Source organism: Phyllopteryx taeniolatus, chromosome 21 (assembly GCF_024500385.1).
Source record: "Phyllopteryx taeniolatus isolate TA_2022b chromosome 21, UOR_Ptae_1.2, whole genome shotgun sequence".
In the NCBI taxonomy this organism is placed as follows: Eukaryota; Metazoa; Chordata; class Actinopteri; order Syngnathiformes; family Syngnathidae; genus Phyllopteryx; species Phyllopteryx taeniolatus.
Genome location: NC_084522.1, coordinates 11,211,014 through 11,355,192, shown reverse-complemented (window position 1 = coordinate 11,355,192; position 144,179 = coordinate 11,211,014). Strand labels below are relative to the sequence as shown.

Below are 144,179 nucleotides of genomic sequence, written 5' to 3'. Positions count from 1 at the left end.
TACGATGACAGTAGAGCAGAGACCTCCGCCAACACATAAAACAAAGGCCAGTTAAACATTGTATATTTAAACAGCAAAATGTTCGACCAAATCATTTCATCTAACAAAAGTCTGCTAGCTTAAGGTTTACTACTTTATTAATGTGAATGGTCATAGATGTCACAGTAATTACAAACCAAAAGTTAACTGGTTCATTCTTGGCCCACTCCTCCATAAACTTTGACGCACACTCAAACATATTATCCCCCAAGATACAATATTATCAGAAAAAAAAATCTGTTTTTAGTGACGTGAGTGGCAGAAAATATATACAATATTGATTTAATGGTCACCCATTAGGTCAGTATTGTATATATTGCTTATTTTTTAGTGTGAGAAGGCTACAACGTTAATGACAGTAGAACTGTGATAATGCTATGGACTGATCACTGATTTTAGACCCTGAGAAATACCCCCTCAGCCTCAACCCTGCAGCAGATACCGTATCACTCGTCTCATGGTTTACAGAGAAGTACAGTATAATGCTTGTTATCAGATCAAGGTTACATGAGCTTGGCGTACCTGTGGCACCTCTTCAACCCATTCATGCTATTTTGCAAACACAGAGACTTTGTTTCGGTGTAAACTGCATGTGGTCTGTTTTTTTCCTTTTTTCTTTTTTAAATAACTTGGTACATTTGAACAATATCCACATGCTTAGCTGGCCTTTACCTTTGAATTGAGTACATCATTAGACAACTGCATCTCAGAAATAAATTGGTTATTTGTGTGGCTGCTTTCTTACATTTTTACGTGTGGCTAAGTTTAAACACAAAACAACATTTGCGGAAAACATTGCGCAATGTTTTATAGTAGTAGATTTGTCTGAGGTTGTTTTTAAACTGTTGAGTTGAGTGCAACAAAACCCGACAGGACTTGACAGGACAGCCTCCCACTGCCAACTGCAAAATAACAAATATCTAAGTATTTTTTGGCCCTGTGTAATGAATTATGATACCTTTCAATATGGTTGCAGATTCAAAGTGCATTATTATTATTATTATTATTATTTTATTTATGTATTTATTTTTTCTTAAATGTTGCAGTGTGAGTCTTGTGTTTTCTTGTTGCCTTTTTATTCTACATTATAGTTTTCTATGAAAAAAGTGGCTATTTATATCCAAACCAAGATACAACACATAAAAAGAATATTATATGATTTAATACTAATATTGTTATAGTACATCGTCCCCACAATCACCAGTGGTCTGATGAGGATTCACATGAAAACAGAACAATCGTCTGTTAAAATTGTCATCACATCACAATGCAATGGTTTTCGATAATTGGTCTAAAGAATGCCTTAAGATCGGGTCACCAAGTCAAAGCAATTTTGCCTTTGAACAATCAAAAACAATATAGGTGGAGTAGTCACTCCATGTTTCTGGTCTCTTTCAACAGGATTACGTTTTACACAAAAACGTATTTCAGATGACCCAAAGACGTTGGATTAAACAATCAGCAGCTGAAGGTGGCGTCTTGCATCACTCACTCTTGAAGACGTCTGATTCTTGCGCGGCTGTCTCAGGTAAGCCCTGCGTGAGACGTGGGAGCTGAAAGATGACCGCCCTCCATGTTACCATCTCTTCAGGCTGGATTGAAGAGAGCGGGGTGTCTGGTTTCCAGGCAGTGTTTCATGAATGACAGAATATCCTACAACGTATTGAGCCCCTGTGGGAAAGCAGGGAACAAAATGTAGGAACCTCACCCACAGTCGAATGTAACCCGAGAGGCGTCCACTTAAAGCACAACAGATATCAGGTATTCCCCCACCGTGTTAAAAACGTCCTCAGGGACAAGTGTGGGGATACAATACGTGAAGTGACATGTACACAACATGGACTTTTAGCTGGAGGACAGAGAAGCTGGCGAGCAACACGGCCCCGTGTGTTTCTAATGAATCGCACAATTGCTTTGTGGTTGAATCGGGACCAGTTCTGGTCAAATCCTTCTGCCCCAGCCGTGAACAGTGGCAGCGAAAAGCAATGAATCTATTCATCCAATCATTTTCAATACAGCTTATCCTCATTAGGGGGAACTGGAGCCTATCCCAGGTGACTGTGGGGGAAGGGTAGGCCACACCATCAACCAGCCACTCACAGGAAGCATATAGTAACTCACAAACCTGAGTACACGCCTCACAATTTTGTAAATATTTTACAAAATTGTAGAAAGACAAACAATGTGTGTGTGAGAGCGATAACACCACATTTAACACACCTGCTCCCCATTCACATGTAAGACCTTGTAACACTAATGAGTCACAAAATTCGGCCCAATTTGGACATTTTCACTTTGGGGTGTACTCACTTTTGTTGCCAGTGGTTTAGACATCCAAGTTGTAGACGGACAACTTTACACTGTAGCCAGCTGTCAGTCTTTCAGTGTTGTTCCATGAAAAGATATAATACAATATTTGCACAAATGTGAGTGGTGAACAGAATTGACTTTTGTGAGATTCTGCAAAGACAAAGAATCATTCCCACACACATTCACACCTGTGGGAGTAAGTTGAAATATCTGCAGAAAACCCATGCAAGCACGACGAGTACATACAAACGCCCACATCATCCTTCAGTGAGGATGAATCTAGTGAACAATACTCCCAATTGTGTGGGATACTGACTTTAAAGCGTTCGTGCACCATAATACATACAACTTAAAAACATGTGGCATTAAAAATGATCACAAAATTTGCACATTCATCCCAGCACAGAAGCAGTAGTTTAATAAGTGATTTTGTTTAAATTATTGTGCAAAAATACTTAACTAATGTGCATAAAACTTTGCAGAAGCAATTTGCATGATAGAGTACAACGGGGAAATAGTTCACAATTGAATCACAGTGTGGATGGAACATTCCATCCTGGAATCAAATGGTGCCATTGTTAAGTTTTACTTCATCCTCTATGATTCTGGAAGTATCTTGTTAACTAACGAACAGATGGACAAACAAACAAACACAAATCCCGTGTTGGGAGCATCACTTGATGGTAGTTAAACATTTGGGCTTGGTGGAGATTTTGTGCGCTGAGCATTTGGTTGTTGGCTGGTTCGTCGGTTCTCAAACTAGGGTTTGGGGAACCCTGGGGGTCCACAAGACGTAGCTTGGGGGGGCCGGGGAGGGGGTCGCAAAATTGCAATTGCAAATGGTATCGCATCACTTAAAAAAGTGCATCCCTACACATGGGGACCAGAGCGGCAATAAAACAAACTTTAATAATAACAATAATAATAAGGAAATAATTCACCCTACCATTCCTTTGGGTCAATTAAAAGCTCTTATATTGTGGTAGTGACATATCGTAGCGCACAAATCTGACATCACTGCATGATGAAAGTTTTTTTTTTAGACTAAAGAGCAGATTACTTTATTGCAGGAATGAAGTCCTATATTTTTTAGAACAAAATTTGTATTTTTTCGAGAATACAGTCTGGAACTACTTTTTTAGAGAATTAAGGTGTCTTTTCCAGAACAAAAACAATACTAAGAGAATAAAGTTACATTTTGAATAATTATTTGTTAAAATATGACTTTCCTCCCTTGTAAAACTTTGACTTTACTATGATGATATTACGACTTTATCTTGGAAAAAAAAACTTGATTCCTGTAACATTATGGCTCTTCGTCCCAACAAAATAAGTCTTACTTCTTGTAAAGATTAGATTTTTTTTTGAAAAAAATCCAACTTTATTCTTTTTTTTGTACTTTTTTCTTTTTTTCCCCTCTAAAAATAAGCATATGTCATTGTAATATTTAAGGGTATATAAGGTAGGTAATATATGTTTAATTGGTGTTAGGATTTAAACAAGAAAAAAAAAAAGATGTAATCCCTGAGTTAGAGTAAAGAAAAAATATACCTAATTTACCTACCTAATTTCCATGAGTCTTTGTAGAGGAGAGATACACCATTAGAACTGAATGCAGATCCAGATAAAGGAATATATTTTCCGTTTTCAACAAAATGTCTGTACTCACTGCCGTCGTGTGGGGCATTGATCCACCACCTCCAGCAGGTCCACGTCGAGGTGATTCAAAAGGCTTACTGTGTGTGGCATTTGTAGACATTTTTCAAAAAATCTCAGTGAATATTGAATGAATCTTCAATTACCGAATTCAGGGGTTTGCAGGAGTTGTTTATCTTTCCAAAATAGGGTTGTTTAGCCAAGTTTTATTGAGTTCCAATCTAGTCTTTAGTGTGTTCGCATTTAACAACATGGCACTCATAAAAAATCTGAAGAGTTTAATTGGACTAACCGCGCTGTGAAAATCCCACCTCGCTGAAGAATGTTTATCATCAAACCCCGCATGCCCTGCCACCTTTGACCTATGCACTCAACACGTATCTCACAGCAGTCCTCCCAACAGACCTCTGGGATTCATCCGTCGAATGTGTGACGGTACAACATGTTGTTGGAGGTCCAACAAACATCTGATTAGTCTCGCCTGTCTCCAGTGTTGAAGAATAATATCAGCAACGTATGATCAATCAGCGCTAGTGAACATGTATAAGGGTGTGCTTTGAATCGTCATCACCTCACGTTTGTGCCACCCCCACGTCAAATCTGGCACGTCGTGTTGATGATGAGAAGGGTGCAGAGTGTGTTTACCCACGGCCTTCTTAATTTTACACATCATGCGCACAAATGAAGGTTTAATTTCTGCTTGGTTATTGTTCATTTCTGAAAATCTCAATCATTGATAGAGATGCGTTTATAAAGCTGTGCTAGTGTAAGTCAAAAAGTTGAGTGACAATCATTGGGTTGAAACACGTGCTTCCCCATTATATTGCGGTGCATTGTTCACGCCACTGCTATATTTGTGTGTGATTTTTAAACAATGTTCTTTTTGTTATGTATTTATTTATTTATTTATTTATGAGCAGAGTTTACAGTAAAAAAAAAAAAAAAAAAAAAACAAGTCTGAATTTAGAGTTTATCACTTTCAGTGTCGGGCAGGTCTACTGGAAGAGATGCAACAAAGGCCTGTAAGCATTGTTGTAGCCGATTCTGTCTTTGTATGTGTTGCTGCTCCGTGTGTCTTACAGTGGCAGTGTTTTAATGGTTTACAATTACAGTAACATCTGTGCTAAATTACATTAGCCCATCTATGGTGGTTCACATTGTATGTTAGCATTAAGCTAGTGGACTATCATTAGGTGAAATCATATGGTTTGATTGAACATTTTAGTGTTAAAATATACCTTGTTTAATTCTCTTTTGTTTGAAGTGTCAGTTTTAGAGGAAACTTCAACTGAGAGTGAACAATAAACATCTTGAAACAAGCACACTGTGCCTCTTTGTGTGAGTGAAAGAGAAAAGGCACTAAGAAATACTTTAAAAAAGTGCGTTATAATATGTTTAACTGTTTTAATGAAACATATGCTGCACGATAAACCTGGTTCCAGCGTACACTAAACTAAAATCCTCTTACTTTAGGTTTACGTTAGCACATAAACTCCATAGAGGCAGTTTTCTGAGCCTTATTGTTTTATCAAGGTCATTGTTTTAAGGTTCCAAACACACAATGTATGTTTACTTCTTGTAATGTAATGCAATGGCATAGTAGCACATGTAATTTGATACATTCCAAACACAAGTAGCTGGTACTGACGAGAGAGACAGCAGTCACCGTCATCTTGCAGCCTTCGGTTGTGTGGCCGCCACTGACTGCTGCAGACATGGCACATGTGCAGTTAATCACATGAAAAATACTCGGCAGAATTTCACAGAGGATTTAATGTGTCTAGGCCCGTTCATTCATCAGGGATTGGCGAAGAGCAGCATGTGCTTGGAATCAGGCTGAGGGTAAACAACAAGAGGGTGTCAGCGAGAGAGGAATATTCACGGTCAGAGCACAGAGTGAAAGATGACTACTCATCGTCTCAAACTCATGTTGGTGTTTTATTTTATCCCGACTGTGCTTAATCCTGCATAAACTAACACTGCCTGTCGAGTCTCATCACCTTCTGTGCTGCGGTGCGGCTCAATTGACGGAGCAGTTGTTGACCATTGAGACCACCCACAGGGATGTGTCATCACCAGGCCGGGTTAGGGTTATCCCAGTTCACACACGTACGCACACACACAGACACACACACACACACAAACAAACAAACACACCCGCATGGACCCCCCACACACACACGGAAAAAAGAGAGGCAAATAAATACACAGACAACGATGTGTGACTGTAAGGTTCTGTTTAAATTTATTGATTTATTAACCTGGATCCAGTTTGTTGGCATGTGACATTTCCTACTGTTAATATAATCAAATAATAGTAATACAAATTTAGTATGGCTTTTGTCATGATTCTTTTATGAACTAGGTAGATAATATTGTAACTCCATTTCATATTTTGAAATTGTGTTTCAATCTGTACTATCAGCCCCCCCCCCCAAAATGTTCAATTCTCAGGAAACTTGTATGTTTAAATTCATTCATGTGCTGTTCCAATTTAAGCTCTTTAGAACAGTAGAACAGTCAACACGTGAAGCAATGTGTTGTGAATGTGATCATTTTATGTTCAAATAATACTACTTAAAAGCTATATTTTGGTGCGTTCCTACAAAATCCTTTACAGGTCAAGGGACCTTATTGGGTATAATTGAGTCAAAATGAACACCTTATGCCTCATTGTAAGGCACTAGAACTATGTGGCGGACATGTATTAATTCAATTCAATGAAAGGAATGTATTTTCAATTATATATTCATTATATAAAAAAACAAAAAACAGTCTTGTAACATACTACAGATATCCTCTGGGGTTCATTTTGATTGGTGAGCACCCTTATGTAACCACAACATGTAGCGTAACCATACTATGTAGTATGGTTATACGATAGTCGTGGTATCAAAGTTATATTTTTTCACCCGTGGAACAAGTTGCCTTTATTCACAAAAGGTGATAGAAACATGTTAAGAAGGGATTTGGTGAAAATAAATGTTAAATAGCAAGAATTTATGCCCAGATGAAAAGAACAAATGAACATGAAGTAAGTGCACTTTATTTGCTTTAGTGGGCCACATTAATTGATGTGGGGGGCCAGGTCTGGCCGCCGGGCCTTGAGTTTGACACATACTGTATGCTGTAGATAAACACACCATCATAAAACCCCCCAGATATGTGATAATCTGCACATCTTTGGACTTAAATGAGAGATCCAGCTTCTCCAACTTCCTCTGGTGTGATAAGAAGTCACACTGTCGGGTCTGGGGGCCTAATTTAAATCAGATTATGAGGAGATGTCTTGATAGTGGTCAACTCCACCGGGACTGGAGAACCATGCGGGACAGGAAGCAACGAGTCCAGCAGACCAAGCGTCTCTGTCTGACCTCAGCGATTGTCTTTGGCTTCACCTGAAAAAGCAAAAGCTCACCTGAGCCTGTTTAAACACCAGCAAACGTACATCTCTGTCGTCAGCTCGCAAACATTGACACACGCTGGCACCTTAATTAGAAAGTCAAAATCTATCGGGATCAAAATGTCATTGTATAACAATGATAAAGAACACAACTTTCTGACCCAAACCCCATGTTAAAATAATGTGAAACACAATTTCTTGCTGTATCTACTTGAATAGATGGTCATTGATTGTGTACCGTCATATGTTAGTCAGCGTACCCTGACTAACATATGAATACAATATTTTATTTATTAATCCTTCATAGCATAATCCTTGAAATGATAATGAGCTCTTGGTAGTTAGAAATAAATGTACAACTGAAGATGTTTTCGCTAAATGGAATCTTGCAGCGATGTTTCTTCATGTTTTTTTTAATAAGTACTTTCATTTTGTATCAAAATGAAATTAGAAAAAACACATTGCATTTAGATTTTGATTCAAAGAACAAGTGAATCATTTAATGGACACATGGTTGTAATAACGGTCAAAGTGCTAGATGGATCACTCTATGGAACTCAAATATAAGTTTGCATCTTTAGCTTAACTAAAACACTACTGTATACCAAACACAATCAACAGTAACGATGAGGAAGTTTTTCAGAATCATAATTGAATTATTCCACTCTTTTAACGCAGTTCTCCAAATACATATGAAATTTATTCGCATTGACTTCTGCTCTGTGTTTTAAAGAAGTTTGTGTGTGTGTGTGAGTGTACTTCACTTTCACGCCAATCTGTAGGAAAACTTCATCTCAGCCTCAGAGTAGCTGGAGGTTTACTTTAACAAAGACTTGCTAATGACTTGAACTTTCCTCTGCGAGTAAACAGTACTGTAATTCCTACTGGGAGAAGCTCAACACACAAATGATTTATTATTTTAGTATTATTATTCATTTCCCTCCTTCCCCTGGCCGAATACAGACCATATTATTATTCTCCTTTCATTTTGTTGGTCACATTGCAAATAACTCCATATTTGGTTTCACAGATGGCAGGATTATAACATGCAAATGAGCTCACGAGAGGAAGATATGAAGCAAAATATTGAGTATTTTCTTCCCCACCGCTGGTAATTATTTTGGTGAGACAGATGGAGCGACTGGGGAAGCAGTCCAATGTAAACTAATGAATATATTAATTACATTAGAATGGGCGAATTTCCTCAGGATTCTTTGAGGATTTTCAACAAATGTTCATACAACAACAACAACAACTACTACTACTACTACGATCAGCAAATAATAATAATAATAATAATAATAATAATGAAGAGCACATTTTCAATATTAAAAAAATGAAATCCAACAAAAAATTTCCATCCGTCCATCCATTTTCTGAGCCGCTTCTCCTCACTAGGGTCGCGGGCGTGCTGGAGCCCATCCCAGCTATCATCGGGCAGGAGGCGGGGTACACCCTGAACTGGTTGCCAGCCAATCGCAGGGCACATACAAACAAACAACCATTTGCATTCACATTCACACCTCCGGGCAATTTAGAGTCCAACAAAAATTTCATTTTTAAATTGCATTATAGTTGAATGTTTAAAAGCAGTATAACATATTTAGCACTCATGTACATATTCTTATTACATACAGTGGATATAAAAAGTCGACACACCCCTGTTCAAATGCCAGGTTCAGGTCCAGACCAGTATTTGTTTTCCACGATGAATATGACCCATAACTTGTACAACTCAATTGATGGAAAAATAATAATAATTAGCATCAGCTGTTTTTTCCTCAGCTGGAAGTGGGCCTTACACAAGGCGGAGGGAATTATGAGCAGTTCCATAAACCCGTTAGTGTTAGCACAAAACCTTTAGGCTTTTGTTAGCAAGCAAAAAATGCCAGGAAAATCCTGCTAGAACATCTGAACTTCATTTGGGGTTAATCAAAGCACTTTAAATGGTGCCAGGTGTGTGCTGACTCACATTTAACATGAGTTCAAATGTGATTGGTTAATTGTAAACACAGCCACATCCCAAGCTGTAAGAAGGTTTGCACACTTGTGTAACCACATTACCTCAGCTGTTTGTTTTTAATTTCCTTCTTGAAAAGATTTGTGTTTTTTTCGGGATAGGTTGCATTAATAGTGGAAAAACTTATGAAAGGATGCATCTTGGTCTCATTTTTTATATCACAAAAAAAACTGGCATTTAAACAGGGGCGTGTAAACCTATATCCACTGTACATGTTTACATTACTTTTCTGCTGCACGCCCAATTTGAACATTTCCATTGCAATATAGAAATAACATTACATGATTATTTCTAAATGCATAATAGCATAGAATGTCATTGTCATTGTACATCAATTACAACAAGATCAGGGTTGCTTCCTCGGTCGAATGTGATATAACTAGACAAAAGTCTACAATTAAATTGGCATCATACGGATATAATAATATATTTTTATATATGTATAAAAAAGACGAATTATGATACTATATATTATATATATATCTTTAGCTGTAATCAACATTGGGGCTGCCGTGATGTCCGAGGCGAATGGATGTGTGCCTAGTGACACACACAAACAATTGGTGATTGAAACAGGAAGTCACACGCTAATGACTGCAAAATGAAATCTAGCTGGAGCGCGCCTCAAGTTAGCGTGGGGATGATGGACGTGCGTGCAGCCCGGCTGGCGATGACACACGTCACCTGCTCATTGCAGACGTAAATAGACGGACAGCTAACGAGGCCTGTTTCTAATCAACAAGACTGAGAGACGGCGGGGACGTGAGCGCTGCCTCGTCTGCTCCACGTGAATGAATGTCCTCTTTGCCAGCCCAGCTCCAGCTGGCAGGAACAGTACGCGTAGCCCCCCTGAATCCAACATCCCCTTCCAAAAGACGCAGCCCGCATCACGTCCCTGTAAGACCTGGTTTGAGGCTTTGCTGCATGTTTATCCGATCACTTTTCCCCCTGCCAGGACCACAAGGGACTGGAATTGCTTGCTGTGTCCACTTGAATTTTTCCACAGGGCCTCACTGCTGGAAGTGCTGCGGCTTTGGGAAGCAGGAGTGTCATGGAGCTAATGCACTGCCTGGCCACTCAACCATGAGGGCGGATCCTCGTGTGGATGGGAGGGAGGACGACATTTATGATGGGAAGCCTGTAATTATGTGGGCATCTGCTCGATAGCTACAGGACTGCGGCGCTCAGGTTTCATTTTCATTTACGTCGACAGGTCGGAGGTGTTTATTATTCATTATTATCCATTTTTAGTATTTTTCCAGACTCCCTTTCAAGCTAGTATTGAATGTCTGACATGGTTGCAAATAATGACACATGCAGAAAAACTGTAACCGAGAGCACTCAGATAGCCTGCGTCAAGGCTCAAACACGACATAGACAAAAGCATCAAGCTACACTTCACCCTGTTTTTTAACTCTTCATCTTACCGAGACACTTTTATGCAGGGGCAGGCCTAGCTGGAATGTTGGTTTGGGCCCCATCATACGCTTACTTTTCTATGTAATGTCAATTCATTTGAACTGAGAAAAATGAAAGCAAGTATCTGAAGCAATCAATCATACATCTTGGCGAGAGGCTAATAAAAGAGACATTACAAGACACAATGCTAATACACGTTACATGATGTTTAATTAACAATTTTGAACTTGGAACCCCCTCAAAAAAAAAAAATTAACAACATACTCTCGTCATTAGGAATAAAACTATGTTCATACAGAGTCACTGATGGTGTAGTGGTACACTCGCCTGACTTTGGTGCGGGCAGCGTGGGTTCAGTTCCCACTCAGTGACGGTGTGAATGTGAGTGCGAATGGTTGTCCGTGTCAATATGTGCCCTGCGACTGACTGGCGACCAGTTCAGGGTGTAGTCCGCCTTTCGCCCGAAGTCAGCTGGGATAGGCTCCAGCGTCCCGTGACCCTAACCAGGATAAGCGGTGTTGAAATGGATGGATGAACTATGTTCATACATACCTACATCCATGCTTGTTTCTCCTTCTCTTCTTTCATTTTCTTTCAATATTTCGCACGTAATGGTTTTGAAAATATAAATAGCTACAATTTACGTCATTTCCAGAGAATGCCCCGCCCCCCCCACCCTGCCCCACCCCCACACACACGCACACAACATCTCTTCTCGCTTCTCTTCTGTCGAGGGCGACTCCACAAGGGCCCGCAAATTCCCCATGTAAACACCAATGACATGCCACGATGCCAATACAAAACCATTTCCCGAAATGCCGCCCTGTGCAGCCACACATATTGCATGTACCAGAAACCGCCACTGATTGTATGCTTCTGATTTTGTTGCAGTTTGGGCAAAGCCCATTTGTGTGTCAGCATGAGTGCGCCCTAGTCTACAAATCAAGATCCATAAAGGCACGCTTGATTTCGTGTGGAGGAACTTGACAATATAATGTATCTGTAACCTGCAACATCAAAACCGTTTCATTTGGAGAAAAAAATGTAATAAGATTATGGATAACAAATCAGAGCATGATGTGATTAGATTTGATTAGCTATAACCACCTGAAAATATTACATGGAATTTTCCATGTTGAAAAAATTGCTGTTTCTGTTTCTGTAAAATAACTGTTTTGCTAATTAATTCAAAATTGATTCTTGTATGTAGTCCTTATATACTGTCGTTTTTTGGGGGGGGGAAACAGACAAGTGACACTTTAGTAGCAGAAAATGCCCCTTTTCTTCTAAATTGTCCCATTGTAATGTTTGCCTCCCAAATAGATTCAGAATCCTATTAGTGTGTTTAAGTTGTGGCTGAGGCATCTGTGCGTACTTTTGTGCTTGTGGCTAGTAAAAGACACAGAGGGTCTTTTAGAGAGCAGCAGGTAATACAGCTGCAAGAGGCAGCCAACCTTGCCAGGGCTCCCTTCCACCTCATTTGAAGCTCCACCGCTGAACTGTGACCCATCGTGTCGCTGGGCCTTAAACCCGAGCGACTCGACCCACCGCATGCATCCAAATAAAGGGCAAAGACAGCATCTGTTGTGCGTATGATCGCTCATAAAATATGCAGGCAAAATGTTCAAAAAGGAGCAAAAACCACAATATCCACTGACTGACAGGATTTTTGATTGAAAAGTTTGGGCCACAGTAAATGTTTTGAAGCAGATTGCAAAATATTTAGTAAACAAGGGATTCAACGGGATCATCTGATTTAAAGCAAACGCGCAGACTTTAATCTTCAACTTTTACTTTAAATCATCTTAATATACTTTCTTGGTGTGCAGTTTTTCACCACGTATTTAAAAACTAGATTTGCATGTTTCCGTTTATGTACAGAGATGCTTTAAAAGAAAATTGATGTCTTTTGATGGTGTTTAAATGACATTTTTATATTGAACTTTCTTTAACATTTAGTACAATTAATCATTTCAGTCGCACATTTACAATGAAGCACCACCTGCGCGGTCACCCTCCCCTGCTCTCCCAAACTGCTCTCAATAATTAATAGCTCTTCCTGCTTTGTTATTGCTTGAGCAAGTTTTCATCTCACCTGAAATAAACGTGTGCGACGGCCCCACACTCCCGTTTTGATGAAACTGTTCCGGCATGAAAGTGAAGCTGATCAGGGGTCTGTAAAAGGCTCACCTTGGCTCATTGACAGGAATATTTCACTGCCAGTGTTTCTGTTTAAATGCTCAACGTAAATCTAGATAGCATTATGTTGAATAGATGCCAATTTATATTGTTTTTTTTTTGACTGTTTGATTCCATTCACCACTAAGCACCATGCTATACACGTCTACTTGCAGCCATTAAATACATTTTGAGCACTTTCCATTGCACGAACAGAATTGTATTACATCTTAGCATACACTCACCGGCCACAATGTTAACCACCCCCTAATCTAGTGAGAACTAATTGTAGAGTTCAGTTTTGATTGACTCTTAAAATACTTTTCATAGAAATCGAGACAAATCATTTTGGACCACCTCCAGAATGACATCACTGCTCTACACTTGTTTCGTCTTGACTGGCTGTATGATTCATGTGACAATGAGTTGCTATTGAGTTAAAACTTCCCGTTGTATTCAAGAATAAATATATGTCCCACCCCCTAAGTAAAATATTACACCAACTGCACACATTTCTAATCTCATCCACTGTACAGTATGTGTCATGTACATCAAACGTTTCCCTCCTCTTATCAGAAAGCGGACAGAAAGTTGTGTGAAGAAGTCGTTCACAGCCAGCCTCCCTCGTCGGTCCGTCACTGCCTGGCATCTATCACATAATCAAGATAAACGCCGACTTGGCTCGGTGCCAGGAGGGGGATTTTTTTTTTTTCCACCTCAAAACATCTCTAGTGAATTTAATCAGGTAATTCAAAATAAGCCTAAGAAATGAATATGTGTCCTTTTTTACAATTTTATTTCAATGAACAATGGCGCGGGTATGTCACGCTGCATGTCATATGAAGTACAATCCAATAAGATGCAATGCAAGAACTGTATAACACATTTACAAATATACTAAGCAATTTGATTACCTCCGGAATAAAATAATAAACACAGCTCTCGGTATGATGTTGTGCAGTCTCCACTACTGCAAATCACTGCATTACAACCAACAAAATTGCCCTTTTGTCCAGTGCCTTTAATATTTTTGTAAGCACCCAGGAACTGCATTTTAACATGAGGGTATTATTATTTTTTTTTTTTATCACAACAGGAACTCCCCTCCAGTTCACTCCTTTGGTGGAACAATGCTCGTAGTATACAGTATGTGTGTGCATTACAGTATGTGGGCTGGTGATGCAAAAACAGATGAGCACTTCCCAATCCTGTTGTAGATTATTGAGATATTTGCTTTCTAAACATCACACTTTGGGAATAAAATGCCGTTCTAAACCACTGCAAAATAGAACCACAACACTTGTGCAATCTAATGAGCGCTAATGCAAGAGCTATATCAAATGTTCTGCCTTAACAATGATAATTAAGGTAGTCAGTCAAAGAAATATGATTTGATCCTTATGGTTCTTATTGGGGTTATAGTTTGCACGTTGTAGAACTGGACTGAATCATACTGAGAATGGTGTCTAATAATTTGACCCTCCCCTGGAGCTAAGGAAGAAATCGAAACATTAAAAAAGAGCAGTTTTACACCTTGTGTCGTCCATCGTGGTAACTTGCTTGTCAGTAACTTACCCAGTTGAAATGATCAATATGGAATGTGCAAACAACAGCGATGAAAGCGTGATAATATCGCACTCGGTGCGAGCAGATGCCAGACACGGATAGGCCTGCTGGGACTGGATGGTTTGGGCTGCTTACCAGAATCCTCCAAACATGCCGGGAACATTTACCCTTCTGGAAAGTTTGGTTGTTGGTTTTAAGCTTTATCAGCATCACCCTCATACCGCCGGAATCTGTTTTTTTCCTTTTGCTCTGCTGCTCCAGACGAGTTACAGCAGCTCTGGGAGGGATGCAAGCCTCAAAGGGGGGTTCAAGTTCTAATAATTGAAGTTTCAGATTGTTGGACTGTTTTAAGGTATGAATTTGGTGGCAACATGTAGAATCAAACGTAGTGTCAGTTTCATTTTTCCATATTCCTCGTATCCTGTTGTTGTTCTTGTTGGGTTGTACCCGCACTCTCAATTTTATGACCATTATTTTAACACATTTGTTTCCCACACATTTCTGTGTGGGCTATGTCCAGTATTTGCCCTAATAGTTCATGGTAGGTGTTAAAATATTGCACAAAAGTTTGCCTTTGAATACAATAAAGAAAGATATAACTTAAAACAACTTCAACATCCTTTAAACTAGTTGATCCATGATGGTGGCTCATGATGGATCATGTTGATCCATTCATTTTCTCATCAAGCACAATTTTCAGGTCAAGTATGACCTGTGACCTTCTCCTAATAAATAATTAAACAATGACAAAAAAACGGTCAAAATTTGTGAATAATATGTCATATCGTCAACAACAAAAACAAGTTTTCCATACATACATAACATTATTATAGTATGTTACAATTCTCCAAGGTGAGCTCATGACAACTGATAGAAAATAATACAAAATGTTAAGCACTGCATTGCAACATAAACTAGAAGTGGACACATTTCCCATAGTAGTCATCCATCCATCCATCCATCCATCCACCCATCCATTTTGTGAGCCGCTTCTCCTCACTAGGGTCGCGGGCGTGCTGGAGCCTATCCCAGCTGTCATCGGGCGGGAGGCGGGGTACACCCTGAACTGGTTGCCAGCCAATTGCAGGGCACATACAAACAAACAACCATTCACACTCACATTCACACCTACGGGCAATTTAGAGTTGTCAATCAACCTACCATGCATGTTTTTGGGATGTGGGAGGAAACCGCAGTGTCCGGAGAAAACCCACGCAGGCACGGGGAGAACATGCAAACTCCACATAGGCGAGGCCGGGGATTGAACCCCGGTCCTCAGAACTGTGAGGCAGACGCTCTAACCAGTCACCCACCGTTCCGCCCCATAGTAATAATAATAATAATAATAATAATAATAAATAATATTTTTGTTTAACTTCTGTGATCCTCACGTTGCTGTACTGGAATCATAATGTATTTTAGGCGCACACTAACATATCAAAGTGTTATTCTAATTAATGCGACGTAAAAAGGTCATCAAACAGAAAGTTGATGACAAAGAAAAGTGAAATACTGTACAGTGCTCCAGCAATGACTTACTCCTTGTCGTGAACAAATCGGAGCCCTGAGGTGACGTTTCCTTAATAAGAGACCAACTACGCCCACAGGCAACATCATGAAGAAACTCGTCCTCTTTGTAGTGATTCACCACTGAATATTTCTTACCAGAAGTAAAGGGGACTTGTCTTTCACTGGAATTACATAGCCTCTAGTAATATGGATCTCAGTTTGGCTTTCCCACAGTTCAAAAACGACATAAGCAATCACTCAAGATGTTTCTTGATGTAAACCCTTCAAAGAGACAAGACCCCCATAATCAGATACAGCTTGAGTCAATGGCAACGCAGTATATTACATATCCTTTTTTTTTTTAATGTCTGACAAACACAAAGTTTTTGTTTGATCACTGTTAGCAACATTACACAAAACATGACTGATTTCCATGGAATTTACCACGCACAGTATGCTGATGGCGCAACTCTGGACAAACATTTGGATACTTAGAACTTTTTAGATGGAGTCATAATGAAACCATTAGCCCTGCCCCAGAATGCAAATGGAATTATAATATACAATACAATATAATGGAAAAGAAGCAGGAAAAAGAGAGGAAAAAAAAGTGATTTACAAAAAGTCTTGACAGCATCCATTGAAAACAGCAACGTTGGGTTACATAAGCAGTTAACCGCGGCTATTCGCGAGGGATAGGGAGTCAGGGACTGTTTTCCATAAGTCATTATTGAACAGTTCCTTCTGCCTTAAATTGTCATCGCTTGTTCTCCGTGTTCCAGAAAGTAGCCTAAGCCTGCTGGCTAACAAAGGGACACAAACAAACAGCTAACCCTACAAATGTTGTGTTACTCTTTCCCTTATTTTTTTGCCCTTTGAATCACAATGAGACTATTCTTTACATCCTCGGAATCCAAAATGGTATGGTCCCCTCATCTTACATATGTCACGCCCCATGAACCAGGAACTAGCATTTTACTTATTTCTGACATCTTGTCATTCTCCATGCACCTCACCCTTACCTTCTGTCTAACAAATGGACAAACAAAAACAAGGAGGAATGTATCCTCTTATTTTTGCCATTTTAATGATGATGAGGCTATTCCCCCCTCCCCAAAATCCAAATTGGTAGTTAAGTCCCCTTGTATTATGTCATTCTCCATGAACCACCATGCCAACATAAAGGCAAACAAAAAGCAAACATAATTTTCACACACATTTTGTTCACTTTTTGAACCTGCCACATTGTAGCCATTTGTGTCAGGTAGTTTACTTAATTCATGTGTCATATTGTTTTTGTGAAAGAAATACGTACTGTCAATACCGAAATGAGAGATGTTTTTAAAGTGGAATGAATGCTTGGTAAAAGCGGTGTTGTGTCATATACAGGTGAGGTTTTTAATGCCAAGCCTGTCACGTCTGTTTTCATGTGGCGGCAGTAGGAGATCAAGCCCTCTCTTGTTCTCCTGATGTAACGTGTGCCACGTCAAACGCATTTGTGGTTCACGCTACGATTGTCGACACCGGCTTTTAAAGAGCCAGCACAGGTGAGGCACAATTACACTCATTGCACCTTGTTACCCTTGCAAAGGGTATTCCCAGAGAAGTGAAGTTTTTTTTTTGGACAGAAGTATAAATAGCGATTTGTTGACTACTGGATGGATCAATGGCATACCACCTATAGTAGGTAGGTGTCATACGAGAAAAATCACCATACTATACTCTCTATACCTTCTGTCTGATGTACTTCTTTACATCAATATATTCTTCAGTGCACTAAACCACAGACAGTTGTCTTTTGGGATTCATTTTAAAACTTGACAACTTAAGTCAGGTACACACATAGGCCTACTGATTTTGAACATCTTAACTCATTTTTTAAATGTTACCCAGCCCATACATGATAAGAAAAAAACACAAAAAAAACGTGTTTACTGCTCTTATAGTCAGAATCAGAATCATCTTTATTTGCCAAGTATGTCAAAAACACACAAGGAATTTGTCTCCGGTAGTTGGAGCCGCTCTAGTACGACAACAGACAGAGAATACTTTTGAGACATAAAGACATAAAAAAAGAAGTGACTGAGCAATAAAAGGTTACCAGTAATGTGTTAATGCAGGTACATTTTTTTTTCTTTTGACAATTGTCCAAAAAGATGCAGAGTCCTCTAGCAATTAGAGCAGTTTGAAATGACTAATAGAACAATAGTCCAGTGCAATGACGCTTGTGCAAAGGGCGCCGAGACTTCAAGAAATGTATGCAGTTTAAAGGGACTATTAGTGCGATAATCTGGGACAATGTCGATTGTGCAAATGTTGCAGATGCTACTCAGGCACATGAGTGGCCAGTATTGGTCAACAACAGATGGCGAGACTACTGCAGTGAGTGCACGAGTAGTATATAGTTGCCCCGACAAAAATGCGACAATAAACTCAAGACAAAAGTTGGCAGCATGTTGCAATGGAATTGTAGGTTAACTGTTTAAGAAGTTAATGGCAAGAGGGAAGAAGCTGTTGGAATGTCTGCTTGTTTAAGTTTCCATTGTTCGTTAGCGCCTACGTGAGGGAAGGAGCTGGAAGAGGTGTTGACCAGGATGTGGAGGGTCCAAGAGGATTTTGCACGCTCTTGTCTTAGTTCTGGCAGCGTGCAAGTCCTCAAGGGTGGGTAGAGGTTTACCGACAATCTTTTCAGCAGTTTTGATTGTCCGTTGCAGTCGGAGTTTGTCCTTTTTATGTAGCAGCACCAAACCAGACTGTGATGGAAGAACACAGGACTGCTTCGATGACCGCTGTGTAGAACTGCCTCAACAGCTCCTGTGGCAGGCCGTCCTTCCTCAGAAGCTGCAGGAAGTACATCCTCAGCTGGGTCTTTTTCAGGATGGAGTTGATGTTGATCTCCCACTTCAGGTCCTGAGAGACTGTAATTCACAGGAACTTGAAGGTCTCGACGGTTGACACAAGGCAGCTGGACAGCGTGAGTGGCAGATGTAGAGAAGAATGCTTCCTGAAGTCCACAATCATCTCGACAGTCTTGAGCGTGTTCAGCTCCAGGTTGTGTCGGCCGCACCACGGCTCCAGCCGGTCCACTTCCTGTCGATATGCAGACTCGTCACCATCTTTGATGAGGCCAATGACAGTGGTGTCATCTGCAAACTTCAGGAGTTCGACAGCCGGGTGCATTGAGGTGCAGTCGTTCGTGTAGATAGAGAAGAGCAGCGGAGAAAGAACACAACCTTGGGGCGCCCCGTTGCTGGTGGTGCATGTAGATGAGGTGCCTCACCTGCTGTGTCCTGCCCGTCAGGAAGCTGTAAATCCACTGGCAGATGGCAGGCGAGACACTAAGTTGGAGAAGCTTGGAGGAAAGGAGTTCAGGAATGATGGTGTTGAATGCAGATCTGAAGTCCACGAACAGGATCCTCGCGTAGGTCCCCACGCCGTCGAGGTGTTCTAGGATGAAGTGCAGTCCCATGTTGACTGCATCATCCGCAGACCTGTTTGCTCGGTAGACAAACTGCAGGGGGTCCAGCAAGGGACCTGTGACGCTCTTGAGGTGGTCAAGCGCGAGGCGTTCGAAGGACTTCATGACCACAGATGTCAGGGTGACAGGCCTGTAGTCATTCAGACCAGAGATTTCAGGTTTCTTGGGGACTGGGATGATGGTGGAGCGTTTGAAACATGATGGTATTTCGCACAGTTCCAGAGATCTATTGAAGATCTGTGTGAAGACTGGAGCGAGCTGGTCCGCGCAGACTTTGAGGCAGGATGGGGACACATGGTCCGGGCCTGCCGCTTTGTTAATCTTTTGTTGTTTGAAGATGCGTCTCACATCCTGTTCGTGGATGGTCGACGCAGAAGTCAGAGGTGTGATTGTGCTCGGTGGTGCGGCTGGGTGGGTGCGGGGTGTGGAAGTGTCCTTTTCAAATCTGCAGTACAAGGTGTTCAAGTCGTCGGCTAGTCTTTTATTGTTCTCAGCTTGGGGGTTGGTCGCTTGTAATTGATTAGCGATTGGAATGTATGCCAGACTGATTTAGAGTCGTCTTCCTAACTTTACTGCAGTTTCTCTTTGCAATGTTAATTTCTTTAGTCAGCTTGTTTGTAGCGCAATTATACAGGGCCCTATCCGCACTTCGATATACGTCCTCTTTAGCCTGGCGAAGTTGCTCAAGTTTGGGAGTGAACCACAGCTTGTTGTTATTGAACGTGTGAAATGACTTTGTTGGTACACACACCTCTTCACAGAAACTAATATAGGATGTGACAGTGTCTATATATTCATCCAGGCTGCCAGCTGAAATTCAAAGACAAAAAAGATCGTAAAAGCTTTTTTCTTATTTAATTTTTTAATACACAATCTGCTGGACTTGGAGAAGCAATGCCTCACTTCTTGCTATGATTACAAAATTGGACAATGGAATGGATTGTCACCAAAGAGGTACAAGTAACTTAACTTCACTATGACAATCACAAGTAGTTGAACAGTACCACTATTGGTTTTGTAGCCGTATTTTTCATGTCACCTTGTTGTCTATCACTGGCCAATTTAAACATGGTGGTCACAATGTTTGTGTAGCTCATTATACAGCCACCCTAAGCTTCTAATAAAATGTATTCAGTCTGGCACGGTAGAATATTGGCACTCAAGCACCAGTTTTCCTACTTTCAAATCAATGTGTGGTTCAAAGAAGAAAACTGAAGTACTGGTGCTGATGGGCTGTCGTACCGATCATGCAACTATATGATGGGAAATGTTTTAAAAGTGTAGAAATTTCTACGTCAATCAGACAAAGACAAACAAGCAATATTTGTTTTTATATGTAAAAGATTATAGCCTTTATTTAGCATTTCTAGACTAGGATTGTTTGATGATATACATTATTCTTCTGAACCACAACTATTACACCTTATTGACATTGTAAGAATGCTAGCAAGTTTATTCTGTTGTATGCTGTATTCTGTAGTCTTGGGCATTTGTAGTCTGTAGTCCACATCCGGCATGTTAGACCAAATATAGATTAAAAAAAAAACCTAAATGATCAGAGCTGATGATGATGATTGCACGTCTCAGTCTGAGGGTAAACTGAGTCACCACTCAGCCGGTTGGTTCCTGTTAAAGTGCTCTTGACTGTGACAAGGATGTCAGGCAGATGAGGGGGCTTCTTCACCGGTGACTCACCTCCGTCAAGGCCATCTGCCTAGGGGTGGGGGGGGGGGCGACAAAAGAGAAACAAAACACATGCCGGGAGACTGATTGGCAGGGGAAAAAAACAACAGGAGATGAATAGGTTTCAAAGGGGAAGCGTCTCTCCTTACCGGTTCCGTTACAGCGACGTAAAGGCTCAATATAAAGACAAGCACATGAAAGGTTGAAAAGGTTGCATGTCAACACATAACCTTGAGCGCCACAATGGAGGCATGGTTCTCTCCAATATACAGTCACTACTCATGTTGCCCCTAAAAACCCCATCTGAAGGGGGGCGGGGGGGTGGGGGGGGGGGACAGTGCAAGCCTAGAAATGAGCAATCATAAATGACCTCACCTTTAAAGGCAGACTGTCGAGATATGTGACAAAGCCGCAGATGATAACAATAGGGAACAAAACCTGCGTGATACTGCAGGTACATACCTGCTTTTGTGAGAAAAGATTACAGACATTGTGCAAACTGTGATTTTGTCTTGTTTGTCACACAATCTGCAGTAGGTAACCAGGCCAATTTCGACAAAGACAGGCAATGAAACGTGTGGGGAGCACGTCACCTGCTGGCCAATATTAGACGAGCTCCGATTGTCACAATAAGCAGTACTGTACTGTATTCCTACTGGAATTTACTTTTAAAAAGCGAGACATTTTACATGACATTCACTTCGACATATTCAGCAAAAATCATCAATTACATGTCTGAACTATTTCTAGTTTGAGTTTTATTTTATCATGCAGTCAGGAGCTACTTAGGTCTGCACAGCATTTGATGTATTAATAACTTGTTTTCCTTCACCAGCTCAAAGAAATTCCCTTAAGGATATTGAAAGAGCTCAGTTACACACTGAATAAACATGCATTTTCACTGAATACGAAAATGTTTTTACTCCCATTTTCTCAAATTAAGATTCTAAGACTTTTTTCGAAGTACACAAAAGGCCTATTTCTCTTAAATATTGTTCATAAGTGTGTGTTAGTGAGTACTTCTACTTTGCTGAGACAGGTGTGGCATATCGAGATGCTGATTAGAGTGCATTATTATTGGCCTTGTTGGATGTGGAAGTGCTGGGCTGGTGTGGCTGCACATGGTTTGCGATCTTGAGGTTGGTTGGATGTGCTGCCAAATTCTCTGAAATGCCTTCGGCTTAGTGTAACGAAATGAACGTTGAATTCATGGGCAACAACTGGTGGACATTCCTGGAGCAAGCATGCCAACTGCACACTCCCTCAAACATTATGAACGTCTTTGGAATTGTGCTGTGTGATTGAACTGCTAATGTCAAAGTGGCATATAGTTGTGTGCACCCTGAGGCACACCTGTGCAACAATCACGCTGTCTAATGAGCATCTGCCACACCTGTGAGATGTGTCTTGGTAAGGGATAGGTGCTCACTACATAGATTTAGACAGATTTGTTAAAAAAATATTTGAGAGAAATATGCCTTTTGTGTAGGGACTCGAAATCAAAACCACTGCTCTGGATCTTCAGCATCATGGATTTGCTCGGCAGCGGTTTGTTGAGCAGTGTGACATCTTCAGCTGGATCTGAACATCAGCAAGACCAGGGAGATGACGGTGACCTTCTTCAGAAGACGGAGAGAACTAGCTGCAGTTGTGTCCGCCACTATCCACAGGTCACCCGTTGAGACTGTGACAGCGTACAGAAACCTGGGGACCATCTTCGATGACCACCTGAAGTTCCTCTCCAACGCAGAGGTGATTTTGAGGAAGTGCCACAAGAGAATATACCTGCTCACAAAGCTGACCTCCTTCTCTGTCAGCAACAGGGCTTGACATTAACACTCGCCAACTCGCCAAATGGGGGTGAATTTCATCAGGGGCAGGTAGCATGGCCACTCGCATTCGCTACTTTGGCGGGTTGTATTTCGATCAGGAAAAAAAGTTCCCTTGCAGCCATATCTGCCATTATAAGAGGGTGTGCACGCGTTTGCAACCACATTATCTCAGGTGTTCATTTTTCACTTCCCGCCGATAAAATAATGTTCTTTAACTGTGAATGGTGAACATGTTTAGAAATGATGTATCTAGGTCTATTGTTTTTAAATCACAATTTAAAAAGTGGTGTAGACTTTTTAAAGCCATTCCGTATAACAATGCCTCAGATGATAAGTAGAATTTGATAAAACTTGATAGTTACATAACGCCTTGTGAAAAAAGGAAATGGTGACTACAGACACATTTGCTGCAGGAGGCAACCTGGCCAAGTACTGCAACGTGGGGAAAGATCGCCATCTGCTGGCCGATGCTTCATTAGATCGAACAAAAACGGCTTCTTTTGATATACCTCTTGAAATACCTTTTTAAAAAGGGAGACTTTTTCGAACTGAAAGTGGGGACTTTGAATGTTGGGCCTCTGACAGGAAAAGCTAGGGAGTTGGTTGACATGATGAGTAGGAGAAAGGTAGGCCATTTGTGTGTCCAGGAGAGCATGTTTAAAGGCAGGAAGGCTAGAAGTTTAGAGGCAAGGTTCTAATCATTTTGCCATGGTGTAGAATATACACATTCAGTATATGGATCTTGAAAGGTCACTCAGAGTGTTCTAAAACGGCTGGCAATATGGGGAACTTTGATTTGAAAATGGCTGAAAGTGCAAGGTCAAATCTGAGTACTTAGGTACAAGGTACCTCAGATTACCTTTAATTGTGTGTTATACTGGCTCAAATTTCATATATGGGGATTATACATTTGACAATCTAACCATTTATGTACTGTGCTTTCATCTATACACGTGAAATGCTGTGAATTAGAACTAGGTCCTGTACTGCATGTAAGTGTTACAGTGTTGTTATTGGTGTGAGGTGTTTGCAATTGTTGTTTTTGTTGAATGTGTTTTTTTGTAATAGTGCATTGCAGTGGAAAGACGACAGTGGTGGATGTCGACTCTCGGAAGTATAGCGATGGAGTTAGCCAAAGCTATTGAAGATCCAAATAAATGAAATGAACAATAGGAGTTATTTTAAAGGAAGTGTTAGTTAAGAATGACTTGGAGGTGAAAAGAGGTTCAGTTCAAGCGATGAGGCTGAAATTGGAAATTGAGGGTGTTTTGTACGATGTGAACTAGAGGTGAAAGAGAAATTCTGGAAGGAGCTATACGAAGTAGTTCCAGAATAATAATTAAAATAATAATAATAATAATAATAATAAAATAAGCAGAGGGAGTATTTCAAACTCTAAACTGTTGCAGCACAAAGGCATACAGATTCAACATTCTGCAAGGCCATGCAGCTGAACAGGACAGTTTAAAAGAGAAAGAAGATAAAAACTAAACAACAAAAAAACAAAAAAACGCGTTTCACTTTAGAACCATGGAGAGCTCCACCCTCCTCCCAACTCGCCAGTCGTCATGGACAACGCCCCGGAAGTCGCCTGCTGCTCAGCGACTTTTTTTTTTCCATTTTATTTTTACATTCTTCACTGAAAACATAAAACATGAAATAACCAATATGACTCAAATATTGTGTGATGTTGTATACATGATGATTTATTATTATTATTATTATTATTTTTAATGAAATCACAGACTCGAGGTCCTCTTTTGTGATTGGCTGATTCCCCTGTCAGGAGAGCTCACGCCGGCCGGTTGTTACGCACCGTTAGCACATTGTTTTGAGCAGTCACTTGAGCGTGACGAGGGCTCAGTGGTAATTTCAAGGACATCGACCTATCTCGACGTCACGGTCCTTCTGTTTCCCATTCATAACGCGGCTCGAACACGGAATATGTCGAAGTAACATGCAAAGGGGGCGCCTGTCCCTTTAAGCGTTATGTAGCCGGGCTGGTCAATGGAGGGCGAGCGACCGTACGCGTTCCTGCCTGAGCTCCGGCTGCCATCCCCATCATGGCCTCCGCACCGACACCGCCGACTCCGCCGCAACCGAGGATGAAGCGACCAGCCAGCGGCCCTTGCCTTCCCGACGCGGAGACGGACGCGAAGCCGAAGCAGAGGCACCGGTAGAGGCGAGCCGCGCCGGGGAGAGCCGCCTCACACAGCCGATGCCACCCCGGTCTCCCCCGTGCCTTGTACGGCTACAAGATAAAGGAGGGTGCGAACCCGGGCGGTGGCATAAACATGTCAACAAACAGGGATTATTCTGTTAATCTATCGGTGCAGCAAGTGCTGAGTCTTTGGGTGCAAGGGACGACGTTGCAGCACTTCACAGGTATGCATCGGTGCCGTCCGTTATTCGCCCGCGAGTGTCATTCAAATCGGAATAAAAGCGCCGTAACGGGATATTTGACTGACACACGTGCTGACTGACACACTACCACGCATCACGACCATCGGGGAATGAATGACGCCTCAAGCCAGGCAGCGCACGCACGACGTGACAAATGATGAATTGATCTATTCGCGACGTGGGTGCACCGTTCTCCGAGGTGAATGATGTGGAGCTCCCCTTTGTGTCGCCTTCCGTGAGCGAGGACGATTTTAAAATCGCTGCCTTTCTCAATGTCATTTTCGGTGGGCAATGCGTTTGTTGCGCTTGAGCATACATTCTGGCGTGCTACTATCAAATCAACACAGTCGTTTTCTTCCCCTTGAACTGCCAGGTAAAGTTTCAAACATTAAAAGTCACGATCGTCTGGGTTAAAACATGGCCCAGTAATATTTGTACAGTCAGTATCAAGTAAACTGGGAAATGGTGGACGTACTGTATTTGAATAGAAAGTGTGAGAATTAGTAATTCCCGTGAACAAAACAGGTTTCACCAAAATGAATAAATTAGAAGTAATTGATGGGTCTAGATAGAATGTTTCCTCATTAAATTATCGGCAATTTCAACTTGTTTCAGCATTTATGGAGACTTAACAGTCTAGGTTTTGACAGGTAAAATAAAATCTTAAATGTGTGTAATTATTAAGAATGTACTTTACATAATGATCCATCCATCAATTTTCTATAGCGCTAGTCGTTGGCTGAGCTGCAGCCTAGCCCAGCTGACGTCGGGTGTACAACAAGGGCTGTCGGACAATTTTTTTTTTCGCGGGCCACATCATAGTTTTGGTTTCCCTCTGAGGGACTTTGAAACAAATTGATGGATAACTCGTCAACACGTGATTTGCACATAAAATGCTCCCCCGGGCCTCGAGTTTGACACCTGTGGTGGACACCCTCATCACCAGCCAATCACAGTTCGGATATAGACAAACAACTATTCACGCTCACATTCGCACCTATGGACATTTTGGAGTCTTCAAGAAACAAACATAAATGTTTGTGGAATGTGGGAGGAAGCATAGCACATATAATGTCATATTTGTGCTCACATGCTAACCCACTGCCATTAATTACTACTACCTTAGATAGGTGAATGAATGTTCAAGTCGGGCAGTGGGCTACATGAGAAATGCCATTGCCGGCCAATTTATCTTTTTGTGAGGTGGGTGCGCCCTTCTGTGAGCTAAATGACGTGTATTCCCCTTTGTTTAACATATCATTAGCAAGAATTATTTAAAAATGGATGCCTTTTCATGCCCAATCCAAATTTGTCACAGTACAGCACCAAACAAAAATGGCACCAAAAGTGGATACACATGATAATTGCCATCGACTGGAAGAACATTTAATTGCCTGTCACTATATATTGCTGGCATAGATAGACAAACAAAAAGCCATTATTTGTAGTAAATAAATACATTTTGGCCCAATTAACACATTCACCGCCATTGACGGCTTTAGATGTCAAATATCCATGTTAACTTGGAAGGCTGGCGGTGAATGAGTTAAGTGAAATTTGATAATTTGTCGCGCTCAGCTGATTATCTCTCACAACACACTAAGTCTATACAGTCTAAGTCTACAGTATGAAATAAACTTGGAAATGGTATATGTAAAATATTATTGAATAAATAGTGTGTGCATTTCAGTTGCCGTGTACAAACATGTTGCAGCAAATTATTGTATGCTGTACAAACAATTATCTAGTCAAATGGTTTGAATGTGCTAGATGACTATGTATGTAGGAAATGAGGATTTCTCTGTCATAAATTCCTTGAACCGCTCTGTGCAGAAAATTAAAAGAACGGACATGTAGTCATTTCCGATTGCAACACTTTTGCGGTGCTTGCTTTGCATCCTGTGTGTTGAGCAATGTCGGGGATGAGCCAAAAAGAGGTTGTTGATGATGCTGAGTCAGCAGGAAGCTTGGGCGCATGTAGAGCTGCGTGAAAGTGGAGGCAGAGGTGCGACACTGCGTATAGATCGGTGATGAGAAGGCTGTAGGATACTGCCACCTGATCCCACCCATACCCGCCCAACCAGGTGAAAAATGACCTATTGAGACATGAAATGGGGTCATAGTGAGAATGTGTGTGCAAGAGAAAGGCAGCAATATACACTCACTGGTACACCTGCACAATGTAATGAGATCCAATACAAGAGATCTATTAAGATCAAAACGCTGCTTTGGATGTCTTCTACTGGATGTCAATAGATGGATTTGTGTTTTATATATATATATATATATATAGTATTTTTACTTTTTGTACATGTTTAGGTACACACCTGGTGTGTCTCACCCAATACAGTTAAACTGGATTTTGCTTGGACAATAAATTTAAAGCAGTTAGTGATTCATAATGCTGTCCCTGACATTAGTCAACAGCGTATATTAGATGAAACACAATTGCCCTATCAGAGCCATAACAGCGGATCTGACATTGACTTTATCTTTACCTTTTTTTAAATCTTACAGAACCCAGTGAACTGTGTGCGCTTTTGTAGAGCAACACGGCATACTGCAATCAGATCATTAGATGTGTGACAATGTCTGGCGTAACGGATCACATACTTGTCAGATGCTTTCTTTAAACACCAACTTTCACGTTTAAAGACTTTTGTGAACAACTTGACCTCTTTTACAAGACAAAAAATATCATCCCAGCCTTTTCTGTTTCTCATGACAGATGACGGAGGCTCTTTCAAACTGTACTGCAGCCTGTGGTGGCAGATTAGTATAAAATAAATTCATGCTTTGAATGCATCTCGTTTTTGTTGTATCACGCCACCATTTTTCTGAGGATGAATCTTGATCATCATCGCTACAAACCTCCCAACAAAAACAGATTTTGCAGCCATTTGGTTCTCAATGGGTGTTGCGTTCAAACCTCACACATCCATGGCTGGTCTTGGGGAGAGGCCAATGCCAGTTGAGATGATTGTAGTACTGGCATCCTTGTGGTTGTACTCGCTCTCAAAAAGAGCTGCGTGTAAATCCAGCCACTTTTAATTGGACGACAGATGCTCTGCCTGTGCAACCAGATCTAGTTGAAGGATCCCAATGGACCATGACTGAATGTCTCTGTCTATACTTCCCGTAACCACCTTTATGATTTGTATTTGTACTCTCCGTCCCGTCTCGGACTTTGCCCTCTTCCCTGGCTGAGTGGATGGCTTTGACGAGACAGCTGCAACGACAGCTCAAACAGCGTGTGCTTTCACCCGGGACAAAGAGCCACTGTGCATCTGTGCAGACACATCTCTCTCTGCTTTGCCTGCCCACTTATTGCCAGATCAATAAATAAATGCAGCCATTCAGACGACTAGAACAGTTAGGTTAAAAGGATATGCAAAAATTACCCTTTTGGGTTTGAACTCTGGAACCCTAATTTGTACTGTTCATAATGCCTCTAAATATAAATACACTACACTCAATATGATCCCTCAAGGGGAAACGCAGCTCGTAATCTGCTGTATGTTTGTGTTGCAAACCACATAGTGAACCAGCTCGCACACATGCAGGCATGCTAGGAGAGATGCAAGAGTGAAGGGGGTTGCTTCACCTCTTTAGCTTGGGGGTGGAGGGGACAGTGCCTGTGCTGACGGAGGTGAGGCAAAATTTAACTCACTATAATGCATGTTCACGAGCCGGCACGCTGCACGACTGGTTAGCACTTCTGCCTCACAGTTCTGGGGACCGGGGTTCAAATCCCAGCCCCGCCTGTGTGGAGTTTGCATGTTCTCCCCGTGCCTGCGTGGGTTTTCTCCGGGCACTCCGGTTTCCTCCAACATCCCCAAAACATGCATGGTAGGTTGATTGAAGAGTCTAAATTGCCTGTAGGTGTGAAAGTGAGTGCGAATGGTTGTTTGTTTCTGTGTGCCCTGCGATTGGCTGGTGACCGGTTCAGGGTGTACCCCGCCCCCTGCCCGAAGATAGCTGGGATATGCTCCAGCAGCCAGCGACCCTAGCGAGGATAAGCGGTAAAGAAAATGGATGGATGGATGAACATGTTCACGAGCTTTCACTCATTTCATTCTTTTCATTACTTGGTCACTCAATTTGTCAACGGGGGGTTCCATGCCGCCCACCCAGAATGGCGCCCTGTGCGGTCGCACACTTCGCACATGCCAATTTCCACCACTGATTAAAACACTTCTCGGCTATTTATGGTCTAGATGTGTTTTTTAATAAAATAACAGAGAAAAGAGAGAGAAGCCAACAATTCCTAACCTGTACTCCTGTGGTTGGTTTGTACACTAGAAGTGAAAGGCGTACAATCTAGTTCATTGCATGTCACTTGTAACCACAAAACATATAAGGCCAAAATCGTGGCCCCCTATATCTTTTAATCACTGTAGTGTTTAGATGCCTGTGAGACAAATTTACATTGGAAGAAATTTGGTGGGTTTTGAACTAAAACAATAACAAAGTTCATTGCAAATATTGTAATACCATTTACCATGTATGACGCAGACTGAATGAATCCCGGGTTTAGCATGATCAACTTGCATTATTGTGGACAAACTCTAATTTCTTAACAAGAATTAGGAGGCCGGAGTTGCTGGTTTCTGCTAGTAGTGTTTTGTGTTTTGTCTGCCTCCCTGTCAGAGATGTGGTACTGGGTGTTCCTGTGGTGTCTCTTCTCCTCACTCTTCGTCCACGGGGCGGTGGGGCTGCTCATGTTTGTCATGCTGCAACGCCACAAGCGGGGTCGTCTCATCACCGTCGTGCTGGTCAGCGTGGGTTTCCTAGCTTCCCTCTCTGGAGGCGTCATCACCAGTAAGTTTTGTTGTTCCCTGCATTTTCTTTCTGTGCTTGTTCATCTCTTTTTTTAATATGAGCTCAGCAGTGTGCAGCATCAATTCACCCTTGGGATGACAGTTTAGGGTATTTACCTGCTTACGTCAGGCACAAGTGGAGCTGACAGGAGCAGAGGCAGCTGCTGGTGATAGAAGTCCAGTTTTAAGGACAGCTAAAGCGGTTTTGGTGATTTTTACTCCTTCTTTATACCCAAGAAACCATGAAGTCATAAAATAAGCCTCAATTCTTAAATTCATGTGAGCGTGGTGATGTGGAGTTTGATCGATAATGTCACCACCAACGTACTCATGAATCAACAGTTTAGAATGAATAAACACACTGCAGTGTGTCTGACAGAGGTAAATTTAATAGAGCGTAGTTGTTACCAATCGAATCACTCTCCCTCACCGATTCGAGCTTGGCCCCTAAAATAGACAAGACAATATATTATTAATGTATAGCAATAAGGAAGCGCTGACTATTGACTGTCTGCACCCACACTTATGTGCGCATACAGTCGACAGAACGTCAGTCAAATAGAAAAGGCGACCAAAGTAGAGATAAAGCCTACTAAAACTGCTGACCTGTATTTGGGTGCTTTAAAAGGTGGCAAGTGTGTACTGACTTCCATCTAAAATGAGTTTGAAGATGACCGGTTAATTCTGAGTACAGCCACATCCTCACTTATAAGAGTATGTGCACACTTGTCCCTCGATTGCTTGGAAGACACAATTATCTGTAGATTTCACACAATTGTAAGAATTCGCAGCAATTAATTGACTATTTCATTATTACTGACATTCTTCATGGAGACAAATATCGTAAAGTTGAACTGGAAGCTAATTCTGATCACCATTGTGCCCCATTCTGTTTAATTGGTGTGTGTGTGTGTGTGTGTTCATGCTTGTGGGGCCTTTTCTTTCCGTCAGGCGCAGCAATAGCGGGCGTGTACCGCGTGGCAGGGAAGGACATGGCACCGCTGGAGGCTCTGCTTCTTGGTGTGGGCCAAACCAGCCTCTCCGTCGTCATATCCTTCTCACGCATCCTGGCCACACTATGAAATGAAGGTAATCCTTGAAGGACACAGACTGGATGAATGGCATTCAATCAGAGATTTTGAACGGCACTCAAATTGGCCTCTGGACCTTTGGGACTGGGTCCAAAAGTCTTAGTTCTGTTACTGCCACAGTTGCGAGAGCAGCACCTTCTTTGCAGATTCAGAGGGAACTCAATTCCGCGCAAGCTGCGCCGGGCAAACTCACCGCCATCCTCAGCTTCTGGACTGAAAGCCATGTTGGGGGTGTTTCCAGAGGTAACTCTGTGCCAACAGTATTCTCTGGGATGTCCAGCATGCCTTTTGTGGACACTGACCCTCGAAGGGTATTCCTAATTAGGGAATCATGGGACATTTTTAAAGCATAAAACTACTGTGGGATCCTTTTTTTAGACTCCACTTGAGAACAAACGCTGAGCACTGATTACCCTACAGTTTTTATCAACTATACAATATTAATAATCACACCGGGGTTTTATGCCACAGCGCACAGATTCTCATTCTTTTCCATACACAGCTTCAATGCTGGATTATCCAATTTCAGCTCACAGGAGTGTAAGCGAAGTGAATTCAGCAAACATGAAACAAGTATCAGTGCCAAAAACTGCTTGGGAGTAAAAATTGGCTGAAAGTAATCCTAATTTACTTTCATGAAAATGGGAGCATTGCTACAACTGTTTGCTCTTCACTTTAAAGCCCACATTACTGTGGATTTATTGCTTTTGATTGATTGATTGATTTATTACTACAATGTCAACCTTTGAATAAAACAATGAACTGGCTGCCTGAGCTCTTGGTAGGGATGTCCCGATCCGATCCGATCACGTGATCGAAAATCGAGGTCGATCACGTGATTTCAGCTGATTGAGATCAGGTAAAAAAATAAAAAATAAAAAAAAAAGAACAATTCACTTTCTGCCATTTTAAATGTCACAAAGTGACAAAATAATCAAGGTGCAAAGATCTTGCCAAATGGAACAGTAATAGCTTCATTTTATATTACACCAACCAAGTGTGAATTATTTTGTGACAAGCAAGCTTGTGCAGCTTTGTAGCTGCGTGGACCGTCGTTATAACCTTAAGACACACGCTGAACTAAAAAAATAATGTAAATTGTTAACCATGCGCTCAGAGCAATCTCCCATACTATGTTAAAGCTTCTATGATGCCATTCCACTGATTTGGTGCTATTTGCATCCCAGGAAACAAAATGTAGAAATGCCCCATGAAAATATTATTAAGCATCCTGCACACTCATCTGTAATTTGCTTAGTGTTAACATTCTATTAGCATAAATGTCATCTGGCTATATTTCATGTATTTGCTAATATTATGTTAAAAACCCTCTCCTGTTTATAAAAAAAAATAAAAATTCATATTTCAGTTGCCTGAGTTGGACCAATACAAATTTTGAGTAGTTCAATATTTGTACAGTGTGCATGTTTGTGAATGGCCCATATAATATATTTATGTTCTTGGTGTGTGTGTGTGTGTGTGTGTATATATACACACACACACACACACACACACATATATATTTATATATATATATATATTTGTGTGTATATGTATACATAACTATATACATACACATATGTACGTATATTGAGAAAATCTGGATACATGCTCTTTAGTGCATTGTCAAGGTATCGGATCGGGAGTTGGTATTGGCAGATGCTTAAAATCAAAAAAACTGACTCGGGTGCAAAAAAAATGTGCTTGGGACATCCCTAGCTCTTGGTCATACAAATGGGCTCAATTAACTATTCATGTCCTACAAAAATGGAAACATCTTGAGTTGGAACGTTGGAAACTCTCCATGGGAATAAACCAGCAATTTACAAATTTGAAGGTTGGAGTTTAACAGTAAATTTAAATATAGTTGGGGTAAATACTGCATATTTTAGCATCATCCTGACTAAAACGATCAGATTTCATGCAAATACAGTGGTACCTTGACTTACAAGTGCTCCAACTTAAAATGTTTTCAAGTTATGGGTCCTGGTTTGATCGATTTTTGGAAAAGAAAGGTATCAAATTTGCATGGATATATGCTCATGACAAAACAAGATGTTTATATTTATGCTCGAATGTGGTACCTTCCCATTAAATTACCAGTTAATTCCCATGGAACTTTTAAAAAATTCCCAAGCTTAGATTGCCATGGAAGTTTAATAGACATTTTCTCCCCCTTTTCAACCCTAAATACATCATTATTTTTTTGTATTTAAAAAACCCATGTCCCTTAAGTTCGAAAGGTTTCATTTTGTCAAGTCTGAATAAGCTAGCGCTTCATAATTAACTCCAGACCAGTAGGTGGCAACGTGGTCCCACAACACTGTCAAAGAAGCATGCTAATTCCTTAGCATTAGTGGAAGTGGGAAAAAAATTACAAACTAATTTCAAAGCAGGTTCATGGCCACTTGCTGCTGCTTCTTGACAGCAAAAGTTTTTTCAAGGTAAGATGAATTAACGCGAGCTTGTTCAGGTGCTTACAAGTGGAGTCTTTAGCTTTGCATTTTGCACTGAGTTTACGCTTACTTTGTTTTAGCGTGGAATGGTGCAACTCTGGCGTGACTCATTACACCAAAATGAGTGATTACATTCTTTTTAATATATTTTTTTTTTGTCTGACACGCTTGTAGTAATGATAATTGTTTCCGTGAAGTTGGCGATACACCAGTTTGCATCAGTGGTTTAAAAAAAAAAAAATGGAAAAAACATGGTAACTGGTTTCTTAATTTAATGCTGGCCGAAAATTAAAACAACACATGGCACCAAACCCAAAAGTAAGAAGTAGATGGGTAATTATGCCAAAGTATCACTAATATACTAGCTTTATTTGTCTTATCTCAGTGTAGTGAATTTTTTTGAATGCATTGCTGCTTCCAGATTGGTGGTTAAAGGTCATGGCTGCTATGAACGAGTGTTTTTGAGGTTTTCTTTTTTGTGCCTTTCTCAAGGTAAACACCACCTTTTAGAGGAGTTATGTAACTGACATGGCTCACCTTCACTAGCAGTTTAGTCCACAAGAGGGCATCGTTGTACTGAATTAAAAGCTGTGAAGTATGGTGACGACAAATGAGACATTTACTCCTTAATTGTGTTAGCCACGATGTTCATCTCTATAACTAGAATTGGAAAGCCGACCTAAACCCACCATTTTAATCCACATAACAATGCCCTTTCTGTCTTAATGTTTTCCCTCTTTTTCAGTTACCAATGTTGAGTTGCTAGTGACTCACCTGCTGTGTTGGAATTGAATTTTGAATTTATTTATTTTTGGTGCAAATTTCCTCATGTATGTGTGATTTTAAAGTTGCTGCTGCAGTGTGTGTGATTTCTACCAACAGCAGTAAATTCATGTGCTGTGCTTTTATCTTATTAACATTTTTAAAGCAGTATTTCCCAACTTTTATTGAGTCAAGGTACATATTGTAGAAAAATGTCACTGCACACAATCAAACATATATGTCACAATAACTATAAGTATACTGAAATAATGATGATCTCGTCTAAATGTATTTATTTTTACAAATATACTGACTGGGCCTGTTTAGTAGTGCACAAACTTCTTATTTTGTTGTATCAATGGCAACAGATGGACACACAGTAATTATACCTTCTGCCAACTCGTGGAAGAGCATTTACTTGTTCTGCCTGTCACTATATGTCGCTGGCATAGACTAAGGAACAAAGATACATGATCAGAGCACAGTTGTTGGGAATCACTGCACAAAAGCAAATGTGAATCTACTTTTTACTTTTCTGCTAAATCTTCTGCTCTTTTGAGATGCAGTAGGAGTTGCGTGTCTGTGTTTACTGCAATATCTAAGGAAACACCCAGCAACAATAAATCCTCTCCAGACATTGAGCATGCCGTTGCAGTGTTGCAAGATGCCCAGCTGTTATTATTCCCCATCTCGGTGAAAAAAATGCCCCCTCACTCTGTCACCCAAATGCCACATTCGCCTGTTACACTGAGATGAGAACCCCTTTTTACCCGCTGTGATTGCATGTGCGGTGTGCTAACGGGTGAATGGACTACGGACAATCTTAACGAGAGACGATGTTGTCCAAAACCCAATGTGGCACTTGTAGATAATGTATAATATGTTTTTTTTTTTTTAAATTTTATACCAGCCAAACAGCTGATATTTATAACAATGGCTTATTGCTGAAAAAAATTGTTCCTTGTAAATATCAGCTGTCAGTTGAAATAAAAATCTTTTTAGAATACAAAATTAGATGTAGTGGTGTTTCCTTTCCATATGCAACTATTCACACTCTCAGGTAATTTGTTATTACTACAGTGATGTCTTGAAATACAATCTCTACACAGGTCTGAGCTTAGATTGGAACCCAAACTCTCAGAACAGTGAAGATGACCTGCTAAACCACAATTCCACCGTGCATTCCTCCCATCCTACTATAGTTGTGAAGTTTAATTTCACTGTGTCTTTAACGTACAGTCAGAAGCAATCACGAGCTAACACTACCCAAAAAGAACTCTCACATCTCTGACCTTGGAAAAGCTGTTAGCTAGAGGTGTCATGGCTGGTCCACTAATATTATAGAATGCTAAAGTACATGGTGCCTGGTCACCATTGTAATGACAAATTGATTTTAAAATGTATTTTTATGTAAAATAAATAACACATTTCCACTTTAAATACAGTTACATGGATAGATAATGTTTAAGCAACTTACAATTAGGGTAGGGCATCGTTTGAATTTGATCAATTCCGGTTCCAAACGATTCTCGATTCCGATTCTTTTAGGGGTCTGGGTCAAAAAGGTTTGCATGATTTAAATAAAGGGTGTCCAAATTAGGAACATCCATTTTCTTAGCAGCTCGCAGCATAGACTAAAATGAACATTTGACTCGGGGTTCTTTATAACCAGTATCAATATCAAACCTACGAACTAAAAGGCAATGTGTGTGGAACTAACCCAATTGACTTAATATTAATTAATTAATGTTTCAGCTAAAAGTTAAATATAGCATTGTTAAAATCATTATTTGGGACTATCACGTCAAATGGTTTACATGTGCAAGTTTTAACTTGACCTCCTGTTTTGAGTTTGTAGCCTTTTATTTTGAAGGGTACCCACCAGAACTCAGCATTTTGGCACGAAAAGTATCTTCACACAGCACCAGTAATTTAGTTTCTTTTTTCTTTTTAATGGATGATCCAAATCCTATAAAACGTTGATTCCTTTCCTTACCCACCAATGAGGCACAAGGTTAGTGTTTGTGATACTGTGAGACAATGTTTATGTCAATTTTCATTGTGATTGTAAAGTGGCTACGGGGAAGTTTTAGCTCAACAGTTAAACTTTTTATTTTGTCATCGGCTCTTTTGTTGGTTTGAAGACTAAAATAAAAGCTAAAAACCATCTGTACAATCAGTTCTCAATTCTCGATGCCCAACCCTACTTACCATGTATTTTGTGACTTGATTCATTAGATTGCAGACTGTAGCTCTGCTCACAGTCTTGATCTTAGGCCAATCCACTCTGTCAACTTTAATTATGTTTTAACCCCAAAAAGTGTCTAGTATGTTATCTGGGTGTTTAACTGGTCTCAAATGGACTATAATTGGCAAATATAAAGCTAAATTATAAAAGTATTTGTGCTTCTCGAGATAAGCTCTTGGTTGGCGTCTCGGTGGCAGACGTGCAGAAAACCATGAACCCAAAAATCTTCACCAGGCCCGACCCCTTGGCACCTAATTTAGTGCTACGTGCCCACCCATCCCAAAGCAGACCATTTTTAGACGAAGTGAAAAGTTGTGCTTTGTTTTTGTCAGGCTAGAGGAAATTAGCTGTTTTCAATTGGTGGCATGATCTAAAAAAAGCCTCCAATACGTGATCAACATTGTAGTGACAGGCGGACAGGGCCTCGCCATCCCTCCCTAAACATTTTGATTGCACCCCAGCCACCTTGGCTGAACTAAACACAATTCACAACCACACACAATTGTTTTGCCTTGTAACATTTGACATTTTGTTGCTATTCCAGCAGTGGGGTGAACTTTCTCAGACAGGATGTGACTTTTTTTATTTTTTTATTTTTTTCTAAAACATTCAAACCTTCCGCAATGCGACGTGATGACATTATAGCACTGAGAAGTTGGCGAGGATTTGAATAAATGCAATGGAATGTAATCAGCATGACTGAGGAGTTGATAGAACAAAGGTCTTTTATCAGCTTGTTTTTTGGGGGGTTATTTTGGTCTTTATGACCTGTGTGACTGGATGTCTGGCTTCCATTCAATTTATGCTGGCGGTAGTTTAATAATCAGCAAGTGAGAAAAGCTGAACACAACTGATAACGGGTCAATTGCTGCTATGAGAGGACAGGAAGTGTGTCATAAGAGGCCTCTCTGTGTGTCTTTGGTATTTATTAATGTTTGGTAACCTGCGGGGGTGTGCTATGCAAGTAAGTCATTCAAGGGACAAGAAATCACAATTGAATGCCTTCAATTTATAAATCTTAAGTGTGTGTGCTTGTGTGTGTGTTGACGCAGGCTATATGCACCACTATGCTTAGAGACGAATGCTTTTCAATGTTGCATTTGAGATGATTATGTGAATCGTCATGCTTAATGTGCAGCCGCAGCTCAGTCTACAACCCCAATTTCAATGAAGTTGGGATGTTTTGTTAAACATAAATAAAAACAGAATACAATGATTAGCAAATCATGCATCGACCTATATTTAATTGAATACACTACAAAGACAAGATATTTAATGTTCAAACTGATAAACTTGATTGGTTTTAGCAAATAATCATTAACTTTGAATTTTATGGCTGCAACACGTTCGACAAAAGCTGGGACAGGGTCATGTGTACCACTGTGTTACATCACCTTTTCTTTTAACAACATTCAATAAACGTTTGGGAACTGAAGACACTAATTGTTGAAGCTTTGTAGGTGGAATTCTTTCCCATTCTTGCTTGATGTACAGCTTCAGCTGTTCAACAGTCCGGGGTCTCCGTTGACGAATTTTGCGTTTCATAATGCGCCACATATTTTCAATGGGAGACAGGTCTTGACTGCAGGCAGGCCAGTCTAGTACCTGCACTCTTTTATTACGAAGCCATGTTGTTGTAACACGTGCAGAATGTGGTTTGGCATTGTCTTGCTGAAATAAGCAGCGGCGTCCATGAAAAAGACGTTGCTTGGATGGCAGCATATGTTTCTCCAAAACCTGTATGCACCTTTCAGCTTTAATGGTTCCTTCACACATGTGTAAGTTACCTATGCCATTGGCACTAACACAGCCCCATACCATCACAGATGCTGGCTTTTGAACTTTGCGTGCATAACGGTCCGGATGGTTCTTTTCCTGTTTGGCCCGGATGACACGACGTCCACAATTTCCAAAAACTATTTGAAATGTGGACTCGTCGGACCACAGAACACTTTTCCACATGGCTTCAGTCCATCTTAGATGAGTTCGGGGCCAGAGAAACCGGCGGCGTTTCCGGGTGTTGATAAATGGCTTTTACTTTGCATAGTAGAGTTTCAAGTTGCACTTAAGGATGCAGCGCCGAACTGTATTTACTGACATTGGTTTTATTATTATATTTAATATGCTTATTGTTGTTGCGGTGGTTTAGATTTGGACAGCATAAAGTGAGAGGTGTTTCCAATATTTTGCGCCTGTAATGTAAAGTCCCAGTCTGCGCGTGTTGTAATAGGAGCTCTTCTCTTCTTTTTCAGGCAACGCTTACAAGTTAGCACACGTAAGCTCCTCCATGTATGACATGATCATAAACTCGTTAAAGCAGTCAGTTGAAACCATCACTTTTAGTTACTTAATGTTAGTTTTTTTCCCAATTTGTCTCAAAAGATAATGCCTACATTTTGAGGGCATAATTGGCGTTCAAGTTTCAAAATGTCATCATGCGGCCCTTTCCTTTGTACTAATAGTACTAAAGCTAAACTAAGCATGCTTACCATTTACCTTTAGCCAATTGAGTCTGTCAGTGGAACTTCTCAAGTCAAACCCCATGAGGTTGTACAATTTAGATTTCAAGCTTAATTTTAATGTGTGTGTCTGCGTGTGTTTTGCTTTTTCTTTGCTCTTTGGTGTTTCTTTTCTCCATTTTTCTAAAAGATGTCGGACAGGCCAAAAATAACATTTACATCTCTCTCTCTCACACACGCACACACACACATACACACACACAAAATTCTTACACTCACTAAAAAGACTCAAACATACCAAAAACCTTTCACAACAAAACCCCTCTCACACACAAGAACAAATCTCACACAAACACAATTCAATATTTGAGATGGCTTCTGTTTTCAGCTATGAGCTTCCTTTAAAACACTTTTTTTACTCTCTCTTTGACCAAAAAAACCCCATCTTATTTACACACAAAAAAAAAGCAGAAAAGGTCTCACTTGGACAAAAAGGTCTGCACAGGGAAAAAGTATTATTTTTTTCTCTGTGTGAGGGTTTTTGTTTTAGTTAGAGCGTTTTTGGTTAATAAGAGAACATTTTTGATGTGTGAGAGGTTTTTCACTGTGTGTGTCGTTTTGGGTGTGAGTGAGAGTTTTTTTTTGTTGTAAGGTGTTTTTTGGTACGTCTTGAGTTTTTTTAATAAATTTTTTTTGTGTGAGAGGTAATTTTTTTGGTCCTATATGGCACCTTAAGAACATGACAAAAGAAGAGCACCATACACCTGAATGTATATGATGCAAGTGGACTTCGATTCAAAGCTGTAAGACTCGAGTATCACCGTCACTTGCTATCGAAGTTATGCTTGAAAGCACATCGGTTAACTTCTTTTTATGCTTATGTGACAAGTAACAATGCCAACATAATGAGATTGTAATTCAGGTTAATGTTTTATTATAACAATAGTTACCTTTTATTTACACTTGTATGACAGTTAGTAATGTTGGAATGTTACGTAAAACATGTTCTAAAGGTTTCATAATGGCCACAGTTTTCCCCCGAAACAGACGATTTTGATTTCCATTAAACCTGCGGGGAAAAATATTTTGTAATCTGATCAAATTGGAGTTGGACCAGCATCCTGTAATGGATTATGTTCCACCTTAGAGGCTCCACTCTATACCACCGCTACATAAAGTAAACTTGGGATCATGTCACTTCTTGGCAAGGGTTGTGACTGTTGTGAAGTATTGTTTTATAGCCTCAACACTTGGCTCATACTTCTTAGGAACATATACTTGAACTGTACATTTTTGGGGTCTGGAAAAGAAACGCACATTACCCTGAAGTGCAAGAATTAGCCCCATGGGGTACATTCGTGTCAAACTTGTTTTCATCACAGGCCACATTGTAGTTATGGTTGCCCTGAGGGGTTATTATGGTGAACCCTCAAACAGTATAAGTATAATCGCTCGGGGTGTGTGCATTTTGGTTTCAAGGTCATGGTTCCGTGCACTGAATGTACAGTAAGGAATATTAACTGGCTTATGTTTTACACAAATAGGAACATATTTGATGCCATTTAAAATAAATGTAATCCATCCATCCATTTTCTGAGCCGCTTCTCCTCACAAGGGTCGCGGGCGTGCTGGAGCCTATCCCAGCTATCATCGGGCAGGAGGCGGGGTACACCCTGAACTGGTTGCCAGCCAATCGCAGGGCACTAGCAAACAAACAACCATTCGCACTCACAGTCACACCTACGGGCAATTTAGTGTCTCCAATTAATGCATGTTTTTGGGATGTGGGAGGAAACCCACGCAGGCACGGGGAGAACATGCAAACTCCACACAGGGGGGACCGGGGATTGAACCCGGGTCCTCAGAACTGTGAGGCTGATGCTCTAACCAGTCGTCCACCATGCCGCCTAAATGTAATTACAATTAAAACATTAACAGCTTACTTTTTGGACAGTGCGACATCAACCAGATGTTAAGCTCTACTGTTGTTCCCAGACGAGGCGTGTGGCTAGTGCATGAAGCATTGACATTTCTTGTCTCTTACCTAATATTGCGTGTGGGAACCATCATACCTTGAACCCCTGCTCACTGAATTGTCTACAGCCTCTCAGCCGCTTTGCATATTCAAATTAGAAATGAAAGAAGCTAGACTTGATCGTATCGCTCACTCTTACTGACAGCTGGGCCGTTCGCTGCTATTGTCTTATTGTTTCCGCTGCAGGAAATACTCAAGAATTTAGCGTGAGTGCAGACAAGGGGACTGCATGACTACTTTGTAAAAAAAAAAAAAAAAAAAAAAATTAAAACAAAAAAAAACACCCCTGCAACAATGACTGGAAGCAGGCCAAGTCTGTGGACCCAGCAGATCACTTCACATTATTGACCTTGCCTTTGTGCTCTGTGGTCTGACTCCAGTCGCTCAACATGTACAGTATATAATGAGCAGACAACAGACAAACAGTCCATGAGGTCGGTCTCCATCAGAGACCCGGCCCGCTGTCAGAGCAGCGCCGGCTGTCTGGACCTCACTCTGATCTCTGTGTCTGGGTTTACTTTAGGAGAAAACCTCCATCCCGACCTCCTGGGCTAGAATATCCTACACGTTTTCCCGCAGTGACAACAACACTATGAAATCTGAGTAAAGCCGGGCAGGGCGGATCAAATGAATGCCAAACACGACTTTGTTTTCCATTGCCCCAAATTTAGATCAGACAAATTCGGTCTATTGAGGAGATTTTACAGTCGATGATTGATATGTTTACAGTGGTGTTTTAAATACAATATGCGGTGGATAGGGACTGAGCCCGCCCGCAATTAGCCAAAATCTGAAAGTAATTGACGTGCAAAAAGGTTTATAATTTTCTCTAGATGACAGCAAAGCACTACTTAAACCGCTCAACTTACTTTAACATAGTTCATTGGCACCAAGATGCCACATGATGGCGGAAATGCAATACTTTTGGCTAAAGAAGCACCTCAATTTACTTCAACATACTTCCTTGGTGCCAAGATGCCATAGTATAGCACCAAAGTTATACATTTGTTACTTTGGTCTGAGCACGATAATAGCGAACAACGGAGTTTTTCCCCATGATTTGTTCTTATGGGCCACATACAATGATGTGGCAGGCTGGATCTGGCCCCAAGGCCTTGAGTTTCCCATACAGGGTGGGATTGTGTTATTGCAATATTAAAATTCATTTTGTCTCATCCTTGAAGTTAAACCTTTTTGGGTAAGATCCAGCAAGTAGCAAGTTCAATTCGCTGCTGCGGCTGCTAACAAGCTATTTGCTTATTCACTTATTTATAGAGCACAATCAGATTAGCTACCCATGCATATCAATATCTGGATCCTGCTCGGAAAAAAACCTTTTGTGTTGTCCTCCATTGTTTAAACCACAACATTCCCCTGCCTGCCTGTCCTACTCTGCACTAACAATGAAAGCTCCTGGCAGCCAACTGGGTTTCTCCTTCTTCAATGACTAGTGAGTGACCAGGGACTATTGTCTTGAGCTGCAATCGCGTGCAAAGAGACAGCGAGACCAACATCAGCAAGTGATAATACAAAAAAATGTCTCCAGGGTGAGACCGGAAGGGAGACATAGATATCTAGACCACCTGTCAACTGCAGAGTTGAAATTGAGACAGTCACATTCATACCTACAGACAAGGGAGCCGCCAGGGATTTGGAGCAGCCGTGAAAAAATATCACTTTGTGCCCTGCCAGTCTTACTCAGCCAGTGAGCCTTTAGAATCGTCGTCGCTTTTCTTCCCTTTACGGCACCGCTGCATACAGGTAATTTAGATCCTGATTAATCCAGCGGTGCATATCATCAGAAGCGCTGACCTACATTTACAACCGTTTTGTTCGATGGAATTGTGTTGCTCTTGTTGCACTGCTTCCAGTACGTCTGATGGAGACGTTACATTTTTTCTGGGGTCCCATCAGATTTCAGCCTTTATGTGTTGCCATGTCGGGTTAACCTGCCGCGGGCGGGCCTTCAGTATCAGCACTGCTGATAAGCAAAACTTGTTACGGCCAACTTCGACCAGCAAAACACGTCTGGAGCAATCTGCAAACACACCACATTAAATAATCATCAACTCTGGTGATCATCATGCATTTTACTTACATTTGTATGTTTTTGTCATTTTATTAAAAAAATAAAAATAAAAAATAAAAAAATTAACACTTAACTACACAGTTGGGTACTTTACATTGGCTTTTGTATAGTATTGTTGGTTTCCATAATGGGTACCAAATGCATGGGTGGCCCGACACGACATGAACCAAACGTGACTGTGGAAAGAAGTGAGTGAAACCGGAGTGCTAAATGATAGCATATCGTTAGCATACAAAGATGACGACAAAGTTCTGTCAAGAATTGCATCGTGGAGGATGACTGAGGCTGAAGCGTTTTCATTTGATGATGTTCTCCATGAAGGCCACAAGAGGGCAGCATCTCCTCTCTCACTCAGGCTGCTGGCTGTCCAGTGTGCAGACCTCAGGCGAGGCTCCCCACAGCGGTTCGGCCTCCAGTGAGTATTGAAACGGAGACGCCATCACTCACTTTGACAGTCAATATCCGTTCCAAGCAAGTGATGATCTCCTCCAAATCGAAACATTAGTCACATATTCACCTGAGGCACAGAGGGTGTCGTGGCCTGCTCTCATCTGGAGCTGTGCAGCGCTGTGACACACACTGGATAATTTGGAGATTGAAATGGCGGCTTGCTGTTTATTAAAGTAGATTTTATAGCCAACTACAAGCTTTGACAAGCAGCTGATTTAGCCAGTGGCAGTATTAATGGCCTGCATAGTTCATCCATTGAGTTTCTGTTATGCCGTACTGTATTGTGTTCAGGAACATGGTGGGATTATATTACAGTACACCCTGGGTGGTTGCCAGTCAATCACAGGACACTTATCTGATCAGTGCTGTGGGAACTAATCTTATGTCAGCAGCATGACAGTCAGCTAATTGAATCACTACACTCACAATGCCCTCTTTCACAGTTCTTATTGAGAGAGATTGCAGATGACACTGGGCATGTTGCCACATACAGTACATAATATACGGTTTAATTTTCTCTTAATTATGATATATATATTATTTTCTCTTTTTTTTTTTTGCATGTTGGTGCATGGTTAATGCCAAGACAGGTAATAGCCATCTATTAAAGAGAAATACAACATGCCTTTTCTGTCTGGCAGCAAACAAGTTGTGTTTCTGTGCTTGTGAGTTGGCTGACCGCTCCCTGTCCGCTCTGAACCTAAAATAAAACAAAACATATTATATATTACTTAGAGACGTTATGCGTTTTCCTATCTGTGACATGCTATCGTCAAAATATCAAAATGATCAAGCATTACAGTACACATCAAACATCATATTTCTTGCCGTTTTTGGGCCGTTTTAGTGGGCGGCACTGGTTCATGCGATTAAACCAGCTCTCGTCCCACCTCTTACACGCTGGGCAAATGGTGAGTCCAGCTTTTTTACCATATTGACCAGTACCCCGGCTACATCGCAGTTTATGAGTGATCACTTTTAATGGGTTGTTACAGTATAGAAGTCTGAATTTCGACCAGTACGCTGGATTGTGTTCCAGCCAGGGTTTGTCCATCTTTTCTTCTGCATCACTCTGCGGTGATTACACGCTGTGGATGGCTGTTTGCTTTTACTTATGGAAACAGAGCCCAGAGTGTGGGAAGAAGAAAAAAACGAGAAGACAATGATAGTGGTTTAACTCCAGAAGTTCACTGTGTGTGTGTGTGTGTGTGTGTGTGTAATGCAGGACCCATTGCCAAACGCAAATACCCCCCTGCACTGCCACCATGTTGACAACTTAACTGAGCAATCAAGTTAAGTGCTGCTTATCTGATCAGAAGCTAACACTATTAACTAATGCTCATCTGTGCATCCAGCAAAACACATTCACAACTGTGGAGAATTTAGTCTTCAATTGTCCTAACATGCATGTCTTTGGAATGTGGGAGGAAGTTGAAGTACCCGGAGAAAAGTAAAAGTATGCACAGGGAGAACATACACACTCAACACCGGAAAGCCAGAGCCGAAATTCAAAACCCGACCTCAAAACTGTGAAGCACACATGCTAACCAGTAGGCCACTGTGCTCCCATAAACATTCAATCTTTGATAACAAGAAACTACCTGCATACTAGCAACTTTTTACAGAAGAAAACAAGCTTCAGCACACCGTGCATTAAAATGCAATTAATATAGTAAACGTAAGAGCAATGATACATAACTACTGTAGATAAAGTCAATCCTGAATGCTTGTTTGTTACCTTTGAGTTTACTTGTCAAAATGCTGGATGTTCTTTGTCTCTAGAATAAATTGCTTTTCTCATCCTTCTTCGATCTAATTCACAGAGGGCGGCACAGACACATTTTAACATGGAGCGATAAGACTGGCCTTGTGTCAGAGCCCAGATAGCATCGCACTGCATGCGGTGAGTTGTCGACTACTTTAAAGTCACAGGACCAAAGGATTTCCTCCTTTGTGCACTGTGCCGCGCTCTTATGTAATGTGTTTGTGTCCTTTATAACTGTGAGGCGTCTGGGGCTTTCTTGATCCAGATGAGTTGTGATATAAAAAAGCTTGTTCATCAATAATGGATTCACAGTGAACACGTCAAAACCCGACATACGACACCAGAACAGTTATATAACGGGCTAAATTCAAAACGGGGGAGACAATGACGGCTCTCTATCAGGCGCCCTGCAGACCTGCTGGCCCTCGATGTTGGCGTTCCTGCCCAACCCAGGCCCTGACATTTTGATGGAGTACACCGAGGTCCGTGGCGGTAACAAGCCACCGCTGAGACGTCGCCGCTCATTTGAACACCGCCCGCCGTCCCGCGGCTTTCGGTGAACCAGGTGATGGATACGGGCACTTTCATCTCAGCCATTACTCTCAATCTGCTGACCTTTCCGTGAATGTTGCTTTGGAAGTAAGCACCGCTTAGCTAAGTTGTAGTGAGCAAGAATGTGACGGTGATAGCTGGCAGAGTCCCCAGGCTGCTGAGCACCGGATGAGAATATGTAATAAAAATTTATACGGCGTTGCCTGTCAAATAGTTGGTCATTGTTTGCGCCCCGGCTACATCGCAGTTTATAAGTGATCACTTTTAATGGGTTTTGACAGTATAGAGGCAGGTCTGAATTTAGAGTTGCACGCCTCCCGTTTAGTACTACGCAACTTGCTGGGCTAGTTCAGATCTCTGTACTTTCGTGGACCGGCGTATCCCCACGGTATTTAAAATGGGACCTCTGCGCCGGTGTGGACGTCACCACAGCTGACTTCAATCCTGTCCAATCGCGAAATGGATGGGGCCCCCTGCTGGAAAAACTAGGTATCGATCACTCTCGAGGATTTGCTATCGTGATTATCGAGAAGGTTTAACATTTACTATTGTCGGCCCGTATCGTTTTCTGGGCTGGTCGGTGCAGAAAAAGTCATTCTCAACACACACCACAGGATAATCTTTCCAAGACATCCAAAAAGCAATTACTTATTTCTTAATGAATGTTACAGCAAGATGAAAACAAAGCTGCTGCCTCTCCCCAGCCCTTTTTCTTCTGCGGAGACCTTTGCCCCAATGTCCAATAAAACAACACCAATTCCGCCTTGCGACAACAACACCAAAACCCTGAGCAATTCTATTGATTTATGGAGTTGCACCTTCTGGCAAACTAAGAATGTGTTGCAGTAGTGAAGATTTGTGTCTTCTGTAATATAAAAAAATCAGCTGAAATAAGTGATTGGTTGCCCACTTGGATTCAGTGATCGGTGCATACATGGATGGTCAGATATAAAGAGTATATCGATTAGGCATATTATCTCAAGTTGCCAAGCAACTTTACACACTGGGGAAAGTCTTATGTATTTTTTTTCTTCCCAGAGGTAGGATGTGTATGTGTGAGCGGCAAGATAGTGGGGTAAAAATAAAGAGCAAAGAGAATGAGTCACCCTTCCCTCCATCCCAGTCTGGTTATAAATAAATCCACGTAGACACGCGCAAATGCATAACGCTACCACACGCGTGGCTGACGTTACATAAGCCTGCGTGGGAGGCGTGACGCAAGGCATGTATAATTCATGGACGTGGGATTGAACTCGGGGGTACGTCTTGTACCAGAGCGAGCCCCCGAACGCATCACTTTTTATTTTTGGTGGGATTTCCATTTCAATTCTGCAGAGTGTGTCTTGAGCGTTGAATCAGTGAGGTGGAGTGGGCAAGTGTGAGGTGACAGGTCGCTGAAAAACATCACAGCACTGAGCTGTGAGCAGATGACGTATGATGTAAGATATATGCCAACTTTGAATTGATTTCGAACATGCACTCAGTGAATTAATGGATCAAAGGAGGCAGCAGAAACATAGTGTGTGAAGTTAACGCTGACAAAATATTGCATTCAGTTTGTCAGCACAGTGCATCTGTATTGAATTTCCTAAAAGCACATTTTATATGCTCAGCTATAAATAACAGTTCATTCATTGAGAATCATTGTGAAACCAACAACCCCTTTGAGCAACAAAATAATTATCATGACAAAAGTCCAAAAGTTGAAATTACATCAAAAGACATAAATTACCATTAATGAAGACAATTCTATGGAAGCGAGAGATACTGCAGCAGGTGCATGGTCAAGTGCAGTATGTTTCCAATTTGTCCAGAGGGGGCGCAATAGTCTTTACAATAACTCATTTAAGTGTTCTTATATGGGATAGCTTTACATACATGTACATGAAATGTGAAGACAATGTAGAATGCCAGTAACATGTATTAATATGGAAATATAGTGTTAGTAGTTCGTTTCCTCATTGTTGTTGCAGGGCAAAAAAAAATTAAGGAATTTATTTTATCAAGGGCAGAATGATGAAATAGTGGTTGTCACGTGTGCCTCAAAGTTCTGAGGTTAGGTGTTCGAATCTTGGCTCGGACCACGCGCTCCCCGTATTTGCGTAGATTTTCTCCGATTACTCCGGTGTTCTCCCGCATTCTCCCAAAACAAAACAAAAAAAATGCATATTAGATGAACTGAAAACTTTAAATTGCCCATAGGTGTGAATATGAGTTTGAGTGATTGTTTATATGTGCCCTGCGATTAGTGGGTGACCAGTCCAGGGTGTATCATGCCTCTCAACCAAAAGTCAGCTGGGATGGGCTCCAACTCCTTGGTGACCCGAAGAGGACGAGCAAACAGATGGGTGGATAATTACAAAGACATCTGTGCCAAACTGGGAAGAAAAACGGCTAAATAAACCAGCGGAAAAAAAGAACATCATCGCTTTGCCTTCATACTGCAACTTCTTAAGTGCACGTTGTGTGGGTAATCAACGCAGATGTGATTGGCATAGCCACAAATACCTTGAATAACGTCAAAGGTCTAATCCTCAATCATTTTTCAGCACTCAAGAACAGTGAGCCATGTACACTGAGACATGCAATGGTATGCATTGGGTCCTGCAGGCTTCTTCTGCAGGCTGGCCTCAGGTCTGTCGTCTCTCAGCCTCAGGCTCTGCACTGCCATGATATTCCCCAGAGCCTGCGCACACAGGGACAAGAGAAGGTTATTAAGTGCTGCATGTAACTCATAAATCAGCTGACGGATGAAGCACCAGGGGACCTGCTTCCGACTCCTCCTCTCCTCTACTCCCCGACTAATACGGTATTTTTCCAGCAAACCCAGTGTTCTTTTTTTCTCTCACTTCCCTCCCCCTTTTTTCTTTTTCCAGCTGAAAGTCTTAAAGTAGAAACAATGCAGCTGATGGGATTTTTTCTTGTTTTTCCCTTCCTGCACGTGTTGTCCAGGCATTAAAAGTGTAAACAAGCAGAAAGAGTTGATACTTTTATGAAGACTTTACATTAAAGGACTTAATGGTCTGTGTTTAAACTCTCTAGACGCTTCATTAGGTACACCCTCAGAATCTAATAGCATCCAACACAAGAGTTACAGTATATTAACAAATCTCGCTGACAAAAATGTGTATAAAGAAACACACGTGTGATGCAGTGCAGTTGTACAATGTGTTAATTCAATCAAACCATTCTTATCTTTGTAAAGGCGGAATATTTTGATCAGACACGTGCGCAGACATTTTTGAGGGGCAGGAGCTCAAGCAAAAAAAACCCAAAAACAAAAGAAAAAAGGACACCTCTCGCAAAAATTATTCGTACAATTAAGAAAAAAATAGTAGTATAGATTTAACTTATGTATTTATCCCTGTTACAACTAACGGGCACAAAGGAGGTGACTAGTTAAACAAATGGCAGGTGTTTGTGATATACAGAAATGAGACCAAGATAAAGTAAAAAAAAAAAAAAAGAATCCACTATTAGTTATCTTGTAACCTGTACAACTCAATTGAAAACAAATTTAAAGAGGGGAAATAAAAATAAACAACTGAGATGTGGTTACACAAATGCACACACCCTGTTATAAATGGGGACGTGGCTGTGTTCAGAATCAAGCAATCAAACTCACGTTAAATGGGGGTCAGCACACACCTACCGCCATTTAAAGTGTGTCTGATTAACCACAAAAAAATTAAGGTGGGAGCATACAGTATGTACAATTCCCCGAAGGACTCAAATAAATGCCCCCTCAAATATCAAAAAACTGGGTGGGAAAAAAAATATATTTTTTTTTTCATCCAGGTCAAAGTGACCGGTGCTTAGGCACCACTTGGGGTCTATGTTTGCACGTGCCTGATTTTGATACAGCACTCGTATTGGATCTCATTGGATTTGTGTAGGTGTACTTAATTACTTGAAGGTGTACGTTATGCTTTATTTTTCTCATGGGTGCCAAATGAATGACTTCACGACAAATGCTTGTATTGATTTTCCCGTGCCTGAGTGCTTCCAACCAAGCCATCTTATCCAAACTGTTTGTCCAAGTCTTTTCATTATGCATCATTAGCTGTTATTTTTTAATTACTACAAAATGATGACTCTTATTCCACAGTCTACATTTGCACAGCAATTGTCACTTGCAGGAAACTGTTTTACTGAAAAATAAAGGAACCCTAATTAATGTTATTGCTAATGCATGTAGAATTCATCCTATGCACTGGTTGTACTATGAAAAAGATGACAACAAGGACATTAAAACAAGGTTCTAGTGACGATCACATGCACACAACCAACCTGATATTTAAAGGGATGCAGGTAGCCAGTGCAGACATCCATCCATGTCCAGTCCACTTTTTATATGGATTCAAATTCCACCTTCAAACTAGGAATGTGCATCATCATACTGTCTAAAATGAGTCATGATATAATTTCAGATCACGATGCGTAGCTTACAGTTTAAAAAGAAAACAATACTTTGGAATCAGAGATGCCTGGATTGGGATCAGGCCTCTTCCAAATGTGGATAAAAATCAGCTATTAATTGCATATCTCCAAATGCAACTGCAACCTAAATAGACAGATCAGATATTCCGATGCAATTTCAATGCAATCAATCACAATAAACTGATCAATGATGTTCACATAACCATTATAAATCTTAACTGCAGCATACTCCATTAAATATTGTCTATATATAGGAAATTAGAGGAGCATTATAAAAGAAATGACAACTGTGTAATGTCAAAGTTACATGCATTTAACCCAACGGGGAAAGAGTTGCACTATATACCTCCAGCTATGAAATCTCTATAAAATGGCATTGCATCACATTGTATTATGTTGAATCAGATTCATCTTAATTTGAGTTAATTGTGAATGCTTTACACATAATTTATTGTATCGCTGGCAGTCTATTGCGATCAGTCTCAATATGGACATTATTGACTTTGTATTTTATTATCAGCAGAGGAAAAAAATGCATTTCCCAGCTGGGTAAAACACCAAAACATCAAGATCATTGCTGTACATTTGTCTTCTAGACAGTGAATCTATCTTTTTTCCTCATAAAGGACTAAAATAATTTCCTTTCTGCTCCTTGCACTCATCTCAAAATGGCGTGCAAACAGCCTCTTGTCATATAAGCATTTTCCTTTATTAGCAAAGCCAGGCCTTCCCAACAGAAGGAATTTTCCTCCCTGTGGTCACGTCACTGGAAATGTTGACTGCTCCAAAAAAAAAAAAAAAAAAAAAGAAGCTGCTTCAGGAGACAGAATTCCAGCCTCTTCTCCCTCATCCTTCATCCTGTTCTGTGATGATGATTATGACGACGTTGAGATATCATCAGTTTCGCCTCTTCAACGCATCTGCAGGTCCATTTAGGCCTATAAAGAAACAAACTGTTGTTGGTCATGTTTTTAATGGCATCCTAAAATGTTTTATTTCATTCACAAGTGAGATGTAGGTCAACTGTAGGCCGTCTTCCTGACAGTCGAGAGGTTCTGGGTTCGAAACTCGGTCGGCTCTGACATTCCTACATGTGTTGAGTTTGCATGAGTGTTTTCTACAGGTACTCTGGCTTCCTTCCGCAATAAAAAAAACCCATACACGTTAGGTTCATTAAAGACAGTAAAATTTTGAATATATGTGCGCGGCTGGCGGCCAGTCCAGGGTTTAAGGTTTAACCGTCTTGTCGCCCAAAGTCAGCTGGGATAGGCTCCAGCTCACCTAACACTAATGAGGCCAAGCGCCATAGAAAATGAATAAATGCATGTGGGTCAACTGGGCACACCAAAATGAAGGGGATATATCCCCCCCCCCCCTAAAAGCATACTTTAAATGTCTGGATTGAACCACTCGGGTAAAATGGAATTACCTCAACTCAATTTTCCGAGAAATGCTGCATTCAAAGTTGGCATTGGAAAAAATGTGATTTTCTTTGTATTGGGCACTAGATTTTTCCACTTGGTGTCATCAATAAAGTGCTTCCACTTCTGCCCCAATCATGCAACCCCAAATACCACATAAATCACAGTACTGTACAATGGCTGTAGATGCTCTTAAGTGGATTTAGATCGAGATTTGCACAAATGTTATTTCCTTAAGATTCATTGAGATCAGATGTGTTATATGTCTATTTTCTTTGAGGCAGTTTTTTCTTTTCAAAAAGCTAATTGCTTGCTTAAATTTACGATCATATATTGTGGATACATTTTCAGTCATATAGAGATGGACTGCCCCAGGCTTCAGCCTTCCCTTTTTACTGTTAATTGACAATATGCTAAAACACAACAGTATCGTTCCATCATTCTACCCATTCTGCCACCATCCATCCATCCATCCACCCATTCCAAACTGTGCCATCATCCATCCATTCTTCTAGTCATCCATACATACCTACCTGTAGCTATCCACCATTATTGCATCCATACCACGATGCAACCATTCAACCTCTTCCATTTATTTATGATCCTTACAGCCATCCCTTCATCCATCTAACATCCATCCTTTCAGCCATCATCCACCCACCCACTACTCGCGCACCATTCATCCATCTGTCCTTCTAGTCGTCTTCTCATACTTACCCATCCAACATTGATGATGATGACGACGATGACAATGATAATGAGAGATACTTTATTAATCCCACTGGGGAAATTCCGGTATCTCACAGTCAATGGACAAAAATACATACGTACACATATTCATAAATATACAAATGCATACACAGCAATAAACTATAAAAATACAGGCACACGGTAACCAACCACTGAGTCGTAATTATAGCATCCTACCACAAGGTAACATTCGAACTAGGGCTACTCCATCCACCCATTAATCATCCACATTCTACCTGGAATATTCTTGCCATCTTTTCATCAAGTGTTAAAGATGTGTCTGCGTCCACTCTACTTTGGACATCTAGCACTCCAAGGATACCAATTTTTGTTTTGACCCATGGCCAATGCACCTCAAAATCAGACACATTCATTCTCTGAGTGGCCAAGTTCCTTTGCAGTGGGAAATTAGTTAAGTGTTTTTTGTTTTTTTTAATGTGAACACTTTGCAGGATTAGTTTCTTTTCTATAAACCTCACCAGCCATGTAGTTGAGGAATGTACTGATGCCTGAACATCAATGCATGCGTGTGTGTGTGTGTGCGTGCGCGCGTGTGTGTGTGTGTGTGTGTGTGTGTGCGTGTGGTTGACTCAGGGGAGGAGTCTGAGCATTACCAAGGCAACAGCCTCAGTTATGTAACATCATATGGTGTTGTGAAAACAAGGCATCCAGCAACGTGTTCCCCACAGAATGGATGGAAACTGAAAATTGGCTCTAAGGCTTCAGTTACATTTAAATCTGCAATCAATTTTCGTCTTGTTCTTTTCATTGATTAACACAAGTAAACAAGCTTTCTTTACGAATACAAATGACAATAAGAACAGTAGACCTAGCCTTACAATTCCCCTTTAATAATCAGAAATAGGACAACTGATTGGATTTTGTTTTATTATTATTGCAGGGACTTGTGGCTGTTCTAGCTTTGCTTTATATAAGGTGTTTATCACCAGTCCTTAATGAAATATAAAATGGCTCCACCTTATAAACACTGTGGCAACAAACTTTACCCAAATGCTTAACTGGGTGCACACAAGCATTGTCTTTTAAAATAGGTTGATTTCAATAAATATCTATTTTTGATCAAATAAATACAATAAAAAAAAGCACCAGCACCAAAACCCTCATGGACGTTACAGCACATCCATGAACAAGATCACAAGTGCCTTCCCTCAACACAAGAGGCTGTTTGTTCTGCTGGGCAGCTGCGCGTACTTTCTTTTGGATATTATTAGCATGACCGTCGGTCACTGATGCAACTGAGTAAGTCACCATCTTTGAAATCACTTGATGCTGATGATATCACTGCATTGACAACAGGCTTAATCAAGTTTGAGAGTTTTTGGTGAAAAGAAATCTCTTCCAAGATGGTAACTGAGGAAGGAAGGAAAATAGGTGAACCACCAGGCACCTTTTATTCTGCAATTGGACCCACAGATTTGCAATACTGTATTTACAAAATAAGAGGGTCCCTTAAGGTTTTTCAAAATAACCCGCAACAATGTTTGTCTTTAGAAAGAAAAATAGAAAAAGAAAAATAATAAAGAGAACCTCAGAAAGTAATAATCGGTTCAAATCTGGGCTGAGGCCTTAAGGGATTTTGCATGTTCTACCTGTGCTCCTGTGGGTTATACTACGGGTATGCTGGACATTCTCCAAAAATGTGAGTCAGCAGTGATAGCCTCCAGTTACCCAGGAAAAGTGCTACAGAAAATGGATGACTTGACCAAATTGATAACTTGGCAGGCCTGAGGATGAAGAACATTAGCAGCGTTAGGTAACCACATGATTTAAACTGCCTCTTTCAGAAACCACACACTGTACTTGCATTACACTCTGATTGGGCCAAAAATTACTTGCAACATTTAAGAAGCAGCAAAACTCAAAAATGTCAAAATCCTTTAAGTCTCATCATCTGAAATAAGCACATAACCAGTCTACTTTGCCAATTACATGCTGAAATGAAAACATTGACGTTAGTGGTGATAGCATTTGAGTTTGATATAAATACTGCTGTGGGTAGAAGTTTGACCAAAGTTTTGAGGAAAAGTACGGTACACCTCTGAAGTCACCCAAAACTTCGGAGTTCAAACCGCAGACATGCATGACGTCAGCATGTCGCCCAAGAGCTCTTAAGTAAGCAACTAAATGCAATAGATAATAAACTCATTGACAGAGAGATATTCATTTAACAATGTGTTTTTTGAAATTGTTTGTACTTTACAGTGCCATTAACTTGTCTTGCGTCATCCTGAGCATTTGCTTGTACTATTCGAGAATCACAGTCTGATTGAATGCAGTTCTACACCACTGGGAACACAATTTTTTTTTGGGGGGGGGGTTTAGTGTTTGTACTAAAAATAGTACAAACACAGTCCAAATGCTGTCAAAAAATGGTGGACTTTGACATCCAACTAATAGTTGGTTAGATAGTAATCATCCTAAAATGTTCTACTCACAGATGTTTCCTAGGTTACATTATTTGTTACTCCACTGCATGTAATACATTAACTCAAATGTGTTATCATCTTATAAAACTGTTGTTTTATTAGTCTATTTTCACATTATACATTGTTCTATTCCGTTTCCCATGCAGTGCTTATCTTTCAGCACTGAAAAGGATAAAAACATCTCCGTTATGATGTGGGCGTGCAGACAGCATGAGGGTGGTGGTGGTGGCGGTGGCGGTGGTGGTGGTGGAGGAGGGGGGCCACATTTGTCAAAACTGACAACCCTCTGCAAAAACCGTCATCATTTCAGACGATTATATTTGATTGCATTTAAGGTAGACGTAGTCACATGCATGAAGTCTTTGACGCCTCTCGTAAAGACTTAATATAATAAAATCAGCATCCTTGTTTACATCTAAACATACAAAGACTACCGCATACCAACACTTGCAAAATAATACAACAAAAATAAAAAGTTTCTCCATTCAAATGAGCTATTTCAAGTCGTAGCTGAAGCAGGTGAGTCATAAAGTGCAAACTGAGCCAGGAGTCCCACTCTGCGGTCTGCAGGAAGCCTGTAATGCGACGGTGGGTGGCTGTCACACAATCACTTATTAATGGTAATGCCTTACTGCAGTATCCTTGCTTTGCATTTATTTTTCATAACTAGCAGTACAATAAATACAATAAAACTACAAAGATGTCTGAAATGATCTTCCCATTTGTTTAATATTGCCTCATAGTGTTACTCAGTATTAAAGCACAGCCTCTTCACTTGAATCATATGGTGTTTTTAATACATAAACAAGAAACATCCACTAAATTCCCATTTCATTGTGTGTTTGTGCTCCTGGTGAACCTAATGATGTGTGTTTTGATGTTGTTTTGCTGCTTAAATGAAAGAATGGTGCTTGGGTAAAATATAATTCCTATACTGCATCTACACATTTCACAAGAGCCCATACTGTTCAGTAAAAAATAGCCTGACCTTTGTGGTTCTGTGATGTGTCATAGCTGGGCCAACTCGTGGTGGGCATAAAGCAAGGAATATGGGCAGAGGATGAAAATAAAAACATTACGTCATGACCAGACAGGGGGGCGGCACAGTGGTCCAGTGTTTTGTACTGGACTACGCTCGCTTTCTGTTTGGGGGGTTTGTGTGGATGAGGTGGTGTTTCTCCCATACTCCATTAGGCTAATTAGGAATCTAAAATTCATTTAATTAACAGGTTTGGATTTCTGGGTGGCGGCACGGTGAATGACTGGTTAGACTGTCTGCCTCACAGTTCTGAGGTCCGGGGTTCAATCCCCGGCCCGCCTGTGTGGAGTTTGCATGTTCTCCCCGTGCCTGCGTGGGTTTTCTCCGGGCTCTCCGGTTTCCTCCCACATCCCAAAGACATGCGTGGTAGGTTCATTGACGACTCTAAATTGCCCGTAGGTGTGAATGTGAGTGTGAATGGTTGTTTGTTTATATGTGCCATTGCGACTGGCTGGCAACCAGTTCAGGGTGTACCCTGCCTCCTGCCCGATGATAGCTGGGATAGGCTCCAACAAGCCCGCGACCCTAGTGAGGAGAAGCGGCTCAGAAAATGGATGGATGGATGGATTTATGGGTCGACAGCACAATTGACTAGTTTGTAGCACATCTGCCTCACTTTCAAGAGGTCTCAGGTTCAAATTTTAGCACATGCCAAAAACATGCATTTTAGGTTAACTGAAGACTCTAAACGGCCCACAGGTGTGAATCTGAGTGCGAATGATCGTTTGTCTACATGTGATCTGCGATATGCTGTCACAGATATTCACAGATCTTTTTTTTCAGTTTTCCAATTTTTTATCCATTTGTTTTCCTTTTTGGGGGAGGGGGGCTACCCCAAAACCGCTTACTGGCAGTTTATCCCCACGTATTCAACAATTTCTGGGATCAAAAAATAAATAAAATCCCAGTGCAATTATAATGGGCTTCAATTATCCGCAGATTTTGGCTACTTGCGGTCCGGTCCAGTCCCTATCCTCACCCTATCAATTTTACACAAAAAGGTTAAGATTTTTATTAATTTCCTTCCCAAAAAAAATAATAAATAAATCAAATCAGATGAAACCAGAGATGCCTCTCATGAGGAGGATACATTTAATGCGTATCATTAAAATTCTAAATTTAGCTACACACTGGGAACTAAAACCTCCGTGTTCGAGTGTGTGGAAGACATTTTCTCTAAAGTATGTAAAAAAGTTTGGTTGGTACCAAAACATATTGGTTAGCCATTTCACCATTAAAAGAGCATGCCTGTGCCAGTAATCTAAGCAATAAAACAACTCAAGCTAATGAGATAATAGTTTTCTTACTTTAAAAACAGGGAAATACCCCACCTTCCATAGCCTAACAAATTGTATGTCAAACAGCATCAGTCACCAAAATCATCACTTGATGGTCATTTAGATGTTATGCAAGTATGCCTGCCTTTAGGCTACATGTACCAAGACCAAGGTTCAGGCAATTCATTTACTGTTATCTCCTGAATGAATTAGCCACTTCCTCGATGATCATGTTCATGATGTATGAATTTCTAACTTACCTACTGAAATGCAAATTACAGTTTCCCTTCCATGCTTGTAACAGTGACCGTGTTTTCTCAATCACTCTGCATTGGTCAAAATGACGTGGGTTTGTTTACTAGTGTTGCCATAGGAGAAAGCTTCGGCATTTGTACGTATGACATCGTGGTGAAATATCCTATAGAAAATGGATGGGTGGATGGCTGGATTTATGAGTTGGGCGGTGAGTTTATATTATGGATAATACTTGTTTCATGTCTCTTTTTTACTGACATGACTTTTATACGTTATTGTCGAATGTTGAAAAAAGTAGGTGATATTTTTAGTAATGTATCTGATCACAATACACAACATTGGGTATGCTTTCATGGGGTGTATATATATATACTGTACATGCATACATACATACATACATATATATATATATATATATATATATATATATTATATATATATTAGATACTCACTGTGGTAGTCTCACCCCGCTGCACTATTTGCATATCTGTTGTTGACCAATACTGGCCGCTCATGCCACAGTAGCATCTGCTCCATTTGCACACAGATTGAGGAGTATCTGCAACATTTGCACAATTGACATTGTCCCAGATTATCGCGCTGCACGTCACTTTAAACTGCATACACTCCTTGAAGTCTCGGCGCCCTTTGCACAATGGTCATTGCACCGGACTATTGCTATATTAGTCATTCAAACTGCTCTAAGTGCTAGAGGACTTTGCATCTTTTTGGACAATTGTCAAAAAAACAAAAGCAAAAAAATAAAATAAAATTGTACCGGCATTACCACATTACTAGCAACCTTTTATTGCTCAGTGACTGTTTTTCTCAATGTCTTTATGTCTCAAAAGTATTCTCTGTCAATTGACTGTCTGTTGTCGTACTAGAGCGGCTCCAACTACCGGAGACAAATTCCTTGTGTTTTTTGGACATACTTGGCAAAATAAAGATGATTTTGATCGACTATCTATCGTTCAGGTTATTCAAATTATCATGTTGACCTTACAATATTCCGAGAATAGGAACAAGGCACTAGTGAGTCCGACTTCATACGTTACATTATAGAAAGCAAATGGCGGAAGCACACGTAAACTACTTGGGCGAAACGACTGCTAATTTGTTTTCTTTCTTCATTGAAGCGCTATTATTGAACGCGTGTGGTTGTTTGAGACTGACTACAAGCAGCTCTCTCCGGGTAATCCAAGCAGAAAGGCCGGCTGTTGTGTCCCCGCTGCGGGTTAGTGCATGGGAAAGCCCGGGCGGTGGTGGCGGAGGGGCACAACGCGACCTGACAACAAGGAACCTCCGGGAAAACCGTCAATCCTAAACTATGCGCCGAGGAGAGAGAGGATGAGGCTCCGCCAAGGGGGTGTGCGTACAACGACATGTCATTGTGGCTACATACTGGACGATATACACGCGCTTCTATGGCTCACGTGTAACGTTTTGTGTGTTTTATTTCGCCTTATAAGACAGATACGAAACGTGGGTGAGAATTAGCTTCGGCGAGTGAGTGGAAATTACGGGCGTTGCGGCCGTCGCGAACCTCCCGCTGGCTCTGGAGGACACCCCTTGGCTGGGAGGCGGAGACGGGACCCCCGGTGACGTCAGAGGGCCTGTCTGTTTCCTGCAATAGAAAGTGAGGGAGAAGGTGAAGGCAGAAATCCGGAGCTGAACCCCCTCTTTCGTCGCTTTAAAGGTACGTTACGACTGTCAGTAGCTAAACAACTCCCGTGAGAATGAGTAAACCCACTCGGAGTGTAGTTGCCGTGTATTCCTGCGTGTGTGTCCCCCGCCCCCCAACCACCCAACCACCCCCGCGAGAGACGCTGCCCGGGCGGGTTTCTACTCTCTCGTGTTACAGGTCGCCTGTTAGCCTCTGAAAGCTGCTTTCATTTCATTTGTGGTCTCGTCCTGCTTGTCACCAACGTAAAAGTTCACGTGGAAGCTAGCCTATTCGCGGTGCCCCGCTGGGTGTTATTCACTCTCTTAACTTAAGTCTCTCCATTATGTCCGCTTGCCTTTTTGCCATATTGTATGTAAGCTCCGAGCTTTTTTTCTTCTTCTTTCTCCTTATGTACGTGCATGTGCGGGTCTGCCTATACCAATGTTGTGCTAAACGTGCATGCGCGAGGGGGGTTTTGTTGTCTGAAGGGAAGTGTTCCATTTAGCTGTTGCAGAGACAGCGAGGGGTTTTCCCTGGCTCCTCCCTCTCTTGCAGGGCGTTCACGTGTTGCAACAAAATACACGATTTCCCCACATGCATTGTGTTGGCTCGCCTCGTCCTTTGCTGGAGTTAGCAAAAAAAATAAAAATAATAAATAAAAAAACCCATCTTAAACTGTGATTGACACAACGTGGATCGTCTCCAAATTAACAGGCACGCTCATCTATCGCAGTGCGCACATTTGCACATGCCCTTATTTTACATAATGGCTCCTATGGGTCCACGGGTGCGCGTGGAAATGTGTTCAGGTGTTTTCCAACCAGCAGCGGCAGCGTTAGGACATTTCAGCCGTGATAGTGTTTTTTTCTCGGGTGAGCATCGGGGTGTTTCCTCAAACATCACGCACACACTCGGAGGAGAGAGAGAGAGAGGGGGGGGGGGGGGGGGGTAAGACAGGCTTGCAGACAGACAGACAGACAGACTGACTGACCGGCGTGCACGTCTCTCTCCTCCCTTCGCCAGCATCGCCGAAGCTGCTCTGGAGAATCCAAAGTGTGCATCCAGGTGAGAGCCTCGTCGTGTGGCACGCATGCTGGCACTTCTAAAGAAACGTGGTTATATGCAGGCAGATGATGCAGCCGTCAGTTCTGCTCTCATCCGATGATGTCATTGCTCTAGCGCCACATGTAGCAAGTGTATGGAGAAAAAGCATCCACTTGTAGTAAGTGTTATGTAATAACGGCGGAGGGCAAACAAAGGAGGATTCCTAAAGCAATGCTGCTCACTGCAGTGTGCAGGTGTTGATATGTCTCAGCCGGACTTTATACGGATGATGCAAGGGAAAGAAAGCACCAACGTGCCATTTATTGTTTTTATTTTTGACAATGTGATCTCTGCATTTTATGCCTTGATCCACCTTATGGAGGCGTGTGGTTCCATATCTGGGATCACATTTTGCAGCTACATGGGCTAAAAATGTGCATTTGTACAAACATCTACCTTTCTGTACCTGAATCTGTTATTTCCCCCGAAATCTGCATTTTCATAAAACCTTACCCTAATCAAACTTTTAATTTTGCAATGTTGTCCAATATGAGCAAAAAGACTCCTTCTTTATTGGCGTGTTGTTGTGCTGTGAACTTAAACAGGGGCACACATGTGTTGATGCTTATCCTCGATGTCACCCTGAGCATTTGTTGGTAGCGCACACAGAGCTTTTATTGTTTGCATCTTTCATCAGTGGGGAGCAGCCACCCACATGTAAATCAAGCTTCTTTTCCCCGAAACTCAGAGTGGCAGGTCGCATCTGATGCCGATATGAGGCGGTATACTCGCACCTCCATCTGACCGTGGCCCCAGCGACACTGAATGCTACCACAGAGGACCTCTGAGAAGCCGGGGCACCTGTTTGAGGATGAACTTCAATCAGCAGCTCTGTCCGAGACTGGCACAGAGCTGCCAAGTGACAGAATACAAGGCCAACATAGTGCGACGTTTATGCTAAACGTATTCTTACTTGTGTGTTTTTGTTGTAGATGTATGCAGACGCCGCCGCCACAGATCTCAACTCCTCACAGGGTCCGGCAGTAGCACCCAGTTTTCCCAAGATGCACTTGTGAACTGAGGAGGAAAGATGCCGCGTACCAAGCAGAACAACCCGAAAAATCTAAAAGGTGAGTTTGCGCCGTTGGGATTTTCAAAACCCCTGTGTCTCTTCCTTGTGGAGCAGTATACAGTACATGCAGTCCCCATACACTTCATTACTCATACAATCAAAGTAACAATGCTTGGCTTTGATTGTCATTGTCAGAGCATCACTGCAGATCCACTGCTTCAACCTAAAAGGTTTTCTTTCCTTTGTCACGTAACTAAATATTTTAATCTACATATTAAAAACATCGCTCGGTATTTGCTATGTATGAAGCAGGGTAGTTCTAAACCACTGCAAATTGGTACATAAAAACCTGACTATCCATCAAAAATGTCCTTTATTGTTCTTGAAAAAGTCAAATGTTTGATATAGGTATCTAATGTTGGGCCAATAATGTAGTAATTTAAAAGCTTTTCTACAATACCCAAGTGGCCACAGAAAGACTGCTGATTAAACAAAAATCAGTCCAATGCACCATTTTTGTTTAAAAATCATACACGCAAATCAGTCGCCTTTTGTCGGAATTCGCCGTTTTAAACTCAAAATAGGCCATTTACGTGAATCGTACAGATCCGATGAGTTTTTCCTTGTGGCGGGGAGGTCGCGGTCGCTGACGTCGTAGGCTGTTTCGTACTCCTTGAACGCTGGCACTCATCCACCATCCGCACACAGATGAAATTGTGAATATTACTCCGCGGCGGACTAATATATGCGAGCGGATTGGCCCGAGGTTCCGCCTGTGCGCTCGCAACCTGCTTTCAATAAGTCACAGGAGTTGACGAGACCAGAAAAAACACTTCCGCTTCTGTTCTTAAGAAGTAACGGTACTTTTACTCCGTTACAATGATCTAAATGTCGCTCGCTACTTTTATTTATCAAATATTGCTTATTTATCGACCATTTCGTGCGCAAGACTTCGACTTCCGCATTGGGCACTGTTTGCGGCAATCTTTTAAGTCTAGTTCACCAATCAAATGACACAAGAAAGTCACATGACCTCACACAACGTCTTCCATTGGGCTTCCTGTGAATAGGTATTAACACTAGATAGGACAACCCCGCTGATTGTCGTGCCTACGTGGCGGCCATGTTGGGAAGGTCATCGTTACCATAACATCAAGGCAATGACCCGCTACTGTTTACATTTAGAGGAACAAAAACAACAGCTTTCATGTATTGTAGTATTTGTCGGCACTGTCTGCACAAACATGATAATTTCAGCACACTTATAACTTGAGAAAACACCCTGCAGTAAATTGCAGATGTTTTTTTTTTTTTTGTAGTTTTGACTGTGGATACACACACACACACACACACACACACACACACAGACACACACACAGTAACATCAGAATTTGTAGATTCACATTTTATTTTGTAATTATTTTTTATTGATGTTCATGTTGTGGTTAAAAAAATCAGAAGTTACTATTTACTCAGTACTTGAGTAATTATTTTACTGCGTACTTGTTACTTTTACTTGAGTCACAAATAACAGTACTCTTACTTGAGTACAATGTTTGGCTACTCTACCCACCTCTGGAGCAGACATCCTCTATTGCTATACTCTTACATTTAAGCAACATTTTTGCTCATCAGATCAGCCCGTGTTGCATTTGTTGCGCTGGTCTTTTGTATTTTCACGTTGAGGTGCTGCGGGTCGTGGCCCTGGTTATGGTCCCAGCGGAACCGCGAAGCACACGTAACATCGGCGACGAGTTGATCCGCTATTACGACCTGTATTAATTAGGAAACACGGCTACAATTATCTAATTAATTCATGGATGTTAATTTTTAAATGTATTAAGTGACAGAGCGATGTTAGGGATTATATCACAACACAGAATGAACTAACTTCAAATTCAGAAATGGCCATTAAACACTGAAAAATATTGTACTTAATATTTTCCTGGAGGATGCATTTGGGATTAGCCTTTGAAGTTTTTTAACCATTTGTGCTCATTGAATCCCACTCTCATGAATATAAATATTTATCGCCTTTGTAAAATTGGATGTGATCACTTAATTGACCTTTTTTTTTTTTTTTTTAATTATATCTATTATGCTACCTCAAGGTGGATTTAAACTCTTCTGTATATTTTGCTTGCTGTCCCTTTGTATATAAAAGCAAGCTATGTTTTGGGCTTTGGACATTGTCCTCAACTAATATGTTACTTTTAATGTGGCAGCATGGTGGACTTGTTTCTGCCTTACAATTCTGAGGGTCAGGTATAGAATTGAATCTTCCTTTGGTGAGCTATTCTCTCAGTTCTTGTTTGTATGTCTGTATGTTGTGCAATTGGCTGGTGACCAGTCCATCGTGTCGTGTAAGTAAAACTAAACAAATGAGATAATGTGGTTGCAGACGAGTGCATGCCCTCTTACGACTGAGGCTGTGTTTGTATTTAACCAGTCACATCCAAACTAATGTTATACAGGAGTCAGCAGAAACCAGCCACTATATAAAGTGCCTGTGATTAACCCCAAATAAAGTTCAGATGTTCGAGTAGGCTAACATCCCATCACTGATGTAATGCTATGCTGTTCTTTTCCTGTAATTATTCTGAACTACAGAATAACTAGAGCTAGTTAAGACTTCATCAACAGCACCTTAGCTGCTTGCACCCAAGTAATGGACTTTATTTTGCCTCAGTTGCTTCACATTTAATCAACAACCCACACAATTCCACACAATCAACACTGTTCTTAACAATCAATTAATTTGGGCCCATTATTTTTTTTGTTTACTGGTTGTTGTGCTCCTTGATTGTCTTGTTCTCATCTTTTATTACTTCTCACCATACTGCAGTTTAGTGCCATACTTGTCAATGTTTTCAGGTCTACACCCTTCTGGTTATTATTGTTATGTAACAATGTATGGGGAATTTTAATCAGATAATTTCATACTCCAGCCTGCAGCAGCAGCATCACACACCAAAGATTTGGCTGATGGAGCATATGGAAGCCTCAGCATATTGCCACCCATTGGCTGAAAGGGCTTGTGTGTTATGTTGTGAACTGACAGATTCATGTGTCAACAGACGTTTGCTCTTCACAGATCTGGGAATTTGTAGCGTTACATGCTGGGTGTGAAAGTATGCATCGTTGCTATTCTCCAACAGTTGCTCTGCATGGCAAATTTCCCATTGCCTTTGAGCACCTCTTGTTGATCTGACATATAAACAGACACTTGGTCAAACAATGGAAATAATTATGATGTAGACAAAGGAATCAGCAGCCAACTTGATGTTATTTTAATGTCAACCTTGTCCTGTGTTTCTAATCAGGGAGGAGGTGGCACTGCAGCTGCTGCAGTGTCTTGTAATTTTTGCATTTGGTGGTGCATCTGGACATGCAAAGGTGTTTGTTTGACAATAGTTTGAACACGATGGGCCCTCCAGATTCAGAAACTCAATAATTTGTTTTACACTTTTATCCCTTTTTATCTAGTTTAGTCATTTAAGTCAGAAATATCAATATAATGTAAGTTACAGAGAGAATGCATGGTGGAAACCCAACAATGCACAGGGAGCACCCATGTTTACTTCCTCCCCATCTCATACTTTGTTCTTCTACTTCTTTTTAGTTCTTTTTAATTTGCGTCACAGACTCCCAGTTTCTTCCTTGAGCTTCAGTCGAGGCCTTACCTTCATTAAGCAGGAAATGCTAATGGAAGGCATGCTCTCACATGCGTAAACACATCTGTGAAAATGTCTTTTCCTTGGAGCGCTCAGAATCCTTCTCACAATCACATGATTCTGCTTCGATGTTTGAAGAAAGAAAACGGACCTTATTTTGACCAATAAAACACTGTACTCTAGAACATCACCATACAAAAAGTCAGCCTTTAAATATTATTAAAGCACTATTTTGAGGGAGCACGTTGACCGGTATAAAAGAACCATTTACTCATCTGAAATCTGACTTTACACACATCAACTTGCCTGCTTTTGTCTTAAATTGGACAGGTATACAAGGCAATGTCTCATCAGACCAAGAAGCCATCTATAACATGTCCATGTAAAGGCAGGAGTAATGTAAAGGTATTCCTTCTGCAAACTACCAAGGTTTGAAAGGGAAAATCGAATTAGAAAAGAAAATCTCTTAGCTAGTATAAAAAGTACTCCTGAACTGAATCATTTTACAATGTAACAACCCCAATTCCAATGAAGTTGGGACGTTGTGTTAAACATAAATAAAAACGGAACTGGACTGTTGAACAGCTGAAGCTGTACATGAAGCAAGAATGGGAAAGAATTCCACCTACAAAGCTTCAACAATTAGTGTCCTCAGTTCCCAAACGTTTATTGAATGTTGTTAAAAGAAAAGGTGATGTAACACAGTGGTACACATGACCCTGTCCCAGCTTTTGTCGAACGTGTTGCAGCCATAAAATTCTAAGTTAATGATTATTTGCTAAAAACAATAAAGTTTATCAGTTTGAACATTAAATATCTTGTCTTTGTAGTGTATTCAATTAAATATAGGTTGAACATGATTTGCAAATCATTGTATTCTGTTTTTATTTGTTTAACACAACGTCCCAACTTCATTGGAATTGGGGTTGTACATGCAACACTGAACTAAGTGATGTGAGTTGCTATTAGGTTGTAGCAGTTCTTGGTCTTGGCTGCCTTGCGCTATTGTGCAGACCATATCTTTTGCACACTTTTTCCAGGTATGTATAAATTTGTGCTTACCGCTGCGTATCTGCAGCCCAGGACTTTTAGTATGCTGATGGTGGCTCCACCACTGAGCGAGCATGCCAGCTTCTGCTGATAGGACATGTCCTGCTGTTTCTGAGGATTAGTAAGTGGTTTCATAAACCACAGGGGTTACAAATCGCCCAGATCATATCAATTAAAGTTGCACTTATTTGTAAAACAATTGTCTTATGAAACCCCTGTCCTGTTGGAACCAATCTGCTGCAAAGCTGCATCATTGAAAAAAAGTTATGTAACAGTTGCTCTTTTTGTTTCATTAGAAGTAACTTTTGGCTATATTTGTGTGTGTTGTTATGAGTTGTTTAGGGCTCTTGTAAACTGTAATCTTACAAGAGAACCGACAGGAATGATAAGTAAATAAATGCAAGTTCTTCATGTGGGTATGAAATGTATTTGATAGATGTGGCTCATTGTGGCTAGTGAACAAAAAAAAAGGAATATGCTGTTTGTCAGGTCTGCTGTGGTAATGTTTGGATCCCATTGCAGACTAGAACCTGGAAACTGGGACTGTTTGTTGGAATGAACACTCTTCAGCTGTCCGGACAAACAGCAAATCTGCCAATTTTGGTGTCCTTTGGGCTGCACTGTCCCGGGCTGTGATTACATGCCCCACTTGTGGATGTCGGGTCCGAAAGCCACCTTCAGGGAATCTCTTTCTGACAGTTTGGGCAGAAACACACACGCCGTAGGTAATTTTTTTTTCTTTTTTTTTTCAAGGACACAAAAAGTGGCTCAGTTGGTAGCGCCTACTGTCCACTTACCGAGGGGTTGCTGGTTCGGATCCCAGCTCTGATTGTCCGCTGTCGAAGTGTCCCTGGGCAAGACACACACCATAAATTGACTCCAGGTCGGCATTGTAAATGAGAAATTGTTCTCAATTGCCTTACCAGGTTAAACAAAGGAAAATATGAAACGGACCAGTTAGCAGTTCTGCAGCCGTCCTACGCCTCCCCTGTACCTCTCCTTGCGTGCTGGCCTGTCGCCTGGTATCTCTTCCACACTCTTGACACTGTGCTGGAAACAAAGTAAACCCTGTGGCCACAGTGCTCCCTGAGGTTGGGCTGCGCTACCTGACAACATCTGCGGTCTGCTGAGGCTACCTCATGCTACCACGAGTGGCGAGGGCACTGGAAATAAGTAGAACTCAGCAGGGATCGTCCAGAATGGATGAGGAGAGGAAAATGGTCTGTAGCCAGTAGCCACCACCTAGAAGTTATTTCTTAATGTGTTGTCTTGCGAGTTGCCTCTCCTTTCCTTTGTTGTCTGTGTACTTGAGCCACAATCCACATAGTCCTAACTAGACAGGTTGATACCCTAAGTGTGATTGACTTGACATTGTGATTGGTTATTTGTTCCCCCGTTTATTTATTTATTTTTGTGCACCAATGTGTTCTTTCCTGCAAAGATCTAATTTAACATACTTTACAAATAACAAAAACAACACTCAGTTTCACCTTCATTTTCATTTTTTAAATTTAAATTCCAGTTGAGGAAGTGACTGGTATAAACACTCAGTGCAACATGGCTCTGCAGCTATGTGCTGTCAGACCAGATGGCGTGCTTGATTGAGAAACATTCATCATGACATTCACAAAAGTGAGTGTGACTGATGCAACAATTTAAAACACTTTTGGCCCGACGTAAATCAATGTGCCTTTTTTCCTCATTCTTTTGTTGACATAGTGATAGCAGGCTATTAGTCCAGCACAAGCTTTGCGTAGATCGTGCACTTTGAGTTACTGACCTGTGCAGAATTGGCAGATCGGACGGAACTTTTTGTCTGTTGTTTTTGATTAATCCTCTGGTTACTTTAGCAGAGCATTCCTGGCTGTAATTCTCACCGAATCATAATAAACGATCACACACTGTATACACCAGCAAGGGAGGAATTGTCCACTGAGTTTGACTGTGCATTCTTATTTTCTTTTTTTCTTTCTTAAGGAAGGAAAATCCCAGTCACAGGTGACAAAGGAATCATTTACAATCAGCAGGGAGTTAAGACATTCATTCATGGAGCAGCTGAACAATACAAAGATGAACAGGGAGGAAATGGCAAGGACAGTTTCACAATTGAGCCACTTCTCATGAGAATTTAGTTGGATTACAGTATATACTATACAGTATTTTTGTGTTTCTGGATAAAGCTTTGTGTGTGTTTTTTAAAATTAATATATTTTGATGATAACAGTAATATGCCCCAATACTGACTGCTTTGAAATTCAGGCATGATATGGCGTTCATGGCAAAATATAGAGATTGCAGTGCTTTATGTTTTCCATTTTTGTGAAATGTTTTTTGGGAGTGAGTCATTGGGCGTATTAGTGTGTGTGTGTGTGTGTGTGTGTGCGTGTGTGTGTGCTACTTACTTTTTGTACAATTTCCTACCAAATTTGCATTTGAGCATTTAAAACAGTTTTACTAGCCAACAACCAGCTCTAACAATACTTCCACTTTCTCCCCTGCGAAATGTTATTATCCATGCTGCCTCTTGTGTGTGTTTTTCCTTCATGACATACTTTGCGGGTAACAATGCAGAAATTTTGGAACTCCTGCAGCCCCCCTCTCCCTTCTTGTGTTTACTTTGGTCAAACAGCTGTTCTCTAAGCAGCTCAAGCCAAACACAGTGGTTTCCCCCCTCAGACAGACTATCTCTCTCTCTCTCTCTCTCTCTCTCTGTGGACATTAGCAGCAACACTTAGCTCATGGCTGGTAGGGAAACATTAAGCAGGTGAAATAAAATGAACAGTACAAACACTCAGACCCTTTAACGAAATTCCAGTTTACTTAATGTGACAAATTCTGCAAAATTTTGGTGCTAGCATTTTTCTTCAATTTCTGTGAGGTTTTATGGGAGGAAATTGAAGATTTCTTAAATGAACAACATTAGCATACATGGCCCTAAATATAAAATAATTGCCGCATGTCCCGACGTCCATAGTTTTTGACCTGTCTTGGAATGGTTTACGTTACTGCAGTAAATGTCTTAATGCTTTGATTGTAGTTTACAGTGGTTAATTCATGGCAAAGTTAGTTCAGGTAGAGTATGTCATTCTAAAAAAGCAGACACCTCTGGTCACATTGTGACTACAGTCTGAAACCCAAATGTCAGTGGGGATTTGGTTTAGGTCAGCCTGGGTGGTCTTATTATATCCTGATCTATTGAAAGGGAGCAGTCTTGAATATTCTTTTCAATCTGGAAAGTTAGGACCTTTCCCATTCCCAGAGCCTGTCGTCACAAAGATGGAGGCAGGTGGATCCAGACAGATCCAAATAGTGTGTTTTTAACGTAACTAATTGTGCTTCTTATTTTTGCAAGCTAATGAAAGCATAGAAAATGTCATGTTTTGTTTGTTATGGAGCAAGTGATTAAAACAAAAAAAATCATCTTAATCACACTTACCGGTAATCACACTGCCTCAACATTTCAAGTTGAGGCAGAAATAGCTTATTATTATAATTATTATTATTATTATTAAGAAACATTTTCCCTCTGTGCACTTTTACATTGCTGCTCACAAAAGAACACCAAGTAAAGTCAGCATTGATTTTATTTGCGTGATATTGTAAATTATTGTGCAAACTAAATGAACACGGAATTCAAATTCATAGTACAATCTGTGATGATGACATCCTGTACACATGAAGTGTTAAAAAAACAGCTTTAAAGACTGCAAAGAAAGTGTTAAAACCTCAGATTAATTGGAATAAAAAAAACACGGTCCACTGATTTTGAAATAAGCATGTTAAAGACTGCTTTTATTCTCCATTCATCAATCGGTTTAATTTGGACTTGATGTCGCTTTAAACTTCACCCATCCACCCTGTGGTGTTTGTCATCCGTCTGTGGAATGTTTTTTTTTTTTTTGTCTACGGCCCAAGTGCCCCTGAAAATGTATGCAGGCTTTTTAGCAATGCCATTATTTATGGAACGGACTCTGCATTCCGCATGTCATATTAAAAGCTTCTCTAAAGCCCAACAGGTCTGGCCCCAGCTTTAGCAGGGAGCATGCTGCATGATGAATGCCCAACAACTGCAGTGAAAGCGGCTGTATTTTAACAAGATGGAAAATGTTCACCGGGCAAAGACGAACACAGAGAGACGCTCTAAGATGCTCAGGAATAGTTATGAACGTAGGTAAATTGTGTTGTATGTTACAAATTTGATTACAGTTCATGTTTAGAGATATAATTTACTTTAACTGTCATATCATTAATGATTTGAGTAGTTGCAACATTGTTGGAAACAGTGCAGATTTCTATCTATCAGGTTCTGGCTCAGTAATTTTCAACAACTTTGCCTGTTAATGATTGACTTTTTGCTAACCATGTTTAAATAGTCAGTTAAATCAACTACAGTGGGACATCAGAGGTTGAACTCAGGCAATTCTGGGATTTGTTTAAATGTGACAATATTTTGATTAGTGGAAATAATCAGGATGCAATTGTTACCATCATAGAACCTTTACTAAGGGTGCAGGCAATTTTAATCATTTAACATTTTTAATTGTCATGAAAGGGTAAAAATAAGTTAACCACACAAAAATAATAAAACACAATTTTAATTGTACTGTATTTTTTTAAAAATTTGATACTATGGCCCATCATTGAGAGACTCAAGGTTGAGGGGGTTTGTGCCTTGAATAAGGGAAGTTTGACAGTAGTCAGGAAGCAGACTAGCAGACTAGTTGCCATTTTATTCATTTATTGCCTGCAAGTCATTATGGATCAGCTATTGCCAGCGACAAACTAACTTTAGTAAGTGTAAAATGTCAAAAACAGTCTAATGCGCTGCATTAAAAACTCTTAACTTACATTCAGATGCGCATGGTCACATTGGACTTATTGTTTTGAATGTGGAGTCGCTTGCTACAAGTATATTATATGTATTTTTCGCTTCTCACGTTTTCCTTTTAACCCTCCTTGTTAAGGCTGGTCCTCCTCTTAGAATAATTGCTGCCAAAAAGCTCATTAAACTTGTGCGATATACATACATTTGTCGTGAAAGTTTTCCTGAAAATTCCAAATTTAACAACTTTAGGGGCATTCTTTGGCATGAAGATGGCCTGACAGTTTGCTTTTCTGTCCACAGTTGCCTAATTAGGAGATGTAAGTGTCCTTTGACCCCACAGAAAGGATCAGCCAGGGTTTTCTCTGTCACATGCATTGACTCTGATCAGAGGCCAATTGAAAAGAGACAAACTTTAGTTTGCCCTTTTTTATTTATTTTTAAAACTACTAAGGTCATTCAAGTAAGTAAACATTCATTTGGTTTATGTAAATGCATTTAGCAGGGAAGAGAAAGCATTAAAAGCCTGGCCTTGTTGAATGGATTTTTACATGTTGTGTCATGCTCAGACAGCCAAACCAGTGTTTCCGTACGGGCCCTTCAAATTACAGTGTGTGAATGTATCAAGATTCACACAAAGGGAAGTTCTCTCCCAGGGGCAGGAATAAACCTGGGTTTTAGCAACAGTAACTACAACAGACAGGCAGAAACTCGTTTGGGGAAGTCTGCTCCGTGTGGAGGTATAACCTCAGAAAAGTTTTCACTTTGAGAGAGAGAAAAGCAGAGCGAGAGGGCAGGGAGCCTAGAATTCAGATGGCCATACTTTGAGTACATGAAACTTAGCGTGGTGGAAAAAATGGAAGGCTGCTGCTCACTTTGCCATTCTGAAATGTGGGTTAATGTCTCCTCATTCTCGTTAATGGAACTGAAGTACTTTGCAGTCACTTTCCACTGTGCACTACCTTTAAATGGCACATAGGCTCATAGACTTCAGACACTGAACATCATCCATTTTTGATCAAGGAAATTGTTATTATCACGGAACAGCTTCATCTCTCAAGCCATTTTACGCCCCGTTTTGTGATTTGTAAATGGGAGTTACCCACCAGCCCCGAGGGTAACTTCACAATGCAGGAGAATGAGAGAACCTCCCTAACACCTGGTGACATCTGGTTTCGAGGAAACTAATTTGTCAATTTTCTACTTAGCACATATTTCAAATAGCAGAGCATGTTTTTCTTTCAGCTTGATCACCTGAGCTTGAGTTACTATTTGTACATACCAGTCACAGCATTAGGCTGATTCGAAAATACTTTCTTTACAAAGGTCAAGATGCATAGTTTTATACGTTTGTAGGTATTTATTGATTTAACAATATGTTAAATTAACCACTGGACCATTAATAATATTCAACTCTAAAACACCTTCTACACTCACCGGCCACACACATTAGGTACAGCTGTTCGATCAAAGAAAACCTAATACTGAAGCTGTATCAAATATTCTGCTTTTACAAAGAGTTCATTTATCACTGTATTTAGTAATGTTTGCATTGTATGTTAGAAACAACTCTTAGCAAATATGATTGACGATGTACAGTTCTACACCACTGTAAACTACACACCTACAAACATAAGCATTTTTAAAAATAAATTCCTCTTTGAAAGTTTTGATCAAAAGTGTTTTTTCATAAAGACAGATTTTTTTTATACTGCTTTAAACAGCCAGTTGCTTGTACTCTGCCCCAAAGCAACAACAGATAGCTTTCATTTATTTATCATGTTGACTGCTGTGTGTTCAGCCACATATGTAGTTGTATAATTGATATAACTAACAATATTCTGGTTAGTGTACTCAATGATGCTTCAGATAAAACCACAAATACCCTTATACATTTTTAATATTTTTCAATGTGGCTGTTGGTCATGTGGCCTACAATTACTGTTTGTTAAATTCTGTCTGTCACCTTATCGAAGTTGTCTTCCGCCTGCCACGTTTCCTCTGCACAATCTCTCAACTTGAACCACTGCTTTTTTTTATTGAACTCTGGTGACTAATATCATAGCTCAACCACATTCTTGCTCATGCATATAAGGTATTGCATGTGTGTTTCCAGTGTATAATAAGTGTTGCAGCTACACATCGCTGAGTGTGAAAACTGAGGCATTTGTTTTCAGCATTATTCAAGAGGAGTGAGTTTGTCCTCTCAGGCATAAATGTCGAAAGATGACCTGTCAGGTCAGTGTGTGTGTGCACATGTGTGTGTCCTTGGCTTCCTCGTGGGTGAGTAACAAAGTACTGCGTTCCAGTCAGTCAAATTTATTAGGCTTAAACTTTTCAAAGTGAAGCATTAGTGAAGGGCTCAAGGCGAGCCGAGTCAAATTGGAGCTAACGAACAGTGACCTTCTCATTCTTGTTAGTCTCTTATGCCTGAGTTTGCACACGCATGCACCTTCTCCCTCCCCAGGTGAGCTGCTCTCGCCTGGAGAGCCACTTCCTGGAAACTCGGTTGAGCCGCATTGATGTTGGCAACTCAGAAAGGTGAGCTCTGGCGTAGGAGTTGGAATGATGAGGGGAAAATGGAGTTCGGAGCCAAAAAGGATTTGTCCGCGCTCACGTCAGCAAAGAGGCCGAGAGTAGTGGAAGAAAGTCTCCCCGTGGTGCGGTGCTAGGACTGGATGTCGCATTATTTGGAGATGTGTGCATGACACATTGAGTGGGTGGAGAGCTCATACACACTCACGCTCATACTGTATGTCATCTCCAGAGAAATACACTTAGAAAAACTTTCTCTGTTATATTGATGCTGCTAAATCCAGGGGGTATTTTTTTTATGATCGAGGGGAAAATGTGATACGAGTAAAACTGCTGTACTTTAAAGGTAAAAAAGAAAAGTTTCAAACTGCTCAAATAAAAAAAGAGCAGTAACGCTAGTCCCGGAAACCCTTAAAAGAGTGATGGTGTGGGGGCGCTTGTGTGTGTGTGTGTGTGTGTGTGTGTACAGAGCTGGCATTGCTTAATGGCTTGCACAAGCAGAGCCCAATGAAGGGGTTGCCAGGGAAACAGAGCAGCATGAGTCTCGGGCTGCAGGTGCTGTTCCTTGTGTCCTACTGCTGGAACCTCCTACGAGTAGGGGGGCGAGAGTGAGGGTTTAAAAGACAAGTGAAGACGTTATGTGGAAAAGTGCAGTGAGATAAAATGATTTTTAGGGAAGTTGTTGCAATGTGGTGAATGTAGGAGGAAACATGCACACTTAAGCATGTGCAATGCCAGTAATTTTATACAGACTCATTTGATGATGTGTTGTGTTGCGGCAAGAGACCAAGCCAATTTATGCTGTCAGCGAAGGTTCGGGAAAAAGCTCAGCGAGGCAACAACAATACTGTCAATTCAAGACACAGTGGCTGGCAGCCTGGCACAGAGCGGTACAGTGAGGTCTGGGGTTTGACTGAGGCTGCTCCGTAACAATTGCTGAATGTGTCCGTGTCAGTTTAGATCGGAGGGGAAAACCGCTTTATTCCCGCTCTATCCTGTCAACCACAGTGGGAGTGATGAGGCCAGAGGTGCATTCAGACATTCCCAGTTGCCTTGCTGTTAATCCCCTGTTTTCTGTACTCATTCGCATCATAGCTGATTCAACAGCCCATGTTTTCCACAGTTTTACAGTTCAGTTTTCTGTGGGACAGTTTGGAATGGTAATCCTTAATCTGTTTTGCATTTCGTTGTACGTATACTGGCCAAAGCTATGCCAGCTACCTAACCAGTGATGTCATACCAGCCTGACAAAGACCATGACTTCAACGAAAAAGAACGAACAATAGTGGAGAACATTGAACACTTTGTTTTCTTAATTCTTTGCATATTTTGTTAAAAGAAGACAAGTGTTTTGTCTTATTCACATTCCATTCCCATTATTTTGAAGACGCATAGCTAAAAATAACATTAGTTACCCCACAGTCTCCACTTTTTGCTGCAACAGTTTTTCTTGCTGCCATCAGTGTGATTAGTCTCGTCAGTCTCTGGTTTTGTTACTATGACCAACATCAACACGATTCAGAACTTGATTACAGGGTCCTTTGTTTTCTTCCATTGTTGTTGTTTGTTATTGTGTCTCGTTCCGACTGACGTGTTTGATGTTCTGTGGTTTTCACTTTTGTGAAGCTTAACCTTAATTGACAGATGCCAAAGAAGAAGTTACTTTTGTATCTTTCCCAACATAAAGGCAGCAGTGAGATTGAAAGTATTCAAGCTTTGGAACCAGAGGGATACTGTTAGAATCCCGCTGTGGACAAAATTTTATTGCAACTACCATAGTTGTTGGAGATGCTAATATTTTTTAAATTTCAGTTATGACAAACTTTCATCATGTATTCATCAAGTTAGTCATGTTAGCATGTCTGCCATGAGGAGACCTTGAGTAAAAAAGACGGGTGTTGTGCTACTAGATGTTCAGTGCAGGTGTGCAGATCGGAGGGAGAAAGCAGACAGTTGCTGACTGCTGTCTTTAAGGTCAGGTGGTGGGCTGTATTTATCAACACTGACTCTTGCTGTGTCTCTGTTGAGTGTGATGTTTGGCATCATTCTTGCAAGCGGGAGCTAATCAGAGTTCGGGTGTGTGGTTTGCGCTACTTTAGAGTCACATGCAGTGGGAGTTGACACATTTTCAGGCCTTACATGAAAATGAGCTGTTGATTTGCCTGAAGTAACCTCTATAAAACAAAAATGCTGTCAAAGATTTGTCAATTTGCGTTTGTAAAAAAATAAACTGCACGTGGCTGTTGTACAGGTTATACCATCACATCACTTCGCTGCCTTTCTCAGGTGATGATTTGATATTCTTCCTCTATTGAAACACCTGGTGATCTGTGGAATGTGAAGGCACTCAGTGGAGACATTTTAAGAAGGTTACACATTTAGGAGCACAACAAGCAGTTAGAAATGATTACTGAAAATTGCAGCAAGGCTTCTTTCCGCAGTGTGATGGTAGGAAAAGTGTGCTATGCTTTTGTTGATCTGAAAACTGTTGAGACAATGGCTGTTTATGGTAGTTCCGGTAACATCTTGTCTGCTATTTCCGACAGCTGCAATTCTAATGTTATGGTGCTAGTTTGGTATTTGGGCCCGTACAACCAAAGCAATACATGACTCGTCTATGCTGCTAGCAGCTACTGGCTGATGAACTAAAGTTGTCATTCTTTTGAATCTGATATCTCTGGATTACCTGGAGGGAACTGAATACAATGTATCATGTAGCTAATTGCAGCACTACTGGATGCAAATTCTTATTTGTGACGGGGCTGTTTAATGACACTTCAGAACTAAATTGAGAAAAAGTACAACAATTCCAATGAAGTTGGGACGTTTTGTTGAACATAAATAAAAACAGAATACAATGATTTGCAAATCATGTTCAACCTATATTTAATTGAATACACTACAAAGACATGATATTTAATGTTCAAACTGATAAACTTTATTGTTTTTAGCAAATAATCATTAACTTAGAATTTTATGGCTGCAACACGTTCCCAAAAAGCTGGGACAGGTGGCAAAAAAGACTGAGAAACTCCTGTTTGGAACATCCCACAGGTGAACGGGCTAACTGGGAACAGGTGGGTGCCATGATTGGGTATAAAAGGAGCTTCCCTGAATTGCTCAGTCATTCACAAGCAAAGATGGGGCGAGGTTCACCTCTTTGTGAACAAGTGCGCGAGAAAATAGTCGAACAGTTTAAGGACAATGTTCCTCAACGTACAATTGCAAGGAATGTAGGTATTTCATCATCTCCGGTCCATGATATCATCAAAAGGTTCAGAGAATCTGGAGAAATCACTGCATGTAAGCGGCAAGGCCGAAAACCAACATTGAATGCCCGTGACCTTCGATCACTCAGGTGGCACTGCATCAAAAACCGACATCAATGTGTAAAGGATGTCACCACACGGGCTCAGGAACACTTCAGAAAACCAATGTCAGTAAATACAACTCAGCGCTACATCCGTAAGTGCAACTTGAAACTCTACTATGCAAAGCAAAAGCCATTTATCAACAACACCCAGAAACGCCGCTGGCTTCTCTGGGCCCGAGCTCATCTAAGATGGACTCATGCAAAGTGGAAAAGTGTTCTGTGGTCCGACGAGTCCACATTTCAAATTGTTTTTGGAAATTGTGGACGTCATGTCGTCCGAGCCAAAGAGGAAAAGAACCATCCAGACTGTTATGGACCCAAAGTTCAAAAGCCAGCATCTGTGATGGTATGGGGCTGTGTTAGTGCCAATGGCATGGGTAACTTACACATCTGTGAAGGCACAATTAATGCTGAAAGGTACGTACAGGTTTTGGAGAAACATATGCTGCCATCCAAGCAACGTCTTTTTCATGGACGCCCCTGCTTATATCAGCAAGACAATGCCAAACCACATTCTGCACGTGTTACAACAGCGTGGCTTCATAGTAAAAGAGTGCGGGTACTAGAATGGCCTGCCTGCAGTCCAGACCTGTCTCCCATTGAAAATGTGTGGCTCATTATGAAGCGCACGAAAATACGACAGCGGAGACCCCGGACTGTTGAACAGCAGAAGCTGTACATCAAGCAAGAATGGGAAAGAATTCCACCTACAAAGCTTCAACAATTAATGTCCTCAGTTCCCAAACGTTTATTGAATGTTGTTAAAAGAAAAGGTGATGTAACACAGTGGTAAACATGACCCTGTCCCAGCTTTTTTGGAACCTGTTGCAGCCATAAGTTAATGATTATTTGCTAAAAACAATAAAGTTTATCAGTTTGAACATTAAATATCTTGTCTTTGTAGTGTATTCAATTAAATATAGGTTGAGCATGATTTGCAAATCATTGTATTCTGTTTTTATTTATGTTCAACACAATGTCCCAACTTCATTGGAATTGGTGTTGTAAGTCATAGTCATATTTTATAGAATAACTGAAAACCTACTATCAATCGGTTTTGAAGGGCAATAAATTAAGCCCCTCCCCTTGACGATTGGCTATGACGGTACAAGAATTTAGATCAGCCCCCTAGTTTTCTTATAAAGGTTCAGTGCACTTGTATATCAAATTTGTTTTGATAAATAAATATGGATTTTGAAATATATTAAATATATAAATGCAGTGTATAATATATATATTAATCAAACATAAATATTGTATATATTAAAATATATTTTTATTTTGTTGGTAAAATGACTCGAAAGGACTCGAAACTCAAAGTGTAGTACTTGGGACTTGAGGGCAAAGACTTTGTTTATTTGTTTTGAATTATTTGTTGTCTTCCAAAGCAATGACTTGGTCCCACATCTGCCTGCACCTCACATACACATTTTGTCGTTCAATAATGATAATAATTGGTAGACTAATTGATTCTGAAAATATTTGATAGCGCCAGCTCTACATTGAAATACTTTACATGGAATTATATTTGTGCTGTTCAGGCTTGAACCGCTACACTATTAGTGACGGTGGACATTTTTTGAATGCCAAGGAAAAGAAATCTTTTGAAATAAGTTATATTTTAAATGACCATTGATCATGACATGACCAAACTTTGACATCCAGTTCTCACATTTGTATTAACGCTCAATGATTCTACCACATTTACTCGATAGAACTCAAGCCATGAGTGTGCTCTGCTTTGCAACTTATCCTCATTATTTGGATGTTCTTCACTGATGCTCTCTCTGACACAAAGTGGTTTCCTTAGTTAGTTAGAGCAGGATGTGAAATAATGCTGAACTCCACACAGGGACAGTATATCAGGTACTGATTGGTTCTACACATATCAGAAGGCGGCATCTTGGGAAAAAAAAAAAAGCATTACGAGCCTCCTGCCTGTTCATTCACCCACTCTTTGTTGTGATCATTTCCTCACTCTTTGTGTAGGCTCACTGCCATCAGAAGGAAATCTGTTGTTTTTTCTGCACGATCGGTGTGTTATTGACTGAGTGAGGAGGCAGAGGAGTGGAGGCAATAAATGCATGTGCGCCTCCAACGGTCAGTATTAGTGGAAAATGATTGGAGGGGTGAGGAGGGTTGGGTTTGTCCTTGGCTGTCCAGACCCAGCTGAATCTAGCGGGTCAATACTGGACCGCTGAAAGCACTGAGAGCATATAAGTTACCAGGATTGCAGAGAGGGGTCAGTGAGGTCGGGTCAATATGTTAAAGACATACTCACAGTAGTGTATAGTGCAAACACATTTAGAGCAGGGTCAAGAGGTGGACAGTTGTCACCTTCGCCATTCATGAGTGGCGACAGCAGTGATGGTGCCCAGTCAGGTGGGGGAACATGATGCATTGTCTGATGAAGGCTTTACGGTGGGAAACTTGTGCTCTTTCCCCCTTGCCTGGTCTAGTGATCACACAAACCATCCAGTCCACCCTTTTGACTAAGCAAGTACAATTCAGTTTACTATTTTTGCCCAAAGCCCTACCATACCACTTATTTGGACCATTAATTTGTGGTATTAACCACAGTTGTATGATACCGGTAGACAGATCAATTGCAGTTCTCCATGTACTGTATGTATTTTGTTTGCTGTGTCACATTCTTCTTCTTTGTTGTATTTATTGGTTGGTTACACTGTATTGCGGTGGCCTGCTATTTGCAGCTTTCAGCATCCCACAGCACGCTCCATCAGATAATGGCTTTACCATAGCAAGGCAAGGCAAGTTTATTTGTTTCGCACAATTCAACAGCAAGGTGACTCAAAGTGCTTTACAGAGACATTGAAACAGAAGAACAAAACAAGGCAGTTAAAAGACGCAATTTAAAAATCATCATAAAAAAAAAAATCAATCATGCATGCATCAAACAACCATGAAAGTTGAAGTGCAATTAGAGTTAAAACCTACTTAAAAGCAATGTTGAACAGGTGAGTTTCTAACCTTGATTTAAATGAACTCAGTGTCTCAGCTGATCTACAGTTTTCTGGGAGTTTGTTCCAGATATGGGGGGACTAGAAATTAAAAGCAAGCAGCTTTTGCTGCATGTTTAGCTCTGACTCGAGGAATGGAGAGCAGACCTGTCAACTAGCCAACTGACTTGTACCAACCGAAGGAAACTTATTTCAACTCATATTTTTAGCATGTCGACTGACAGTAGAATCCTCAAATAGGGTGTACTGCAAGCAGCACAGAGCTTCTGCAGTCATGTGTAAAGACAAATGCCTTCCACCTCTATCAACAGCCAAAGGGGGGGGGGGGGGGGGGGGGGGAAGCATGTGAGGGAACGAAAGGGGGTGGATGGCAGGGATGAAGTGGATGCAGCGTCAAAGGCAACAGAGTAGGCGAATGATGTCAGACAAAGGGTCTGTTTACGCAAACACTGTTTTTAACTGAAAACTGATAAATGCCATTATCTTGGGAAGCGGTACTTGAGGGGATTTGAGGCTAATGTAGAATATGCATTCCATGTTGTTATGTGCATCATTGTATGGGTGATGCAAAAAAATTGGACTAGAAAACAGACAACTGGAAAAATAAACAGTATTGTTTTAGCTGTGGTAACTATAAAAACAGTAGTTTTCAGTGCAGTGTACAGGGTAGGGTGTGTAGCATGTGAGAGTACGTCACAACCAAAACAACAAAGCCAGACCACTTTGGTTTCAATCTTGTTTCGATTGCTTTTTGTGCTTATGATGCTTCTCGGCTAAACTGTACATTTACTGCATCGGTTCTGCGACCAGTTGCATTACTTCCATATATCAAATTGTAAACTTGCATATGCTGATGAAGGGTATTCTAAACGGTTTTGTATAATGCACAAGTACAAGCAAATAGTGTGCATGTGTGTACTGTGTCTTTAAAAAGTGATATTGCCATATCATGACTTGGCATGTATATTCAAGCGGTTTTGTTTGTTTGTTGGATTGTTTTGTCCCTTTGAACAGGAATCATTTTGACACCATTGTCACAGTACACAAAACTGACCAAAGAGATGAGTAGAGACAAATGTGACCAGTGTTAAAACAAAAGCTTTATATTTAGAGAAATGTGTTGGCTGAAGTAAAAAGTTAGAAAGAGGAGGAGGAGCTGGGGTTTGCTGGGGGAGCAAAGGGGTGCCCGCCTGCTGCCAAGGCTTAGGCCACTTGCATAACATTGGTCATCGCTTCCTTAAGCTGCTGTTTCCATTGAGAGAGTTTGTACAAATGAGAGGGGAAGGCTCTTGGGGATTTAAAGCAATTTGTCCAGGAAATAACAACCTTTGACTCCTGAGCGTGAAAGAAACACTCCCACACACCTAAGGGTTGTTGGTAAATAGTAAACAACTCTTTCCATCTGAAAGGACCGAGGATTACATTACATCATTACATCTAGAGCACCTCCCATTACATCTAGAGCACCTCCCATTGGCCACTTTATTTTACCAATAAAACAAATTGAACTGATTAAATTAAACCCAAGCTTCGATACGCAAACTGTACAGCACATTTAATGCAAGCTCAGACTTGCGTTTTGCATGAATGCATTTTGTTTATGATAGCAGTCATAGTATTTGGTGTAATTCAATCTTTGTAGTAAGGGCATTTTTTTTTTACACTGTCGCCATTTTGTCTCTTAAGAATTGTGGGCACAATATTAGGTACACCTGGCTCTTAATCTAATGAGCTCTATTTCAACAGCTGAAGAAAAACATCTGCATTTACAAAGATATTAATGCTCAGTTTTGATGATGGATAATACATTAAACAGGGTCTATTTTGTGGTTCTGGATAACTCTGTACGGTACTGTATAATACAGAGTAGTATGTCATTTGTAATATTTCTGTTACCGTAAGCTACAGCAAAAGATTTGGAGCAGCTCTGTATCATACAGGGAAGTTTCTACATGAAGTGTAATTAATAGCCCTCATACAGCAATCAAAACTGAGTATGATTGATATAGCTCTTGTAAGAGATCTCATTTGAGTTCTACATGTACTGTATATTGACAACAACAACAGCGGGATTCTTAGAAATAACAAATCGTACAGTACATGCAAAAGTTTCATGAAAAACAGAACGGGAATTTCAATCCATACATAACCGTGACGTCAGACTTGTTGATGTGTGGCTTGAGGGCTGTTTCAGGTGTGCCTTGTTAAATGAAATCCAGGCATTGTTTCTAACCACACGGTTTTGTAATCCTCTCCAATGGGCACGGCCTGAATAGTTCTGTGTGCAGGTGTTGCTGCAGTCATGTTTTAAATAACATTTTTGGTACCGTTGGGAAAAAAATTTCACACAAAAATCAAGCTGATTTCATGTCCCGCATACTGAATTAGCCATAAGAGATCCAGTTCCATCTACAGGGTCAGTGGCTATAAAATGTCTATGCACCCTGGTTCAAATGCCAGGTTTTTACAAACCTTTTTCACCATTACCGTAATTTCTCGTGTATAATGTGCACCCATGTATAATACCCACCCCTAAAGTTGACCTCAAAATTCGGGAAAACCCTTCTACCCTTCTATAATGCATTTTTACAATGCATGAATTTGCTTTTACCCATATGATCAAAACATGAAGTATTATCTGTAGTTTGTTAGTTTTTTCCAAATAATTATTCTGAAGTTAAACATGTATTTGAACACATAATACTTTCTTTTTATTTACTTGATCTTATTTTTAAATTCACAGCCCTACTTTTATTTAGTAAATGTGAAAACACACAGTTGTGCTCACATGTTTGATTACCCGGGCATAATTTGTAAGATGGGTACAGTTCTTTAAAGAAAACATGAAGGGCCAGGCTAAACATATTAAGTTTTATTTTAATGGGATTCAAATTAAACTGTCAAGCATTTTAGAAAAGCATTATCATCAAACAAAACATAACCATAAAAAAATTAAAGATGCTTGTTGTTCAGTCGTATTTTAAAGAACAATAATTCAAAAATTCTGCCAGTGTATGTAAACTTATGAGCACAACTGTACATATAATTTTTTAGGGGGAAAAAAAAGGCGCATTATACACGAGAAATTACGGTAATTTGACCTACAACCTTTACAACGCAATTTAAAAAAAAAAAAAAAAAAAAAAAAAAAGAGAAATATTTTAGAGAGGGGAGGTAAAAATATACTGAAAAAATGCGGTTGCATAAGTGTGCACACCCTCTTGGAACTGGGGATTTGGCTGTGTTCAGAGTTAACCAATCACATTCAAACTCATGTTAAATGGGAGTCAGCACACACCTGCCACCATTTAAAGTGCCTCTGATTGAACCCAAATAAAGTTCAGATGTTCTACTATGCTGATATTTTTGTAGTCACATCTTAGAGCACAACCCATGGTCTGCAGAGAGTTTCCACTCCATTAGAGGAATCTCATTGTTCAGCAGTAGCAGTCCAGTAAATGGTACAGAAGAATTTCCAATCCATTAAATACCACTATACCATTGAACACAGTGAAAAAAGTCATCATCAAGTGAAGAAAATAACAACAGCGACACGACCAAGAACTGGACATTCCTCCAAAATTGATAAAAAGATCTGGGAGGCTGCCCATAGGCTGATAGCAACATTGAAGGAACTGCAGGAAGTTCTGTCAAGTACTGGAGGTTTAGTACAAGTAACAACAATCTCCCATCTTCTTCATATGTCTGGTCTGTGGGGTTAAGGTGGCAAGATGGAAGCCTAATCTTACAAAGAAAAACATCCAAGACTGGTTATATTTTGCAAAAACACTTAGAAATGCATGTCAGAAATGTTGAACTTTGAACCTTTTGGCCTTTTCATTTTCAATCGAGTTGTACAGGTTATAGGTCAAATTAATGGTTGAAAAAGTTAACATTTTTTTACTGTAGCTTGGTCTAATTTTTAAATCACATAAACCCTGCATTTGAACAGTAATATGTAGTCTTTTTATATCCACTGTAAAATTGATGCTTACAAGCCTCACAGTAATTTAAATTGCTGTCCTTTCCACGTGGGTTGAAGTGCAGGCGGTCCATTACACCTCCTACTCTGTGTCTGACTATTGAGATAATTTGTCTTTCAATTTCTTCCTCTAATTCTTGCCTTTTAATAGTCCCAATGTGCTCATTGCGGCGGCCCCCAGCATTCACTGCTTGCCTGACACAAGCGGGATCAATGCGCAGGGATAGATGAGTATTTATAGCCTGTGCGAGGACGTGGGAGGTTGTGGGCAACAAGTAGGTTAGTGGCTAATCTGATGTTGACCGTGTATGAGAACGAGTTATTCATATTGAGAAATTAGACTTTATTTTTAGAACCTCCATTCTGCTTTTCGTTTTTTGATAAGGGAAGGCGAAGGCATCATTTCTTCTCAGCCTGGGGAAGTCTGCGTATAAGCAAGCAGGGCTTTCCCTCATTTTTGGGAAGTGATTTAAAAAAAAAAAAAAGAAAAAAAAGGTTGAGGAGAGGAGGAGGGAGGTGAGAAGGAACACAAAGGCAGACAGGCATGCAGGGAAGAGAAAAGTGTGGTTGCTGTACTGACAGTAGGCAGAAGTGAGGAGTGAAATCTCAGCTCAGACACACAGCTGCGTATTAGTGAGTGTTTGTCTCTTGTGGCAGACGGCATCCAGACGCTCGGCTCTCAGCTCCGTTGTGGCATTTCAGCTCGCTCTCCGCGCTTCTTGATTTTTTTTTTCTTCTTCTATTGTATTTTTTTAATGAATTTCTCTCTTCTTGCTGGAAGACAGAATGGGCCCAGGAATGTCAGAAATTATTGGTCGGGGAAGTGGTCAGGAATGTCAGGTGTTCGCGCTATGAGCATGTTTGACTCCGGGAGGGAAAGTCAGCCAGCAGCCAGCCAGTCGCTCTCAAGGAGACACCCGACTTTCATACACTTCATTATACTGAACAACAGGTATCGTGTGGAACTTCTCTATTTGTTTCTACTCATCAGTTTGTGTTGTGTTCCTTTTTTCAACTTCTTCTATCAGTTTGACTTCAATCAGTTTTCACAACTTTATCTGTAGCAGCCTTTTAGTTGCTCCTCATTTTGGTAAAATGTTTTGTAATTCATACTTGTCATTGTTGGCAGTATTTAGCGATTTTACTAGTTGTAGTCCTTACTGTTGTTTACCATTATTGTTACAATTGTTTTTTTAATTGTAGTAGCAGTAGTAGTTTTTAATTAATAATTTAAAATTAATTGGATGATGCATTTCCACATCAATGTGTTACAGTTGACATTTGTGTCGACATTAGATTGTTTAAAACGTTTGGTTTCCACTTCAGATGAACATTTCAGTTCTTCACACCAAGTATTTTGAGTCAAAAAGGGGACCATACGTATGTCATGAAATGCCAAGGTTTATGAAGCATCTTCTCTTACTGAAGAATCATGACATTCACCAGACAGGAAATGACCCCTCCTTGCTCGTTCTTCCTCTTGCCTCATCTCCCCCGTGAAGCTATAATGTCAATCGGCGGGCTGACAGCTGCGGCCGCTCGCTAACCCACCTCAGCCTCTGCAGCGTGTTCCCCGTCCCAGGCCAGGCAGCTGCAGTTGACGTACGACATGAGCGGGAGGACGGGATCAGCCAATGCGCTGGAGCGGCTGGAGATGAGCTGATGGCATTATGCAACAGCTCGGTCCAGAGAGAGAGCAGCTCCGAACTTAGACACTTCTGACTTCTTCCATACTCCATGAGCTCATCAGGCTCATTTAGCAGCTCCGTGCTGGGTGGCTTAATATAATATATGTAACTACGATGGAGGGAAGTATGAATTGGTGTTGATGGTTCACAGCATCCAAGTGTATTGTAAGTGTTAGTATTGTAGAGAAAATGATGCTTAATCAACAGTACAATATTGTATTAATTGACTTTGCTGACTGATGTGGGTTGCTAATTCGCATTTTGGACTGTAGGTCAAACAATAGACAATATTTCCTGACATTGTGATAGGAGTTTTCACAAGCATGTTAATTAGTTGAAGTCCTCTTGATGGTATTGTCGCAGGCATAATCTCAGCACATCTGATGTGCGGGAACAAGGAGAGAGCAAGCACTCGAGCTCAGGAGAAAGGAAGCAAGAAATGGCACAAGGGGGGAGTATGGTGGGTGTAATGGAACAAGGTGGCAAACTAGGGTTTATGAAAATGAGGGAAGGAGTGCTCCCACTGAAGACAGCGAGGGAACGCCATGTCTCTCCCTGTGCTCGACGACGCGGTTATGTAACGTTATCTCATGCCCACTGGCAATGGAAGAGTGGTGCGGAGGTGGGCAGTAACATCATCACTGAGGAAGATGATGTACCCAAGAGGATAGCAAAGGTCACAATTGGCTTTTTTTTTCTCTACCTCTAACCCTTATCTCAAAACCACACAGTTGCCATTTCATACAATCACAGATAATTACGGTATGTATATGCATTTATAACAACGGGTAAATGGCTAATCATGTCATTTGTAAGGGAAGAGGAAGTCCTCATGTTGTTTTTAGGTGCCACACATGAGTGTGAGTGTATTTAGGGTTGTAGTCAAGCGAAGGCATGGTAGCTTTACCGTGCTCTGTGCCTTTGTTGATAAGGGCTGGTGGTATAAACATTCCTGAATAATGCTCTATGCTCTATTATATATAATTTATTTTGAATTACAGCGCATTGCTTTTTTGTTGTTGTATACACTCGACTGATTTATCAGTACTATCTTGGAGCATTAAAAATAATGCTTTATGTTTAATGGACCAAGTAAAATAAAAGCAAAAGGGACATTCAATTACATTTTCATTAGAAATGAGTCCAAACTACTACTCTGGCTCAGAGAACATTGCCTGATTCAGCCATAATTCCAATCTTTTTTTTATTATTATTATTATAACTGTGCCAAATGTATTTATTTATTTAAAAATTATTTGCTCAGATATAATTATACAGTTAATCACAAATTATTCATACTCTGGCCAAATTTAAAGTGAAATTTTATTTGGGGAATGGGTACTGTATATTCTGGACCAGTTTGTGTTAAATAAAGTAAATAAATGTCATTTTCATCAGGTCCTATAGCCAAAAACAATTTATAAACATTCTCAATAAATGCATATCCAAGGCTCTAGCTTAGCGAAGTTATCAGGTTGGTTCAAAAAGATTGTTTTGCTAAAATCGGTGATGTGAATTATTTAAAAAATGTAAATAATTTCTAAAAGAGAATTTTTTTTATCACTCCACGTAGTCGAACACAATTTCTTACAGTCTTTGTTTCATTTACAGCCATTCAACAAATAAAGATTTACTTTAACTCCAAATTTGGCCAGGCTAAATGAAATTGGGCCCCATTGTCTGTGTCATGGCCACCGACAAGACACCTCACCATGTTATGCACAGAAAGAGCCTTGGAAATGTGAAAGCCTGATGGTGCTAAATGAACTAGCAAAACAGATGGAGGTTATGTGATGGCATCCCCAGAAACATACAGTAAACCAGTGGGAGCCTTCGAGCAGCTTCAGGAAAACCTGGTGGGAGTCTACTGAGCCACCTGCAGGACTCTGTAGGCAGGATGACAGCAACACTGTCATGATACATAGGATAGGCTGTAGGAGAGCCCACTAACCATGTATAGTGATGAAATCGCTATAGGCTCCCCTGTGTTTTACCTCTTTGCTCTTTTACAAAATAATCCCTCAACTTCTTTGTCAGTGAGAAGGTTGCCGGTTCAATGGACAATCCAGCGTTTTGATCTTTTTTGTCCATACAGTATGTTCTAAAAATATTTTCTCACTATAGTTCTATTTGATTTTGACCGGAAAATGGTGATGTAATCAGGTTGTCATTGAGGTTGTTGAGCGTTGAGGCTATAATCAGTTAACCAATGTTACAAACCGAGGGAGTTAATGCATAATAGCAGGATGAAGTATGCCATTGGTTACTCAGAGCGTAGGATTTTCCCTTTATAGATGTGCTTGCTTCTTTCGATGTAACAACAGTTGTGACCATTGCTGCAGATTCAAGCCTTAATTTCACTGCCATTGAAGTCAAATATCCATGTTAACTGGGAAGGCTGTCAGTGAATGAGTTAATAATTCATTAAGACCACATTTGAATGATGCACAGTAGAAGTTTCACAGTCAAATCTAACAAATGAAATGAGGTATACTGCTGATTCAAACTTTTCAGTCAAAAATGTCTTACATTTTAACACAAGACCAAAGGAGGGAAATTAAGGACATTTGCTTAAATTAAATCATAGCAGGGTTTGTGCTATTGACATGTTTAACATGTTTCCATGTGCCACAGTTCTAGTCATAGTAACAGCCTTGATTAACATCTTAGCTCTTCCCCTGAGGGCGGGCAGCAGGAGGCAGCTGATGGACAAAAGTTTGATGGTTGAGAGAGTCTCATTTTGTTATCTAAACACTGACGAAGAAGAAGAGGAGGTGGCGGCGGCGGTTTGGGGGAGAAGCTGGAGCCAAGATGCAGGAGATGAACCTGAGCAGGATCTGACGTCTGTTTTGTAACTTGATCAATGACCTCGCAAGATTTAGATCCTTATTTCCTGTGTAGCCTCATTACCTTGTCTTACTCTCACTGCCTCTGAGCCTCCTAAGCCCCTGATCTAATTAAGAGTTCTCTCGGTGTAGCTGAAAAAGTCCCTTTCTTCCATTGCGAGGATGGCACTGCGATTAGATTCCAAGACCAGAGGGGTATCTGTCAGCCGGAGAAATCCCCTCTGCATGGACCAGAAATGTGTTCGTCGGATTGTACATACTCGGCCCACGGTTGCGTCATGGCCTCGGAATTATACATCTGTCAACGACAAATTACCATCATCAACTGTTGCCCTGGAGTTGGCAGGTTTCAAAGTGCACTTTGAGATTTCAGTCTGGAGAAAAATCAGAATCTAGTGGACAAACAAGATGTATTAAATAACTTTTTTCAGTAAGTAAGTTCCAATTTCCTTGTAGGAATAGTTTCTCTGTGGTTCTCAGTGTATTCAGTCATTCAGTATTATTGAGCCAAAGACATTTGTGTGCAACCCTTAGAGAAATTGTGTTTTATGGTTTGTTGGTTAGTTAGCAGAATTATGCAAGAACTGCATAAACGATTTCAACAAACAGGGCTTGGAGCATGGTTCAATGAAGAATCCATTACATTTTTTAAAATCAAAATGGCAGCATTTGCCAAATATCCTGGACATGACTTGGGCAGGTATCAACACAATTTCCTTGGCGGAGGTTTGTCTGCTCTGCACTGAGTGTCGTGTCTTAGTGGACAATTTTAACTGGGGGATAGCCAGTAGTCAAATGCACTCTTTCCACTGCACGGTACATCGGCTTCAGTTAGCAGTTTTTTGGTGGAGATTGAGCTGCTCACCACTCAGTGCTTGTCTAGTTATGTGTGTTATCACAGTTTTACATTTGGAAAGCCAGTATTCAAATGCCGTCTTTCCAATGCATGGTACCTCATCTTGCCGAGATGAAGCAAAGCAAAGCAAATCAAATTTATTTATATAGTGCATTTCATACACAAGGTAACTCAATGTGCTTTACATGATTAAAAGCATTTAAAAACAAAGAAAAAAAACAGTTTATAAACATTTAAAACAAAGAGAAAAAAAATACAATTAAAACAGCGTACAGTGCAAGAAATATCATTTAAACGTGGAAATGCTCTAAAAAGCATGGGAAAAAAGAAGAGTTTTTAACCTGGACTTAAAAACATGCACACTTGGGGCTGAGGTTACTTCTGTTGGCAACTTACTACATTTGTGTGCAGCATAATAGCTAAATGCTGCTTCACCATGTTTGCTTTGGACTCTGTGCTCCACTATTTGACCTGAGTCTGTCGATCGCGGAGCCCTACTGGGTTGATATTTCATTAGCATTTCATTCATGTATTCAGGACCTAAACCGTTTCGTGATTTCAAGAGCAGTAGCAGAACTTTAAAATATATTCTAAAGCTGACTGGAAGCCAGTGTAAAGACGTTAGAATTTGAGTTATATGCTCTGACCTCTTTGTCCTGGTCAGAACCCGAGCTGCAGCATTCTGAATGAGCTGCAGCTGTTTAATGCTCTTTTTAGGGAGTCCAGTCAGAAGTCCATTACAATAGTCAAATCTACTTGAGATAAAAGCATGGCTGAGCTTCTCCTGGTCTGCTTGACACATGCAAGCCTTCACTCTGGATATGTTCTTCAGATGGTAGAAGGCAGTTTTAGTAATTGATTTGATATGACTGTCAGGTCGGACTCTATCAGAACACTAAGGTTTCGGACTTGGTCTTTGGTTTTTAAAGAGAGTCACTCAGGTAGGACATGAACCATTTAAGAACTGTTCCATTTAGTCCTACCCACGTTTCCAACCTGTTCAGCAGTATATTATGATCTACCGTACCAAAAGCTACACTGAGGTCCAACAAGACCAGAATTGACACCTTTCCAGAGTCAGTGTTCAACCTTATATAATTTAGCACTTTGATAAGAGCAGATTCTGTACTGTGATCAGTTCGGAAACCTGATTGAAATTTGTCAAAAAGTCAATTTAAGTTCAAGAAATTGTTAAGTTGATGAAAAATAACTTTCTCAACAATCTTGGCTATGAAAGGGAGATTTGAGATGGGTCTATAGCTTGCGAACATGGAAGCGTCCAGCGTTCTATATCTATCAGAGACTTAATTGCAGCTACTTTCAAAGCTTTAGGAAACTCGCCTGACTGAAGTGAGCAATTGATTATTTGCTGCAAATCAGCTAGCACAGACTTCGCAATAGCTTTGAAAAAGTCAGATGCTATTGAGTCAAGACAGCTCGTTGATGGTTTCAGCTGCTGAACCGTTTTCTCTACAGTTTTTTGGTCAACTGTATCAAATTCTGACATGGTAATAGAGTTTTTCCTGGGTGGCTTCAGATGTAGTATCATTTTGTCATTTTGCTGATTTGTACTAATATTTAACGTGATGAATTGTATTTGTTCACTAAAATAAGCAAATTCATTGCATTTATCTGCTGTTAGGAGTTCTGGAGCTATCTGATTCAGGGGCGGTTGTGAGCTTGTCAACCACAACAAACAGAGTGCGAGTATTGTTGAAGTTCTTACTGATGATTTCAGAAGTGTTGCTGTCTCGCTCTGACTAACTCTTGTTTAAAATTACAAAGACTTTGTCTGTAGAGGTCATAGTCAATTTGGAGTTTAGTTTTTCTCTGCTTATGTTCTGCTTTCCTACACTTTGACTGAGAAGCCTTTACCATCATTATGCTCCTCCACGGTGGTCGAGGTCGCCTCAAGATTGTATTAGTTTTAATAGGAGCGACAGCATTCATGACATTATAGATTTTACAGGTGAAATTATCCAAAAGTTCATCAACTGTCTCAGCATTCACAGTTTGTGGCCCAGCAATGGTCTCCATAAACTTAGTGGTGGTACTCTCATTTATGTACCTTTTCTTAATACATAGAGGTTGTCTGAACTTTTGGAAGAATCTGTAATTCAAAGAATACACAAAAATGGTCAGAAATAGCCACATCCTTAATGTCAATTGATTGAATTTCAACATCCTTAGAGATAACCAGTTCTAAGATGTGACCTTGAGTGTGGGTTGGACACTTAATATGTTGAGAGAGGTCAAATGTGTCTAGTATAGCAGAGAGTTCTTGACAATGTTATTGTCAGCATGAATGTTAAGTCTCCCGTTATGACAAAATAGTTGTAGTCAGTACAAATAACTGACAGCAGTTCTGAAAATTCCTCCATAAATTTTCCATTTTATCTTGGAGGCCTATAAATTATTAAAACAATATCCTTTGGATCACCTTTAACTAAAAAACAGAGATATTCAAAAGAGCTACAATCACCCATTATCATTTTTTTACACTGAAATAATGCCTTAAAAATAACAGCAATACCACTGCCCTTTTTCCCTATTCGACACTTATTCATAAAATAAAAATTTGCTGGTGTCGCCTCATTTAAAATGGTATTACAGCTACTTTCTGTTTCATTTAGTAACAAAAAGTCCAGATAATAGGTTGTAATGATGTCATTATTCAACATTGATTTATTACCCAGCGACCTGATATTGAAAGGAGCTAGTCTCGCAGAGATAACTGGAGACAATGGTTCGATATATTCAAATTTTATCTTCACTACGTTTGTAGTTTTAATTTTTTTGTGCCATATTTCTTTGACCAACTTTCTGTCCCTTGTAATTACATGGATCAACAATGCCTAATCTCCATAGGGGTCTGACTTATTCTGGAAAAGACCCCGCAGATATCAGTCAGATTCACAGATAAGGTTTTTCGTGGGTGGAGGAGAGGCCCTTCGCATCTTAGTGGACGGTGGTTTCAGGCGAGGGGGGATCGGGAGGAAGATCTTGGCGTGGTGTGCGTTGGATCCCAATATTGACAATAGTCTTCATCCTGTCCGTCACACTAAGCAGAGAATTTAGGATAGTAGAGAGGGAGTTTTGCGTTGGGCTTTGATTTTTGGGAGATTCAACGAGCTGGCTCATCTCATTTGTCATTCGCTCCTCCGATTCTTTGGATGATGCTGATGAAATCGGCTGCCCCTCGTGTCGCCTTATCTCCTGTTCCTCTGATTGTTTGGGAACAACTGCATATTTTTGTCCTTCAGCCGTGTCACCAAGGCCAGTGTTTTCTTTTGGGGCCGCTGAATGACGTACACAGTAAAAAATGTTCGCAGCCAATAACTTAACCCCTTGTCTATTTAGACAGAAACCGTCTGCCTTGTAAAGATGTTTACGCTCACGAAAAAATGCAGAAATTATTATATTATCCATCCATTTTCTGAGCCGCTTATCCTCACAAGGGTCGCGGTAATGCTGGAGCCTATCCCAGCTATCTTCGGACGGGAGGCGGGGTAGACCCTGAACCGGTCGCCAGTCAATCGCAGGTTGGGACGTTGTGTTAAACATAAATAAAAACAGAATAGAATAATTTGCAAATCATGTTCAACCTATATTTAATTGAATACACTACAAAGACAAGATATTTTATGTTCAAACTGATAAACTTTATTGTTTTTAGCAAATAATCATTAACTTAGAATTTTATGGCTGCAACACGTTCCAAAAAAGCTGGGACAGGTGGCAAAAAAGACTGAGAAAGTTGAGGAATGCATCCCACAGGTAACGGGCTAATTGGGAACAGGTGGGTGCCATGATTGGGTATAAAAGGAGCTTCCCTGAATTGCTCAGTCATTCACAAGCAAAGATGGGGCGAGGTTCACCTCTTTGTGAACAAGTGCGTGAGAAAATAGTCGAACAGTTTAAGGACAATGTTCCTCAACGTACAATTGCAAAGAATTTAGGCCCTTCCTTGCAATTGGGTTGTATGATTTAGTTTCATACCTTTCAGGTGTGGGCGGGGGGGGGTTGAGCATTCTTGGCCAGGGTCTTGTAAAAGTGGCTCAAATCTATTTGTAAGTTTGATGTCAATGTTTTGCATTGAGTCGCATCCTCTTTTCTTGCCCTTCGCTGTAGCGACCGTCCACAGCCGCTCACTCAGGGTTGAAGCAGCCCGCAAGGCAGGCCAGTCGGATTCCTCGGTAATCTGCTGGTGTTGTGTCCCCCCTTTTAGATGTTGTCCCATATCTTTGGCCTTTGCTCCAGTAAATTCCAGGGAGAACTGCTGGATGGTCCCTTAACGTTTCCACAGTCCACATCCGTTTTCTTTGTTGAGATAAGTGGCTGTCTGTTAGCACACTTCCGCTCACCATTTTGAGACATCGGTAGAGTGGTTTCATTCCCCGACTGTCCATTTACATCAACATACACTTGAAGACGGTGGATTTTCGTTTCCAGGATTTACGTCCTCTGCAGCAGTCTGTGATAGTCCTCAGTGGAAAAGGGAGGTATCTTGATTGCTGGTCTTGTTGCTAATAGCAGGCTTGTGCTCACGCTGACGTACTACTCCTAAGGACTTTTTCTAGTACCACGTGTGCTCAACATGTGGCTAATGCAAAACCAATGTTGGTTAATCATTGGTTGAGCAGATTCCATCATTTTGCCATTGTACCGCCATTGTACCAGTGTACCATTTGTGGTTACACTGTGAAAAATGAAAAAAAAATAATGTCACATGAACGTTACTTTACCATGTTACTGTGCCTTAGCTCTATACATTGAGCTGGTACTGGGCAGTGGAAAGAGAAATACGATTCGATGGTAAGAGTTTACGAGCTGCATTACATCACACTGACTTTCTGTCACACAAAATCACCTGCTCAACATCATATAATGTCAGCTCTTACAATTAACACAGAGGTTTCAAAAGCACTATTTCTGCGCTTCATGCTCACCATGAAAGGCTGCCGAAATTATCACTCTGTATACCTTTTATTTTATACTCTGAGTCACTGTTTGTTTGTACTTTCTATTTGCCAACAACAACTTTATGCTCTTGCTTTGACCAGCATAATTACAGAGCAACATTTTGCCCCTGACATTTTCCCATTAGCATGGACTTCCTAGCAATGATACAGCAAAACACACATTGTTTTGACGCTGGCATGAGAAAATGTTTCTGAACCTCTTTTGCGGGATGCCTGTGAAAGCTGCACAATTTCACATAATGACTAATGCAAAAATAAAGCAGAGGGTTCGTCCTCTTTTTTTGGCTTCACTCAGCATAGTTATGGGAGTTCAGCTATAGAGGTCAATGACTGACTAGGGCTCCAACTGACAATAGTCCAACACCAGTCCAACCAAATGCAAGCAGTGGATAAAATTTGGTTCTGTCAGTGACAGCTTGTACGTGAATACACCTACTTGAAGAGGTCAATTTGACAATCGAAGTAAAAACCCAAGTCCAAACCATGCATGTGGAATATACAGTATATCCCCCTACATTGGAAATGTTGACCGTGTACTTTACCTTTTTAAAAGCTCATGGCGAGCCATCCCAAAGTGACCTAATGGGCTTTTCCGTTGGTATTTTCAGTCAACCCTGAGTCAACTCTTTCCACACTGATTTGCATTTCCATTACCAGTTTAAATCTGGTAAGCTGTGCCAAGTTGTTTTTTGGACGGGCTATGTCTGAAGTTAGGCCAAAACACACTCTAAGAAGGTTGTGTGACGTCTCGCCTACTTTGGGCTGCCCTTTCTTCTTTTCATTTTTCCTCAAGCAATCATATGTTGCCAGGAAGGAAAATGTTTTTAAAGAGTGTATTTAGTATAATACTGTGTATTCAGCACTCAGTTCTTCTAACTAGGTGGTCAAATACCTAACACACAGTAGGTAAGACAAAAATACTAAAAAAACAAATAAAATACTGGTACAATATTATTTAATGCTATATAGTTCAGTAGTATTTACTAGACGTGTGAATTGAAAACAGGTTCCGACTTAGAACCGGGTCAAATTGACCGATTTCATTGGAATTGGTTAGCCTTAACGAAGCTTTAATTTCCTAGCACAATGTCACTTCGCGCGGTGTCGGCCGCCATGTACCTATTGACGTGGCCCGCTCGGGTCAGCAGAACAAATTTCTGAGTCACCGAAAAATCTCGCCCGCTGAAAATAACCCCAAAACGCATTTTTGGTCCAAAATACTTTTATCACGGAAACATCCCGACCGAGTTTTGATGATCAAAGGAAAATGGGTGTTAGCCTCAAGTCGATAGCCAAGCTACTGAAGCTAACGCCGTCACCAGCAGTGGTCCCATGGTAGGTCGGCGAAGAATAAGGGCACCGACACAAAGTAAAGCTTCATCGGCAGATTATTATGTCCAATAATTCACGGACAACAACTGTGTGCTAACGAGAGCTTTATTCATCATAAAAGTAAGAAAACATCCACCAATGCATGACACTTTATGCCACTGTGACGTTGTCGTTACGTCGTAACGCTTGTCAGAATACGGCATACGGCCGGCGTGTGTAAATAATAGAGAAATGTGGTTATTTCTCTATGGTGTAAATAACCGAAAATGTATTCACCTGAAAACGGTCAGTGGCACTAAAATGTTTTGAGACTGCTGCCTTTATTCAAAAAATATAATGTAATGTAGTTTATGCATTTATTTAATTAAAGGATAGCCCCATGCAACAGCTCATTTTCAAGGTGGTCCTTTCAACACATATATAGAATCACAATTATACACAATAATAGTTAAAATCATAATACACAAGCAACACACACATGCACACGGACACACTTGATGCTGCCCTAAGCTTAACCTCCCACCAACCGGCCAGTATTTATGCATAATATACAGTACTTGTGTACAGTGTACACAACATCAAGGCACAAGATGAAGCATTGTCGGAATGTCAGTGCTAAGTAAATATTTTAATGATCTTTTAATTGATTTATTCTTTGAAGAACTATTATTAATTTGTGCAATTGCAATACCTTGATTTTAGTGAGGTTAACAGAGTCATAGCCATGAATGCAATTCTATTAATAATTTTTTCAAGGGTCTGAAATAATACAGTATAAAGATGCTAAATACAAAATAGTCACTAAAACAATTCCCACCCCTTGTATTTACATGTATAAAACTAATGCAAACACTAATGCAGTGCAGTTCTACACCTCCGGGAGTGAATATTTGGGACTGGCTTTTTAAGAAAGTAGGTGAAGACATTTCAAGGAAGCAGATTGTTTTTAGGTCTGACAAGATGCATAAAGTAGGTACTTAACTCCCCGAACTACCAAGTCATTATAAAAAGGGAACAGAAAAAAAGTCATCCTCGGGTAAACACGCCAGGCTCCTCTCACCCAGTGAGTAAGCTGTTGGGCAACCAGCAGTTGGCAGGGAACATTAAGTCCCACCCCCCATCAGGACAAACAAGACGGGAGGGAGCCCAAGCGAAGGATCCCCTGGAGGGTGCCAAAGCCGGTTTAAGTGACGTCACCTGGCCTGCTATGTTCAAACACACCCCTCCTCCCTCCCGCACTCCCTCATTCCATCCCTCCCCCTTTCACCTCATGCACCTCCTCGCTCCACCTCCTCCCTTCCTGGCTCTTACAGGAATTCCCCTCCTCGTCACATTATTCTGAGGAAACCGCTGGCAACGCCCCAAAACCGCTGCAGAGCTCCAGCTGATAGGGCGGAAACACAGCTGTGACTGTTTTGACAGAGAAGCATGTATGTGCTGACTTTTCTTCATCAGAAACAAAAGGAGGCACTGATTGTTTATTTCCATGAAACGTGAGCCAAGTATGTGGTAAGAAATGAACATTTTGTCCTCTTTGTAAAGCACACACAGTTTGCTGTGTGTTGTGCAATGTCAGATATACAGTAGATTGTCTCATTTCAGCTTTGTTGAATGAATGAGTGCATGTACAGGTATTTGCTGCCTTACTCAGGAACATCTCTGCTCACTCAAAGTCAAACTGAGATGACACTCGCTGTGGTGACACTTTCACCAGCAAAAAGTGTTCACCAGGACAGTCAAGTTTGAGGGATCCTGCATGCTCTTAAAGGTTTCGTTTTTCATTTTGCGCTCAGATCATTCTGAGTTTGAGTTAGATTTGTTAGAAACTCTATAGACTCTATAGATTACCAACATTTATCTATCTATCTATCTATCTATCTATCTATCTATCTATCTATCTATCTATCTATCTATCTATCTATCTATCTATCTATCTATCTATCTATCTATCTATCTATCTATCTATCTATCTATCTATCTATCTATCTATCTATCTATCTATCTATCTATCTATCTATCTATCTATCTATCTATCTATCTATCTATCTATCTACATATAGCTCCTAATCTCTGATTTAAAAAGTCGTGTGCTTAAAGCAGCAGTAATGTTCTTTAATTAGCTCCCAGGCCACAGCCCATTTGTCAAGTGTAGTTTACCTTTAGGCCAATGTAGTAAATCAAATCAACAGAGGTAGACAAGCTGACTGACGTTAGATAATAGATATTCCGCCGACAATTACAAAAAAAAGAGCTAAAAACACCACCGATAATAACAAAAACGTAATCTAGATTTAGAAGTACAGTATTTACTGTAGCGTGTTTGCAATATTTGATGACAAATTAAATTGCATTCAAGATGAATTTTTGGTGATGATACGAGACATTTTTCAAACTTTTTTTGGACTGATGTGGCAACACACCCTCCCCCATTCCTTGGCTTACGTACAAAACTGACTTTACGTGAATAATTTGCTTTTGCACTTCAGCACACTGACACATGCTTCCTGTCAACGCATCGCTTGGCCGCATCGCTTGGCAACACATCGGCCGTCACTCGCTGAGCTCAGCAAAGGGAAATCACCGATGTCTTATGTTATTTCGTGTCGTTGAGCGCAACCTCAAGAGAACTTGAGATCTTGACCGGATGGGGTTTGACATGCAGCCTGTTTTAGGTCCTTTTTTCAGCTGATGCAAAGAGGGAAGTGGGTGTTTGTGCATATACGTATTCTTCTGTTTCACCCCTTATCTGAAACAGGAATAAAAAAGTGTACTCCGAGTGAGGCTTTTTTTTAAATTACATTTTAGATTATTACAGTATGTTAGCTTGATGATTGTGGATTTATTGTTTGTTGTATTGTTTTTTAAAACATTTATAGACTTTGCTTTATACAGAAAATAGGCTTGCTATATATAAAAAATTCAAGAACCAACAGAATTATATTACACTTTTAGGCAGCAATTTACATCAGTAGGACTAGGTGAGCACCATTGGGTACCTAAAGGCATTTTGGCTTGCAGCCCTTCTTACGCATCACAAAATCAGCAAATTGAGCTGCTGTGAAAAATCTTGCTGTGTATGATACTTTAAGCTCATGTGTAATGTCCATTACCGCCGCCTACAAGACTGCAGTGCTACAGTAGCGTGATTTTTTTTGTCTTTTTTTTTTTCTTTTCTTTTTTTCCACAAACATACAATTCAGACAGAGATGTTTAAGATTTCTCGCATTACTACAGTTTAGTTGCCTTGTGTTGCAGACTCTGGCTTTGGTCTGCTTGGGCACTTCTATATTTTGACGCGTTAAATAGGTGTCGTCAAAAGGATACACGAGGTTATATTCAGCCACAGCGCTCTGTGCCTGCACCATTAAGCCCCCTGTACACAAACAGGCATCTACCCACCCGGTAGTTTTCTCGTTACATCCATTTTTCACGAGGATGCCCACGCAAACCTAATAATCATTGGCCTCCAGTCTGCTGCTTCTGCCACCTACAGTTTCCTGCGGAGGCAGCAACACTGTACATACAGTGGCTATAAAATGTTTACACACCCCTGTTCAAATGTCAGGTTTTTATGACATAAACAATTGACACCAAGATAAATAATTTAAACACTTTTCCCCCACTAATGTGTCCTTATTCTGTCCAACTCAATAGAGACAAATGAAATCCCTTATAGAAGGGGAGTAAAAATAAACAACTGAACAACTGAGATAATGTGATTGCAAAAGTGTTCACACCCTCTTATTACTGGGCATATGGATATATGTGCTCAGACTTAACGAAACACATTTCATCTCATGTTGAATGGGCGTCAGCGCACACCTGGCACTTTTTAAAGTGTCTTAGTTTAACCCCAAATAAATCTTAGCTGTTCTAGTGTGCTTTTCCTGTGCTTTGAAGTCACATCTTATAGCACAAGCCATGGTCGGCAGAGAGCTTCCATAGCATCAGAGGGATCTCATTGTTCAATGTTATGTTTTTTTAATCCACTGCATATTGTGACGCACCGGTGTCTTTTTTCTGTGTATGCAAAGTAGAGAGCGACTGATCAATATATCTGTTGATAGTGTTTTTCCAGCTTCACTTGAGGTATGAAGCACTAGTCATACTCATACAGTACTGTATATCTAAATCTATTTTTGAATTATTATTTTATTACAAATATGGCAGAGAATTCACACAGCCTATTTCCCAGCAACATTGCTTAGCTTGCACTGCTTTGTGTATAAGATCTACATCTCTCTCTTCATGCATTATTAAAAAGCTCCTGCCCAAAACTCAGGAGATGTTATGTTTTCTTAAAATCGTCACCCTTGTTCCTTCAGTGGCACTTATGCAGTCTTCCCCAGTGGAGGGTAAAAACACAAATTTCTGCATCTCTCTGTCCATGTCCATTTTTATGTCTAGTGGGATGCTTAACAGTCAGCAGCTCATCTTTAGACTGCGGAGGAAGTGTTTTGTGGTTCATCCATCCAAATGTTGCAGCTTTGAGACCTTAGCTCTCAAATTTCACAAAAGAAATGGCTCATGTTGAGGAATAAATAGACTTTGCAGGGTGTTTATCTGTGTAAATTATCGTTTTTATCACTTCTAAGACTTAAAATTTGAGTGTTTTTGTCAGAAGAGAACATACACCGTGAGAAACTTCATCCATCCATTTTCTGAGCCGCTTCTCCTCACAAGGGTCGCGGGCGTGCTGGAGCCTATCCCAGCTATCATCGGGCAGGAGGCGGGGTACACCCTGAACTGGTTGCCAGCCAATCGCAGGGCACATACAAACAAACAACCATTCACACTCACATTCACACCTACGGGCAATTTAGAGTTGTCAATCAACCTACCATGCATGTTTTTGGGATGTGGGAGGAAACCGCAGTGCCCGGAGAAAACCCACGCAGGCACGGGGAGAGCATGCAAACTCCACACAGGCGGGGCCGGGGATTGAACCCCGGTCCTCAGAACTGTGAGGCAGACGCACTAACCAGTCGTTCACCGCGCCGCCCCTTGAGAAAGTAATCTGCAAAATAGAGACACACAGTCTTTCATCATTCTGTCACTCCTTTTGTGTCCAGTAGATTAGACAGCATGAGTCATTCCAGCTCCCAACATTGATAATATGAAAGTTACGCCAGTTGATGATGATGGACTATAGTGTAATGGGATCCTCCCGCTCTGGTTGGGGAATCCTTAGCTTCCCATCATTGTTTGACCACCGTGGTGGAGGGAGAAGAAGACTTCATCACTTGTAACCTTCGCTCTCAGATTGATTTATTACTCTTCCAAGCATGGGGAGTCTCTCTCTCTCTCTCTCTCTTTTTTTTTTAACAGGCATGTCTGCAAAGATAAAGAATTTGTCTGGTCCTGACAGAAACTGTTATGGCCACTTACTGCATGGGTCAGCAGCTGAGGGCTGCAAAACTGCTTGGTCTTCTGCACACGCTACAGGAAGAAAGCTGAGATACGATCAGTAGACTTCCTTTCAAGTTGGCAAAGAATTTTGCATTGGTCGCACATCTGCTGGCTGGTGGAGTTTATATTGCCTGAATACGACCATCACAAATGAATGGGATACTGAATGGTTTTCCGGTACAGTGTATACGGAAAGTATTCAGACCCCTTAAATTTTTCACTCTTTGTTATAATGCAGCCATTTGCTAAAATAATATAAGTTAATTTTTTTCCTCATTAATGTACACAGAGCACCCCATGTTGACAGGAAAAAAAACAATTCTTGAAGTCTTTGCAGATTTATTAAAAAAAAAGTGAAATATCACACAGCCATAAGTATTCAGATCCTTTGCTCAGTATTTAGTAGAAGCCCCTTTTGCGCTAATACAGCCATGAGTCTTTTTGGGAATGATGCAACAAGTTTTTCACACCTGGATTTGGGGATCCTCTGCCATTCCTCCTTGCAGATCCTCTCCAGTTCTGTCAGGTTAGATGGTGAACATTGGTAGACAGCCATTTTCAGGTCTCTCCAGAGATGCTCAATTGGGTTTAAGTCAGGGCTCTGGCTGGGCTATTCAATAACAGTCAGAAATTTTTTTGTAACCTTGGCCAGATCTGTGCCTCGCCACAATTCTGTCTCTGAGCTCTTCGGGCAGTTCCTTTGACCTCATGATTCTCATTTTCTCTGACAGGCACTGTGAGCTGTAAGGTCTTATATAGACAGGGTGTGGCTTTCCTAATCAAGTCCAATCAGTCTAATCAAACACAGCTGGAATCCAATGAAGGTGTAGAACCATGTCAAGGAGAATCAGAAGAAATGGAAAGCACCCGAGTTAAATATATGAGTGTCACAGCAAAGGGTCTGAATACTTATGGCTGTGTGATATTTCAGTTTTTCTTTTTTAATAAATCTGCAAAACTTTTAAAAATTCTGTTTTTTTCTGTCAATATGGGAGCTGCGTATACATTAATGAGGGAAAAAATGAACTTAAATGATTATAGCAAATTGCTGCAATATAACAAAGAGTAAAAAATGTAAGGGGGTCTGAATACTTTCCGTACCCACTGTATATCTATGTGATGACAGATGGATCACATTACCTTGTGGTGGTGTACCTATTGTTTTGGTCATTTGTGCTAAATAGCATAGGACATACTCTGGAAAGCTTGACAAAAATTTTAAGCTGGAAGCCTGGAACCAGTCTGAGGTGCACCTGCAAAGTGTACCTCAGACTCTTGCAGTCTTATTGTTGTGTTGGCAAATGCCCTTGACTGTGCAAAGAATGCAGTGTCTGTGAGGTTGTGTGTGTGTCGCCTGTGTGTGCATTTTGCACAAAGCCGGGCGTGTACAGAATGCTGGTTTAAGGTGCTCGAGTTACATAATCTCGCTTCCGCGCTGTGACAAGGAAGAAGGGGGCAGCTGCCGGCCACCATCTCGTCTTCTTCATCCCGATTCTTTTCTCTTCCTCTGTATTCAATTTGAATGCTGAACTGTGTACCCTGTCTCTATCTCCTCCATTCTGATTTTTAAATTACAACCTCACGGTTGCCTCTGGCGTCGCACACATCAGTCAAAACAGAAAAATGCTTTCACCTTTAACTTGTCCTTTAGCTTGTATACATGGTCCGTCTCCTCACACTCTCTATTTCAAGTGTACGGCCTGCTATACTGGTGTGGTGTTGTGCATACTAATGATATCGCAACCTCACAGATGCTGTTATATCAAAACAACTAGAGCGTGTGTCTTTGATGCTAGCAGGGAGAGCAGCAGCTTGACGAAGAAAAGCCGGCAGAGCAGCCTGAAACGAGTAAACATGGTGCATATGGACTCTTCACGCTGCCTTGAAAAGCTGCCACTATGTAGCTGATGGCGTCCATTTGGTGTGGTGAGGCCAACGGTGCAGATTGTTGAGCAAAATGTGTATTTTAAGGGCCAGGAGGCAGGGAGGCTTGTTGAGCCTGGTGGTTAGTTGTTGGCCTGCAAGCTGAGGAAGGCTGTGCCAAGAGATACAGTTGTGATGCTACAGGGTGAGGTTTTCTCGTTTTACCTCCGCCAAGCAGTTCACGTAGTCATTGCTGTTTGTTTGCTTGTTGGCATGATGAAGTAAAAACGACCCCTCCAACATATTTTCAAAAAACATTGCACGGGAAGAGACTTTTCTTAATTTCCATCCATCCATCCATTTTCTGTAGCGCTGATCCTCTCTAGTGTTGCAGGTGAGCGCAAGCCTATCCCAGCTGTTCTGTCTGTTGAGGTTCCTCCTTCTTTCTTAGTACCACAAAAAGACAAGGGAAAAACAAGAGTTCATCTTGTGATGCCTGCTAAACTCAGGTCTTGTGAGGTATGCTGAGGTATTATGTGATTAGGTGACATCATGCATCAAACTTTACACACCATTAGAGGCATATTTTTCTCTAGACAATATTGGAATTCCAAATTGTCGCCTACAACCTCAGGCTCCACTGAAATGTTATTCATCAGACAGAAAGTAGCTCTACAGTAGTTTCAAACAAAATGTAGTTTAGGTATTTGTTGTAGTGTGCTCTGTACCTTTTACTTATGGGTACCCTATTTGTATTTTTGTCCTTCTGTCCATTTATCCATCCATCCCTTCATTCATATATCCATCCATCCATTTTCTGAGCCGCTTCTCACTACGGTCGCAGGAGTGCTGGAGCCTATCCCAGCTATCATCGGGCAGGAGGCGGGGTACACCCTGAACTGGTTGCCAGCCAATCGCAGGGCAATTTAGAGTTGTCAATTAACCTACCATGCATGTTTTTGGGATGTGGGAGGAAACCGCAGTGCCCGGAGAAAACTCACACAGGCACGGGGAGAACATGCAAACTCCACACAGGCAGGGCCGGGGATTGAATCCCAGTCCTCAGAACTGTCAGGCAGACACTCTAACCAGTCGTCCACCCTGCCGTCCTTCATGTATCCATTTATTCTTATTCTTTCTGAGAGGTGTCATTGGTATGGTTCCCAACTCCTACATACAGTGTAGGCATCCCATCCTGCTGTGCGGCCCCCTCTAGTGACAAACGGCATGTAGTAGATCACACCAGGTGAGCATCAGCCTTCAAGGCTGCGCCTGCATGACGACCTCACTTTGGGGCCCTACTAATCCCATTTCCCCCTCGTCCCAGTCAGCACAGCGCAATCATGTAGGGGGGCAGTGCGTGAAGCACTGGCGATGTGCAATTGTCATGACAGCAACCAAAAAGGAGGCAGACTCCCCACCTCACAATCTTTTGCCTCCGACAGGCAACCACCCTCTCTGGCCCACGCCAGCCAAATCACCACATAGCTTTCATGATACGTGTTTCAACAATGTTTCACCACCTCGCCACCGTCCTGTTGTCTTTGACCTCTAGTGTAGTCAAGCCTTTCTGTACGTAGGCAGTTGTGTGCTAGATAAAAGGGAAAGAGAAACATTGGTAAATAAAATGAGTCATGACATCTCTGTTTACTTGTGTGACTGGGTTGGGACTGGATATCACTTGCATTTTTAAATTACATTAGAACAAGTGTATTGATTCATATTCTACTGGATTATTAATGCCAGTCAGATACTACACATGCTTATTGTCAATGATAACATCAATTTAAACATAGGCCTACAGAGCCAAAAAAGTGTTCGATTGTGGTTTTCTGAGCTTTGAAAATTACATTTACTGCATTGGCACGAAGGAAATATTCTGCATTGTTATACTGTCATCTTAACCATAGGATAGACCTTCTCAGTACTGAACAATTTTCTTGTAAATGTGGCGTGTGTTTGGTCGCTTGTTCTCACCCTGCCTAAATTTCTGGAAACGCTCCAGTACTTGCTCTGGTTTTCATCACAGGCAACTTGCCACATTTATGTTCCCCTTTTTATTGTTTTTTTGTGGCTGCATGCTTTGCAGATGGCAAGATGAATGTCTCAAAGCCACTGTCATGAAATATTTGACCATCATGAAGACCACTTCAGCAAACTCAAGCGCCATAATTAGGGAAATGTGAACTGTATAATCATTCCCTGCTGTCTTAATAACTTGGCCTTCGTGGATGGAATATTTTGTCCTTATTAAGGGAGGGATGAAGGGACCACAGCCTTGTCCCTTTCTACTCATTGTTTCCTGCTTTCTGAGCATGACTTCATGGGTGTCATTCAGCATGAGGGGTCTTGTTTGTGGTTTGTTATGTAAGGAGAGCAATTTGATTCGTACGCAACCGCTAATACAGTGTTTGGTGGGCAGTAATCACCTATGCCACGGTTTGGCAGTGTGGTCGAACACAAAACATTCCGTAATAAGGCAAACTGTTCAAACAATAAAGTGCCAAATCGTCCAAGAAAGGATTGCAATAGCATCATTGTTGACTCGAGGAAGCCTCGCAGCCTGCTTGCAATTACCCTGAGGGGAGCTTCAGGACTCTCCCGCTTTTGTTATACCACGGCCAGCTTCAATGCCAAGAGAGCACAGGGGAGGGAGAGAGAATCCACAATTGCTGTGGAACATACTAATAGAATCTCTCTTCGATGCACATACACTAAAAAAATGAGGTGCCCTCTCGCAGTGCGCCTCTGTTGCTGTGTTTCTGATGGCAGGGTGCCTTTGTTTTGCTCCACAGCAGCTCTGGATGGGAACAAATTATGTAATCTGTGGCGTGTGCCCGGGATAGAAGGAGAGCGATGGAGAAGGGTGTGACTTGTAACACACACAATGACATAATCCACTGACCTCTTCCACCAGCCGCTCATATCCTTCTCTCTTCTCTGTGTGTTCCCGGCATGGAATTACTGTGATTTTGGCAATGACAGAAGAACATCCTTTTTCGCCCTCCAATAACATTTGTGCGGTCGAAAACTAAATTGCTGCAATTGGTCCTGTAGGACTCGCTTTGAACCATGATGTCATATATGAAGGAGATTTCTTTTTCAATTCAGTTTCATGGTCGTGGGAGGAAAGCTCATATTTTTCCCTTATTATATGAATGAGTAGCATGGTCATTGGTAAAACAGAGAATATTAAAATTCAGATGATCTGAAATTTTCTTTGTTCCTGCAAAGAGACGCCAATGAAAACATTCGGTAACGTAACATTTGCTCTGCAAGTAATGTTTCTTATGAGCTGGTTTCCTGGTACCTTTTATTGAAACATCCATGCATCCATTTCTATACCGCTGGTCCCAATTAGGATCGCAGGTGAACTGGAGCCTATTCCATCTGACTTTGGGTGAAAAGTGACAGCCAATCATAGGGCATATACTGTATAGAGCAGTGATTCTCAAAGTTGGCTATGCAGGCTTCCACTAATTCAAACTGTGCATAATGTTACAGTGACTTAAACATTTTTTTTAAAACCATGACAATAATTTTTTCAAACACAGCTCAGTGGTATTTAACTTTTAAGTAAACTACTTTTACATTTGATATTTGAGAACTGTTTTTTCCAAACATTTATTTTGGCACAATTTTTATTTCACTTGTTTTAAGTAAGAATTAATTAAGTACAATTATTTATTTGTGCAATATTTAAGCGCAGTGATCGTTTTAAGTGTGCATAACATACATTGCCTTACAGTAATATCATAAATACACTTTGTTTTAGCTGTGTGTTTTTTTTAAAGTGCTCTATAAATAAAATTTATTGAATTTAAGGAATAAAGCCTCTGCCTCATTTGAACACTTCTGTATTTCAATCTTGGTCATGTTGTTGGGCACTTGGAGAGCAAAGTATTTTTTAAGGTGGCAGTTGGTTTAAAAAACAAAAACAAACACTGGTATAGACAAGCAACCATGCACACTCAGATTTACACCTTTGGGCAGTTTAGTGTTTTCAGTTAACCTAACATGCATGTTTTTCGGTGTGGGAGGAAGCTGAAGTAGCTGGGGGGAAACCCATGTGAGCAGGCTTTATTAAAACTTGTTTTTCAATTCAAATTTCACAAGTTTTTTAGTAGCCTATTTTCTGATTTGGCTAGCTGCCTGTGCAAGTGAGGAACACACTGGTTCACCATCTTCTTGATCCCGGATGAGAAATCATATGAAAAGTTCTGCGCATTTTTGTTCACGCATTGTCCAGCAGCTGGAGTGTTAATGCCCAATTGCTATCCCTGCAGTTAGGCACTCCTAAAGAATGGTGACATATATACAGTGTGTGTATATATATATATATATATATTATTATTATTATTATTATTATTATTATTTTTTTTTTTTCAGTTCAAACACTACATGTTGCCATTTTTAGCTTTCTAGATGTTAGAGTATTTTTATACTATTTATTGATTTATAAAACTAAACTTGTTCAAGTGACTTCCATGATTCTTTATTATTATTTTTTTCTGTATGAAATTCTACTAAATTCTCATTAGCACAGGCTGCTCCACTATGACTAACCTACACCACAGCGACACGGCATATATAATTAATATTTAAGTATCTCACCGTCAGCATTGATTCAGCTCCCACACATCCATATGGCGCATTTGCTGTATAAATGGCCAAAGCAAAGCTGCCTGAAGAGCACGTCAACATTCTTTGGTTACCGTTTGGATGTTGAGCTTTGGATTCTGATTTTTGTGTTTGAAAACATAACCTGTACATAATGCATATTCACGTTCACATTGAAATGGATGTGTGACTGTATAGTTATATTACGCAAGGGCGCTGCCTCAATGATGACAGTAGTTTCCGTTATGGAACAGTGCACTCTCTCGGCTATGGAAGAATATCTGTTTTTCATTTAACAGACATTCATCCTGCATCGGCCGTGTGGGAGGAATCCCCAGTAACATTACTTTCATTCTGCCATCCTTTCACAGTTGCGTCTGTGGGCATTTGCATGTGCTGCCGCTCTCCGTATGCTGAAAATATACCTTTTCTTGCATTACAGATAAAATTGAAGAGGCCCAGAAAGAGCTTAATGACCCCACAAGCTCAACGAAAGGTAAGAGATATTTATTTTTCAAATTGTTATGTGAAGGACAAAAATAATTTCAACAAGAATCGGGTGGAAAGTAGTTTGAAAGAGAATGGTCAACAAATATAAAAATATTAAATCATATAATTTATCTAAATAAGACATTTTAAACTCAAAAATATCTAATTTAAATGTTTAAATTAGCAAATGGCAAAAGTTAAAAAGTACATAATTATTTTTCCTTTAAGGATGTTGGACAACAGGTTAGCACATCTGCCTCACAGTTCTGAGGACCCTGGTTTAAATCCGGCCTCGCCTATGTGGAGTTTGCATGTTTTCTCCAGGTACTCCGGTTTCCTTCCTCCCACTTCCCAAAAACATGCATGGCGAAGTAAGACTCTAAATTGCCCGTAGGTATGAATGTAAGTGAGAATGGTTGTTTGTTTCTATGTGCCCTGCGATTGGCTGGCAACCGGATCAGGGGGTACCCCGCCTCTGGCCCGAAGATAGCTGGGATAGGCTCCAGCACGCCCGCGATCCGCGTGAGGATAAGCAGCATGGAAAATGGATGGATGGATGCTTCACAAGGAGATCCAGTCCATCCTGTCATGAAATTCACACTCTTTCTTGTAGTCTGAACTGTGACTGTTGAAATACTTTTTTAAACATTCTTTTGCCAAGCCAAGTTGATAATGACGTGGTAGCTAATTATTATTTATTGGAACGACAGTATTTGTAATAGTAATAATCTATTTTTTTGTAATGCAAGAGAGCTAAATGTTTTACAGTCCAGAAATGCCAGATGCAATGCAGTGGTACAGTACAATGTATGGTATATTTTTTTAAATGCGACTCTAATTTAACCGGTGGAGGTTCCCTGACCAACTCCTGAGTCACGCTTCAAAAAAAAAAAAAAAAAAAAATACATCTCATCTGCAGATCATTAGAGCGTTGACGGAAACGTTCTTAATGAGATTGAGAAGAGATTGTGTAGAGAAGCTAAATGGGAAAGATATAAATAATGACAGGTATTTTTGTCCCTGCCCAGAATGATGACAACAAAATTCGTCATAATTTTAACACCTGGTGAGGATATGCAATAACTTACCAAGAGAACCAGATAAGAGAGGACGGAAAAGGGCAGGACAGGATGTGGGAAAATGAGCAAGGCAGTGCTACTGTTGAGTGGTGTGGTGGGATTCTTTTTTTTTAGTGTCTAATCACCTGTAAGGACCTCTGAGTTGATGTTAGTATAACCTGTGACTCCTTTATCTTTTTGAACAATTAATATTTCATCGTTTTCTTGTACCTCATGCAATAAAGCGCTCAAAGGATTTGCACACTTTATGTTACTAAAAATAATCAGGTTTTGAATCTGTATTTTTTTTTATTTTTTATTAAAGGTTAGGAACCTTTACGTGTCATTCGTAGTGTAGTGGTTCACTCAGCTAGGTTTCATGGAACCAGTGTGGGATTATGTGAATGTGATTGAATGGAACCAGTCCAAGTTGTAGTTTTTAGTTTGCCAGCTGGCAGCTGGGATACATTAAAGCTCTGGACTGGACCAGCGGTATAGAAAATGCATGGATGAATGGGAAAATGTGTTTTATTTTGCCAAATGACCACAGATATTGAAAATATCAATCCATCCATTTTCTGAGCCGCTTCTCCTCACTAGGTTCGCGGGCGTGCTGGAGCCTATCCCAGCTATCATCGGGCAGGAGGCGGGGTACACCCTTAACTGGTTGCCAGCCAATTGCAGGGCACATACAAACAAACAACCATTCGCACTCACATTCACACCTACGGGCAATTTAGAGTTGTCACTTAACCTACCATGCATGTTTTGGGGATGTGGGAGGAAACCGGAGTGCCCGGAGAAAACCCACGCAGGCACGGGAGAACATGCAAACTCCACACAGGCGGGGCCGGGGATTGAACCCGAGTCCTCAGAACTGTGAGGCAGACGCTCTAACCAGTCAGTCACCGTGCCTATATTGAAAATATCTTGTCTTTAATTATTGTTTCTCCTTTATCCAGGTATATCTGAAAGCAGTCGACGAATTGAAGATAACATCAAAGGCTTGAAGAGGAAAAAGGTTGTTGCAGAGAACAAGCAAAAGAAAATTCCTAAATCTCCAGTGAAGAAACCACTGCAGTTGAAAACTCCTGAAATTGTCCAAGAAGGAACCCCCAAGGAAAATACACCTTCCTCCCCTACTTCCAACAGTCCTTTCCAGAATCCTTCAACATCATTGAATGAGAAAAAAGAGTCACAGGATGCTCAAGCTGTTGAACCATCCCCTGACAGAAGGGAATCTGTCAATAACCATGAAAAAGTAAAGCAAGAGGAAATCAAGTCAACACCACCATCACACAGACCAAACAATGATGATGAAGAGGGTTCTCTAAAAGTGTCACAACCCAGGGACAATAACAGCCAAGACTGTAGCTTTGATAAAGATCCTTACCACACCAGTGCTCCACTTGATGTCCTACTGAAGGCAATGGAACCTGACATGCTTACACTTGCTGAGAGGAAAAAGTCCTTCCAAATCACAGCCACTGCAAAACCAACTTCCACTCTTCAACCTCAAGCCACGGGTGAATTATCAAATATGCCAGCTGTTAATTTTGGTATCCATACTCAAGCTTCTCCTATGCAGACCTATTATATCGACAAACAGGGTAATTTCATTGGCATTGCAGCACCATTACAAGAAAGTGTACAGGCATCTTCACAGGGTGACCCTTTGCAGTCGTTATCATTTGCAAATCAACATTTTATTCCTGTTGTATCTAATTCAGAAAAGCCAAGCCTTCACATGAGTTTTAATACTGGACTGTCGACTATATCTCATGCACCTGCTCCCTCAGGCTCAAATGCGTTGCCAAAAAGCCAACCCCCAATTGTGCATACCTGCCAGTCGCTCTCAGCAAGTGTGCCCAACACCATACAGGTCCCAGTTACACCTGGAAACAACCATGTTCAGATGACAACTGTAATGAACTTTGGCTCTGAGCAGGTTTCCAAGGACCAAAAGTCCAAGAAACCAGGAAAATATGTTTGTGAATACTGCAACCGGGCATGTGCGAAACCCAGTGTGCTACTCAAACATATCAGATCTCACACAGGAGAAAGACCATACCCCTGTGTAACTTGCGGATTCTCTTTCAAAACTAAGAGCAACTTGTACAAGCACAAGAAATCGCATGCTCATGCTATAAAACTTGGTCTCATTGCACGCTCTGAATCAGGAGGTGGACTGCTATCCCAAGATTCTGACAAAGCCCTTGGAACACCTTCAGAGGTGGAAGAGAGTGGAGACAGTGATGATGACAGAAGTACTGTCGATCTGGATCCAGAATCATCACAAAGCAGTGCAGCAGCTTTGTCAGAAAATAGCTTACAGAGTGCTGGTGCAACCCAAGCAAACTACGTGGAAGTGGACTCAACAACTGTGTTCGAATCAATGAAACCAGCTCTTGCTCAAAGAGGTCATGAGCCCAAAGTGACAGCTGTGCTCCCAAAAGTTGTTGTATATCCAGTTAATGTTTCGCCTCTGAGGGCAGATAGCCCACGAGTTACCGGTGCAGCACCTGAACAAGCTGCTTCGCAACGCCAACGTGAGTTTCCACCTGTTAATCTGAGATCAAACATCACTGTCCTGTCATCGCTGAAAGAGGTCGTTGGTACAAGTCCCTCACTAGATACTGTGAGTGAAGATGAAGACCAACAATGCAAGTCTCCACTTTTAAGTGGACATGCTCAGCTTCAGAGGCAACAAGCAACAGACTTTTCTCAACAGCAACAAGCTAAGTGTCTACTTAGTCCCCGTAGTTTGGGAAGTACAGATTCTGGCTACTTCTCTCGCTCTGAAAGTGCTGACCAGGCAATGAGTCCACCTAGTCCATTTGTGAAGATAACTCCTCCAGTTGACATTGACCTATTCAAAAAGGATGTGCCCAATGTCTCTCCTGTTGTTTCTACAGTCATGCATGTAGCAGTAGAGCAGAGGTCACAACCAAAAGAGGGACAGATGCGCCCCCCATTAGAAACGAAAGCCCTTTCTCTGGAAGAAAGAATTTCAAAGTTGATATCTGATAATGAGGCAGTGGTAGACAACAAGCAATTGGACAGTGTTAAACCAAGGAGAACATCTTTGTCAAGGAGAGGTAGCATAGACTCTCCAAAATCCTACATATTTAAAGATTCCTTTCAGTTTGACCTTAAACCTATCGGAAGAAGGTCAAGTTCTAGCTCCGACATCCCCAAGTCCCCATTCACACCCACAGATAAAACAAAGCCATTTTTTCTTCTTTCTGTACCTTCTCAATACGCCCCAATGGATTGTTTGCCGATCACAAGAAGTAACTCTATGCCTACTACCCCAGGACACTCTGCTCTTCCACTCAATGTTGCCCATCTGCCCCACCCTTTGCGAATTTGTCATTCATTTGATGAGAAAAGTTCAATTAATGATGATGTATTTTCATCTGCACCATCAACCCCAAATCCAGCAATACATTCTCGGACCTTGGTCAGACAAGCTGCAGTGGAAGATTTTTCCACCAGTGAGGGGCACAGACTTCCTACTGTTCGCTCTATGGATGACGGATATCATGGAGCAAATAATAGCACAGAACTCATGCAAAGAAGTCGATCTTTTGAGCACAGTCAGGAAAGACAAAGAAAACTTCAGCAAAATAAAGGCACTATGTATGAGTGTGAAACTTGTCGAAACCGGTACAGAAAGTTGGAGAACTTTGAAACTCACAAGAAATTTTACTGCTCAGAACTTCATGGGCCAAAGCACAAGCCTGTTGTTGTTAAAGAAACAGATCAAGATGTCTTTCATGTTAATATGCAACCAAATCTAGTTTCTAGATCAACAAGTGGCCCAGGATTAATTGACCAACAGATATCATTCAGAAAGAGAAGGAAAATGAAAAGTGTGGGAGATGAGGACGATCAATCACCAACTGACACAAATCCACCTTGTTCAGTTAGTTTTGATTCATGTCAGTTATTGACAACGCTTGGAAATAAAACTTTCCCCCAGCATACTGTAATGGTTGACATACAAACCAAAAACAATCTGCCAAAACTACCTCAAATTCAACTCATAGCACGTGGTGCAAGTGCTTCAGATTCAAGACTGTCACCAATTCGAGAGACTCAGATCAGCACCTCCATTAAAGGAGAAATGCAAAGGCAATGCAGTGGTACTTCAGTCATCAGACACACAAACTCTCTCAGCAGACCTAGCTCATTTGAAACTGAATCTACAGATAGGAGTTCTCCACTAGATAGTAGGGAAAAAGTCCTCCCGAAATCCAATGCAGATGTAACCGCAGATGACACCTACCTTGAAAAGTTATCTAACAAGACTGTAGAAGCTGATTATAGGAATCAAAGAATGGAACAATGCATTGATGTTACAGTGGCAGCAACTGGAGAAACCGCTACTCCTGCTCAACAGTGTCGTTTAGTTCGTCAAAATAACATCCAGGTTCCTGAGATTTTGGTCACTGAAGAGCCTGACAGAGAACACGAAACACAGCCTTCTGAGGAGGCAGAAAAGCCTGCAGATCAGTTTAACTGGCCACAAAGAAGTGAGAGTTTGTCAAAGCTACCAGCAGAAAAACTTCCACCAAAAAAGAAAAGAATTCGTCTTGCTCAAATGGACCACTCCTCAGGTGACTCGAGCTTTGAATCGAGCCTCTCACGAAGCCTGAGCAGAGACAGTACTCTCTCGCACTGTTCCAGCATTTCAGCCTCTTTTGACAGAGAAGAGCCATCAAGATCAGAGAGTCCTTCAGGAGGTGAGTGTGTCAGCAGAATTCCAGAGCCGCAAGGTCAGCCAAAGGTCTTCAGCACACTTGGTGTACCAGGAGTGATGAGGCGTGCTGCATCCGAACAGATCACTTGTACTCAACCCTCAGTGGAAATTTCATGTGACTACCGTAGCAAGTCTTTTGACTGTGGCAATGTATCTCCCAGAAGAGGTCAATCACCCGTTGGCCATCCTAAAACTGGAACAATCACCCATGTTGCTCAGGTTCCACTTATTGAAAGGAGGCGGGGGCCATTAGTTCGCCAAATGTCTCTAAAAATATGCCCAGATAATCACCAGTCTGTTCAGAAAGCTGTCATAAATCTTGAGAAAGCTCCAGTTACAAATGTTGACCAAAGCAGATGCCAAATTCAAATTGTCAACAGATTTACCATGGCCCAGCCTTTCATCCTCCATTCTGGAGAATTACCCCTGCAAAGAAATGAACAAATGGTCCAAAGTATACATTTGGGGAGCACAACACAGCAGCCCCAAGTCTATGGCCTTCCCCACCCTTGGCATCAAACATCCAGAGTTCACGTATGCGAAAAGGTACAGCAACCTGTGAGCCAGATCTTAGTAGGAAGTGAGATTGCCCTAAACAAGCCAGCTGACTTGAAAGACAGTAAATGCCTTGTGCCCAAATACCAATTGCAATGTCCTACTCAAAGACCAAGTCTAACATTTTCATTCTCTGGCACACAGGAATCTCGGACAGCTTTACCAGTTTTACCAATCCCTGTTGCCAATCCCATTTTGAGTGTTTCAAAATCACTAGATGTGCTCCAAAATGTTTATACTAACCACCCCAGTCATTATTCGGATGTTAGGAAAACAGTTGCTGCTGAACAGAAAAGAAATGCAAACAGTCAGACCCAGGCAGGTGGTATTCCATTGCCACAGATCCTAATAACGCATGAGCAGATCCACACTGCTCCCTCCGTCTCCAGCAAAAGTACCCGTCCAGCCACTCATATTCTAGATGCTGAAACTCACGCTTCACCAATTATAAAAAAGGATTGGACTCAAACTGTTAGTCTTCATAACAACACCGGGGAAAGAGTGTCATCTCTGGGGTCTTTACATTGCACACAGAAACTCGCATCTGTAACTCTTTGCCCACAACAGGAGCCCATTGCTTCAAGTAAAAGAATGCTATCACCCGCCAACAGTTTAGATATCTACATGGAAAAGCATCAAAAACGTGCTAAGGACGAGAACGGTGTGGCCTGCCTAACTGATGGCAGATCAGTAAATTATCTTAATTCCACTTTGTCAGAAGTGACCAGACAGCGGAAACTTACGCTCGTTAGGCAGGTGTGTACAACTGAACCAGTAGACAGTCCAATTGAGACAGAGGCTCCTCCTTTGCCTCATGTTAAAACTGATACAGCGAAGGATCTTGACGATGATAAGCCAATGTCACCTGATGGTATTGGTCTAGAAAAAGACACGAGCACAGTTATTCCTGGAGAGGCTCACCCTGTCCTGCATACTAATTTACCTGATCGCCAAGGTGTCTCGATGTCAGCCAGTCACTCCCTGAAGCCTCAAGTGAAAATGGAAGAAAATCAGTGGAATCCTATCAAATCGCCCATAAGACCATCAAGTTTCCATGGTGGTCATGTGAAACTGCCCACATCTGTTTCCGTGGTTAACACAAAAGATAGTCATCGCCTGTCTTTCCCCAGCCTGAAGACAACCACCACTTTCACATGGTGCTTTTTGATGAGGAGAAAACCACTTCACACTCTACAGACCGACCTGAAAACTTCAGCATATGCTGCTTGGACAGTCAACCCAAACAATCTAAATCCACTTGGGTTGCCCACAAAGGTGGTCATGTCACTTCTGGACTCCAAACAGAGCTCAAAGAAAATCCACTACACCTCGGCTATAAAAACGTCTGGAAAATCGGATATCTTGTCTTACTCTGGCAAGCTGAAAGATGTTATGCTAAGGGTAAGGAACTCATTTTCAGACATTTTTTTCACTGCATTATTTTGTTGGAACAAATGAATACATGAAACAATAAGGCAATGACATGTCTCTACAGGTGCCAGTAAGCCAGAAGACCAGATCAGTTGAAGCCAGAAGTAAAGTGAAAACAGAAACTCATTCCAGCATTGAGTCAGATAAAGAGTTGGCATCAAAAACAGAACCAAGACGGATTAAAATCTTTGATGGCGGGTATGGTTTTATCACATTAACTTGTTGAGTATAACATATTTCTTTGACTTTTATCTCATGTTTTTCCTCATCTGTTACCGCTCCACAGATACAAATCTAATGAAGAGTATGTTTATGTACGTGGGCGAGGGCGTGGTAAATACATCTGCGAGGAATGCGGGATCCGCTGTAAGAAGCCCAGCATGTTGCGCAAACATATTCGCACCCACTCTGATGTTCGACCATATCACTGCATCCACTGCAACTTCTCCTTCAAGACCAAAGGTGAGAGCTTTAGGGGTTTGTTTAAAGGCCCAAAGCCACAACGTCTGTTTTATACATTCAGGCTTTCAAAGTATTACATTGCAAGTGCTTTCCATATGCAGAGGTCTACAATAAAATAATTAGGATTGAAACATGGCTCTGTAATATAATTTAGTCTAATGTAGTATGTTGGTATCTTCCTCCTCATGCAGTATATAAAGTGTCTGGTTCTAAACAACAGTAAAGGAAACTTTAGAACGGCAAATTGCATATAAATACAATATACATTAGGTTGGGACTCAACTTAATGTGTGGTTGTTTAAAGTATACGCTTCTGTTGTGCCATTCCTCCTTTAAGGGATATTCAAAATGAGGTTTCAGAAGACAGTGTGATTCACCATCTGTTATCAAACTTGCCCACTTCCCACGCAACACTGTGGAACAGTACTTTGTCAGAACAACCCACGTTCATTTAAAAATGTCTATCAGTTACTCACCCATTACATGCTGCTTGCCCAGAGACTCTTGTTTTATGTAAGAGTATCCTATGATACAGTTCAGTCGCTACCTACCCGTAACACCTTTCTGCTCTTTGCAGGAAATCTCACCAAGCATATGAAGTCCAAGGCACACAGTAAGAAATGCATGGAAATGGGGGTGCCCAATGGACTTGCTGAAGATCAAGATGCAGAAGATTCAGGTACAGTTCTTACCCTTAAACATGCGTTTCAATGTTTTGCATCATTATTTCATTGCTTTTAGGTCTCCTTTCAAACCATAAACTTACATCTCTTTCATTAGTTCCACTTTCAATAGTATAAGATATAAAAACAAGTTGTCCCTACTGGTACTCTGTTGCTATCTCATTGAGTTTTGCTGTGGTCTAATTAGACATTCTAAATGCTGCTTCATCCTCTGTTAACTCCAAGTGCATGTGGGCGGCAAGCACAACATTTACAAAGAGGAAATTGCTGCGTCTAATTTTAGAAAAAAAAGGAGACAAGCTGCCTGAAAGCATTCTATGGTCCCAGTCTCTAAGAGCATATTGGTTTTTCCACCTCTGCAAGTACTGGAGCTCAGGGGTGTATTGTGGTCTAACGGGAAAACTCCACTGCTGCCGCAGTGCAAGACATCACTGATTTGTTCTCTTACAAGTGCATTTCTCTCAAATAAACCTACAAAGGAATAACATTAATGAATGGTTAACAACATCTTTCTATTACCTGATTCAGTATAACAAAATACTTTTGGATCTGCAGGAGACCGCAGTCAAGTGAGTAGCGCTGACCGCCAAGATTCAGACGGCGACGACTCCGACGGCCCTGATGAGGAAGAGAATGAAGACGAGGAAGAGGAGGACAGCCAAGCGGAATCGGGCCTGTCCACAAACCCTTCTGTGTCCGCCAGCCCACAGCATATTCCGTCTAAGGAGACTGAGGTCCCTCCAAGTGCCCTCCTGGCTCAGATGTCAATCAGTTCCCTTGCACAGCCACCAGCTCCTGAACCCCACACATCAGACTCTGTCCTCATCATGAACCCTTTGTCGCTGAGTAAGCAGTACTCAATCTCTGGCTATTGCCCGAGCTCATCTTCTATTTGTAGCTCTCTGCCCCCCTTTGTGGCCACCACGGATTCCAACTTCTCGGACACGGAGTCAGTGCACATGATGAGCCCCGTGTCACCGTGCAGGCAGATGTCCATCGACTACCCTGACTGTGATGTGCCCTTTAGTCCCCCAGTGTCAGGGATGGGCTTTAGACCATGCCAGGTGAGGCACATGTATTCCAATTGTGTGACTTTCCTATCTATAGACCTTTTAACCATGACGTTGCATGTCCTTCATGGTGGCAATAGCTCCAATTTGTACCACATGTAAACAAACCATAACGTCATTTGACCAGGGCAGAGAACGACTGAGAAAAGTGGGTAAATGGCTTTATTATTTTAGCCTTCTTCTCGACCGCCATAGTTTGAGTGTGTGATCTATAAGTTACGTGAGGCAAATTGCTTGGAAGGGAGACCCAACACCTGCTAGCTATTGTGTTTTGCTAAATTACCCAAGGACAACCCAACCAAACATTTTATACGTACGTATGAGAATATTCCTTCCATAAAACGGATAATGGAGGTTTGGTTCCCAGTCTGTCACTTTAGAAGTGGTTACAACGCCACCAGGCAGTCTTGCAATATGGTCTCTGTACAACTATTTACGACATCCATTTGATTTAGCCTCCTCACCCACAGGTTCCGCTGGATTAATTTAGATTTTTTTTATTTAGTAAATCAAAAAGAAACCTAAATCTTTCGGGGTATATCTGGCGGCGAAACCCCAAATAGAGGTTTTTGTCATAATTTTCAGTTCAAGTAAATGGTATTCACTTGCTTTCTGGCACCCTGAAGTACCCTGGCTCCTATTGTTTACCCTTACTTTGATTCCTTCATACTGTAACGTCATTTCCACCAAGCAGTTCCAGTTTGGTTTATTGTCCATTGTGCGGTTTGGAAAAGCTAACCTTGATCAAGCTTCCGTTTTACCACAAGGTGTGGAGGCTGGATGCCAAAATGATGCCTCAGTTATGTAAACAGTGTGACATAAACCCAAACAGCTTGGAGTCTTTTTTTTTTTTTTTTTTCCCATCATAATATCTTTAGGCGGCACAGTGGACGACTGGTTAGAGCGTCAGCCTCACAGTTCTGAGGACCCGGGTTCAATCCCCGGCCCCGCCTGTGTGGAGTTTGCATGTTCTCCCCGTGCCTGCGTGGGTTTTCTCCGGGCACTCCTGTTTCCTCCCACATCCCAAAAACATGCATGAATTGGAGACTCTAAATTGCCCGTAGGCATGACTGTGAGTGCGAATGGTTGTTTGTTCCTATGTGCCCTGCGATTGGCTGTCAACCAGTTCAGGGTGTACCCCGCCTCCTGCCCGATGACAGCTGGGATAGGCTCCAGCACGCACGCGACCCTAGTGAGGAGAAGCGGCTCGGAAAATGGATGGATGGATCATAATATCTTTATTTTCTACACTGCTTTTCCCTTTGAGAGTCTCGGTAGGGACCAGATCATGTCCTAGTGGGGACAGACTACTTTGTGGAATGGTCAACAGCAAATCATAGGGTGATTGTGAATGGATGTTAATGCTTCACAGAAGACATCTTTGTGAAGGACGACACTACCAGTAACCTTAAATTAGTCATTTTATAGCCAGGGTATGTTCCAGACCGATCTGGAAATGGTGAAAACCTGCGATATAGATAGACCATATGAAAAAGATTTTTTTAAATACTTTTCATCCTCCCACATGCATTAAACACATTTACATTTATTAAAACAATGTAAACCTATTAATACATACTTAGATTTTTAAATACAATATTCCTTAGCACATGTTCTCCCTCTCTCGCTGTCATGAAATGGGAGACTATCGTAGGATCAAGGAAAAACAAGAACACTATTGCTTGCACAGTTATCCAAATAATAGGCAAAGTGTGCGTCCTTCAAGCGATTTGTCTCTCCCAGTTGAAGTTTACTGTAAAACTGACACATAAAACAAAAAAAGAATTAAATGTATATGTCACCAAAATCTTCAACTAGACCATACAATTCCATCTAATGAATGTTCAGTAGCTTAATGCTAACGTGTAATGTGAAAAGCCATAGATGCTCTTAACGGAATTAGCATAGATGCTACGGTAATTAATAAACATTTAAGCAGCTGCTAATTTAACAAACACAGAGCAGCGACACATACAAGCAACATACCACGATACTCAAAGGCAAATAATTTCTCTGCTCTGTGGGAACGACTATTACTGGAGATTAGACTCCAGGGGAACTTCTGCCTTTTCTTCTTGCTCTTAATTACGCTGCATCTCTTCCAGTAGACCTCAGTGTTTTCTGGCATGTTGCACAACTCAAAATTTGGACTTGCCTGTATAAAGTACTGTTAAAATTGTATTTATTTTTTTAAACGCTCACTTCTGCGATATAGTGGGGTCTTGAACTATGACCCACAATAACTGTAGCAGGGGTTCACTGTAATAGTTTTCTCTTGTTGGATTGCACCCAAGTATCATTTAATTTTCCTGTGTTTGAGTTACAGTGAAAGACCCATTTTCTCTCTCTCTCTCTCTTTTTTTTTTTTTTTTTTTTTTTTTTAAATAGGAACCATCTTCTGGCACTCATCCTTTGGCAAAAACTGAGTGTGGCATACCAGTGGACCAAAGCACACAGACCTCCACTTCACAAAGTCCTACGCATGCTCCCTTCCAAATTCTATCTCAAGCCCAGAGAATGGAGACACCGACCCACCTGTTCAGTCACCTGCCTCTGCACTCCCAGCAACCTTTTAGCTCCCCTTACAACATGATTCCCGTGGGGGGCATCCAACTGGTGCCTGCTGGACTGGCAGCTTATTCCACCTTTGTGCCAATTCAGGCCGGTCCTGTTCAGCTCACCATCCCGGCCGTGAGTATCATCCACAGAAACGCGAGCCCGTCGACCGCCCCCAACTCTTCGCCCCGGCCGGACAACTTGCAGACTCAGCCCCTTGTGATCCAGGAGCCAATCAGCAATATGGTGCCCTGCTTCCCTATCGGTCAAGTGACTGACTTGCAGGGTCAGACAATGCAGCCGGTAGGTTTGGACACGCTGAACCGAATGGGCCTGACCAACACGGGGCTAGCAACCGGCCAAATCCTACCGCAGCAAGGGGTCGCCTTGCAGGTTTTAGCTGCGAGCCCCACCTCCCAAAGCGGCACCAGCACCCAGACACACATGCCAGGCCTGCAGATAGTTAACATTGCCCTGCCTGCCATCATTCCCTCTCTAAGCCCACTCCCAACCCTGAGTCCTCTACCTTGGTCGTCTGACAGGCAAGGGAGCCCTGACACTCTCTGCTTGCGATCATCTCAAACGGAAAGACCCTCAGCTCGTACGGCCACTCCCCTACCTGCCTCTTTGCCTGTCAGCACCTTTCCAGAACTGAATCCAGCCACCAGGCCGGGCACTGGCGGGAGCAACGCTGCAGAGCTCACACAGACTTTGGAGAAGGTAGACGGGGAGAAAGCCTCACAGCTGCAGCAGCATTCAGCTCCACAAAGTCCAACACATAGCGCGGCATCCCCCAAGGGAGGTGGTGATGATGCACCTAAGAGAGCACCACCAGTGTCCAGCAGGCGGAAGGTCATTGATGACTATAATGAGGTTTCCAGTGATGATGAAGACAGACTGGTCATCGCCACCTGAAAACAACCCAGAGCCAAAAGCTCTTTTTTTGTTTATTTTGTATGTAATTGTAGTCACTTTAAGACTGAAAACACTTCTTCAGGGGTTTGTTTCTACAAATCACCTTTCAAAGCACAGATGCTGACATTCGTATTGTACGTGCAATCATATGGCAATTATAATGATGGCCAATCATTTGATTTGTTATTTTTGTCAGCGCCAGAAAATGTTTTTGTACATGTTGTATAGACGATTGTGCCTTTATGGAGTTTCTTGTTTAGGAACCTGTACATAATTCCATATAAATTCAGTAGTTGCTCATGTATGTGTGTGTGTGTGTGTGTGTGTGTGTATATATATATATATATATATATATATATATATACACACACACACACACACACACACAAACACACACACCAAGCTAGAAGCAGCATAACAATGGAGGGTATCACTTTTCTTTTTGAGGATTTCTCATTTGTAAATTTATTGAACTGTAATTGTTGTGCTGGTATAATGTATGTACATTTCTATGGATTTTTGGGCAATGTTAATGTGTACAAATGTTCTGTTCAACTATTTATTATAATCCATCTAGTGCCCATTCTGACTTTTTGGTCCATTGTTATGTGCATTATGGTAGCTTTACTTTGCTGTATCAATATTCTGAACTGTATGAGTAAAGATTTGTTTACAAACACTTAGTGGTGTGCTGTAGTTTAAAAGCCACATTGTGGTGGTTTCTTTTCTGAGAACTGAAATACTGGATTTGCGATCGGCCGATGACCAGTCAAGGGTGCACCTCGCCCCTCGCCCAAAATCAGCTGCGATTGGCTCCAGTTCACCTGTGACGTAAATGAGGACAAGCACAATGAAAATGGATGGATAGGTATATCAAAGCATCATAGTGTATTGTGCAGGAGAAACAGATTCATAGAGTCCCGGACTTAATGCTGGATGACTTCAAAACAACAATTCAAATTATTTTATGGTGCAATGAAACAGGTGGTAGCCCAAATATTGCCGCCATCATTTTACCTTTCTTAATTTCCCATAGAAACAACTGTGCAAATTCCAGTGTTGTTTAGTATTCCTTTTTCTCTTGCACTCAATGGCTTGGAGCAATAACATTTTACGTTTGTAGTGTTATGTGTTGAAAGCAAGCAGCCACCATTTCAGGTACGTTTTAAATACATTTCGACTCTCCGGAGGAATAAGTATTGTGTAAGTCTTTCTGCAGAAAAACAAACAAAAAAACGAGTATAATGTATTTTATCACACAAAACTGTACTTCCCTAATGTGCCACTAGTGTCATATTTATTGCTATTTATTATAGTACAGCCACATGCCCCTCTCATCCTCCCATTAAAACGCACTTAATTTCGGCTCACCATGTGTTAATTACATGAATAAGTGCTTTTATTGGACTAGAGTGGCTGGAGTCATGGTAGAGTGTTCTCTGAGGACCGAGCGAGAGCAGACATGGTAATCTGGACTGATGAGGACATTCTCGTCCTTGTGTCAAGCGTCTTTGCGGTGATGCCCAAGTGTTGCAGCCCTCACACAAGGTGACTCATGCAGCTACGTCCCGTGCAGAGCTCGTCGTCACACTACCTCCTCCCCTGCAGCTCTGTGCAGCAAGAAGGCGAAGGGAAAGTGAACAGAGACATCTAGAGGTCAGTAAGTGTTTCTCTTGGCTGCACGAGATCCATTATCTGCGCAGTATGTGGATGATGGATTTTTGGTCCAATCATATTTCAGTACCTATGTAATGTCATGTCAATTTAATTTGCTCAGTAACATTTCAAATCAGCTAGCTGGCCTAAACTACTGTCTAGCATGTTTCCATCCTCTGATTGGTTGGTCAGAGCTAGGCAAGTTCGACTAGAAAAACACATCTGTAGCGATCTAATACATTTAATTATCATCATCTCTGTGTCTTGTGTTATATTTTCTTTATTCTTGTATGTTTTTGTCCTGTTATTAGATAAATATTGACTCTGACGTGCTCCCGATGATATACACGGCAGAGTTGCGTGCTGTTGTTTTTTGTTTGTTTTGTTTTGTTTGTCCAGTATCAATGGTTTCGCTGATAGTGGTGGTATTAAGAGGTGCCGTGGACTAAGTCACGCAAGTCCCCACTGAAGGCCCAGCTACCAAATGCACGGCCCACGGTCACCCATGTCATAAAGTTCTAAAAGACTAAATGTTACATCTAGAGTTGAATTCTAAAGTCACAAATCAGTGTCTTTACTTCACTAACTCCAAATTGTAGCCTTCCCTTCACTTTTTGTTAAAGGTTCGTCTTTGTCTCCTTCCATTTGTCCCAAACCTTTTTAGGCTCGTTTCTGTATTTTTCGGCATATTCCATATATTCACATTCTTTTTATTTTTCTTGTTAACGAGTGATTTGCACCATCTGGTAAAGCCTCTGTACTATTGTTCATAAACTCTACTCTGAATAGTAAATAGTAATACCTTCAGTTGAATTAACTATGCCTGAAGTTCGTGCAGTAGCCCTGATCGCTGAAATGCTGCTTTGCATAATCATGGTTTGATGTCCAACCTAAATGTTTGACGTCTCAAGAAAAAGAATAACAGAATTGGCCTTATTGTTCCAATACTTTTGGAGTAAAGTGTGGATCGAGAGAGCAACTCCCTCTCGTACGTAGTGTCATAAGCTGTTCCACTACCAAGTGGAAACTGAACGCTGACCTCTGACCTCTGATTAGAAACGCCAAATCTTCACCCTGTTAAGATACTTGCAAAGAACTTTCCCGCTTTGAGTGCACGCACATATACAGTACACACGCAAGCATGGTCCATTTTCCACTAGTACCGCCTGTAGCTTGCACGTGTGGGCTGGGAGGAAAAAAAGAAATACATTACCCCTCCCTTCTAGTTTTGTTTTCTTTTTACACAACTGCTGGTGAGGTCATTCGTTAGATTCGCAGCCACTCTGATAAGTAATCCATAAAATGTCACTCACCAGTAATAGTACAGGAGGCATTGGGACAATCGGTCGATTGAAAGTGGCACTTATACTGCCACCTTCTGGCGGATGAGTGCAATTGGCCCCCTGGAGGTGTCCCACAGGAATGCCAAGTAAAGTCGGAGTCACCCCCGCCTTCTTTATCAGCTCACAAACAACATTTGTCTGAGTGGAAGCCAGAGGACACAACTGTACGGAGGAGGAGGAGGAGGAGGAGGAGGAGGAGGACGGAAGGCGAAGCACTTGTATAAAGCCGGGAGTCAACATGTGGGGCCACATTCGTGAAGACACAAACTTCTGCGCTCACCTCTCACGACGCTCACTGACACTTTGATGCAAAGGACGAGCACTCGTTAATATATTCATTTTTTTTTTTTTACCTTTTATTTCTCTTGGATTATAATTTTGTAAACGTTTTCTTTCAACCGGAGTGATGGATATTTACATTTTTCTCTCCGTGTTATCTGTGATGCACTCCTGGTTTTTAAGCACAGGTAAGGAACATTAATAGGAATGAATGTTGGTTTTTTTTTTGGTAACTTCTGCTAAACTGTTATATCTGTGTATAAGAACACGTTTTTGAATGCTGTATTTTCTTCTTTGTCATTTCAGCGCTGTCAGCTCCTGTTGAAGCGTCGCCCACCGCCTCCCAAGGGCGCCATGTGCGCAAAAAGCGCTGCTCCTGCTCTACTTTCTTGGACAAGGAGTGCGTCTATTTCTGCCACTTGGACATCATATGGGTCAACACGCCTGAGTAGGTGTTTCCTCCTTATTAGTGTTGTTAAAAGACCCCCCAAAAATCAAGACATTAGGTTAATTATAATATCATATACAGCTTTGGGAAAAAAGACCACTGCAAAACTATCAGTATCTCTGATTTTACTGGTTCTAGGTATATTTTAAAGTGAAATGAACATTTGTGTTGTATTCTATAAACTACTGACAACACAGCGATATTCCCAAAATCCAACTACAAATATTGCCATTTAGAGCATTTCTTTCAAGCAAATGAGGCAACTGAACTCTTTTGTTTGTTGATGTTTCACCTTTAATCCAAAAGACTTCTTCAACTGTAATTGTGAAAGAAGCCTTTTGGACACCACTTTGCAGTGTTTTCATCTTCTTTTTTTGCTCTCTTACTTCCCCCCCCCCCCCCCCCCCCCCCCCAGAACTGGATATAACAATATACACATATCTATATAATAAGGACATAATAGGTCCATATAGTTGACTTGAACTTCAGGTGATGACTGTTACGTGAGTTTACTTGACCTAAAGTCTCATTTGCCCCTCCTCAGGCGCGTGGTGTCTTATGGCCTGGGAAATGCCCCCAGGAAAAGGCGCTCGGTCCAGGTTGCCATGGCAACCGAGAGTAGTCTCCCACGTTGCCAGTGCCTCCATCGGGGAGACCTCACCTGCACCAACTTCTGTCAGAAGCTGGACAACAACGACCTCAGGTGGGTAATTTGCATCTGGTATCGCAGCTTATTAACGATACAGATCCCCATACAGTATCATTAAGCCATATTAAACCATGTAATGAATGCCTGTATTTACTGTAAGCATGCAGTAAATTGGTGGAAAAATTCTCTTTAAACATGTAGAGGCGTGTTTGAGTACGTGCTTGAGTGCACGGTTGCTTAAATGCTCTTAACTCGGGGATATAATTGTAAGTCATCACGTCTTTTTCGTGTTGCTTGCAGGGACGAGACGACAGCAAACACGAAGAGTCACTCGGCTGAGGGCCCTGAGCTGGCGACTGACATGAGCAACAATAAGAGGTGAGGATGAGTGAGGGAAAAGGGTTGGTTTATTATGCAAACTGAATACAACTCCGCAGTACAGTTAATATAACCGTTTTACTTGAGTGAAAGTAAAGAAATGCAGACTTTGAAATGTACTTAAGGAAAAAGAGTAGAAATACGTTTTGACTGTCAATCACTGTCAAGTTGGCACAATGAAAAAAAGAAAAGTTTCCTTTTTTTAACTTTCATAGTGCTCATACTAACAAGAGGAAAAACTGATAGCGAGCATTAGCTCAGGCTTTAATGCCACAAACAACATAATCACATAGCTTTGCTAATGTTGTAAACTGAATAACAAGAAAATGCTAAATTAGTTCATGAGAACAACAGAAAAACTATACAATTGTCTCAAATGAGCCCATTGGTGTGGAATATCGTCCTTCTCCGAGTATGCTCGATCATTATTGTTGATGCTTTCTGGTTCACGTTTCACCCAATAAGTTCTCAAGGGCTCAATCAGCTCTCTTCATTTACATCTTTTTTATATTTTGTGGTCACCCGCGTTGGTTGAAACAAGCCTATTTTCTCACAGTAAGAAAAATAAATACTATAATAAAGTACAATTACCTGAAAAATAAATTACAGTAACAAGTATTTGAACTTGTTACTTCCTACCACTGCGCATGAGTGAGGGATTTACCGTCGTTAGCCTAACATTTTTCAAAATGTTTTCGGAAAACAAGAAACAACACAATTCAACAAACAAGAAGAGTGCAGTTGCTTTGATGCAATTTTGCAGATTACCAAGGAAGATAGAGAATCTACACAGACATTTATATATATATGTGACAGTATATTAAAAATGACTTGGGAATGATTCGGGATGGGCAAGAACTGATACCAGCTATCGGTATCGGGTCAATACTGGCCTTATTTCAAGGTATCAGGTACTCATGGAGGCTGCCGATACCGGCCATCGTTATTTCAGGCAAAACAAATCTGACATCAAGTAAGTCCTCCTCGCCAGTAGTTGGCGCTGCACTGTGCTGGTTTGAAAACATTGGCGACTCATTACGTGCGTCTGTCACTGCGTTAATCGAAATCTTTCTATCAGAAGCACTAGTGGGATCAGTACTCAGTATCGGTGACTACTCAAGCGTGAATACTCGTACTGGTACCAGTGTGTAAAAAGTAATATCAAACATCTCCGAAGAATTATGCTATGAGGCTAAAAATACATTATGACTGACAGTTTGCTTTCAACTGTCTGCTCATAATGGGACAATAACGGCTCCTGCATTAGCAGTTTATTTTTGACATTTGAAATTGTAGGTTGTGCGTGATGCACAGCTCACCACTCCTCCCGTTTAAATAACATTTTACATAACCTGAAACATCATTGTCTCACATGTCTAATTGCTGTACCTGTCTTTGTGTGCAGGATGACCAATCAGAGAAGGGTGACGCCTCAATGGCTCTGATGCGAGACCAAAACGCAGTTGCTTTTTCAAAAGTGGACACGACGCCACAGGGTGAGAACGCGACAGTCTGGGAGGACGACCACCTAAAGACGGCGTGTTACCTTCAAGCCAGGGGAGGAGGTGGAAAAGTGCGCAGTACCTCAGGAACGCAATGTGGAAGACCACCTCAGCGTTGGCGACGTGAGCACCTGCATCTTGATTTGCATCCCAGCTTGGAGGAAACAGACAAGGAGCTGAGATCCCAAGAGATAAGCTGATTACCAGAACACTTCCCCCCCCCCCCCCACAATCAAACTACTTCATCATCACATATGTGCACTCCAAAAAGAACATTAAGTAGCATTTCAAGACACTCACTGTCATCTATGGATTATTATAATTCCCAAAAACTTGCATAGTCAGGAATTTGCCATTCTGACTGAAACAGTTCCTACATATGTCATAGCCCTACTGGATGAAGCTATGCAGCACTGTCGCTCGATCGAGGGAATTATAATGTAATGGTTCTCTCTAAATAGGTATTTTGTTGCTCAATGTGTTAGGTCTTGTATCGTCATATTTATTTGTACATATATATATATATTTTTTGTTTTTTTGGTTTTTTTTGAAAGCCATATTGGTTATGCATTAGGTTTGTCATTTCTATGAAATGTTTTGACATCAAGATGCCAAGTTCTGGCTAAATATTTTAATAAATGTGTTTGTTTATTTAAAATCTATGAGTCAACTTGTGTTTATTATAACAATCATTTCCCCAGTAGAGCTGCAGAAGACTGCAAGGTGTTTGACTGAGCTAAAAATAAACAGACAACATGGTGCAACACTTCCTATTTTTAATTAAATTAAATATGATAATATACAAAGAAGTGAGACTAAGTGTGAGTAATAAAACACAGTTAGGTTATATTTTTTATTAATCGAAATTACATTGTGGATTTAACTTAGAACAATATATGAATTTTTGTTTGCTTTACTGTCAACCAGTTCCATTCCATTGAATTGAGTAAATTAAATGCACAAAAAAGCTAGTTTAAAATGACATAAGTCGAATCACATTGGTATTTTATGCACAAAATGCAATTCATAATATGTTTTGTTGAACCATCAAAATGGAATCGCAATCCTAAAGGTAACTGAAAACATTATATTGGAGATGTGAAGAGACAGAATTCGAAGCCTCCTCAACCCAGTTAAGAGAGGGATTGTGCAATCAGAGGTGAGGCTTGGCTGCTCGCTGCCGCATTTTGAGCAGGAAATATGCACGTTCCATGATGACATCATTATTGTATTCACAAAGAAAATCAGTGCACACAGAGCATAAAATGAATTGGGTAACAATTTTATTTAATTATTACTTATTATTATTATTATTTTTTTTTTTTACTCTTCATGATGCAGGTAAGATCCTGCCCTTCCTGCCTCCCCCGGCACCATCCATTTATTCATGTAATAAAAAAAACAACCATTTTAAGTAGCCCACAATGGACAATGCCACAATACTATTAAATCAACATCAGCAGTCTGCACTACACCATCAGTGATACATTTCTGCCCTAATAATCATGTTTCTGAGGGACCTTCGCATCTACCACCTGCTGAGACGTGACTCAACAAAACATGAGTGCTACGTTGTGAACTGACTAACAAAAAACAAAAACAAAAGCTAAATTAGCCAATGAAAACAACTGAAAAAATATACCTTGTAATTGTTCAGATTAGAATTTTTTTAAGCGCCAGAAGGTTGCTATTTTTAGGCTAGCACAAGACACAACGCATTCGCCACAAATCTTTGTTGGTGCCGACAACATCGAGCAATTCTCTTGAACAAGGCCGCGGATGGGGAATATCTTGCTTCTCGGAATCTGTTGCGTCTTCGTCATTAATGGCCTGTGCCAGGTTCCTTCATGTCGCTGCTGTCCCCGTTTATTTCTGCCTCACAAGATCGCAATCGAGATCGAGAAGCGAATTTATCTCTCTTGCTTTAATGTCTTTGTGATGTGGTGTCGTCATCTGCAGAGGTTGACAAAAAAATAACAAACCTGTTTTGACAAATTAAGGAGTCAAAAGTACAGATGCTGTTTTCAAATATAGAGAGTAAGAGGTCATCAGATAAAAAATAATGCTCAATAAAAAGCTACTCAAGTACAGTATTGACATATTAATACCTCGTAAAAACAAGGCAAAAAACATGGAAAGACGGTTTTGAGAGTCGTGACTATTCTTTACGTGAGAGGAGAGTAGCTTGTGTGTTTCATCAGTTCGCTCTTATTTACGTGCAGTGCGGTGAATGTTATACAAGTTGTTCTTGGGTTCACTTCAAACGGCGGTGCAACCAAAATCCCTCCCATCACTCATCACTCATCACTCAATTGTTTCAACTGGCAGCAGGCAGCAACGCAGTGCAAATTGGTGGAAAACGTTTAACTCTGCCGGCCGTGTGGCAAATGTATTCTAATTGACTTATTGTGCCTCGGGCTGATAGCAAAAATAATTGCTGCAGAGGCTAATAACATTAACAACAATGATGCCCAGTAAAGTCTCCAGATTTACCCGGTTCTTGTTTGCAAAACTGTTGTAGACATGTCTGAGGCAGAGTCAGTCAAGACAGCAAGTTAGATAAGAGAAAATATTACTTTAAATCAGTCATTTAATCCATAAACTGCAATACACTTAAAACAGACAAATTGTCATGTCAATATTGAGCAGTTGGACGTGCAGAGTAATCCAGCCTTAGAATCCCTTTTCTCTATTCTATTCCAAACTATTCTGCGATTGGCTGAGCAGAAAGAGCCGAAAAACGTGACGAGCTGGGCAATAGGTTCCACAGAAAACAAACGCAAACGGTTAAATGCGTGAACAGTGAACAGCAAATATGCAAGGGATTATACAGGTGCATCGCAATCAATTTGAATATCATTCCAATTTTGCTTACAGCTAACAAAAATCCACAATTCACTAAGTCAAGAAATTTGAATACTACATTAAAAAAACACTATTTTATATCTAACCCCTTCAAACACCAAACAGTAAGTATGAATGGGGGAGAAAGGAATGTATTATTGTTTTATGTTTTTGTTTTGTTTGTGACAGTGGGCCTTGAGAAAGAAATGTCAACCTTGTATGTTCTACACACATTGAGGATTAGCAATAAAGCATACCATACCATACCATCAAAATAGATTTGAACCTAAAAATGTAGTAGTAATTAGCCTACTTCACTTTTTGAATTAACTGAACTTCTCCACAACATTCTAATTCAAATCAGTGCACCTGCACTGTACTGTACTGTACGCAGTCATGTCATAAGAAAAAGAGTCCTTGGAATAGTCCTCGCAGTCAAATAAAGCAACATGCTTCTAGATTATCAGGTTGACACACTCATCATTCTATTTCAAACACAATTACATGGCCTTTACTTCATGAGTCAGCCGTGTCCTAAAAAAGCTGTTAAAAGTTCTGCGAGGGCTCTGCTGCACCGACATCCCTCCTCGCGCTCTGAAGAGGTTAACGTTCATGCAGAGCGGCCCGGCCTGGCGACACAACACAATGGCAGTCAACCTCTGAACTATTTACTTCAATGCAAGTAACTCCACTGGGACGTTAGCTTTTGACACAAGTCATTAGTCTATTGAATAGCGTGCGAGCTAGCATAATAGCCCATTACACAGCGAGGAATCTCCAGCAGGAATTCTGCAGCTTAGCAGCCAACAATAGAAAGGGAACGTCTGGGCGGGGCTGACGGGCCTCCACTTCTGACGCGCGACACACCCAATTTTCCATTCCATGCACACCGCTCAAAAAAAAGTTAGTGATATTCGCCCTGTGGGGAAATTTCTGGATGAACCTAAAATGCACCACAACCTTTAAATGTGAACTTCATTCGACCAACTGTTGAATGTTTTACTACTTTTTGCACAATTTGCTGTTCTCTAACAAGGATGTCCACTGATATGCCTTTCTGTGACTCTTCCAGTCTCCCAGCATCTCTGTTGCAACCTGCTGATGACACTCTAAACTCAATGAACAGCATGATGAAGAGGACTGTTTAAATACCAATTCTAACGGAACTAGGAAATGTATTGGTGAATTCATGGGTGGCCTGTTTTCAATTATGCTGTTCAGCTCCTTGTTGGAGAACAGCAAGTTGAACAAAGTCACATCAAAAGTTTAGAGAAGGTCAAAATCAAGTTCGCCTGTAAAGGTTTTAGTGCATTTTAGGTTCATGCTGAAATTTCACATCATAGCCCAATATTTACTTTTTCAGATGTGTAAATGAACATATTAAGCGATTGATTGCGCTTATGTTGGACGTTCAGTTTAAAAAAAAAAGAAAATCCCATACGGAAATCAAACGAAAAGGAATAGGAAGGAGTTAAAACTGGAATGAAAAGGATGAAATCTGTGAACTGTGTGGGACTTTTGTTGCGTTAGAGAAGGATCGGTGACATCACGTGGCGACACACTTCTGAAAAATAATGACGAGAGTGTGCACGGGCATCTCTCAGCACCCTGCCTGCCTGTAATCCCACGTGCCAACCAAGTGTCTCCCTCCCATTCAGGCATGACACGCTGCAAAACATTACAGGAATATCCCCTCGCATACTTGAACTGACAGACGCCAATGTGAGACGAATGGCAGCTTGGCTTTACTTAAACCGACAAAGAAGGCGTGAGGGAGGGGCTTTCACCTGTTCCTCGTGTATTTTAGACGGGGGAACGAGGGAATGTTAGGAATGCTTGGAATTGAACACTTCATTTCATAAAGGGGTCATCATTTGAACTTTTTGTTCAGATTTTGCTTCGCGATAGCACGCACGTTCCCCACAGAAGAGTTAGAGTTGCGTTATATAAAATGTTTATAAGGGTTATTGCTTACTCCAAACATCACTTAATTCAGGTTAAGGGAATCAGAAATGTCTGTTACACAGCGTCTTGGTATTCCAGTTATTGCCTTTGTGTGACATTATTTGGTATTATGTCATTGCAAAAATAAAGTCTTGTGATGAAAATGGCCTTTTGGGTTTTATCACCTAATACATCTTACGTATTGTCTCACTTTCAGACTAAATATTAAGACAAGCGCCCAAAACTTTAGGTTCTCAGGGTGAAATGAATTGGGACACAGTCTTAAAGTGGCACGCACAGTTATGCATCAAGAGCCTTTTGAATGCTTTTTGCTCCGCTTTGTCTTTGTCTACTGCGTTTGTTTATATTGCAAGGCGGGCAGCGATGAGACGCTTTTTCTGTCGTTTTCTTTTATATGCACGGCCTCGCTCTGCACATGATGCAAATCCCTCATGAAGGTTGCACAAGGTACATGTTGACGGACTCTACAGGTGTGTGGAAAGCACTGAAAGAGATGGAAAGTTATATTTCATCTGTGATTCATAGCAATATCCTGTCAGTCATTGTTTAAAGGGACAATGTTTGTGAAGGCACCTGGACAAGCTGTTTTCTCTTGCTTGTCAATAAAACGCTCTCCTCTAGAGGCATTAGTGAGTCATCCGTCCATCCATCCATTTTCTGAGCCGCTTCTCCTCACACGGGTCGCGGGCGTGCTGGAGCCTATCCCAGCTATCATCGGGCAGGAGGCGGGGTACACCCTGAACTGGTTGCCAGCCAATCGCAGGGCACATACAAACAAACAAACAACCATTCGCACTCACATTCACATTCACACCTACGGGCAATTTAGTGTTTTTGGGATGTGGGAGGAAACCGGAGTGCCCGCAGAAAACCCACGCAGGCACAGGGAGAACATGCAAACTCCACACAGGCGGGGCCGGGGATTGAACCACAGACCTCAGAACTGTGAAGCAGACGCTCTAACCAGTCGACCACCGTGCCGCCATTACTGTGTAAAACAAAGCAAAACATTCAAATATGTATTGAGCTGTGGAGGTAAGGACGTTTTCGTTCCATAACGAAAGAAAAATGTAGTTAACTAAGTTAGTCTGGAACCATGGCAATGTTCAGGCCACATTGAAAAGAAGATAAAAATCGTAGAATACTGACAAAAGTCATAGTTTTACGTGAATACATTTGTAATATTATTGGCTTAAATGTATATTGGTGGTAAAAGGAAGACTGTTGAGTATAGATTAATCATCAGAATGAGCAGTTTCAAGCGAAGTGGAAAGTTTTTGTCACCCCCTGAGAAACAACAATACACACTGAAATGATTGCATTTTGACATCTTCATTACAAATTTATGACTTTATTTTCACAATGTTGTCATTTTTCTTTTAATACAACATAACTCTTGGTGGCATGGTGGGTGACTGGTTAGCAAAAGGCCTCGCCTGTTTGGAGTTTGCATGTTCTCCCTGTATCTGCGTGGTTCTCCTATTATTACATCTTTTTAAAAAATATAGTCAATTTTATTTATTTAACATTTTAACTTTACTCTCTTTTTGCTTTAACAAAATGTGACTTTTGTACTCTTTTTTTCATTGTGGCCCTCTTACTCTTTTGTATCTCTTTCCATACAAAAATAAAACAGTTAAACAGATGTATTATCATTTTATAGGAATATTTTTCTAGACTCTGTTATGTCGCATCTCTCGTACAAAATATAACTTGTTTTGTATCCCCTGATAAAATAATATAAAGGACTTTTCAAAATGCTGACATATTATATAGTGTGTGGTAGTGGTATGTGGGCTCCCTCTAGTGGTGGTAAAAAAACAACTCAACGCCTAAGTACAGTTCAGTTATATTTAACTTTTAAGTTCTGTACATTTGAATTGAATCTTTAATAATTGTTTGCTTTTAAATGTACATTAGGCGTTGATTTAACTTTTATGTGCAACACATTTTAATAAAATGATTATTTAAATACAGATTTGTAACTTCCTATATTTAACCATATCATATCATTTATTGTTCAAATGATGCATAATATTACCGTGGCTTCCAACAATGTAAAATGTACCTTATAGAAATATAACCTCTGCCTCGTTATTATTGGTTTTTGGAGAGCTAAGTATTTTTGGGTGGTGCTTGTAAAAAGAAAATAAATACATAAATTGAGAACTACTGCTATAAATCATAATAATGTTTTGCAACAACACTTAAAGCACAGCGCATCTTCTATCAACTCATCCTCACACAGCAGCAAGTGTGTGTATGTAACCAGTGTGTGTGTGTGCGTGTGTTGTTGTTTTGATAGGAGGGCTGACAAGTGATAAACTTGTGTTGGACTGTGTCAGGTCTTTTTATACCCAATCATGGTCCTCTGTGGCTCCAACCTGTCATTGTGTACGGAACGCCACCACGATTGTTCATGTTGGGGCCTGGGACTTTACATTCTTCACTAATGTCAACATCGGGGGGGGGGGGGGGGGATAATGTAGCGGTTTGAACGCGACCTGATTTGATATTGTTCATGTTCATGTCATGTCAGTGAGCCCTTATTGAAAGAAACTGAAATCAGTCTCCAAAGTGAGCATCGATTCAGTTAAAAAAATAAATAAAATATGAGTTCATTATGTACAGAGGCGCACTTGGGCAAGTTCGTGATTAGCACTGTCAGAGGTATTAATTTAACAATGCGTTTATTATAGTCACTGATGGTGTAGTGGTACATTCGCCTGGCTTGGGTTCTGGCAGTGTGGGTTCAGTTCCCATTCAATGCCGGTGTGAATGTGAGTACGAATGGTTGTCCGTGTCTGTATGTGCCCTGCGACTCACTCCTAGTCGACCTTTTGCCTGAAGTCAGCGGGGATAGGCTCCAGTACCCTGTGACCCTGAACACGATAAGCGGTATTGAGGATGGATGAATATTTCTTTATTATTGAGGTTATAGTTTGCAATGATGTAAGAGACATACGAGGGGCAGTCAAAAAGTAATGAGCCCAATTTATTCATAATGTAATATTTTTCAGAAATTTCACATTTCGTAGATGAAATACTTTTTTGAAAGTTAGTTTTTATGAAAACGTTTTGTTTGACTGATAACAACTGCCAATAATTCAAATACTCACATCAGTTAATTAATTAATTAATTTTCAAGAGGAAATTCCATGGGCTATGTCTTTACTGTTATTGATCAAATTATTATATGAAAAAGACGTTCACGCTGACGTTTGTATTGCTTGTGTACAGTAAATGATGTGTAATGCCACAAGCAAATGTATCGTGACTCTTAAAGATGTCATCTCGGACTTGTTGCCTTACATCCGCATTGCTGAACATGAGCTTGTAGGTATGGTGGCCTAAAAGGAGTTTAAAACAAATAAATACAAAAATAAAAAAATACAAAAATAAAAAAGGTTCACGACCAGGAAGCACTTTGAGTCTGGTTAGAGGGCACAAATATTTGATTCAGGCGTTGACAACCTGCACTGCGCCACTGCATGCAGGGACAAGTTACCGCATATGGTTTCTTCCTCATACACAGAACTCTTTCTTTCACACTATAATCATTACAAACATCAAAAGTCAAACGAGACCTTGATAAATGAAATAGTAAATGACACAACATAATACAGGTGGATGATATGCCACGGTTGATCACAAGTGGCGCTTCCAGTTGCATCGCTGATAAGATTACCGCATTAGTCATCGTCATTTGGTTTGTTGATGGAACATTATCTTTTTTTTTCTTCTTCTTTTTGTAACACATTCCACACATATTTCCATGCAGAGCCATTTCCCATAGACGCCGTCTGTCGCCACAGGGGCCCCTCCATGTGCCCACGCAACACTGATTAGCATGCGGAAAAAGTGAACAGTGACGACTGTAGTCTGTGGTCCTGTCGCGTCATCGGCGAGTCACCTCAATCTGTGGCGAAAAGAAGAGTTAGGACACATAAAACATCTGTTATGAAACACAATGGCATTATTATACATTATTACACAAAAGTCAGGAGTTTAAATAGGATGTTGGATGTTTGCAGATGTAGAAATGGATATTGGTTTCAGTTCTCAAGCAAGTATATAGAAAGCTTAACTAAAGTAACGTGTCAATTGGATGAATCATTTATCAGACAATAATTCAGTGGCCACTTCATTAGGTATACCTACACAATCTTCATTTCCCCCCCCGCTCTTCTGTATGACAACATGCAGTATGAATGGGCCGAATACATTATTGCACCAGAGCATATCTGTTGTTTTACCAGGTGAGCCTGGCAAACTTCCCCAGTTGTCTTTGGCGAATTGATTTGGAATGCTACCAAAAAGTACACGGTTTAAGATGGGGTAGACAGAAAGAAAACAGCAGAAGACAATTACAGCGACAATCACGCCTGCTGAGATGGTAACAGAAATGGGATAAATTGGGAGAGAAGAAAGCTGAAGAAGCAATAACAAAAGACCACAACACTTTTTGGAACCTGGTTGGGGAACTAAACAAGGAGGAAAGAGAGGGGGCGCAAAGCAATAACAACCTGAGGGATAGACAGCACAACAATTTCATGACATTCAAGAAAAGAGCTTTATAAAAAAAATGGTCTTTATAACGATAATAATGCTCAATTTTGAGTGATACTGTCAAATTGGAACAGAGTGGTTCCTTGCGATACTGAAACAAAGATAATTGTACATTTTGTATCTGAAACAACCACATAACTTTGCCTTTAAGTCTGTTATCTTAATGTTAACACATAATGGGAAACGCCATAGACAGGCTAACAATTAGAGTCTATGTGGTGGTGTTATAATGCTTGAAGGAATGTATATTTGAACACACATGTAGCCAGGCAATATAACAACACTCACAGGCATTCTTTCCTCCGAAAAACAATTAATATTACTGCAGATTACTGAGTCCCTTACAGTAGATGAGTAAAACTCTGAGCTGGAGCCGATCCCAGATGACTGAGTGAGAGGTGGGGTACACCCTGGACTGGTTACCAGCCAATTGCAGAGCACAATAGACAACAATCACACACATATTCACAGTAAACTCAGAGCCTTCGGTCACAAAACATTTGCAATCATAAGATATAAACTCCAGAAAGGAGCGCAGGAGCTGAGATTAAGACTCTCTCAATCCAAACTGGCCTTTTATGTTTTTACTTAAAAATGCCCTTTGGAGCAGTACATGACGACACACTTGTTTCAATGTGTTTACTAGTGTGTCTCAAGGGTGAAAGTTGTCCGACTAGAAAACTTGCACAGTGGCGTGTCACAACAAGCACTGACTACCTACTTCCAGAGAAACCCGCACACACACACACACACACACACACACACACAGAAGTTTACATGTTACGTTATCATCGCATCTTATCTGATGAGTCAACTATTTCACTGTGCTGCCAACTAGATGTTGCACCTCTGCTGCTCCGCTAATGTCGCTTTGCCCTGTACGCTCTCGCTCACTGCTAGGCCGCTATCGCCTTCAAACATAACAAGATTGTGAGCACCTGCAAGCACACTGAGGGATATTTTTTTTTCCTAAACAAAAGTCCCTTTCTGTCAACAGTTAGCGATTCCGCTGACAACAAATACACTGTCACACACGTCTAACCCAAACAAGGGTCACCCAAGGTAGCCTTGAATAAGAAATTTTACAGTAAGTCAAACAATTTCTTACAGTATAACAGTTGGTAAGTTATGTAACATTGCTTTCATGCTGGGTGAAATTCAGGAGTTATTTTCTGCGTACTATAATTGCAACACTGCGGCACCGTGGGCGACTGGTTAGCACATCAACCTCACAGGTCTGAGGACCGGGGTTGAAATCCGGCCTAGTCAGTATAGCGTTTGCATGTTCTCCCCGTGCAAAGACATGCATGGTAGGTTAATTGACAACTCTAAATTGTCCGTAGGTGTGACTGTGAGTGCGAATGGTTGTTTGTTTGTATGTGCCCTGCGATTGGCTGGCAACCAGTTCAGAGTGTACGCCGCCTCTCGCCCGAAGATAGCTGGAATAGGCTCCAGCGCGACCCTTGTGAGGAGAAGCGGTACGGAAAATAAATGAATGAATCAATAATTGCAACATATGCCCTGTTATTTTTTTCTTTGTAATAACAGCAGTTATTAGCCATGGTGTCACATATTGCATTTATTTGTTGTTTTTTAATGGCTATATAGCCTATGGCATGACGGCAGAAAAAGTAGAAAAGTCACTAAACATTTAACAACCGGCTAGGAACGTTTGTCAAATCAATTTCACAGCTAAATTATGTGCCATTTGTTTTGTTCATTTATTTCTAAGTGTAAAATCATATATGTACATACATACAGTAACTGGGTGTAACACCACTTGGAGGTGGTTTGCAGTAAGATGGAAAGCATATTTACATCTGCCGTTGCCGCAAGCAACATAGTGTAAAGTAGAGATACCTAAAAAAAATTTACTCCAGTACAATAAGTACAAATCCAAACGCTTCGTTAATTGCCTCCCCACCGGTGGTATCTCATGAGCGCAACTTACTGAATCGAACTTGTCACATGTGCTTTATGTATCTCGCAAGCGCAACTTAGTAAGTCGCACATGCACTTCACGAATTGTGCATGTGAGATTTTTCAGACCCAGTTGCACAAATCAGTCCTTGTTTCGATTCACATTGGAACTGATGCACACGGAGGAGCTCCTGGTAAGACTGATTAATATTTGCACCATTTCCAGTCAGCTCAAATTTAGGAAGGATAAGGAGGAGGGTTAATATGTTTCAGTAAAGCGCACGCCTGTATTACGCATCTTGCATGCGCAAAGATATAGAAAACAGATAAAACGTATATATCGCATGTGCAGTTAGTAGTTGTAATTACCGTATCATTTATGCTCATTTCTGTTTGCCCGTTTATCGAGTTTTGAATTATATGTTAGCGTTATGCTAGCGGAATTTGGAAAAATGATATGGTTTGGTTTAACGTTTCGGTATTTAAATATGTTAAATATATGTTTGATTCTCTTTTGTTATAAGTCTTCTTCTTTACAGTCCCTCAAAGTCATGTCTCCCAATTCATGACAGCGAGAGTCAGAAAAGGTGCCAAGAAATGCTTTCAAAAGTGTGTTTTAATAAGTTTGTGTGTTGAAAGGAGTTTAAATGTTTTTAAAATGATGTTGTTGTTGTTTTTAACCATAGCACACTCATGTGCGCCCTGCTTCCCAGAAGGTGCCAATATCCAATCATGTTTTTAGGAGGGCTTTAGTGGATTCCATTTAGCCACTGATGACAAATGAAAAGCCTCCATTTACCCAAAGTTTGCACACTGCCCAAAAATACGTCAGCAAACCACTGAGAAAGTTCACGAGGTCAACAGTTACGCATTTAAAACAACTGAAGACGCCAAGAGTCACGTGCCGGCCTTTGTGGGTTTTATCTGCCATTGTCGTGACGTGAGCGTTAATCCTCTACGCACTCTGGGCTCAGCATCTGACAGCTGCATGGTGCCGAATCTTCTACTGTCCCACCTGCACACTCACAGATGTTACAGTAGCGCTACACATGTGTGACCCCAACGCTCTATTATTCTAACTCTTTGACATGAAGCTGCTTGCTGATATTGGAATTAGAAGAAGTTATCATTATGTTTGGGTCTCGAATTAAAAAACAACAACATGAGAATCATGCTTGTTTGGGTGCAGTGCTGAAATTAAATATTTAATGTGCACTAGCCCGTGCCAACATCGCTGCCTTTGGCAGAGATATGAAATGAGACTGTTGTTACTTGTCAGATTGTAAACACTGAGCAGCATGTTCCATAATAGTAAAATGTTTCTATGGCTCTAGCATACACAGATCATGCACATAATCTGCTGAAAAGTAGTTATCATTTCCATAGTAAATATTGTCTTGTGATTATTTCTATTATTGTTAGAGAACATTAAATTAGGCAGTCGAACATTGAGCTCTTGAGGTGGTTGCAGTTGTTTTTCGTTGATAGCAAATGGAGTCAGGTTTCTTTATTTTGAAATGTATTTATTCGAGTTCGTTTCTACATTTTCTTAGGATGCTCAGAAAACAATGGACTTCTTAAAGTGGCACCTCTAAAACTCAAACGCAATCCATTACGGGACGCAGGGTGACCTGATATATTAAATAGATAGAAATACTGTATATTCATCCATTATCTACAGACCCAGAAGAACTTGGTTGTTTGAATTCTTAAAATGATTAGGAAAGGTGCCTCGGCGCAATCTGTAACCCACTTTTAGCATAGGTTAGTCCTGACCAACCTTTACAAAAGGATGTTACCCATAATCCTTCACAGGAGCTATAGAAAACAGATGGATGTGTGGACGACAAGCACACATTGATCGAAGGAATGCTTTTCGTGGTCCATCTTCGCAAAACATTAGTTTACGTCAGCAATACTCGCCGTCGCAAGATGATGTCTGTTATGATGTCGGTTTTTAAATTTCCTATGATCAAAAGGAAGCCCCTTTTCATCTTTCCTTGACTCTATGACTCTAAGGAAAGGTGGGATAAAAGTTAGGAAGTTTTACTTCCGTAGAGGCCCTTGCTTTTTTAGACTTGGGTACCACAATGATGCCATTGGCCCAGCAATGTAAGACCAGCTCGCTGCATGAGACAGGACTGCCCCCTAGGGTAAAAAAAAAAAAAAAAAAGAATACTATGTCTCCTTTAAAAAATGTTTTGGTTAAACACTATGGACTTGGACTCTGACAGTCCTTGTCAAATGAAGCCTAAAACTTCTTCTGACTGCAGTTTTTCTGGGGTCTAAATGCTTTTGAAGCCAGGACCCCAATACCTTAGTATTAGCATTCCCAGTGGAGACACAAATGTCCAAACAGACATGACAGCAACAACACACAGGAAAACTTATGGTACGCCTTCAAATTTCATGCAAAGGTAAATGGCTGGTCAAGGGTGACAGATGTTCCTCTTAAATCAGGAGATCGACAGTCAGCCGAAGCATCTTCTTTGGCATCATACCTCAAAGTTCAACTTGGACACCATATGGACTGGGATAGCATTACAGCTGTTGCAGCAGACGTCCATCTTTGTCTCTGCACGGTCTACAGTAAGGTACTTCATGGATTAATGAAATGATGACTAGTTGTACATTTCCAAGAGCCAAACGGGTATAGGTACGTTCCTAGGGCCGATCGAGTCAGGCGTGACGAGTACAAAGTTCATCCTTTGAGAGTACCCATTGTACCTCAAAAGGTACTAATCACTTTTTTTTTAAAAGAGTGTACAGATTTTTTAGGATCTTCTCAAAATATTCTTAACATCACCTCAATCAAAGGAAGGACTTCATATACATAACCCTACAGTCAAATCTTAATGCATTGCCAGAACCATCTGACACAAAAAAAAACAAGCCTTTTATTGTTATGTTTTTACGGTTACTTTTTTACAAACAATTGTTTTGGTTGTTATCATGTTTTATGCAGAGTTATGGCCATTATTGTATGCATTTAAAAATAGTGCTTATTTGTGCAATTCGTTGCCTCACTCATCATCCATAGCCCATAATTCTCAATAATGGAAGATAACTCGTATGACTGCTGATGTATCGAATATGCATTGGACATTTTATTGTGGTGTTGTTTTCTAATGTTAAATATTGTTTCAGAGCATGCTTTAGGCTATCATTCGATCAGCAATGTGCATTCATTTAATGTATTTCAGATGTAATAACTTTAATATTCTAATACTATAAAATTGATTGTGTTACATAATCCAAGAGTAGTAGTATCCATGACTGACTTTCATTTACCAGCACGCCCACAACCCGAGTGAGGATAAGTGGTACACAAAATGGATGGATGGAGGGATGTTTATTTTTATATAGTTTAAGCATGGTACAGGGTGTCAAGAGAAAAGGAGGGTGGTGGGGGGGTATCATGACCCCGTAACACATTTATCAAAGCGTCGCTCAGTATTTATTTAACCGAGTGCATCCTGCCCATTGCTCCTGATTGCCGGTGTTATGTCCTTACGTTTTGCCGCGTGGCCAAGTCAGAGTCTTTTATCTGGCTAGCAAAACACCAACATGCCGTCTGCTGAATTGCAGACATCCCATTCAAATCAATGTGACTATCCCCCTTGTACTCATTTGCCACAAAGGCACAGATAGGAGAACGACTATGTGTGTGTGTGCCCGTGTGAGGCCAAAGGACATCACTTTCCACACGTTCTTAGTCTGGTTGACCCTTTTATCTTCCTGAGGAACTGCCCTGTGAAAATGACAGCAACATGACTGAATGGCAGCCTTTATAACTGGAGGGGCTAAAAAGATGGCATCATTTATCTTGGCAGCTTGTTTGTTATTCTTAACAAGACAGTTGACCGTGGAGAGGGCAACGTTCCTCTTTAACAGAAACGCACTTACCAGAAGTAAAAGAGTTGCTGGAATGCGGTTGTCTTACCACATGTGAGTGTGAGGTGATTTTGAACTTGAGAAAAAAATAGGATATATATACAAAATGTATTAATATATATAATATATATATATATATATAGTATTAATATATATAATATATATACAGTATATGTCTAATATATATATATATATATATATAAATTAATTCATTTCAATATAATTTCATAACTTAAACTTCCATTCTTCTACTTCCTCCATAATACATACTAGTATTCTATCAATTAAATAAACATGGGACTAAAGAGTGGATTAGTGGTTAGCATGTGTTCTTCACGGCACGGTGGGCGACTGGTTAGCACATCGGCCTCACAGTTCTGAGGTCTGGGGTTCAAATCGCCTGTGTGGAGTTTGCATGTTCTCCCCGTGCCTGCGTGGGTTTTCTCCGGGTACTCCGGTTTCCTCCCACATCCCAAAAACCTGCATGCTAGCTTGATTGAAAACTCTAAATTGTCCTTAGGTGTGAATGTGTGCGCAAATGGTTGTTTGTTTCTATGTGCCCTGCGATTGGCTGGCCACCAGTTCAGGGTGTATCCCGCCTCTCGCCCGAAGATTGCTGGGTTAGGCTCCAGCACGCCCGCGACCCGTGTGAGGATAAGCGATACAGAAAATGGTTGGATGGATGTCTTCCTGACAGTTCTGAATTTCAGGGTTCAGATCTCGGTTACGGCCTTCCTGTGTGGAGTTTGCATGTTCCCCCTCTGCTTGCGTGGGTTTTCTCAGGGTGCTCTAGCTCACACCTAGCTCAAATTTTGGGCGAGATTTAATGTACACCCTGGACGGATCGCCAGTCAATCACAGGGCACATAGCGACAAACAAGCATTCACACTCACATTCACACCTACGGACAATTTACAGTCAATTAACCTAATTATTCATGTTTTTGTAGAAAGCTACGCAAAGTAAATGCGGTAACAGCACCACACATCACTTAACAGAAACAACTCTTCAGTTCAGTCATCGATTTTGCAATCATCTCCGAATGAGCTCTGTAAATGTTTCACATGACATTGTTCACAAACATTTTGGAAATTGGATAA

The 144,179-nt window shown here is 40.9% G+C and overlaps 3 protein-coding genes and 1 long non-coding RNA gene across 8 annotated transcripts; 3 read left to right on the top strand and 1 right to left on the bottom strand.

Moving 5' to 3' along the window:
* The first annotated feature begins 24,901 nt into the window (after positions 1-24,901).
* Positions 24,902-34,804, top strand: tmem170b (transmembrane protein 170B). Its single transcript, XM_061760471.1, has 3 exons — positions 24,902-25,478; positions 30,147-30,317; positions 31,268-34,804. The coding sequence occupies exons 1-3, from the start codon at positions 25,388-25,390 to the stop codon at positions 31,396-31,398; spliced, it is 393 nt and encodes a 130-aa protein (XP_061616455.1). The 5' UTR covers positions 24,902-25,387; the 3' UTR covers positions 31,399-34,804.
* Positions 34,805-59,400: 24,596 nt separating this feature from the next.
* On the top strand, positions 59,401-122,310 carry hivep1 (HIVEP zinc finger 1). 5 transcript variants are annotated; one of them, XM_061759311.1, is made up of 10 exons: positions 59,456-59,551; positions 60,542-60,583; positions 61,311-61,692; positions 108,090-108,143; positions 110,157-115,915; positions 116,010-116,143; positions 116,232-116,407; positions 116,985-117,086; positions 117,646-118,154; positions 120,549-122,310. In XM_061759311.1, the coding sequence occupies exons 3-10, from the start codon at positions 61,653-61,655 to the stop codon at positions 121,629-121,631; spliced, it is 7,857 nt and encodes a 2,618-aa protein (XP_061615295.1). In that variant the 5' UTR covers positions 59,456-59,551; positions 60,542-60,583; positions 61,311-61,652; the 3' UTR covers positions 121,632-122,310. The 5 variants fall into 5 exon arrangements, with proteins under 5 accessions (XP_061615296.1, XP_061615297.1, XP_061615295.1 ...); XM_061759315.1 differs by having other exon boundaries at positions 59,482-59,551; positions 61,555-61,692; XM_061759312.1 differs by lacking the exon at positions 60,542-60,583 and having other exon boundaries at positions 59,401-59,551; positions 61,555-61,692.
* Positions 65,561-68,402, bottom strand: LOC133470682 (uncharacterized). Its single transcript, XR_009786045.1, has 3 exons — positions 67,282-68,402; positions 67,156-67,208; positions 65,561-67,050 (listed from the first exon to the last, which is right to left on the bottom strand). It is a non-coding gene; the product is annotated as an uncharacterized LOC133470682 (long non-coding RNA).
* Positions 122,311-124,837: 2,527 nt separating the features above from the next.
* edn1 (endothelin 1) lies at positions 124,838-128,527 on the top strand. The gene is made up of 5 exons (XM_061759316.1): positions 124,838-125,097; positions 125,216-125,357; positions 125,902-126,060; positions 126,307-126,384; positions 127,790-128,527. Exons 1-5 carry the CDS (start codon positions 125,037-125,039, stop codon positions 127,827-127,829), a joined length of 480 nt encoding a protein of 159 aa, XP_061615300.1. The 5' UTR covers positions 124,838-125,036; the 3' UTR covers positions 127,830-128,527.
* Positions 128,528-144,179: the final 15,652 nt, after the last annotated feature.

What these genes read in the sequence shown, in the direction of transcription:
- tmem170b (XM_061760471.1), top strand. Translation starts at nt 25,388, where the DNA reads ATGTCAACAAACAGGGATTATTCTGTTAATCTATCGGTGCAGCAAGTG. An exon ending in GACGTTGCAGCACTTCACAG is followed by an intron (nt 25,479 to 30,146) that starts GTATGCATCGGT and finishes CCTCCCTGTCAG; the next exon opens with AGATGTGGTACTGGGTGTTC. An exon ending in CTCTGGAGGCGTCATCACCA is followed by an intron (nt 30,318 to 31,267) that starts GTAAGTTTTGTT and finishes TCTTTCCGTCAG; the next exon opens with GCGCAGCAATAGCGGGCGTG.
- hivep1 (XM_061759312.1), top strand. Translation starts at nt 61,653, where the DNA reads ATGCCGCGTACCAAGCAGAACAACCCGAAAAATCTAAAAG. An exon ending in TGAAAGATGTTATGCTAAGG is followed by an intron (nt 115,916 to 116,009) that starts GTAAGGAACTCA and finishes ATGTCTCTACAG; the next exon opens with GTGCCAGTAAGCCAGAAGAC. An exon ending in TGGGCTTTAGACCATGCCAG is followed by an intron (nt 118,155 to 120,548) that starts GTGAGGCACATG and finishes TTTTTTAAATAG; the next exon opens with GAACCATCTTCTGGCACTCA.
- edn1 (XM_061759316.1), top strand. Translation starts at nt 125,037, where the DNA reads ATGGATATTTACATTTTTCTCTCCGTGTTATCTGTGATGCACTCCTGG. An exon ending in CTCCTGGTTTTTAAGCACAG is followed by an intron (nt 125,098 to 125,215) that starts GTAAGGAACATT and finishes TTGTCATTTCAG; the next exon opens with CGCTGTCAGCTCCTGTTGAA. An exon ending in GACATGAGCAACAATAAGAG is followed by an intron (nt 126,385 to 127,789) that starts GTGAGGATGAGT and finishes CTTTGTGTGCAG; the next exon opens with GATGACCAATCAGAGAAGGG.